This window comes from Mya arenaria, chromosome 5 (genome assembly GCF_026914265.1).
Source record: "Mya arenaria isolate MELC-2E11 chromosome 5, ASM2691426v1".
Taxonomy (NCBI): domain Eukaryota; kingdom Metazoa; phylum Mollusca; class Bivalvia; order Myida; family Myidae; genus Mya; species Mya arenaria.
This window is the reverse complement of record NC_069126.1, coordinates 12719058-12863236: the sequence shown is the minus strand read 5'-3', so window position 1 is coordinate 12863236 and position 144179 is coordinate 12719058. Positions and strand designations below refer to the sequence as shown.

Here is a 144179-nt window from a genome sequence, read left to right as displayed (position 1 = left end):
TTTGTTATATTGCCTGCACAGATCAAATAAAGAAGGTTTGGTAACACTAACTGTTACTAAATTGTGCGCAATAATGAGTAAAGAAAATTGACGGAACGAAAGTACGAAATTCGTTGTCTCATTAAGTCGTTTCGGCGCGAATATTATTTCGTTAAATATTAAAATAGACTCTGTAAGGACAGAGGATCAAGTACTGAAATACCACCGCCGCGAAATAACTGGCATCCTCTGGGGGAAAACACGCCTTAAATTGAGAAAATGTCACCTATGATTGTTTTTGTTTTTCTCTAATGATGCTAATACAAGCATTCCGCTGTGTACAAAGGGGTTACTGACGACCAGCTAAACTCAATGCATAAGAAGTTTATCACGTATCCGGGAAATACTGTTCTCTCCATTAGCTTTTAACCGTTGTATTATAGAGTAATATGACATTTCGAAATAATATTAACAAAATAGTTCATGAATTGTTACAGTTCAACTTGTTTTAGACCGAGTAAAACGTAATTTGGCGGAATTTAATAGATAAACGTGGACGCAAATCATGTTGTAAGAGATACATAAAACGTTTGTGAACGTACATTTTAGACAGTGCAGCGACAGTGCGTTTCTATTATTTTAAAACCCGTAATTTTTCAAAACTCATTATATTTTCAGACCTAAAATTCACACCGTCTATGTAGAACACTTTGGATAAGTTATTCGTGAATTTTTAAATGATTTGGACGAAAAATAAAGAAAATATGTAAGAAGTCCTCGTTATTCTGGATCACCCCTCGTACATCATAGTATAATTGAATATTGATGAACAATTACTTGAGAAAATAACTCCCTTAAAAATCATACTTAAGCTCATTTGAAATGAAAAAAATGTGTTTCATTTGTTTCGGTTAATTCTAAGGTTTTAACGATAAATTCCTTTGGACATGAATACAAATAGAACAGAATATAATTTAGTTCAAATATTCAACGCAATAATATACATAAAAACAATGATATAGGTGAAAATAACACATGATCATTGACACAAATTTACGCAATACATGGCGATCATCGAGACAATACATGAAATGAAAAGACATTTATCATTTGTGCACACAATATAACAAACTGTAATAAACACACCAATGTGGTTGAATTTGACACTAAAGAAAATGCATGTAAAAAAGACCTTGATATGTCAATAAATATTAAGTTTTCTAATGACATGCAAGACATGCAACACTTCTGTAGAGTTCGGCTATAGTTGTATCAAGAATTGCAATGTGCGTATTTTAAGAACAATGAGAAAATTTAATATAATTCAGAACACTGTCAGAAATAAAATGAAGCGTTTTGTAGTTTTCAATATCATGTTTATTGGCAGCTACCGTCCGTAGGGGTAAAACATTAAAAAGCACATATAAAACTTGGATTAATTAAATCCATATAGTTTGAATTGGGCATACTTATTGGAATGGATCTTGTTAAATGCCACTTGTATACCAGCTGATTACTTATTGATTAACAATGTCTATGTTTACATAATGCCACCTTTATTTAATTTTTATAATACTGTTTTGAAAGATAGGGAATTCTTACTTAGTTCATTGCATAAATATTGAATGTTTAAACCAAAATATAGAATGTAAAAATATATGCCATGTTCGTTCTGTTCAATATACAAGTACAATCTGAAAAGCAATGTTGATAAAGAGAAAACGTGATTACATTTATTATGGACCACATCGAAATGAAACACCGACCACAACTACGGAAGCTTTACAGTAAACTATGCCAGTGTAATTCGAACAGCAACACTGATGCAAGGGTGAAGAGCACATATAAGTATATTATATAAAATTATATTATTTGAATATTGAAGGTTTCTATGTAGACCATACTGCAAAAAATTACTGGGATGAATCTTGACACGTATTGTTAGAACCTAGTTATGTTTGTTAGAAACCAGTTATTCCATTTAATTGTGTGTCCAGCAGCGAGTCCATTCCAGGTTTTTTCATAAAGAAGTACTATATTAGCTGTAATGTTTATGATTCTAAATATAAAAGGACACATACGGAGAGAAACAAAGCAATATACGTACAATCATTTGTATATATGGTGCCATGTTGTGCCATGTATTGGATGTTCGTGTTCTGACTTCGTACACAAAACGCGATAAAATAGCATGGAACTATCGGATACGAATTCAGAAAGACTTTTTTAGTTTGAATATCGGGAAGGGGGATATTTCAGATTGGTATGCGTAAATGAACGACATGAACATATAACATGTAGACTGCCAAAAGTTTTTGTTTGAATTAGGTACAACATGTGTACACTTTATATGGTGTTTATCTTTAGTTCCGTCTATCTAGTGCCAAATTTGAATTGTTATCATTCTATTCGTTTCCTATTAAACGTAAAGCAAAACACACATCATTTATTGTTATACCACATTCCTTTATTCCCTATGCAATTTTAAGAAATCAACAGCGGATAACAATTTCCACTGTTAACCGCGCTGTTTCCTGGTAGTACAACAAATGGTGTTAATACCCAATTACCCCCTGGCTTAAGCGGCATTCAGTAATGCAATGGTTCAGAAAGTAAGTAATGTACTCTGACCGTCGGAAATGTAATAGTAGACCATATTCCCCTGTGATTTTATATTTATGCGCCGAATGAGTAAATATGTCAGTGTCCATTAAAGGATTACCATAGCTCTAATAATTGTACAATTTACAGCATTGAGTATCATTTATGATCTTGTATTGCTGTTTTTTTAAGAGCGGACATAACGAATTTCATAAATATGAGAATTAAAAGGCAAATTTAGTCATTTTGTGTTGTCCAAAGGTAAATTATATTTAACAGGCGGTACGAATACCAGTCGATTTTAAGGAGCTTTGTCTGAAACGTTGAAACGTCGAGGACATTTTATAATTAATAAAGAAGTATTCGCCAAATCTCTGTAAAACTCATCCTTACTTTGCTTTTTGCCTTTTCACAGGAGCTTTTTTAGTGATACATGTGTATATTGCACCAAAACCGACACGAAGAATATCCATTTCGTAAAAGTGTGTAAATCATGATATTAGATTTCAGCTATAAATCCTTCAGGTGAGTTAACATGGTCGGACGGTCACCTGTATTCAGTGGTAACCTGTATTATCCAGCCACTCCCTTGCGTTGTTAATATATAACGTACTTGCAATAAGCGGCTAACTGTCTGACGCAGCCGCGGCTAATAATATTAACACGAGTACAGTTAAACAGTGGATTAAACTATTTTTATAAGTTTACAAGTTTCCTCACAAATATCAATCAAAACGCATTCATAAAATAAGCCTCAGAGTAACTATCAACTGACACCACTAACATCACCTTGTTTATATCTTAAACTCTTCGTACGTGAAGTCTTATTTGGCTTCACATAAGATTGATTTGTACTGCACGTGATACTATATCTAGTGTTTTTTTTTTATTTTATTCACGTATATCAGTATATATTCCAGTATCTTACTGAAATGTATTTGCAATGTCCATGTACGAGTGGCAACAAGAACTCTATAGGGTTTAGGTTAGGGTCAGGGCTCATGCGCATTTCACTTGCTTTGCTACATACAAGCTTGTGTTGTTGTTGTTTTTCTGCGTTAGGTCTATATTTAAGCTTTCACTGTTGCTATCATAAATAGAAAACTTATTTGGAAAATGATTTGACCATTCTTCACATAATTCTTTTGAACATGCTCTATTCGAGCAAAATCTACACACACGGTTTTTATTATTTCCATTGATTTGACACCCATTATCCCCACGTGTCCATTTATATTAAAACACATAAAAAAACACCGCTCATATAGACCATTTTCCTGGAACAGATCTGGAACAGAAATGTCGCTGTCGGGGACACAATCAACTAACATAACACGTCTCGAGGTCTTAATAAAACGTAACTTGGTAATAATTCAAACGAGATGTTTATTGCGTGACGTCACGCAATCTGACATTTTTTCCACAGATGTACTCTTTGCCTTTTCATCAATGTTGCTGGTTAATATATTGTAAAGTTTCCGAAAATTTGGTGAGTGTTTTCGATGTTGTTTAAAATGTTTGTAATCTCTGTATTGCATTATCCGCATTGCTATTCAGATGGTTCTGGTAAATTGAACAGAACATTAAATATTTGTCTTTAGTGATGTTCAAACATTCAACATATGCAATGAAATAAGTCAAGATGGTCCTTTATTGTTAAAAAGACACAACACATGTTCATAATTACCATTCTCGTTCACCAGAGCCACGTACCTTTCATATGTATTGTACCGCTAATCGCTATGTATATATGAAAACGCGTGAGCTCGTGTTAATGATTAAGAGTTACTTTGAATGCATTCATTGTTTAAGTGACAGATTCTTTTTATCCCATGCATTTCCGGTAAAAAAGCAAACACTACCTACCTGTTTTACCTGCTCTAGTGATGAGCTGGATACAAAAAAGCAATGGCATCTCCCTCGCTACATGAAGTGCAGAAATGTTGTTACCGAAATGATTTAAAACCAAAGAAACATCCAATCGTTTTTTTATATTTATTAGTAGAATGCATTTTATGATGATATCCAATAATAATTACAACAAAACACTATACCATCAACGAAATTAGCTTTCCTTTAAATTAGTAATATGTTCTGACCAATAAAAAAGAGCAAAAGTGTGTAATAGTTATTTATAAAAAAAATCGTGATGGCTTAATTAAACCGGAAGCAAGTTGTATCATTTGATAACTAATTAACATGTTGAATGTTTGATCTGAAATGTTTTCTGTTCTTTTCTGTTTGTATGTTCACAGTCCTTTTAATTGACCAAGGAATGTATTATTAAACAATATAATTAACCGAAACATACAAAACACAAGTTTTATTTCAAAGGTGTTTAATTGATATTTTATTCGAGAGTAATACTTTTAATAGCATGTTGGCATGCATAATACAATCAATTAAAACATAATATTTATACTTGATTGAAAAAAATTTGAATCGTGATAATTCATGAATTGTTTTGTAAATGTACTACTGAAAGAAAGCTCGTATTATTCTGTAATTAAAAGTTAACAGTTCATGACAATACGAAGAACCATCCAGTCCGAATACGTTATGAAATTCGTATATATATATATTTAAATGGTCGTCAGTAACCCATGGTGTACAACACAAATGCTGATTTAAGCATCATTAAAAAAGCATAGACGATGGTATTTTTTTTAAAACTTAAAGCCTGCTTTCTCAAGAGCGACCTTCCTTGTGTATAGTGCATTGTACTCAAAGAGGCCGCCAATTATTTACGACATTTCGCGGCGGTGGTATTTTAAGTACTTGATAAAGCCTCCTTATACATAGTCAGGGGGGAAAGTCTGGAATTAACAGCATTTGCAGTTTCGGTATACTTTAAAAAAATAAACATTTTAAGATTGCTTTATCTTTGCCAAACCGATAGTGTCTTTTATAAAAACCACCGTAGTTTACTACTGTTATTGATGAGGATGTTGAGCCATGAACCATGTGCCTCTAAACTGCGTACATTTGCAAACCATCGCTTCAGCGCTTGTCCTTGTGGATTCCAACTTAAAATGAAACGAAATAATATCAGCGCCGAAATGACTAACGAGAGAACTGATTTCGTACTTTCGGTCTCTTTTTTATACCGAATAGTTATGCAGAATTAAGTAATAGTTCGTATTAACCTCTTACAAACTGTCTCATTTTATATGTGCTGGCAACAAAACGAGCTGACAGCCTTATTTAACACCTTTAATAATGTTTCTCAGCTGTCGTATGTCGTCAGTGTACCTTTAATTTTTAATTCTGTATTAATTTAAAGGTCGTCTACGATATAAGGAGAAGACGACAGGCCATATAATGGCATATATAACAGGACTGTTAAAAAGATCCCTAATTCATATGCATATTTTCTCCTTCTTTTCAGATGACCATACCAGCATTATACAGGGAACGTCTTAAATGGAAATAAATAAAATGGTTACAACATTTCAGGCGGCTTCAAAATAGACACAGATTCCGACGCGACGCTTTGGATGTGGGATACATCTAGCTAGCATTGCCTGTTTCAATATATAAAACGGTGAATCAATAATTATTGATCCAAGTTTCTTCTTAACATTGACAAACAATCTGACGCAAACGATATAATACCGATAACTGACATTACAGTGGCCATTATTGTAGCGAAAACCAAGGGATTAGCCACTTAGGATCGCGAATGTAAATGAAAAAGAACGTGGTATTTCCATGGAGTCAAAAGGATGTGTTGTGATCGTATGCGTGATTAAAGCATACATAATGTGACTTATGCTGAAGTTGATTCTCACAAACACAATTCATGCTCCCTTTGATCCAGTTTTTATGACTAATTAACACTAAGAAGCGCTCATATAGCTTTGGCCATTGCCGTGCGTCTCAAAATATGCAACATGACAAAGGAAAAATAAAGAGCTGCCAAGAAACCAAAGTGTTGCAAAGTAAAGACAAAAACAATAGCAAATATAAGCAAAGCAAGTGTTATCATAGCAAATTAAGCCGCGTAAGAGGAATGTGGTTTTAAGTTTTGCAGCTGAGAGAGTCTCTGTTGTAGCTCCTCATATCCGGATAAGCACACTAACTTGCCGTGCAGGAATCATCCCGCTTGCACAACACCAATGACAAGCAAATATAGTTTCTGGCTAAGGCTTTTCTTAAGTAGGTAGACTGATCTTGAGAGCCGACAATTCAACGCCGCTAAACAGTTGTATTAGAATGTAGACTACTTATAATATATGATTATATTTTGGTAATTCAAACATTTTCATCATGATGCTAATACTAAAAGAAAACACATTGATAGTATTGATGGCATTTACGCAATCTATGATTATTAATTATTAATTATATACAGACAGAGATATGGTGAATACGTTTGAATAATAATTATAACAAAAAGCAATCGACACTATAGGGTGAATCCCATGGTTGATTTCCATCAAGAACCCTAGGATCGATAGCCTAGGTACGAAATCACTCATGGGACTATTAAGGAAACGGCCGAAGTTTTCACAATGTCGCATCTATAATATGTTTCCAACGTTGCCAAAAGACTGTGGAAAATAATAACAATGAACAACATCGCTGTTATGATTCTTTATGAAACCACCCCTTAATTCCTGAACCAAGATCCTGTTTAATGGAACTAGACTAAAGGATACGCACGACTTTCTGAAACATGATAAGAACTACAAAGACTAAAAACACTCATTTGAAATAACTAGAAAGGCATACATATGCTATAATGTGCAAATGTTTGTTACGTATTGCTATTTGAAATAGTAAAAGGCATTCTGAGACTTCATCATTATTGACAAAAATCAAATCAAAATACGATACCAGTTTACTACTTCATGAGGGTTCTTCAACATGAACCCTGTTTAAGGTATTTCTCCTTCTAAATATTTACACATGATGACTACAATTATGCTTATAAAAGTAATGTTTAAATTTGAGTCTGTATTCTAAGAAGAATAGTGGAAACAATTACGGGCAACTGAAACTTCTTGTTACTGATAAAACGTTGCAAAACTTACATCGAATTATTAGTTTGAACATGTTCTGGATATCATTCCACGCTCGAACAGTAGGAAGGCAAGAAAGACGAATAATAATAGCTTGTGCATGAAAGAGAAAGGAATAAAAGGCACCGCGGAGTTCTTGTTTCCTAGGAGATGACGGTGACAGGGATGACAGTTATTACGGGCCATACCGTTATACATTTTGTATAGGAGACATGGTTGTTAATTATGGCGTCTTTCAAAAAATATGACCATTTTAACTCTATATGAATGACAGAAAAATAGATACTAACTTGTTGGCTTCGCACTCAATTCTTGACCTTTCTTGTGTTATTTTACTTGAAATCGATATATGTCTGAAAAGGCACAGGCCAAACGGAGTTCACATAAAAAATGTTTTACTAGTAGCTGCTTCAACTGTTAACGACTATCTTGCTGCACAAGAAACTCACATATCTACAATATCAAACATTTATTTATAATGATATTCTTATATTTGTGTAATTGTGTAGTTGTTATCATTCAACGTTGTGTGTGCTTGCCTTTAAACAACATATTGGTTACATTTAAGGATGCAGGGCTTGTTCCCTCTTGTTTACATTGCTTCATCACAATGTTATGTATGGAACTCGATAACCTCCAACTGAATACCGTGCCAACGTTGTATTTGCAACTAAGCGTTTTCCCCCGTTTCACACTTTAGGTGCTTTTCTGCATGAATTAATTTTAAAGAGGAAAATGAAAAATTAAAATGCACTTATCAGCATAAAAACCCTACTGTCTTCTCATGCGTCGGTACGTGGTGCATTATTCTGTCATTTTTTCTGTATTTTTTCACGAAAGTGGAGAAGCATTTCTCTGTCATACGTCTAATTTTCAAAGATCCATTTGAAGAATTTATTAACGACTAAAATGATAATGTGTTCTGGTGCACGGGAAAAGTCTTTTCATTTTCAAATATATTCAAACTAAAGCACTATAGTTATAACATTAATTTACAATAGCATAGTATTGTAATCAAAGTGACACGACTTTATAACAAAAGCATTTTAGTAGTTCGCCGTACATGGCGGACATTCTAAAGGCATTCGATTATTTAAGCTAAAACACCAGGACGACACCATCTGTTGACAGCAATGCATTTAATCGTCTAGCAATAAAACTTGGTGTTGTGGTCTTACAAACATTTCGTCTGTATTTGTTGAAGAGTAACGTTGTTTGTCTCTTGTTGGGTGTCTCTCAACATCAATTTTCATTGGAAACTGGGCTTGTGGATGTAGTTTTAATTGTACTATATAATTGAACATCTGTACGCATAATTTTCCTTTAAGAAACATGGTTTTCATGTTTGGTCGAGATATATTCAATATGAGTACAAGGGTATTTTGTTAATTAGTAATACGAATATTTCGAAACTGTGTTCCTCATTTTTATGAACAGATCATAAATTGTTCTAGAACATTCAAAAACAGTTCCTCACATATATGTTTTGACTGTTAATGGATACTATTGATGAACAATTCTTGAATCATTTAAGAACTCAGTATGATCTTGAATTGCCCTTGAAATGTTCTCAAAAGTTGAATGAACCATTGCAACAAAATACTGATTCATTCTTAATGTACCTTATAGTTAAGTGCTTAGTACAGAATGTGGTCCAGTCTGCTCTCTATATTTAGGATCGAGAATGCTACTTCAGTTTGATAGTTTGTTTAAGTCTGAGTGATGCACATGATTGATAGTTTTTATACTTTAAATTTAGTCTTAAACAAGCACTCAGAGAACAAAAAATCATAAATATCGCAAGTATCTTTTGCTGGACCAGAACCTGGCTGTCTTTCAGCCTGATGCAACATGGATTCCATGAAGAATTGACGATGCTGAATTTCTAAGGAGAAGCGCAAAATACTTTTCTTTTTTTTTAAATCAATTGGGTTTGAACTTTGTGGTAAGGAAGTGTATGGTTGTTATATGCGTGAAACGCTAGAAATTATAAAAGGTTTTCCGGGTAATTCATCTGAAAACACTAACTTTATCATACAAACTATAATTCTTTAAATGCTGTCAATTTACAGTTCAAGGGCACAGTCTTCATTCTGAACATTAGACAGGTTCATTTTATCTGCACTAATGAACAGTTCTTTGGTCATTTTTATAATACTCAACGGTTTGCACATTAAGCGTCCTACATCTTTCCTCCCACCCTTTCTTGTTTTTCTTCCCCTCTTACTCTTTATAACTTTATTTTTAAAGTCAGCATATTGTCTACTCTTTGTAATGTTTTTACACAATACCCGTTCTGTAAAATTGCATTGTTAATTAGACACCGCTTTGCTCAAAGCTATACCACACACTATACTCATTCCTATTCATGTCCTCATATGCAATGTGAAGTTTGCTTTTTAAGCTCATGTGACAACGTAATCATTTTGTTCATTATGATACCTTTCGATTAATGGCCGTAACTGATGTTGGAAAAACGCTTTTTTAATATTCAATTAAATGATGTTATATTGCACTGTTTCTGTTCCTCTGCAATTGTCTTTAAATGTTGTTGTTTTTTCATACAATAGAATAGAACAAAACATATCAACCTTTTATGAACTTTGCCTTTGTAACGTTTAATTATTTGATCTGGGAGTCTATGCACGGCCAGGACTTTACTGGGCAGTCTTTTTAGAAACATGACTGATTTAAATAACAGTTAAGTGCTGTTATATTCTTGTTCCGATAGTCGTTTTAAACAGATTCGGGCATACATATACTGCAAGACTTTTAATGAATCATAAATGTCAAGTTGAATGTTGTTTAGGGTTTCTGAATACTTGACTTTTATATGCGGAAAATCCACTTCAGAGAACACGCCGCATAATTGTATAAAGTCTGCAGTAAGCCTCGATTTTGGACTGTATGCTGTAGTGGTGAAAACAACAGGACCTACTTTTGTCATTCTATCTATTTGGATTTAAAATTGTGAAAGGTACAAATGTTGATATATTGAAAATTATTACCTGATTAATTATTAAGCAGTACGTTCTATCAATAAGTTATGAAATGGATGCCATTGTGCTTTATACAGCCTGTTATATGACAAGTAGGCCTACAATTTCTTTTGAAACATATTCGAAAATATTTAAGTGAATATGATTTAATACTAGAGTTGATTTAATATTCTTTTATAGTTAATACACACGTTTAGTATGATGCAATAATTAAATATCGTGAGTGTATTTTGCAGCCATGACAAAGGTGACTGCGTTGTTTACCATAGGCCTCGTCCTCATATACCACGCGTCTGAGACATGTGCCCTCAAACGACGCCCAGAATGCTGTCAGCATTGCAAAGCCGAGGAAATTTGTAAAATTGATCACGACAAATGTGTTTGTCACCCTCGTCATGGTGAACATAACGCTCATTGGAAGAAAAAGATTCGTCTTCACAGAGGTGGGCATATTATCGACAAAAGATACGTTTACTGATTGGCTTCGACAGATGTCCACAGCATTGAGAAATGTCCCTAAAACTTATTTAAATGAGAGGACATTGCATGCCTAAAGTGCTGCATTTGATTATGCCATTTAAAAAAATGTTTGTTGATGAAGGTGTGAAAGGATTAAAAATATGGTCCTTAAGGAATTCTTGCAAAACATGTCTGTTATCTGTCTGTCTTGCTGTATAATGTAAATGAGCTATTTTAAAACCGTATGTTTTAAGTATATGATTCTGAATAAATGTTCTGCTTTTGTTGCCTGTTTAAAGATTTCTAGACACTCCTGTTGTCATTTATATTTAGGCATACGGAAATATTCTTTAATTAGTATTTATAACGTCTTTGTTGTGATAATTCTACAAAGGCATCTCCTTATAGGCCTGATCTTAGAAATACGAGTATTAAAGAGACTGGTGGCAACAATACGCTCGTAGAATATCGCTGTTTAAAGAATTCATTAATTGCAAAAGACGAATTTCGATGAAAGACGGTTCAATATACTAAAGGAAAACAGTTCAGCAAGTTTGTATAAACCACCCAGTCCTTTCTATGTTGAAATAAATAACAAACAAACTCAGGTTCTTACCACTTGATGCAAAAAATAGCAATTAATTGACGTTTGACAATAAATCCATTAAGGGGTCCAGATTAAAACTTACAAGGTAATCAGTATCAGGAATAGCTTAGACTATTTTCATGCATGCGATCAGTTTTTTACTTTTTGTAGTGGAACTATGTTCAATTCACGTGGTCGATGTCACGTACGTCGTCAATATCATAACCATCTCTAACCTTCCGCCCGTTTGTAGTCCCTTATTTGTTGAATGGTTGAAAGGTCTTGAGATATGGCAAGCCATTCGAAAATGGCTACGCTGTTCCTGTGAAGCACATCCTGTGTGTAGCAGTTTGTTGACGGGAATTGTCTTACTAGAACAGCATTGAGTGACCTGCACGCAGAAATGGTATCACCACCGGCTCGACCATTGCATTACAATATCGCATTGCATTGAGATTCCCAGTAATGGTATGGAGCTCAGTTTTTCCAGTTGACATATACCCGCCCAGACTAAAACGCTACTACCCCCGTAACGATCAAGTTGAATGTAGTTTTCAGTGTCGAGTATTTCACCAGTTCTTCTATATCCGATTCGATTAAACGAATTTAAAAAAAACCCATATACTTGCAATTTCTACCTTGATTACATTTGCGCATTTTTTTCTAAATCTTGCATTTTTTAGATGACTGCAACTGATTCATACTTTTATTTTCGGCCAGGAGGTTAAATAACGTCATTTTCGGGCTCGCGAAGTGTTTTCCCGGGTTGCCCACGAACTTTAAATACGATAATGGCATAGAGCAAAAGAGTGTTTCTGACAAACCCATAACATTTATTGCCGCTACGAAGTATTCATTTACGATTCATTGTTAACCGTTTGAGTTTATAGATTTATTTCATTTCCCCGAGATACAGAAAATTATGTAGTGACTTAAGTAAAATATACAGGTTAGTGATTTAACTTAAACTCTTACTAGATGTGAGGTCGGAGACCGAAATACTTAGCGGCTTCTCGACAATTGCTTCAAATAGGTTGGTGTAAAGGATAATTAAAAATTGGTCGTTTCTGTGTACTATTTCAATATACTTCACCGAGAGAGCACCAAAAACTATATCAAACGAACGAATGAATTCGCGACGAGTGAAGTATCTACTTCCGGTGTCAATGGGGTAAAACGTATTGCGTTATTGCGATGAACTAAATATTGTTTTTATTTTTGTTATATGCCTAAGAATAATACAAGGGGAAAGTTTGGTACAGTTCTTTTAGAGAAACAAGTACAATTGTGTGAGAACGTAAGGTTGTATAATTGTTGTTGTTTTTTTTCCTAATGGATTTCTTCAAATGTTGAAAACGCTGTTTTTCTTTCAAAGCAAAAAAATATAAACCGCAAGAAGCATTAACAAAAGGCGTTATGTGTATTCGGTCATTATGTTTCATACCACGAACTCTTATGAGTATGATCACATAAACAAATCCATTTAATGGGAGTTTGAATGGCTAATTTGAAAGGTGTATCAGTTAAAAGTTTGTGCTTTATATGCATCGGCAATTAAGGTATATCAAAATTATTTTGAGATACATTTTAATGCGATCGTTCTTCGATTCATACCTGAATGTTGCTCCCATTTTGCATGAAGTTCATTTAGTTTTTACTAAAACGTAAATATATAATCCTGTAACTTGAATGTCAAACTTCTGTCACGTCCATAAAACATTGTTGTTATACTATTTTGCATCAAGTTCAAGTTCAAGTTCGAACTATTTTGGATAAAGGGGTTAAAATTATAAACCTGACATACTTCTACGGTTTCATCCTCAAACATTTAGATGTGAATGTTAAGAAAATGGTAACCGTTATTATGTCTAGGTGTTATTACACAGAAAATGTATTTAGTGAAGTACACAACATTTGGGTATGTCTTCCTTCAAAGCATGTGGTTTCATTGCAGTTAAACTCGTTAAGACTGGTCCAGTAAAATTACGACAGGATTTCGTATGGATAACCAGTTAGAACATAGGACGGTCAATTTGGCGATTCAAATCAACTTGACTGTAGTTTTTAAAGAAAATTGCGCAAAGTTATATTTTACTTAGTATAATATATGTTAATAATATGTAAATCAATCTTAAATGCTTCAATCATGTTCATACAGTTTATTTTTCATATGTGTCACCTAATTTGAAGTATCATTGTGGGGTTTATAATTCGTTTATTATTCGCTTGTCGATCAATGTATGGCTTGTAGGAATATGTCAACTATCGATTATATTTTAAGACCGATTTACTATTAATATATGTGTTTTTGATCAGAACTGGACAAATCGTGATAAATAAGAAAAAAACTATCGAAAAGCGTCACCATTTTCCACGATGTGACACTTTGTAAGAGCTCAACTAATCGTAGTCAAAATTCTTACACTTGTGTTTTCCACCTTTTATGATACCAGAATTGTGCTTATTGATTTAAGGCCACCACAAATGTCTCAAACTTGTACTTAAAATACAACCTACACTTTGAGCCGATGCAGTTGCTGATTGGCATTCATTTATTTATAGGCATAACAATAAAGTATTAAAACTTTTCCAATTTCTTATAAGTCCGCCTACTGCCACACATCCCTGTGTCAGATTTTGTGTTGACGGTGTGTCAGCAAATGAGGTTGCATTCAAAACCAGTTAAAATACCTGAAATAAAATCGTTACGATCGCTTAACTCTCTCCGCTCATTCCAAATCATTACGATTCAACTTCATGTAATCTAACTATAACTTAACAGCACATGTCTCCAACTCATATCTGTAGGTTTATCCCAACCTTGAATTCGCCCTAGATACCGGAGTATGTTCCCTCAATTGGTTGACAGTTACGCCACGTATATCACAACCCTTGCACTCTAACGTTTTCTTATCGCAGGGAGTTTTCTCCTTTTTGGGAGGACACCGCTTGGCATACGCTTATACTCTAAAGTGTATTATATCAAAGAGTTTTATCCTTTTTCTGGTGAAGACACCGGTTTTCATACCTTGTTCTCTAAAGATGATTATCGCCGGGAATTTTATATTTGATGGGAGGGCACCGCATGTAATACCCTTGCACTCTAAAGTCAATTAAATATGAGAGTTTTATCCCTTTTCTGGGGGACACCGGATGTCATACCCTTGTAATCTAAAGTTTATTATCACAGGGAGTATTATTCTTGATTGGGTTGGTGAATTATATCAAAAAGTGTTATCATTTTTCGGGGGAGGGGGGCGGTTACAGGATGTCATACCCTTTCACACTAAAGCGGATTTTAACAGAGAGTTTACCCTGTCTGGGAAAAAACATTATTGGTGTCCATTTTGAGAGGCCGACGCAAAATTTGATTTTATATCTTAGGCATGTGTTTGCTCTGAATATAAGATATTTTCGTTTTTAATTTTAATGTTATACATGTCAATTTCAAATGAAACTCCATATCAATATGCATGCATGCGTGCGAGCGTTTGTATGCATATAATATAAGCAAGTGAATAGCCTATCTGCGTTCAATCAGAACCAGAACGCTTGACTTGTGGTCAATTTATATTTACACCTCAACTTCCATTCCTTAAATGAACTGTCTTTCGGCAATTGCTTTTATCAATCGATGAACGCAACATCTTCGGATATGTTCGGATCGCGATTCGTCGCATAACAATATACCTGCAAACTATTGATCTTGTTATTGTTTGTATTGTGTCAGCAGGTCCCGTAAAATATAAATCAACATTTTAGAAAGTGTTAATTTATTATATTTTAAATGTATTGCTGCCATAAGTGTTTCAATGTTACGTTTAAAAGTGATTTCAAGTGGTTGATCTTTTCCCGCGTTATTGTGACGTCATTTGAAAAGAATGTTTCCAGTTACAGTCCGGTCGTTCTATTTACAGAGTGGGTAAGAAAGGATTACTGAAGTTTTTTAAATGAATTAAAGTATTATTTTAACAATTCTTGAATTAAATAATGAACTATTGGTGTAAATATAAGGAATGAATTGCAGGGTTGATGTCATTATCTGGGATATGAACGCAATTGGGCTTGTCAAAGTACGTGTGGAGTCCTTCGGACTCTACACACTTTGACCAGCCCAATTGCGTTCATACCCCGATAACGACATCAAGCCCGCAATTCATTCCTTAAACAAATTTCAGAGTTCAAAAGAACTTCATATGTTATCATAGTATTTGCCCACAACATATGATTTTAAATAATCGGACTAATGTCTTCATATCACTTTCAAGGAAGCTACGACATTTATATACATGACGCTCTAGAATCGTCGGGAAATTTGCTACTCTTTCTTCTTTTTTCTTTTGGGTTGCATGCGCGCTATATGGACAAAATTGAACAAACTGTACTTGTCCCTATTAGCTGAACTAAAATGTCTCAGGCCTCATGAAGTAGTCCTCATTTACACCATATTCATGTGAACCGTAAAGTCCAAAACTGACAAACTAAAGTACCACGCTTCTGTTTGTATAATGTTTTTATACACATGGTAACATGCCTCCAGAATGGTGTTGAGTTGTAGTTTACTCATTGTTATCTGATCGATCAAATAGATCGTGATTTCATCAATTAACCCTTGCTTTCACATTTGTATTCGTCACAAGTATTACTTCTCAAATTACGTTCATTTTCAAACCTGCTACTGGTGTGGTATAACTTTTACTCAGAGGTAAATGTGAATGAAATGGTAGGACATTGTTGTTGTTGTTTGTGCAAAACTTCCCGTTAAATACTGTTATTTAGAATCATACAAATGATTCTTTATTAAGAGAACAATAAAGCTAGTTTATATATCAATGTTTGTAGTTACACAACTTCTATCATTACTGAAATCATTCTCGTAACAGCTATGAGATTGATAGCTTTGATGATAGTGTTGCTCTTTGCAATTATGGAATGTAATAGCTTGATGTGACCTTTTGAGATTATTTATATCAGAGTTATTATCATAGGCTTTGGCTACTCTACTGAAAAAAATAATAATTGATACAGCCTTGCCCAATAACTTAGTTCTTACGGTAACGGCCATACAAATACCGTTCATTTAGTCAATAATTTTTCAAAATAATTATTATGACTGATGGTAGAAAAGTAATTTAACATAAATGCTAAGTAGGTCATTCACCTGGCAATGTTAACATCATAACGAAAATACCGCGAAACCATCAGTGACGAAACTCGAGTGAAGTCATATATATATATATATAATATTATGACATACAATGTTTGATATATATGTTGACTAAAATAGGTTTAAACTAGACCAACGTTGTGAGGGAGACAGCAATCTGTACGTTAGTGCCTTGAGATGAATTGAAAGGAGCGTTTTATGCAAGACATCACATGCATTAAACCATTAGAAAAAGACGCAGGGAAATAACAAAATACCTACCCCTTCCTCAATAATGCATAAACCAATTGCTTCTTTCCTTTTGTCCGTACAGAATTATTCTCGTATTTAATGCGGGCGAAGGTATTATTGTCTGGATATAGAAGTGTGAGTTTCTGTTGCTACCTTTTTTAATAACACAGAACACAGAATTTGTTGAAGGCCATTCATGTTTTTGTTTTTATTCTTTTCTAAATGTCAAATCAATAATCATCATTCACCGGCTATATTTTTTTTATTCGTAATCACATATATATACAATGTGGTCTAAGACTATGGTCTTATCTTTTTCATTTGTAATTGATCCAACAGATTGTATCCATCATACCGTCTATCTTTGAATTCAATACAAGTGTCTATTAAAATGCATTCCGTTAAAGCAAAAATAAAGTTATACAACAACCTGTACTGTACCCATAATGGTTATACTATCAAACGCTATAGATACACTTTGTCTTTGACCGATTCTATGGAGGCGATTTAGTCGTTTTTAGATAGAGAATCACAGTTCAAGGAAAGATATATGTGCCTTCAGATTCAGAAATAAATCCCCACCGACCACACAATCAATACAGTAGCCCAGGGGAAGATATATATATGCCTTTAGTAGAATCCAATTCCACCATAGTAGTCCTCGCGTTCGTCGCTGCTATCCATGTGATCGTAGTCGCCATCGTACATAGGATAGGATCCGTCCTGGGCGCAGTCGCTTCGCCCCTCGAGAGCACAGTCTGAAATACACATGTATTAACAATATTAAAGATATTGTGCAATATATTCCCAAAGTCACTATCTGTAAACAAAAGTTAAACTGGGTGATGGCACACGAACTGATCATGTTGCCCTCCTCGATTGTTTCGGCAAAACGCCGAAGTTGATATCTTGTCTGCAGACGATACTTTCCGACATTAAAGATGAACGTTCGCTTTTAACGTTTATTTATCATATATGGCTCAACATTGAAGGAATTTTCGGCCTTCCTTACCGTTAAAGTAGACAATCGTCACATTTAAGGAACATTAGAGTGATAAAAAGTGATAACTCTTGAAATATTTCATAAACAAATAATATGTAAGGATTCAAGTTTCAATTATAATAAATTGAGAGGTATGATCTTTCTGTAATAAGGCCCCAGGCAACAGTCTAAATCCTTTTTAAGGAATATTTTATATAATTTAAAAGAAAACAGTTATCATATCAATTTGCGTTTATTATTATCTAGATTTACACTTCTGTGTGAAGGCCTTTTATCAACTATTTAAAGCTCTGACTCCCAAATAAGATTTACCACAATTAATCCAATTGTTTTAACATACCAAAAAGGGTGAAGAAATGTGCAGAAAACAGCATTTCTACCTTATGAGACGATAGTTAATCACAGTAATTCTTAAAGCATTCAACAATCATTTAATATTTTTGCCATTTTTTTATATTTTCCATAAATGCATTGTTTAAGTGGTTAAAGGTTTATCGCTCAACAATTATATTTGTTATACATGTGTTTTTTTATTGAATTTGAATAAGAGTGTCATTTTAAAATATAGGAAAGGTTTTCAGAAGTGCATTGAGTACAGTAGATTACCACATAACATGTTCGGCTTAGCCAACCATCTCGGGACGCCAAAGCCTAACCATTCACCGTTTCTGTCCACGCAAATTGCCCTGGAATGGAAAATCCTTCGAAATGAACAACCATTTAAACCATGTATGAACACAAATATTGTATTGGTCATTAAGTTAGCTTTTTCGATATCAACGAGCCATGCTCTTTCGAATAATACCTGACAATGTGATGTGATAACAATATGTACGCGTAGGTAAAAGGGTTAGATACATAAATTTGCTGTTTCCTTGCTCGGACCGTGGTTTTATTTAAAACTATGGTCGAACCTATGGTTGTCCGGTTAGCGCAATGGTTATTGCACTCACTTCTGACCTTGGCGACCCGGGTTCGATTTCTGGCCTGGGCGCATATGAGTGTGGTTTGTGGTCACCAAGTCGACAAATGGGTTTCCTACGGATATTCCGGTTTCCAGCACAACAAAGATTACACTCTCGCGCAACATCGTGCCAACGAGAGTGATTAATTTAAGTTGCAAAAGCTTGTTTCACAATCGTTGTAAAATAAATAAGTTTAAAACTATGGTCGAGAGGAAAACTGTTAGTGTCATTCGAAAGTGTATCGATGATTCAGCGAAGAACAGTCGTATCTTCATATAAAAGAAAAAGAGCTACGTCCTCCTAGCGCTGGACTCTGTATGTAGTTAAAAATCGAAGTCGACGACACGGAATCGATCATTAAAAAATGTTTAGCATTTACTTACTGTGAGCCCCGGAACTGGACAGGGATAAAGAAGCCTTCCTCGTCACAGCGTGGCTCCTCCAATCCTGGCATTGGTGGTGACATGCTAAACTCCATCCAGGCCATGCTACACGGTCCAGATACTGGTGATGTGAAACGCTAAGTGATTAGGTAAAGTATTGTTATGTGGTTTCATAAAAGTTATATACTTTAAAGAATCGCACTTATTGTATTTATTTTAAGGCGGAAACAAGTGCGGGTTCTCGTTTTGAAACTTTGTTAGGCCATAAGAAAGTTCCATCCATGGAACCAACCCGACGATGTCTTTGATAAAAGACAAGGAGCTAGCTATACCACTAAACTATCTCACCATTTCCATTTAAAGTTTACACTTTGCTTCCACAAATATGTTATTTATCGAGTATTTTGTGAAATCATTGCCTTAGCATCTTGTTACTACCTTCTGCATGTATGCACCTTTTGGTGTATTACAAAGGGAAGATATGGGCTGGTTTTCAATATTGGTCTTACAGCTGCACTCTCACAGATTGAACGTTTTGACAACTTTTTTTTATTTTTTGTCTTGGAACGAGCTATTTTTTTGCGAAAATCCATAGAAACCAGTTATGTCAGACTGCTGACAAAAAATGAGACCACAGATATTTTATATTTCAGTTATAAAATTGATGTTTTATTCATTTTTCTTAAACCGTTAGTAACGGTTTAAGCCATAAAACATTAATTTTCGAACGGAAATATGAAGATCTACGATCTGATATTTTGTCAGCAATCTTATATCATTGGTTTTCAGATATTTACGCAAACATTTGCTCTCTCTAAGACAAAAAATAAAAAAGTTGTAAAAATGGTATACCTGTGAGAGTGCAGCTTTAATTGGATCTAAGAACGATATATTTAATCTTAATATATGCCTATCAAATTCCTTTTCCATATCCAACAGTAAAAAAACAGCACGCCGTATTGAAAAATCCGTTTCATGATACTGTCGTTTTCTGATTCCGTATCATGCGAGTACCGCGTGTAATGTCGGACATACTTTCGCGTTGCTAAAAATAACGAGACCAAGAAACTAGTAAAACCTGTCAACTTGTAAATACATTGTTGTACATAAAATTATCTAACTGCACTCACGCTCCAGAAGCATGTCAATATTCAGGAATCTGGTTCTTCAAAGAACCATGGGGATAAGCACGAAGCAGAGAACACTTCTAATCTATCTAGACAGCTTCTTCAGAGAACTAGTCGTTTGCCATTTCGAAGTTCATAAATTGTTGCATTATCCATGCATATGATCATAAATCTGAGCAGTTCGCCAAAACAAAGAAGAAGGGGAATTCGCGTCATCGATAGAAATAGCGATTGACTCACTAACCTCCCTCAATTCTGCATATTATGATCGTCAAAAAATCCCACGAATATTTACTTTGTTAAAAATGACCGATTTACGTCTACATGAAATGACGATTAGTGTATACTCGTACCGTTTTTTTGTTGTTGTTTTTTGTGCTGTGAAAATTAACAATTGTGTTCGTATAACCATGTTTTTCATTTTGCTAAAACATAAAATATTGTTTTCTTATTTTGCTCAATAAAGTGAATTCTGTACTTTCTGACTTCGTTTCGTTGTAGTAGCCTCTCTTGACTTCATTACACAAAACTACGTAACACATTCGAATTCATACGCGCATATGACAGATGGCGGTAGATTTAAATCAAATTGAAACCGAAAAATAAAAAGGAATATTTAAATAGGCAGGTATATAATAAATGGAATATTACGATAAAACGATTTTCTGGTGACCAGCATCACGTCGAGTGGTACAGGTCACAAGACAAGCGTCCTACCATAATATCCCCTATGGATTTCATGATATAAATAATTCACCAATCGTTTAAATGAAGTCAATGAGGCTAACCATAAGATTAACATCAGTTAAATATTGAATACCACCCTTGGAGCAAACATAGATGACAATCACATTGATATTTTTTTCAACGTAAGTCGACATGAAGTAACATTTAAATGATTAAGAATGGGCGGAGTGCGCGTAGTGAACGAGCCTGTCTTAGTCATAAAAATATAACTTTAAGTCATCTGTCTAAGAACCTTTAAAGCTGCACTCTCACAGATTGAACGTTTTGACAACATTTTTTTGTCTTGAAACGAGCCAATTTTTGCGAAAATCCATAGAAACCAGTTATATACGACTGCTGACAAAAAATCAGATCACAGATTTTTATATTAAAGTACAAAAATGATGTTTTATTCATTTTTCTTAAACTGTTAATAACGGTTTAAGCCATAAAACATTAATTTTCGAACGGAAATATAAAAATCTACGATCTGATATTTTGTCAGCAATCTTTTATCATTGGTTTGCAGATATTTACGCAAAAATTGGCACTTTCCAAGACAACAAATAAAAAAGTTTTTAAAATGGTCAATCTGTGAGAGTGCAGCTTTCTTAGATTGTCACATTACTCTCTCATGACAATATTACATTCGCTATAAATGAGGTCTTTTCGCTACCAAAAGGCATTCATATGTTTTGGAAGTGCCTATTCTTGTTATTAATAAATGAAACAGTTTGGTCATGCCTCAAAAATATACAAACTTTAAGATTAAATCTTATCAATATTGGGATAAGCAAAGCCAGTTCCTAGACCTTCAAGTTGTTATTTAGTAAAAGAATATACCATTCATGGCTAATTTCTGCAGAAATATTATACGAAATTGGATTCTCGTTCTTTTTTCTCAGTCAATCAGAAGGCGTAAATTTAGCAATATTTCAGTCAGAATTATAACATGCATACTTATTGTCGTGAACGTCATGCATCCTTGTATGTATTATGTAAATACCTTTATCGGTTTTGCAGTTGTGATCAAAGTTTATTTTATATGTTTCGGAGATTTAAAGAGATTTATCTGTGAAATAAAATTGATTATTCACTTTTGATACGTCGAAAATACTAAATTGATATTTTTCACTGTTTTAAAATGTAAGCCCGCTCTCAGTTCCGAGTCAAACAGTGGGCACAGGGCTGGGACACGATTTCAACAACGTCATATCAGAAATGACACGTGTGCATACCAATTGGTGCGTTGTTTTTTTCTAAAAAAGTGCGATTTTATGACTGTTTACCCCATTTTTGCATATAATAAGAAGAAAAAAGTTTCAGTGTAAGATAGCAATATATTTCACTTCTTCTTTCGGTGAAATAGATAACGATCAATGAAACAACCAATTATCGTCTTCAACGAACAAGCTAACTAACTGAAGAAATATGATCATACCTTCACAGTGTTCTCCAGTGTGGCCCTCCTCACAGACACAGATATACCCGTCCATGTCTTCCCCAAGGCTGCAATTCCCGTAGCCGCTACACATCACTTGGCTGCACATCGAATCGTGTACTGTAAAATAACACGTGAAAAATATACATTACGTGTAATGTGCGTGTGTTACCAAGAACACCCTTAATAGTTCGACATCGACATCTTCCCTGTCAAATTTCGTCGTACTAAACATCACACAATGTATGACGATTACGTAAAATTGTTACTGCCACACTAATGCTAGTTCAAACAGAGACAGTATCGTACAATCATTCGATATGAACATCATTCATGCATTCAGTAAACCCCAAACATCGAGACTTACCAACATTCTGGTCCATGTCCTCCAGCACTTTCAGAATTGTGTCCAGTTTTTTGTCCAGTCCGTCTATTTTCTGATTGGACAGTTTCAGTTGGGTCCGCATTGATATTATCTCTGTCGAACAAGTTTTCGGTTGTCTAGACTTTGGTCGACCCATCACTCCTAGGACCAAACAGAAAAGGAATACAAAAATCTTTACGTCCATTTTTTCAATATTTTAAAGATTGGTTTGATGGTGGTGTCTGCGACAGTAAAAAGTAATTTCTGGTTTATATGTTTTCAAAAGAGGTCAGGCAATTTTATAATAGTCGGAATTTAGTCAAGCAGGAATTTTCCGGTTCTAAGTATTACGCAAGGGTTTTATCGACAAAATTCTAGCCCCTACACTTGAAACAGTTCTAACGTGTATCTAATTACGTGAAGTGTTAATACGGCACTCGAAATCCGAAAAAAACAAAGCAGGTCTGAGCTGTTTCTATAACAATAATAGGTTTTGTTTTATTTTTAATTAATGATGCTTGTTAAGTGTATGAAGTGTGAGCAATCTAAGACCGGTTAAAAATCCGCATTTCAGCTTTTGTTCATGGTGTGTATACGGGAACACATAAAGGACGGTAAATCAACACTTAAGCAAAACAAGAAATACACGTTTGTTTATTTATGTTATATATGTGCTGTAGATGATGTTTTTCTTGTTCTTAATCTTTGGTTTGTCTCATTGTACCCTTTAATAAAATTAGAGGAGAGAGGTATACAACTTATTATAAGCTCTAAGCTATCTCCTCAATCCCTAGCTATCATGTATGTCATGTATGTATTTAGTAAATGTACTTATACTTATACAATAAATATTTTTAAAGCTATTACAATGAATTACGATCATTGGCTGCTGTACTGTCCGAGCGGTTTCCATATTGCATTATTATACAACGTTTTGCAAATGATCTTAGCATTTTTATTGTTTTTAAGGCATTAAATGATCGTGACCTTTGTTCCGCCCCAAACCTACAAAAAAACACAAAAATAACGTTTAACATCAGACGTGAACAGTTTGGATTGGTTTCACTTCAACCGGCCAATATATATCGTACATTAACAGTTACCCTTTTAGACGTTAATTTTATTTCATTTACGGCCTTCTTATCTTTATGCTTTAATTCTAAAAAAATAATGAATGTTTCAAATCCGAAAGTAAGAATACATCATAAAAAAGTATAAATTTCAAAATTTGAACGCCGTCATGTGATATTGATTATGGTGACAGATCGGAACCCTTTCTATTCTTAGATGGGTGCTAGTGTTTATTTTTTGTTTTTGTTTTTTTGTTGTTGTTTTTTTCATGGGCATTTCATTTATTCAAACAGTAAATACAAAGTGTATACATATCAAGCAAAGTAACATGTATACGTAAACAACACTTAACAGTAAGTACAAAGTGTATACATATCAAGCAAAGTAACATGTATACGTAAACAACACTTAACAGTAAGTACAAAGTATATACAGATCAAGCAAAGTAACATGTATACGTAAACAACACTTAACAGTAAGTACAAAGTATATACATATCAAGCAAAGTAACATGTATACGTAAACAACACTTAACAGTAAGTACAAAGTATATACATATCAAACAAAGTAACATGTATACGTAAACAACACTTAACAGTCAGTACAAAGTATATACATATCAAGCAAAGTAAGATGTATACGTAAACAACACTTAACAGTAAGAACAAAGTATATACATATCAAGCAAAGTAAGATGTATACGTAAACAACACTTAACAGTAAGTACAAAGTATATACAGATCAAGCAAAGTAAGATGTATACGTAAACAGCACTTGCTTCAAACAGTAAGTATAAAGTATATACATATCAAGCAAAGTAACATGTATACGTAAACAACACTTAACAGTCAGTACAAAGTATATACATATCAAGCAAAGTAAGATGTATACGTAAACAACACTTAACAGTAAGTACAAAGTATATACATATCAAGCAAAGTAAGATGTATACGTAAACAACACTTAACAGTAAGTACAAAGTATATACAGATCAAGCAAAGTAAGATGTATACGTAAACAGCACTTGCTTCAAACAGTAAGTATAAAGTATATACATATCAAGCAAAGTAACATGTATACGTAAACAACACTTAACAGTAAGTACAAAGTATATACATATCAAGCAAAGTAAGATGTTTACGTAAACAACACTTGCTTCAAACAGTAAGTACAAAGTATATACATATCAAGCAAAGTAACATGTATACGTAGACAACACTTAACAGTAAGTACAAAGTATATACATATCAAGCAAAGTAACATGTATACGTAAATAACACTTAACAGTAAGTACAAAGTATATACATATCAAGCAAAGTAACATGTATACGTAAACAACACTTGCTTCAAACAGTAAGCACAAAGTATATACAGATCAAGCAAAGTAGCATGTATACGTAAACAACACTTGCTTCAAACAGTAAGCACAAAGTATATACATATCAAGCAAAGTAACATGTATAAGTAAACAACACTTAACTGTAAGTACAAAGTATATACAGATCAGGCAAAGTAACATGTATACGTAAACAACACTTAACAGTAAGTACAAAGTATATACATTTCAAGCAAAGTAACATGTATACGTCAACAACACTTAACAGTAAGAACAAAGTATATACAGATCAAGCAAAGTAACATGTATACGTAAACAACTCTTAACAGTAAGTACAAAGTATATACATATCAAGCAAAGTAACATGTATACGTAAACAACACTTAACAGTAAGTACAAAGTGTATACATATCAAGCAAAGTAGCATGTATACGTAAACAACACTTAACAGTAAGTACAAAGTATATACCGATCAGGCAAAGTAACATGTATACGTAAACAACACTTAACAGTAAGTACAAAGTATATACATATCAAGCAAAGTAACATGTATACGTAAACAACACTTAACAGTAAGTACAAAGTATATACCGATCAAGCAAAGTAACATGTATACGTAAACAACACTTAACAGTAAGTACAAAGTATATACCGATCAAGCAAAGTAACATGTATACGTAAACAACACTTAACAGTAAGTACAAAGTATATACATATCAAGCAAAGTAACATGTATACGTAAACAACACTTGCTTCAAACAGTAAGCACAAAGTATATACATATCAAGCAAAGTAACATGTATACGTAAACAACACTTAACAGTAAGTACAAAGTATATACATATCAAGCAAAGTAACATGTATACATAAACAACACTTAACAGTAAGAACAAAGTATATACATATCAAGCAAAGTAACATGTATACGTAAACAACACTTAACAGTAAGTACAAAGTATATACAGATCAAGCAAAGTAAGATGTATACGTAAACAACACTTGCTTCAAACAGTAAGCACAAAGTATATACATATCAAGCAAAGTAAGATGTATACGTAAACATTACATAACAGTAAGTACAAAGTATATACATATCAAGCAAAGTAAGATGTATACGTAAACAATACTTAACAGTAAGTACATAGTATATACATATCAAGCAAAGTAAGATGTATACGTAAACAACACTTAACAGTAAGTACAAAGTATATACAGATCAAGCAAAGTAACATGTATACGTAAACAACACTTAACAGTAAGTACAAAGTATATACATATCAAGCAAAGTAAGATGTATACGTAAACAACACTTAACAGTAAGAACAACGTATATACATATCAAGCAAAGTAACATGTATACGTAAACAACACTTAACAGTAAGTACAAAGTATATACAGATCAAGCAAAGTAAGATGTATACGTAAACAACACTTGCTTCAAACAGTAAGCACAAAGTATATACATATCAAGCAAAGTAACATGTATACGTAAACAACACTTAACAGTAAGCACAAAGTATATACAGATCAAGCAAAGTAATATGTATACGTAAACAACACTTGCTTCAAACAGTAAGCACAAAGTATATACATATCAAGCAAAGTAACATGTATACGTAAACAACACTTAACAGTAAGTACAAAGTATATACAGATCAAGCAAAGTAACATGTATACGTAAACAACACTTAACAGTAAGTACAAAGTATATACAGATCAAGCAAAGTAACATGTATACGTAAACAACACTTAACAGTAAGTACAAAGTATATACAGATCAAGCAAAGTAGCATGTATACGTAAACAACACTTAACAGTAAGTACAAAGTATATACAGATCAAGCAAAGTAAGATGTATACGTAAACAACACTTAACAGTAAGTACAAAGTATATACATATCAAGCAAAGTAACATGTATACGTAAACAACACTTAACAGTAAGAACAAAGTATATACAGATCAAGCAAAGTAAGATGTATACGTAAACAACACTTAACAGTAAGTACAAAGGATATACAGATCAAGCAAAGTAACATATATACGTAAACAACACTTAACAGTAAGTACAAAGTATATACATATCAAACAAAGTAACATGTATACGTAAACAACACTTAACAGTCAGTACAAAGTATATACATATCAAGCAAAGTAACATGTATACGTAAACAACACTTAACAGTAAGAACAAAGTATATACATATCAAGCAAAGTAAGATGTATACGTAAACAACACTTAACAGTAAGTACAAAGTATATACAGATCAAGCAAAGTAAGATGTATACGTAAACAGCACTTGCTTCAAACAGTAAGTATAAAGTATATACATATCAAGCAAAGTAACATGTATACGTAAACAACACTTAACAGTAAGTACAAAGTATATACATATCAAGCAAAGTAAGATGTTTACGTAAACAACACTTGCTTCAAACAGTAAGTACAAAGTATATACATATCAAGCAAAGTAACATGTATACGTAAATAACACTTAACAGTAAGTACAAAGTATATACATTTCAAGCAAAGTAACATGTATACGTAAACAACACTTGCTTCAAACAGTAAGCACAAAGTATATACAGATCAAGCAAAGCAGCATGTATACGAAAACAACACTTGCTTCAAACAGTAAGTACAAAGTATATACATATCAAGCAAAGTAACATGTATACGTAAACAACACTTAACTGTAAGTACAAAGTATATACATATCAAGCAAAGTAACATGTATACGTAAACAACACTTAACAGTAAGTACAAAGTATATACATTTCAAGCAAAGTAACATGTATACGTCAACAACACTTAACAGTAAGAACAAAGTATATACAGATCAAGCAAAGTAACATGTATACGTAAACAACTCTTAACAGTAAGAACAAAGTATATACATATCAAGCAAAGTAACATGTATACGTAAACAACACTTAACAGTAAGTACAAAGTGTATACATATCAAGCAAAGTAGCATGTATACGTAAACAACACTTAACAGTAAGTACAAAGTATATACCGATCAGGCAAAGTAACATGTATACGTAAACAACACTTAACAGTAAGTACAAAGTATATACCGATCAAGCAAAGTAACATGTATACGTAAACAACACTTAACAGTAAGTACAAAGTATATACAGATCAAGCAAAGTAACATGTATACGTAAACAACACTTAACAGTAAGTACAAAGTATATACAGATCAAGCAAAGTAACATGTATACGTAAACAACACTTAACAGTAAGTACAAAGTATATACAGATCAAGCAAAGTAACATGTATACGTAAACAACACTTAACAGTAAGTACAAAGTATATACATATCAAGCAAAGTAACATGTATACGTAAACAACACTTAACAGTAAGAACAAAGTATATACATATCAAGCAAAGTAACATGTATACGTAAACAACACTTAACAGTAAGTACAAAGTATATACAGATCAAGCAAAGTAAGATGTATACGTAAACAACACTTGCTTCAAACAGTAAGCACAAAGTATATACATATCAAGCAAAGTAACATGTATACGTAAACAACACTTAACAGTAAGCACAAAGTATATACAGATCAAGCAAAGTAACATCTATACGTAAACAACACTTGCTTCAAACAGTAAGCACAAAGTATATACATATCAAGCAAAGTAACATGTATACGTAAACAACACTTAACAGTAAGTACAAAGTATATACAGATCAAGCAAAGTAAGATGTATACGTAAACAACACTTAACAGTAAGTACAAAGTGTATACATATCAAGCAAAGTAGCATGTATACGTAAACAACACTTAACAGTAAGTACAAAGTATATACAGATCAGGCAAAGTAACATGTATACGTAAACAACACTTAACAGTAAGTACAAAGTATATACATATCAAGCAAAGTAACATGTATACGTAAACAACACTTAACAGTAAGTACAAAGTATATACCGATCAAGCAAAGTAACATGTATACGTAAACAACACTTAACAGTAAGTACAAAGTATATACATATCAAGCAAAGTAGCATGTATACGTAAACAACACTTGCTTCAAACAGTAAGCACAAAGTATATACATATCAAGCAAAGTAACATGTATACGTAAACAACACTTGCTTCAAACAGTAAGCACAAAGTATATACATATCAAGCAAAGTAGCATGTATACGTAAACAACACTTGCTTCAAACAGTAAGCACAAAGTATATACAGATCAAGCAAAGTAACATGTATACGTAAACAACACTTAACAGTAAGTACAAAGTATATACCGCTCAAGCAAAGTAACATGTATACGTAAACAACACTTAACAGTAAGTACAAAGTATATACAGATCAAGCAAAGTAACATGTATACGTAAACAACACTTAACAGTAAGTACAAAGTATATACATATCAAGCAAAGTAGCATGTATACGTAAACAACACTTAACAGTAATTACAAAGTATATACATATCAAGCAAAGTAGCATGTATACGTAAACAACACTTATCAGTAAGCACAAAGTATATACATATCAAGAAAAGTAGCATGTATACGTAAACAACACTTAACAGTAATTCCAAAGTATATACATATCAAGCAAAGTAACATGTATACGTAAACAACACTTAACAGTAAGTACAAAGTATATACAGATCAAGCAAAGTAACATGTATACGTAAACAACACTTCACAGTAAGTACAAAGTATATACATATCAAGCAAAGTAGCATGTATACGTAAACAACACTTAACAGTAAGCACAAAGTATATACATATCAAGCAAAGTAGCATGTATACGTAAACAACACTTAACAGTAAGTACAAAGTATATACAGATCAAGCAAAGTAACATGTATACGTAAACAACACTTAACAGTAAGTACAAAGTATATACAGATCAAGCAAAGTATCATTTATACGTAAACAACACTTAACAGTAAGTACAAAGTATATACCGATCAAGCAAAGTAACATGTATACGTAAACAACACTTAACAGTAAGTACAAAGTATATACAGATCAAGCAAAGTAAGATGTATACGTAAACAACACTTAACAGTAAGTACAAAGTATATACAGATCAAGCAAAGTAACATGTATACGTAAACAACACTTAACAGTAAATACAAAGTATATACAGATCAAGCAAAGTAACATGTATACGTAAACAACACTTAACAGTAAGTACAAAGTATATACAGATCAAGCAAAGTAGCATGTATACGTAAACAACACTTAACAGTAAGTACAAAGTATATACATATCAAGCAAAGTAACATGTATACGTAAACAACACTTAACAGTAAGTACAAAGTATATACAGATCAAGCAAAGTAGCATGTATACGTAAACAACACTTAACAGTAAGTACAAAGTATATACATATCAAGCAAAGTAACATTTATACGTAAACACTTGCTCTATATTGTAGTTATACATTCCAAGTAATAAAAAACAATTGGGTCTATTTTATAGTCCTTAAAGATATACATGAACATTTTACAGTTTAGAGAAATGACAAAACAGCTATATATTTGTTAACAATTTCTAAGTTGATGATCTTATGTTGACAGATTTATGATTTTAGTAAATATCACTCAATAATAAGTTGTTCTATATTTGTTAGTGCTAGGGTTAGTTTTTTATGAAAGTGGTTGGAATTGACTCAGCGACAATGGGTACTTCTTGGTTTTTAAAGTCAAGTATTTATGGATGTGCCTTTTCTCATCTTTTGTATACTTTTGTACAATTTTGTATAATCAAGCAATATTCTTTTTCCCATTGAATAAGCTTAAAGAAATATCTAAACGCTCGTTTGAACATATAGATTTTACCATTCAATTTTCACTTGCGTTAGTGTTGTGTAGTTTTCTTTGCAATGTAAAATATTTTCCACCACATAAAAAAGATCGCTCATTTGAACAACCGCGGCTGACTATTGTAATTATAAAAATGAACGTGTTACGTTCTAACAGTTAACAATAAAAGAGACCCTATAATTATTACCCTGATGAATATATATATCATATGATTTGACTTAATTGGAGATGAACAAAGGAATATCTCTATAAATCTAGTATGAGTATGTAGTTTCACAAGCGTGCAAACGAATTTTCTACCAATCCAAAATTTAAAGCTTGGCCGCTTATAAGAAAATAATGAGCATGTACTTAACTTAAGTGCTCGTTTCATAACAATTGGTTTTGTCGCCTGATGTCCTGTATTTGGGTTATTTCGCAAAGCATGTTGGTTTAAACTTTATCAGAGTACGACATACTTTGGGATAAACTAAGCACCCAATATCATAAAAAAGGCATCTTCTTTGACAATGGTAAAAGCAAAATGCAATTATAAATGTGATATTTTTAACGCTGTAATATTTTTATGAAGTTGTTATGTTCAATTATATCAGCATTTTACAGACGGGAAATAAAACCTGCCCATTTCAACAATCAGAGTGTTATTATTATCAGTTGATGCCTGAAACATGTTTTTAACAGAACAGAACAGAACAGAATGTTTATTCAACTTAAGCATATACAGCTCATCGTTATAAACGCAAAAATAAATACACCTAATCAATTCAATATTCAAAATCAAATCAATATTGCATGCATGAAAGAACAAAATGAATAATTTTGCAATCTATTATTTACAATCAAGTTATACAATACCACGAGAGAAAAAAGGCAAACTTAAAAATACTACTTTAGCAGCAGTGAATGTGAGGAGGACTTCAGGGGTGATTTAAACTTTCAAGTCTGTTTTTCACAATTGAATAGAGTTACTTGCCTTATACATGCACTTGAGTTATAGATATAGTTATAGGCGAGGGTTGCACCTTGTCGTTTGTTATGCAACAGTCAGTTGTAACCACGCCCTCCCCCCCCCCACAGGTCCGGAGGTATACCGGGGTTAGCCGGGAAAAAGGGGCGTGTTTTTCCTTTCCAGGTGGCCCCGCAGGGCCGGGTGACCGCGTGGTCTTGTCATAGCGCCAAAGTTAGCGGAGATTGGGCCTTATATAGAGTCTCTGGGGTGCGGGGGCATTTGACCGGGGTTTAACCATCAGTTCGGGGTTGGCTGGACCGAAAGTCAAAGTCCCGGCTATTCCCCGGACCTGGAGTGGGGCGTGGTTACAATTGACTGGTGCATTAGTAGCCCTCATCTCTTCTTATAGAGACACGCATGTGAACTCTTCTGGGGCCGTTTTCATTAAGCTTTATAGTAAAAATTTCAACTCAGTAAAATTCATTTTTAAATCTTTAACAACGAATAGTTAAAATACCCCTTTTCATCAAATTATTCATATATAATTATCATTAAGATCGATTTCTTGCTTATTTCCAAATCTTCGATATAAATACATGGTTACTTTTTTTTTTAATTCAACTTATAAAAAAAGCTTTTTTCACTAATTTGCATTTAACATTCTTCATTAATACAGCCCCTATTCATATATTTGGAATCAAATGCCTTAGATAATCAAGACACGTTGGCGTTGTTTTGTTCAGATTCCTATTTTATGTTTATAAATTCATATACATTTAATATGTCGGGTCATTTAACTCTGAAACTACTTCAATTTAACACATTTTAAAAATGTCTTGTCAAATTTATAAGATTAATATTAAAGATCTTCACAGCCCGATACAAAGGTCCCTTCCACCCTTATCACCCGGTCCCTCTCATGTTACTCCCTGCCTTTTTAAAACCTGGCTAAAACCCTTCATATCCGAGTGTCGCCATAAATATAGTTGTCAAAAGCTTGCGTTCTTCTGGTCAACATATATTGTGATAAATATTTACCTGTCTATTTTCTTCAACACCCTTCCCTTTTTTAAACCTGACTAAAACCCTACATATCCTAGTGTTGTCATTAATAGAGTTGTCAAAAGCTTGCTTTCTTCTGGTCAACATGTTTTGTGGTAAATATTTACCATCCTCTAAAGTAGGTCGTTAAAGATACAGTATAACCTGCGTCACTCTCTATACGCTCTCGTAAACACGGTGAGTATCAGCTTGAATAAACACTGTAATCACATGGTTCTTGTTCATACGGTGGTTGTATAAGGCTTATAAATGGTGTACTAGTTTATACTGCGTTAAACTTCTGTCTGGTCACTGCGCATTTTTTTATTGTAAATGATTGATAATTTAAATAGTCAAACGAGACGCGTAGTAAAATTATTTGTCTTCTTTTTTTGTAATGTTGATTAACATATTTATTATTAAATTATCTTTTACTATCAATATATAAACGAAAAAAGAAGTAAATTTGTCACTGAAAGAATTAAATGTAACATTATCATTACAGCAATCAAACGAATATGACAATATATATTATTGTAAAACAAACGTTTTTAGACTGCATTTTAGCCGAATGTCAATTTTATGTTGACGAGAGTGTGCTTCGTTTCTATGTAAAGTTCTAACAATCCCTGCCTTCATCAAAGATATTGGGACATTACTAGATAAAACAGTAAATGTTTTTTCTACAGTTTACACTTACTCAACCAACATACACATAAAAACGTTTATTGTAAAATTCATAGTCATTTCGGGCGTCGTAGAATTTCGTATATTTTATTGCCGATAGTCCTTATGTTCCCACGAAAGATGTTGATCTAATGCTCTTGCCCGTTTATAAATTCTACCACATGTATACCCAAAGTCAGCTGGTTGAAAACGTGTGGTCTCTTATTAGATTATTGAGGTTATTTACGTACTAACTGGGGTCTCTCAAGTGTTAACTAACGTACAAGTTGGGATCTCTCAAGTGTTAATATGTACAAGTTGTGGTCTCTCAAGTGTTAACTAACGCACAAGTTGTGGTCTCTCAAGTGTTATCTAACGTACAAGTTGTGGTCTCTCAAGTGTTATCTAACGTACAAGTTGGGGTTTCTCAAGTGTTATCTTACATACAAGTTGGGGTTTCTCAAGTGTTATCTAACGCACAAGTTGGGGTCTCTCGAGTGTTAACTAACGTACAAGTTGGGGTTTCTCAAGTGTTATCTAACATACAAGTTGGGGTTTCTCAAGTGTTATCTAACGCACAAGTTGGGGTCTCTCGAGTGTTAACTAACGTACAAGTTGGGGTTTCTCAAGTGTTATCTAACATACAAGTTGGGATCTCTCAAGTGTTATCTAACGTACAAGTTGTGGTCTCTCAATTGTTATCTAACGTACAAGTTGGGGTCTCTCAAGTGTTATCTAACGTACAAGTTGGGGTCTCTCGAGTGTTAACTAACGTACAAGTTGGGGTTTCTCAAGTGTTATCTAACATACAAGTTGGGGTTTCTCAAGTGTTATCTAACGCACAAGTTGGGGTCTCTCGAGTGTTAACTAACGTACAAGTTGGGGTTTCTCAAGTGTTATCTAACATACAAGTTGGGGTCTCTCAAGTGTTATCTAACGTACAAGTTGGGGTCTCTCAAGTGTTATCTAACGTACAAGTTGGGGTCTCTCAAGTGTTATCTAACGTACAAGTTGTGGTCTCTCAAGTGTTATCTAACGTACAAGTTGGGGTCTCTCAAGTGTTATCTAACGTACAAGTTGGGGTGTCTCAAGTGTTAACTAACGTACAAGTTGGGGTCTCTCAAGTGTTAACTAACGTACAAGTTGGGATCTCTCAAGTGTTAACTAACGTACAAGTTGGGGTCTCTCAAGTGTTATCTAACGTACAAGTTGGGGTCTCTCAAGTGTTAACTAACGTACTAATTGGGGTCTCTCAAGTGTTAATATGTACAAGATGGGGTTTCTCAAGTGTTAACTAACGTACAAGATGGGGTGTCTCAAGTGTTAACTAACGTACAAGTTGGGGTCTCTCAAGTGTTATCTAACGTACAAGTTGGGGTCTCTCAAGTGTTAACTAACGCACAAGTTGGGGTCTCTCGAGTGTTAACTAACGTACAAGTTGGGATCTCTCAAGTGTTAACTAACGTACACGTTGGGATCTCTCAAGTGTTATCTAACATACAAGTTGGGATCTCTCAAGTGTTAACTAACGTACAAATGGGGGTATCTCGAGGGTTATCTAACGTACAAATGGGGGTATCTCGAGGGTTATCTAACGTACAAATGGGGGTCTCTCGAGTGTTATCTAACGTACAAGTTGGGGTCTCTCAAGTGTTATCTAACGTACAAGTTGGGGTCTCTCAAGTGTTAACTAACGTACAAGTTGGGGTCTCTCAAGTGTTATCTAACGTACAAGTGGGGGTATCTCGAGGGTTATCTAACGTACAATTTGGGTATCTCGAGGGTTATCTAACGTACAAATGGGGGTATCTCGAGGGTTATCTAACGTACAATTTGGGTATCTCAAGTGTTAACTAACGTACAAATGGGGGTATCTCGAGTGTTATCTAACGTACAATTTGGGTATCTCGAGGGTTATCTAACGTACAAGTGGGGGTATCTCGAGGGTTATCTAACGTACAAATGGGGGTATCTCGAGGGTTATCTAACGTACAAATGGGGGTATCTCGAGGGTTATCTAACGTACAAATGGGGGTATCTCGAGGGTTATCTAACGTACAAGTTGGGGTCTCTCAAGTGTTAACTAACGTACAAGTTGGGGTCTCTCAAGTGTTAACTAACGTACAAGTTGGGATCTCTCAAGTGTTATCTAACGTACAAGTTGGGGTCTCTCAAGTGTTAACTAACGTACAAGTTGGGGTCTCTCAAGTGTTAACTAACGTACTAGTTGGGATCTCTCAAGTGTTAACTAACGTACAAGTTGGGATCTCTCAAGTGTTAACTAACGTACAAGTTGGGGTTTCTCAAGTGTTATCTAACGTACAAGTTGGGGTCTCTCAAGTGTTAACTAACGTACAAGTTGGGGTCTCTCAAGTGTTAACTAACGTACAAGTTGGGTCTCTCAAGTGTTATCTAACGTACAAGTTGGGGTCTCTCAAGTGTTATCTAACGTACAAGTTGGGGTCTCTCAAGTGTTAACTAACGCACAAGTTGGGGTCTCTCAAGTGTTATCTAACGTACAAGTTGGGGTCTCTCAAGTGTTAACTAACGCACAAGTTGGGATCTCTCAAGTGTTAACTAACGTACAAGTTGGGGTCTCTCAAGTGTTAACTAACGTACAAGTTGGGATCTCTCAAGTGTTAACTAACGTACAAGTTGGGATCTCTCAAGTGTTATCTAACGTACAAGTTGAGGTATCTCGAGGGTTAACTAACGTACAAGTTGGGATCTCTCAAGTGTTAACTAACGTACAAGTTGGGGTCTCTCAAGTGTTAACTAACGTACAAGTTGGGGTCTCTCAAGTGTTAACTAACGTACAAGTTGGGGTCTCTCAAGTGTTAACTAACGTACAAGTTGAGGTATCTCGAGGGTTATCTAACGTACAAGTTGGGGTCTCTCAAGTGTTAACTAACGTACAAATGGGGGTATCTCGAGTGTTATCTAACGTACAAGTGGGGGTATCTCGAGGGTTATCTAACGTACAAGTTGGGGTCTCTCAAGTGTTAACTAACGTACAAGTTGGGGTCTCTCAAGTGTTAACTAACGTACAAGTTGGGATCTCTCAAGTGTTAACTAACGTACAAGTTGGGGTCTCTCAAGTGTTAACTAACGTACAAGTTGGGGTCTCTCAAGTGTTAACTAACGTACTAGTTGGGATCTCTCAAGTGTTATCTAACGTACAAGTTGGGATCTCTCAAGTGTTAACTAACGTACAAGTTGGGGTTTCTCAAGTGTTATCTAACGTACAAGTTGGGGTCTCTCAAGTGTTAACTAACGTACAAGTTGGGGTCTCTCAAGTGTTAACTAACGTACAATTTGGGTCTCTCAAGTGTTATCTAACGTACAAGTTGGGGTCTCTCAAGTGTTATCTAACGTACAAGTTGGGGTCTCTCAAGTGTTAACTAACGTACAAGTTGGGGTCTCTCAAGTGTTATCTAACGTACAAGTTGGGGTCTCTCAAGTGTTAACTAACGTACAAGTTGGGGTCTCTCAAGTGTTAACTAACGTACAAGTTGGGGTCTCTCAAGTGTTATCTAACGCACAAGTTGGGGTCTCTCAAGTGTTAACTAACGTACAAGTTGGGATCTCTCAAGTGTTATCTAACGTACAAGTTGAGGTATCTCGAGGGTTATCTAACATACAAGTTGGGATCTCTCAAGTGTTAACTAACGTACAAGTTGGGGTCTCTCAAGTGTTAACTAACGTACAAGATGGGATCTCTCAAGTGTTAACTAACGTACAAGTTGGGGTCTCTCAAGTGTTAACTAACGTACAAATGGGGGTATCTCGAGTGTTATCTAACGTACAAGTTGGGGTCTCTCAAGTGTTAACTAACGTACAAATGGGGGTATCTCGAGGGTTATCTAACATACAAGTTGGGGTCTCTCATGTGTTAACTAACGTACAAGTTGGGGTCTCTCAAGTGTTATCTAACGTACAAGTTGGGGTCTCTCAAGTGTTAACTAACGTACAAGTTGGGGTCTCTCAAGTGTTAACTAACGTACAAGTTGGGATCTCTCAAGTGTTAACTAACGTACAAGTTGGGATCTCTCAAGTGTTAACTAACGCACAAGTTGGGGTCTCTCAAATGCTAACTTACGTTCTAGTTGGGGTGTCTGAAATGTTAACTTACGTACTACTTGAGGACTCTCAAACATTAACTATTATGCTAGTGTTAGTCTCTTTAGTTTCTTTAATCATTCTTTATGAGTTTAAAACAGTACCGCTAAAACATTCGAAATGGGACATTATTTCAAACCTGATGTGATACCAACCTTGGTGGTGCAGATTCTTGCCAAATTCCTCTGACGCCGCTCAAAACCTAACATTTTCCTCGTGTTACACTTGCATACAAAACGACGGGGTCACAACAAATGATATTATTTACTAAGCAGTACAGTTGTTAAATAAAGTCACTATTTCCCTCATTAAATAATTTTTAACAACTGATTATGAGTTCTTCAAAAATATGAAGCGAGAGAATGACGTGTTCTAATGACCAGAGTTAACCACGCACAGGTTCGACTCACCAGTGTTCAGGTTTTTCGTTTAATCGTTTGCCTTTTGGATGAAAACATGCCAGCTCTTTTGTGATGTTCATGCCTGATGTTATTCCTTTTGATCAAACAGCAGAACGCTTTGCCTGAATTGCCAGTTTTACCGGGCATTCAAGTTGAAATTATTCTTATTACTTGAATAAATAAGATGTGGTTTCCTTGACAGCTAGTACATGTTTTCTCTGCGATCCATTGTTCGCTTTATTTAATCGGAGCCTCGGCAGAATCTGTTCTCTTAGCCTCTCTAAATGTACATCCAAACTATTTTCTGTCCAGGAAATACACTCAATGCAAACGTGATTCGATTAGCTACAAGATATTAGTTCAACTAATTATATAAAAAAAAACTCTAAAAGTGCAGTTGTACTTTGAAATATTTGATTGACAGAATTTCACACACTGATACGCATGACGTTATGGTAAAACTATTGATGTTTATCCTTGTCAGATTTCAATCGGAACGGTAACACCTTCAAAACCAAGCATTTACACCGCTATGTATGTATACCACATACCAGTTATTGAACGTTGTCAATTTCAACATGTTTAAATCTAGTTACGTCAACAGCTTCATTCGTGAATATGTTTATTCATACTATATTTTGGTATGCTAAGGCCTAAAAAAATACATTTGGTTCGGGTTACTCGACCCTACCTTACGGAATAGGCGCCGACCCTACCATTTTTATAGTCAGTTTGAAAAAAAAATGAAAAAAAAAATAAATAATAATAATAATAAATTGATTGCTTTTCAATATGTAGTTTAAAACCTTAAATGCTTATTCCGCCTTGACGAACGTGACATTCTTATAAAAACCTAATAAAAAAAGAAAAAAAGAAAAGCCTACCTACCCTACCTATTTTTGAAAAGGATGTAACCACAGTCAAACCATTTGTTTAGGCCTAATTAAGCTTTACGGGTATGATTACACATAGAGCGCCGTATTTCCTGAATTTAGTGTAACTGTTGATGTAACATATCTGTGGTGCACTATGAGTAGATTATTCTGAAGAAGTCACGTTTATATATTTCGAAAATTTAAATTCATCTGACTATTTTATATACAATTATATTTATTTAAGGAATTAATTGCGGGGTTGATGTCATTATCGGGGTATGAACGCAATTGGGTTGGTCAATGTGTGTGGAGTCCGAAGGACTCCACGCGTACTTTGACCAACCCAATTGCGTTCATATCCCCGATAATGACATCAACCCCGCAATTCATTCCTTATATTTACACCAATAGTTCATTATTTCATTCAAGAATTGTTAAAAAAATACTTCATTTCATTTAAGAAAACCTTTCAGTAATCCGTTTTTACCTATTCTGTAAATAGAACGAGCCGACTATAACCGGAAACATTCTTTTCAAATGACGTCACAATAACGCGGGAAAAGATCAACCACTTGAAATCACTTTAAAACGTAAAATTGAAATACTTCTGGTACCAATATATTTAAAATATAATAAACTCACACTTTTAAAAAATGTTGATCTATATTTTACGGGACCTGCAGACACAATACAAACAATAACAAGATCAATAGCTTTCATGTATATTGTTATGCAATGAATTGCGATCCGAACATATCCGAAGATGTTGCGTTCATCGATTGATGAACGCAATTGCCGAAAGGCAGTTCATTTAAGGAATGGAAGTTGAGGTGTAAATATATGTAAATGGATGCTGTTGGTTTTGTTAATGATTACTCAACATGTTTATTATTCGTAATAACCATGTATATAGTATCATAATGTTCTATTAATGTTAGTTTAAACATATTTTATTGTAACAAAGCTTACGTTCATATAAAAAGGACATGCAAAGGGATTGGGCCACGAGTTTTACCAACATCAGTTACGGCCCTTTCCCATAAATTAATGTTCATGTATATCATATCATCAATGTGTGTGTATATTCCGTGTACTCGTCTGTATCTATGCTAATCTCTTCACTTATAAAATAATAATAATTAGGAATAAAATAATATGTCACATTGCTGCACTATGGTAGCAGTTTACTGCGTTCATTCCCTATATGCACTTGTGTGATGGAAGTTTAGTCTAGTATTCGCAAAACGTGTTCTAGAACGTGGTGTTATATAAGGACAACAAAATTTATAAATCACAACCCGTCATTACAGAGATATCATTGCTGTTTATATGGTTTAATTGAGGTGAACAAACTCTCTATGAATGCTTTTAGTGAAACGGATCCTTTACGTTCGGAGGTAAGCATTTACTTTTTCGATAATCTTTACTTAAGTTACCTCTATTGTGCAGACAACTTAAAGCTGGTGTAACTCTCGATTATGTTTCCTAGGTGAAAACCAGTACTGTGTCATTTTTGAGAAGTTTTGCGATAGTAATCCTGGTGGATATCGAGCCCTCTTGGGTTAGGGCCGGGCCCATATAGCACTGGATCCTTCTCAGCCGGCTCATGTTCAATGGTTCAACTTTTAAACAATTGTTGTAACGCGTATGACTATTTAAAGGTCATATACATACATGTTTCACATCCGTCATGAGTCATTATGGCATTCTGAAATGTCAAGTATGCGATTTGAATATTTCATTGGCAAATACATAATAACTCATTTTGCATTTATAAAACATATTGCATGCGCTGCATAAAAATATTTTGGAGACATGATCATATCGTCGAAGTTTACTTTTCATCTCATTATGGGGGGAAGAAAAGTAATGAAATACGCCCAAAATGCACCATTTCGGACTAGAAATTGTTATTTGTAAATTAAAGGAGTACCCCCCCCCCCCCCCCCGCCAACACATTAAGCCAAAGAAATATCTGTTCTGAGGGAGAGGCGCAAGGAATCGCCCCTGGATTTATCTCATACCTATAAAATCTTGTTATATGATGCATCTTATGTGACCTTATGTATAGATATGGGGCATATTCCTCACTCTGCATGTCTCCCATTAAATCAGTACTTTTATTAACATAAAGAAACTCCTGAATTAGCAAATTTCAATTGAATGGCGTGCAGATTTTAACTCCAGACGCAAATGTTCTGAAATAATGTCTGCAAACGTAAGATCATAAAAATACTCTGCAAAATGGGAAAACAAATACTGTAATAAGTGTGTTATCTTCATCTGAAATAGGTATAGCCTTGTTCATAGTTTGTTTTAACCCTGCATAGGAAACCATTTATAGATGTTTAAATGATGCTGTCTTTATTTCAGAACAACATGGCGCGACACAGCGTACCGAAGATCGTGCTGATTATAGCCACCATTGTTGTGTTCGCACTCACTGCCGCCTTCAATGGCCTAGCTGCGGCAGGAAATGGCGGAGGTAACAACAACAACAACAACAAAAACAAAAAAACAACATCATCATCATCATCATGAAAGTTGTCATCATCATCATCATCATCATCATCATCATCATCATCATCATCGTCATCATCATCATCATCATCATCATCATCATCATCATCACTACTACCAACACCACCATCACCACAACTATCCACAAAACCACCGCCATCCTCATCACCAACAACGTCATAATCATCAAATTTGAACATTTGCAGTGTTATAATAATTTCTTATATTCTTTTTCGCCCTCGACTTGTTATAGCTCTACCAAAGTGTTACAAAAGCAATATATCATATATTACAGGAGTTTTCAACAACAGAACTGGCGACATATCTGACGCGTTTTACCTAGAAGTTACACCAGCTGGATGGACGTTTACTATCTGGGGCTTCATATACGCTTGGCAGGCTGCGTGGTTGGTCTACGCTCTCGTCACAATATGTCGACGTAAAGTCGGCACGTACGTCTATCTTATGCCGGTCTTCCCCAGCGTTCTGTTCTTCGCCTACATTTTCAACAATGTGTCAAACGTCGCTTGGCTGTTTGCATGGGATCAAATGAAGCTTGCTATAGCGTTACCGTTAATTGCTCTTACGCCGTTGACGCTATTCGTGTGTCTGTACTTTTCTTTCAAGACTCTGTATGATAATCCCGATTATCTCATCAGGAATGGAGCTATTGCCGATATCTGGCTGATACGATTGTTGATACAAAACGGAATCGCGTTTTACGCGGCATGGGTGACCGTTGCGACATTTATCAACGTGGCTTTGGTGATGACGTACAAGAACGGGGACCTCGTTAATACCGCAGTGCCGCAAGACGTTTCGAGCACGGTGTTCCTGTCAGTAGTTCTTGTGGTCATTGTGGTGTGGTTTAGTCTTGACATGTCATTCCTGGACAAATATACGAGGTACACATTCGCACCGTACATCACGTGGACTGTGGCGCTAGCTGGAATTATTTCAAAGAACTATGACCTTGACACTGCATACAGAAATTCAATTATAAGCGTAGTGGTGCAGGCGGTAGCAGCGACTTGTCTTGTGGTGAAGATACCTGTTATGATATGGAGGCATTTCAAGCGCCCCATACAACCGCTTTTGTCAGACTTTAAACCTACAGTTTAAAACAAAAACTAACGAAACATTATTTTCGATGTTATCAATTGTACTTGACTGTTACGAGATGTACTTTAATATGTTCCGGTCCAGTGTTTTGCGAACAAAAACAGTTTTCCATGTCAATACTACTGTTTTCAAATAAACTTAGCAAAAGGTGATCGTCAATCTGTTAAAACAAGGCACGATCACAATGCCATTTTACACCGAAGAGACAATCGGTTTGTACCTCCCGAAAACTGAGGTCAAAGAGTTTCATCTGTCACAGCGTCGTCACCGTGTGTGCGTTATTTTAAGTTGCAATCTTACAGATTTTTTACAACTTTTTTATTTTTGTCTTGGAACGAGCCATTTTTTGCGAAAATCCTTGGAAACCAATTATTTAAGACTGCTGACTAAAACTAGATCGCAGATTTTTATATTTAAGTTCAAAAATTGATGTTTTGTGCATTTTTCTTAAACCGTTAGTACCGGTTTAAGCCAACAAACATTAATTTTCGAACGGAAATATGAAACTCCGCGATATGATCTTTTATCAGCAATCGTTTATCATTAGTTTATAGATACTTACGCCAAAAAATGCACTTTCCAAGACAAAAAAAATAAAAAGTTGTAAAAATGGTAAATCTGTGAGAGTGCAGCTTTAAAGCCACGATTTAATAAGCTGGTTGCAGCTAACCTATTTCAAACTGTACATGTAAGGATGTTATGCGGGGAATGAACCCGTCGCAGTAGTTTTATCCTGGTGATACATCAAACTATATACTAGATAGCTGATGGCTGTTGTCGATTTCTTTGATGTGAGAAGTCGACTGACAGTTTAAAGATGTTGTAATTGATATGAAATGTATGTGATGGATAACGGCGAACATAAAACCAGGATATTTAATGCTTCAACACCTTGAAATGCTTAGTTTCTTTGCAAACAGTAGCATAATATAATTGTGTTTTTGCTTATATGGTTTTAATAAATAAATATGTTTTTTCATATGCTGTTGTTTGTTAATCATGTTCGCTAATTGTACCCAGGAAATTGTCAATGGCCATGCGCAGAAACACTACTTACGTTTAACATGTATATAATCTTTTTTTTGTTCTTCTGGATGGAAATGTTTTATTAGGTGCCTGTTTCGAAGCGTTACTACTTCTGCCAAAACCCTTTAGTGGTTTGCAATAAAAAATGAACGTGTGAATTAACGTGAAAAGATTCAGGCGTGTGTATTGTTGTCTAAGTAGCTGCAGAAATATAACGGGCCTACGGTCCCTATTCATTAAGTGACTTCTTAATCAAACAGTGGTAACTACAGGGACAAGCCAAGGAGCCTTAAATTTTAACCGGTTTACGGGCGCTCAACGTCATATATTACATACATTTCTCCAATAAATACAATCGAAACTCACGATATGGAACTCGATTATCTCGATGGTCTGGCTATGTCGAACTCTTTTCGAATGTCGAACTCAGATGGGTTAGGTGTAGTTGGACATGTTTTGTGTTTTGGTGTGCTCGAATGGTTCTTATCTCAAAGTATTTCCCTAGATTATCTTTTTGGAGATATCTCATGGTCATCGCTTCGAGCCATTTCTTTCAGAGACAATGAAAAAAATCCAGAAAGGATCATTAATGTGAAAAAATTAGAAACTTTAACTTCAACCCTCTATGTGGAAATAACTCATATTATTTCCAGACAACGACAGGAAAACGTTTTATGTGCAATCGTTTTCTACCAAATCGGTAAAACCCAATAGGATATGCAGTCATAAGGTGGCATTTATTGCGAATGCAATACTTATTGTTGACTGTACTTGACTAGGTAAGAGAATCGTAAAGATGTCCTGAATATTTCATTTTTAGATGGCCTGAGTTCAAAGTTTTCCATGATAGCTGATGTGAACGCCGATAATGTTGTCAACTATTATCGTCATCGTCAACAATTTCTGTTTACGACTTCTCTTCCCAAACAGCTTAGTGATGATACAACGATTGTAATAACTCGGCCATCTCCGGCAAGGTTCGGCATAGACCTCGTAAATGACCGAGGTATTCCGATTGCTTAAATAGCGCTTGTAACCAGTTGTCTGAATTGTATGCCATCGTTGTGATCAAAATCCATGAGCATAATGCCAATTATTATATTTAAAGAACGCAATCAGTAATTAATTGTATGTGGTACAAGGAGAAAAATTCTGAAGCAGGGGCATTTGTGTTGGTCTGTATAGTCGAGAGCTTATGTTGTCTGTATATCTGTCTTGCCGACTTAAAATAAATCTTATCTTATTTTAAGTCATTAAGTCAGTCAACTGGTATTTCTTTAAGAATGTCACATATCCTTTAATTGAAATGTGAGTATAAAAATGCTACTGAGAAAATAGACCAAATATTGCAGCATTTTGAACTATATTTTATTGATTTTCCAAATATGATCTGAATAATATGACCCGAATATAAATATCATCATTCATACATGTATAATTGAAATACTAACATTACACGTTTATAATCTCTTATTTAATATAATGCATCTATACAAATGTATATCATTTAATGTTTTGTAATATGATCAGTATGGAAGTATATGTTGATAATATAAAAAAGTCATAAACGTATTGCCCATCAGTTATTTAAATACACACTCACATGCAATATAGGGTCAAATATTTAACCATAAAATGGTAATAGCATGTAAGTTACTTACATCATATATATGCGGCAATAAGTGCTTATCGAAAAGCGTAAATAAACAATAAAAAGTTAATTCGATAGTTTTCACTTAAAATTATTAAGTTAGTGACCTAACTCTTTACTGTGTCTGTGTTTTACAATAAAATTATGAAATAAACCAAATTTTAAAAAATGAAGGAAAAACGTAGTTAACATATATATGTGAGAGAGCTCCTTTACAAAATATAAACATACGCCAAACGTTTGGAAAAATAATACACTGACCAATTATACTGGAGTTGTTTTGAAATACAAAGGGACACTACCACATTAGTATCCCTCAAATGTTTTAATGCACAATTATCTCCCATCAATTGTGCTTGATTTATGAAAAACTAGTTTACATTTACATCGACCAGATTGTGAATAACGAGGCTATCTTTTCAACGCATGTATCGAAGGATCGCATTTCCAAATTAATATTTCAATGCAGTTATAATATCTTAAGCGAAATTCAATGTTTTTTAAATGTGTATAAGACTTTGCAAGTAAGACGTTAATTAAGGCTTCACTCTCACAGATTGGCCGTTTTGACAACTTTTATATTTGTTTGTCTTGACATAAGCCATTTTTGGGGTTATTGTCTGGAAACCAGTGAAACAAGATTGCTGACAAAAGATTAGATTGCAGTTTTTCATATTCACGTTCGAAAATAGATAGTTTATGGCTAAAGGCGTTACTGACGCTTTAAGAAAAATGAGTTTTGTGCAGTTTTCCAAACAATAAAGATATATTTTATTGTGAGTTATATTATAATAAAATATATGACTAAATTGACGTGATTGGTATCAACATCAGCTGAATCTGAGACAAAAATTTTAAATAAATGTCAAAACTGTCAATCTGTGAGAGTGCAGCTTTAAATTTACATTGAATTGTGTGACACTCACAGTATATCTATCTAAAATGTTTGATCTTTCAACCATATATGTCGTACGAGCGTTGATAAGGTGGCTCCTATAATACCTTATTTTTATAAAACCTTAATATACAATAACGTTTATCGGTCATGTTAGACATACGTAAACAGAGGATTGATCGTTGAATATAAGTACGAGTGGGATGAGGTAAACTATGTAAACCTTGTACAATTTAATTGTACAATTGAACACGGAATCAACATTACATAACATTATTATGCTCACACTGCTCACACAGCTTTTACATTTGTTCAGTTCAGAGTCTGAATGCATATGTATGTCTAACATTAGCTAACAACTTTCACTAAGGCCTAAAAATACATTGGGTTCGGGTTACCTGACCATACTCACGAAATGGGCGCCGACCCTACCGCTTATTATAGCCATATGATATGGTCATTTATTTTCATTTTTTACGTAGATTTCTATGTGTTTAATATGTGTTTTAAAAGCTTTATACAGAAGATTACCTTAACACTATTCTCCAATGAGGACAAGTACGTTCTTATATAAAGCCTAATAAAAAAAGCCTTCCTACCCTACCTGTTTTTGAAAAGGATGTAACCCTAACCAAACCATTTTTTGGCCTTATGCAGATATACATTTCAACCATAGTTTGTCTGTTCAAAACTAGACATCGGACTCATTATTGTTAACAATAGCTTATGAACAATGGTTGCATTTGCTGAAAAACTAAAAGTTAACAATAGTCCTTTCGTTAACAATAGCTGTACACTTTCACCATCCCGTCGTTCTGAACAATAATGAGTCGGTTGGAGCTGCTCACGAAAATAGCACAAGGCCTCTCTAGTCCCGAGTCTTTCACTAGCACGTATCTCTGAAACTCGCCACGACTCGTCAGCAGCTGAATTCGATCATTCGAATTGTCTGCCAGGAAGACGTTACCGATTTTATCAACGCAGACGCCTTGAGGGTTCCGCATGTCGTTATGGGCGGTGTAATTAAACATAACCTCCCCTCGCTGGTTTATACACTTCACACCGTGTTTACCTATATCAGAGACGATAATAGTTCCATCTATTGCAGCGGAAACGTAACGCGGTTGGTCAAACAACGGATCGCCGTTTGGGTCGTTGACGTACGATCGTAGCACCTGGCCATCGAGTTGGATCAAGTCGACGCATTGTTCTCTAAGGCAACTCACAACTAGATAGCTCTCCGTGTTTGAGTAAGATATACCGTCATACTGACGTTCCGTTTTGGTACGGCGTATCAACGCAAGCGATTTACGCGTTGCAATGAACATTATAAGACGTCCAATTAACGGAACAGCTACGTCATCACCGTGACCGCACGTGCTGATGTCTCGTGGTTCGTCGTCAAGTTGAATATGATCGACAAGCTCTCCGCCCTTGCTGAATTTCTGTATACGTTTATTTTTGCAGTCCGTCACGATGATATCATCCAGTGACGTACAGGTGACGCCCCAACACGATATGCCGTCATCTGCGCCTGTCTCGATTCTTAGTTCCCCAAGCATCTTCATTTCATCCAAATATGTAAGACTGGTGTCGTCTGGGGTGAATTCAATACTCACTTTAAGCTTTTCTGGATTGGTTTCTCCCATCTGCAGATTGAAATCATCGACTTGTTTCTTTATTTGGTTAAACGCCATCAGAACTTCAACGTCACTGCCGAATCGGAGAAGATTGTTCATTCGTTGGCTGGCGGCTTTTGCGGTTTTGGTCTGGACTTTACGCGGCTCTGTTCGTTCTTTCAGGATATTTCTAGCTTCGCTAGATTTTTCGTCCAGTCTTTTCAAGAGGAATTGTTCTTGCTCTCTGATTTTTGCACATAATGAATTGCTCAGGTACGTTATTTCATTTCTAGTATTTTCAACTGAATCTTCCAATTCCTTTTCAACTACGCTCAACCCATCAACATTATCCAACGACATCTGAAAAGACCGCAAAGTTTCCAAAATATTGTCTATGTCCGTCTTTGACGTCACGGCGTCATTTACGGTGATCACATTTTCACAACGCCTATGCGACACAGCCAAACATTGTACGCAAAGAGGATCCTTACAGTCAACGCAAAACAATGTTATACTCTCCCCATGTCTATCACAATTGACCTTACTTTTCTTCCTCATGATCAGATCTAACGGCTGTTTTCTCATTTCTTCCAATGACGTCATAGTATGTGATGACGTCACTTTTACGTGTAAATGCACCTGAGAACACGCTTCGCACAGTGCGTCATTACAGTCCGTGCACCAGTTCTTAGCAACGACAGATGCATCTCTTCTTACGCAGATGTCACACGATTTGTCATCTTGAAGAGCATTCTTTAGTTCCACAAATGATTCCATAAACTGGTCGTTCTTTATGACGTCAGCGTACCGTCCATCGGTGGCAAGAGCAGGTACTTCGATATCCATATCACAAGAAGGGCAAGAAAATACAACTGCCTTAGATGCGTTCTCCACATTCTTACCAATGTAATCATTCAAACACTCGCAGCAAAAAGTGTGTAAGCACGTCAAAATCTTTGGACGTTTAAACGTCTCCTGGCAGAGTGAACAAACACTAAAATCCTCGGCTTGCATGGTCGGCGTTGATTGTAGAACATCGGGGGTGGCCATCTTTTCCATTCAATCCCACTATCCGTAAGCGACTCAATTGAAATCCAGCAGGTATTTATCTTTATCTACCTCAATATCAAGATGTTTTCTGCGCTGAGGAGTACACTGAAAGTGATCAATATTTTAAAATTAAAATCAATAAGAACTAGCTCTCTAAAGAGTTCAAGACTCTATAAAAGTAAACTCGAGAAGAAACCCTAAGCAGATTATAAAATATGTTATATATGTAAGGCTATAAATCTGTCTCCAATTTTATATGGCAGCATGAATGGAAAAGCCCTGAGCAAACAGGATTCGATGAGACATTTAATAATTCAATCACGGCGATCCGGTGCGACTATGAAAATGTTTATTTCAGTATTTATCTCGGGTTGCAAGAAATTTTGACGCATAATAAAGCTCTGTCAAAGAAGTCTTTATCTATATTGTTAAAATATTTGTGAAAATTAAACTATTTATTTACCGATTGATGTTCTTTGCGTTAAATCAATTGTTCAAACATTGAATGTTATATTTACAGAAGGTCGAGGAGTGGGTTTTTTGTTGGCCTTTGAAGAGGATGGTGAATACCTTTCTCATTATGGAAATGTAAACATTTACCATTCCTCCATATGAAATCATTGCCTTGTATTGACTAGATTTTACTAAGAGAATTTCGACGTTAATATACTTTGATCCCATTGATAATTATGCATAGGTTTTCTTTTCAACTATGTATTATTTGCCTTTATTAGCATTTCAGTTCAAAATCTAAATATGATGTGCAAAGTCTTATTATCAAAGTCAAAGTAACTTATCAATGATGACTTTTATTAACTTATTAATAATATCATTGAGTGACTTATCAAGAGTTATATATTACCAATGATGTCTTTGAGTTACTTACCAATGTTGTCTTTGAGTAACTTATCAATGATGTCTTTGAGTAACTTATTAATGATCACTTTAAGTAACTCATTAATGATGTCTTTAAGTTACTTATCGATGAAATATTTTAGCAACTTATAAATAATGTCTTTAGGTAACTTATTGATGATATATCTAAGTATTTTGTTAATGATGTCATTAAGCTACATACCAATAAAGTATTTGCGTAACTTATCAATGATGTTTTTGAGTAACTTACTAATGATGTCTTTAAGTTACTTACCAGTAAAGTCTTTGAGTAACTTACTAATGATGTCTTTGAGTTACTTACCAGTAAAGTCTTTGAGTAACTTACTAATGATGTCTTTAAGTTACTTACCAGTAAAGTCTTTGAGTAACTTACTAATGATGTCTTTAAGTTACTTACCAGTATAGTCTTTGAGTAACCTATTAATGATGTCTTTAAGTTACTTACCAGTAAAGTCTTTGAGTAACTTACTAATGATGTCTTTGAGTTACCTATTAATGATGTCTTTAAGTTACTTACCAGTAAAGTCTTTGAGTAACCTATTAATGATGTCTTTAAGTTACTTACCAGTAAAGTCTTTGAGTAACCTATTAATGATGTCTTTAAGTTACTTACCAGTAAAGTCTTTGAGTAACCTATTAATGATGTCTTTATGTTACTTACCAGTAAAGCATTTGCGTAACTTATTAATGATGTCTTTGAGTAACTTATTGATGATGTCTTTCAGTTACTTACCAATACAGTCTTTGGGTAACTTATTAATGATATCTTTGAGTAACTTATTAATGATGTCTTTGAGTAACTTACTAAAGATGTCTTTGAGTTACTTACCAAAGCTGTCTTTGGGTAACTTAATAATGATATCTTTGAGTAACTTATTAATGATGTCTTTAAGTTACTTAACAATGATATGTTTGAGTAACTTATGAATGGTGTCTTTAAAATACCTATCAATAATATTTGAGTGACTTAAAATTGATGTCTTTAAGCAACTTATTAATATCTTTAAGTTACTTACCAATGATGTATTTGAGAAACCTATTTAAGATGCCTTTGGGTAACTTGTTTATGATCTCTTTAATTAAGTTACTTATCAATGGGGTTTTCGAGTAAATTATCAATATCTAGACTCAAATTCACACAAATAATATCATTTTAACATATGTGAAGCAAATAGATCAAGTCTTTTAAGAAGCAGATCTGATTTTGTCCAATGTATTCATCTATAAAACGGAAGTTCGCTGTTTATTTAATTCTCAGGCATTGTTCCAAATTCTGTAAAGGTGAGACCCAGTTTTAAATCTCAACAAGGCAATTCTTTTGGGAAAACGGTTTTTGCCGAGGCCTTTTGACATAGCATGTAAATCATGAATAAACTATCTTAGCTGTAAAGGTATTCGCCCGGAGAAGGAGTGGGAAAATTTACGATAATGAACTATTTACAAACTTGGCCATAAACAGATAAATGTTTAATTGAAAATGGGTGTAGCACAATCATTATCCCATATATTCAAATACTTTCAAATTGATTTTGACATAAATTTGTTGTAAACATTGTCAAATCTGGACTATTTAAGCACTTCCAACGTTGGTAGCTTTAAAGTTTTGATATCTTATGTGCGCAGCTGTTTCTTATCCGATCTATGGTTAAACTACAAAAGCTTCCGTTTAAAGTGACACTCTCAAAATCATTATATACACATGTATAACAAACATAAGTTTTGAGTGATAAAACTTTAACTACTTACTAAATAATGCATTGATGAAAAATATTTGTTACTGATAACAATATCATAACCCTGTATTTAATAGCTGTAAACGCAAAAATATTAAATGATTGGTGAATACTAAAAGATTTACTGCGATCTACTATCGTTTCATAAGGTATCAATACCGAGTTTTCCGTACTATTCTTTCAAATTAAACACAGTATCCCTCATAAGCACAATTGTTTTCGACATTTGTTAATTCTTTTTGGTATATTAAAACAATTGTATTAAAGGTGTTAAATCTTATTGGGGAGCAATAGTGCACCTTTAAGCTGCAACGGATGTCTATACGTTCGTTTTAGGGAAGTTGATCAACCGGCCATTAATCTTTGGAAAGTGAACACAAATTATATATTCGTTGCGTGGGTATATGGAGACATAATTACAATGCAGCAGTAGTAGAAGTAAATACTTATAGTCTGTATTTGTTTTAGTGGTCTGCATGTTCTTGTGTAAACTACCTACTAAATAGGCCAGACACACAAATAAAAAAAGACTGGCTGCTATTAGTGAAATCTTTTTTTTAGAAAACTTGAGAAATACTGCCTTGCCAATGGACAAAAACAAATGTTGACCACTAAAGTTGAAACTGATTACTTTGTCACGTCAGCATTTTACTTTTAAAACTTTTTTTACATATCTGCTTAGATTAAAAACTATTTCAAACTGTAAAAATGTTGTTGTTTTTTTAACATTATGCCTAAATCATCAACTATAAAAATCAAGGGATTTTCATGCAAATGCCAACGCTGTTAATCAATGAGCCTTAATCAGCATATGATTTAGTTAGATAACTTATCATAAAATGAGGTCTTAATTTTTAGCCTTTAAGATTCGTATTCAATTATAGTGTTAAATCATTTTCAATAAATGTTCTACATATGACTAGTTTCAATGACTATAGCAACGCCAACGTGGCGTTCATGCATGCAATACATGACCTTGGTTTTCTTTGTGAAAACACAACAACCACATAACCTTGGTTTTACAAAATATTTCATCCCAATGTACAAAGAAAAAAACATTATTCAATAAACCTCAAATGGTTAAATGACCATCTTAATAATGTACCATACCTACATTCATATATTGCTTAAAAATGCACTCTTACTCCCAAATAAGATTAACCACAATTAATACAATTGTTTTGATATACCAAAAAGGATGAATAAAGGTCGAAAACAGTGGTTCTTATAAAGGATACCGAGTTCCATTTGAAAGAAAGGTGCAGAAACATGGTATTTCTATTTTTTGAGACTATAGTATATCACAGTATGTCTTTTAGCACTCACCAATCATTTAATACGCTTGCGTTTTCAGCTATTAAAACCCGGCTGCAATCTTGTAATCAGTAATTTATATTTTTCATATATGTATAATTTAGTAAGTAGTTAAAGGTTTATCACCCAAAGGTCATGTTCGTTATACATGTGTTTGTATTAATTTTAAATACGAGTATCACTTTAAGTTTCTTACGCGTACACATTTCAGGGGTATGGACGAACACTTACGCGTACACATTTCAGGGGTATGGACGAACACTTACGCGTACACATTTCAGGGGTATGGACGAACACTTACGCGTACACATTTCAGGGGTATGGACGAACACTTCAGCGTTTGTACAAAGTGTGCCTTTCAGTATGCACAATAATTGCAATCGTTATTTACGCTATCAGCGCATTTAGTTGGAGGTATTTATGAAAATTAAACGTCTGGCTTGAAGTTTAATGTCCATTAAGATTCCAATTAAATATTAACGATACAGAATGCCGACGATAAGCAGACAAAGAGGTGCTTAGGAAACTTTTTTAAGGATTAAGTGAATTTATTTTGAAAATGTTGATGAACACTGCAACCATTATTCAATGAAAATTCCAAAAGCAATTTAATACATGGCGCTATGCTAAATGTATGAAATAAATAATATATATGTATATTGTGATAGAGGTTAGTTTTCCTTATGCACCAGTCATTTGTAACCACGCCCCCCCCCCCAGGGTCCGGGGAATAGCGGGGACTTTGACTTTCGGTCCAGCCAAGCCCGGGCAAAATCTTCGCCCTGACGATCTGCTGTTAAAACCCCCGCCAAATGCCCCCGCACCTAAGGGACCCTAGATAAGGCCAATTTCCCGCTATATTTTGTATTGGAACAGTTTTACTGTTATTTTCTAACAATGTGTTGTAACGGGCGGGAGACACTCTTATGAAATTATTAAAAATTGACGTTATTCAACGTATTATCAAACAATATATTAAGAAAATATCATAATCGTATTTTCAATGAGAAATGGAAAACATAGCCCAGTCCCCTTTGAGGGGGGGGGGGGGGGGGGTGTATGTCATATAAAAAAATAAATACACTAACTAATATGAATAGGTATAATTAAAAAACTTGTACAATACAGTCATTCAAAAAATAATATGATTCAAGAAAAGAAAGAGCATTGAACGAACCATTTGGAGAAAGGAATGCCATTTGAAATCATGGCGAGGTATAAGTGTTTAATAAAAACATCGTTCGCGATCTTTCAGTATAATTATTAGTATCTTTTCTCAATATGATTGATTATCGATAACCTTTGCCGAGCTTCAAAGGCCCGACGTTTGCACTGTATTCAAACAGCTAAACAAATTCACAGTATAAATCTCGTACATCGCACTACAGATAACATTCAACAATAAAACCCAGGGAAAAATGCAAATCAGCACATTTTTGTCGCGGGGATCTGAAGAAAACTACCGCTTGTATCGGACTTATGAGAAAAGTAAACAAAATAAAAAGTTTCATAAATTTTCAATTATGTGTCAGTTTAGCGCATGTTCAGGTGGTAGTGACAACGGGGGAATTTTTAAATCGACATAATAAGGTGGGGTCTAAATCCATCTTATAGGGCATGACTTGTTTTCTATACAGAAGACTGCAGGTGGCTGTGTCAGCCAGTTATGGTGACCTATTATACAGTCCTATTTCATAACCATTATAAAATGTATATTATTTTATTATACGATTTCCAGCGAGAGATTTATCAGTGAATACAATCGATACAATTACTTTGATATTTTTCACTGTTTTGAAATTTTAGCCCGTCCTCAGTTCCAAATTAAACCTGAGCACACACCTTCAACAACGTTTTATCCGAAGTTTCAACCAACTCATTTCTAAAGGTAAAAACTTCACTGAAAGCAATGTCAAAGGGTGAAATACATAACGATATTACACTGGAACGAAAACTATCATCTATTAAACATTTTAGTAGTGGAAAGTGAGTCTTGTATCGACGGTAAATATTACATGTAGTGGAAAGTGAATGCCGTGTATCGACGTTATACATCACGTGTAGAGGAAAGTGAAAGTCTTGTATCGACGTTATACATAACATGTAGTGGAAAGTGAATGCCGTGTATCGACGCTATACATAACATGTAGTGGAAAGTGAGTCATGTATCGACGTTATACATAAAATGCAGTGGAAAGTGAGTCATGTATCGACGTTATACATAACATGTAGTGGAAAGTGAGTCATGTATCGACGTTATACATAACGTGTAGTGGAAAGTGAAAGTCTTGTATCGACGTTATACATAACATGTAGTTGAAAGTGAGTCTTGTATCGACGTTATACATAACATGTAGTGGAAAGTGAGTCTTGTATCGACGTTATACATAACATGTAGTGGAAAGTGAAAGTCTTGTATCGACGTTATACATAAAATGCAGTGGAAAGTGAGTCTTGTATCGACGCTATACATAACATGTAGTGGAAAGTGAAAGTCTTGTATCGACGCTATACATAACATGTAGTGGAAAGTGAGTCTTGTATCGACGCTATACATAACATGTAGTGGAAAGTGAGTCTTGTATCGACGCTATACATAACGTGTAGTGGAAAGTGAGTCTTGTACCGACGCTAAACATAACGTGTAGTGGAAAGTGAGTCATGTATCGACGTTATACATAATATGTAGTGGAAAGTGAGTCATGTATCGACGCTATACATAACATGTAGTGGAAAGTGAGTCATGTATCGATGCTATACATAACATGTAGTGGAAAGTGAGTCATGTATCGATGCTATACATAACATGTAGTGGAAAGTGAGTCTTGTACCGACGCTATACATAACATGTAGTGGAAAGTGAGTCTTGTATCGACGCTATACATAACATGTAGTGGAAAGTGAGTCTTGTATCGACGCTATACATAACATGTAGTGGAAAGTGAGTCTTGTATCGACGCTATACATAACATGTAGTGGAAAGTGAGTCTTGTATCGACGCTATACATAACATGTAGTGGAAAGTGAAAGTCTTGTATCGACGCTATACATAACATGTAGTGGAAAGTGAGTCTTGTATCGACGCTATACATAACATGTAGTGGAAAGTGAGTCATGTATCGACGCTATACATAACATGTAGTGGAAAGTGAGTCTTGTATCGACGCTATACATAACATGTAGTGGAAAGTGAAAGTCTTGTATCGACGCTATACATAACATGTAGTGGAAAGTGAGTCTTGTATCGACGCTATACATAACATGTAGTGGAAAGTGAGTCTTGTATCGACGCTATACATAACATGTAGTGGAAAGTGAAAGTCATGTATCGACGTTATACATAAAATGCAGTGGAAAGTGAGTCTTGTATCGACGCTATACATAACGTGTAGTGGAAAGTGAAAGTCTTGTATCGACGCTATACATAACATGTAGTGGAAAGTGAGTCATGTATCGACGTTATACATAACATGTAGTGGAAAGTGAAAGTCTTGTATCGACGCTATACATAACATGTAGTGGAAAGTGAAAGTCTTGTATCGACGCTATACATAACATGTAGTGGAAAGTGAGTCTTGTATCGACGTTATACATAACATGTAGTGGAAAGTGAGTCTTGTATCGACGTTATACATAACGTGTAGTGGAAAGTGAAAGTCTTGTACCGACGCTATACATAACGTGTAGTGGAAAGTGAGTCTTGTATCGACGCTATACATAACATGTAGTGGAAAGTGAAAGTCATGTATCGACGTTATACATAACATGCAGTGGAAAGTGAGTCTTGTATCGACGTTATACATAACATGCAGTGGAAAGTGAGTCTTGTATCGACGCTATACATAACATGTAGTGGAAAGTGAAAGTCTTGTATCGACGCTATACATAACATGTAGTGGAAAGTGAGTCTTGTATCGACGCTATACATAACATGTAGTGGAAAGTGAGTCATGTATCGACGCTATACATAACATGTAGTGGAAAGTGAGTCTTGTATCGACGCTATACATAACATGTAGTGGAAAGTGAAAGTCTTGTATCGACGCTATACATAACATGTAGTGGAAAGTGAGTCTTGTATCGACGCTATACATAACATGTAGTGGAAAGTGAGTCTTGTACCGACGCTATACATAACATGTAGTGGAAAGTGAGTCATGTATCGACGCTATACATAATATGTAGTGGAAAGTGAGTCATGTATCGACGCTATACATAACATGTAGTGGAAAGTGAGTCATGTATCGACGCTATACATAACATGTAGTGGAAAGTGAGTCATGTATCGACGTTATACATAACGTGTAGTGGAAAGTGAAAGTCTTGTACCGACGCTATACATAACGTGTAGTGGAAAGTGAGTCATGTATCGACGTTATACATAAAATGCAGTGGAAAGTGAGTCTTGTATCGACGCTATACATAACGTGTAGTGGAAAGTGAAAGTCTTGTATCGACGCTATACATAACATGTAGTGGAAAGTGAGTCATGTATCGACGTTATACATAACATGTAGTGGAAAGTGAAAGTCTTGTACCGACGCTATACATAACGTGTAGTGGAAAGTGAGTCATGTATCGACGTTATACATAAAATGCAGTGGAAAGTGAGTCATGTATCGACGTTATACATAAAATGCAGTGGAAAGTGAGTCTTGTATCGACGCTATACATAACATGTAGTGGAAAGTGAAAGTCTTGTATCGACGCTATACATAACATGTAGTGGAAAGTGAGTCATGTATCGACGCTATACATAACATGTAGTGGAAAGTGAAAGTCTTGTATCGACGCTATACATAACATGTAGTGGAAAGTGAGTCATGTATCGACGCTATACATAACATGTAGTGGAAAGTGAAAGTCTTGTATCGACGCTATACATAACATGTAGTGGAAAGTGAGTCATGTATCGACGCTATACATAATATGTAGTGGAAAGTGAGTCATGTATCGACGCTATACATAACATGTAGTGGAAAGTGAGTCATGTATCGACGCTATACATAATATGTAGTGGAAAGTGAAAGTCTTGTATCGACGCTATACATAACATGTAGTGGAAAGTGAGTCATGTATCGATGCTATACATAACATGTAGTGGAAAGTGAGTCATGTATCGACGCTATACATAACATGTAGTGGAAAGTGAAAGTCTTGTATCGACGTTATACATAACATGTAGTGGAAAGTGAGTCTTGTATCGACGCTATACATAACATGTAGTGGAAAGTGAAAGTCTTGTATCGACGCTATACATAACATGTAGTGGAAAGTGAAAGGATTGTACCGACGCTATACATAACGTGTAGTTGAAAGTGAAAGTCTTCTATCGACGCTATACATAACATGAAGTGGAAAGTGAGTCTTGTATCGACGCTATACATAACGTGTAGTGGAAAGTGAAAGTCTTGTATCGACGCTATACATAACGTGTAGTGGAAAGTGAAAGTCTTGTATCGACGCTATACATAACATGTAGTGGAAAGTGAAAGCCGTGTATCGACGCTATACACATTACATGTATTGGAAAGTGAAAGTCTTGAAAACAGCTATATTACAGATTCAATATAAATTTCATAGTATATTTCAGAATCGTGATTTAAAACATACCGATTTGAAAACGCCAATTCCTATAAAAAGCATTTAATAAGAAAAACATTCCCACAATTAACCATGTTTAAATGAAAATCTTTTATAATAATTTGAAGTGATTAGCACTAATTAAAGTATATATGACAAATGACTACTCACCCTTCGACATGATCAAGTGTCACTCCGTTCACATTGAAATTTAAATGAAAAGTGACTCCAAAAGTTAGTACGTTTAAATGTTAATCTCAGATAAGCCTTAATTACGTTGAGTTTCCTGTTAATCCTAACATACTTAAGAAATATTAAATTTCGTTTTAATTGTTCTAAGGCGACCAGACAAAATTGGACCGAGTTTACGAATGAAATAAGATTGCAGTCTTCGTATAAAATTCAATTTGCCCACTTGAAATTGGATCAGACATTATTGTGAATATTGATTAAAATTTCCTTCAGCTCTTGTAAATGCTATTTCTCATGCATCGGTCGATGAAGGGTGGGATTTTAGACAACTTGTCGTTTATATTGCACAACCATTCATAAATATGGCAATTCATTAAAGCTGCACTCTCATAGATATACCATCTTTACAACTTTTTTTTTATTTTTTGTCTTGGAACGAGCAATTTTTTGCGTAAATATCTGCAAAACAATGATATAAGATTGCTGAAAAAAATCAGATCGTAGATATTTATATTTTCGTTCGAAAATTAATGTTTTATGGCTTAAACCGTTACTAACGGTTTAAGAAAAATTCATAAAACATCAATTTTTGAACTTAAATATAAAAATCTGCGATCTTATTTTTTGTCAGCATTCTTATAACTGGTTTCCATAGATTTCCGCAAAAATTGGCTCTTCCCAAGACAAAAAATAAAAAAAAACGTTCAATCTGTGAGAGTGCAGCTTGAAGGTAAGCCATCCTCATAACGATGCCAAAAATGTGTTAATGCATTTAAGATAGTAGCATCAAGATTATTTCTATGTTTAATTTATGTTGATTAACCATTCTATTAGTATTGGATGAATTACATTTTTGAATAACACTATAATGACGCTACTGTTGTGATGATATATTAAGGGGAGGTGATAAAAGCAAAGTCTTATGTAGAGTATTTGGCAATTTTGTTAATTTGTTTTTTACATAATCAAATGACAAGGCCAACAAAAATAATTTGGTTAAGGTAACATCATTTTCAAAAAACAGGTAAGATAGGTAGGCTTTTAATTTATGTTTTTAAGGCTTTAAGTAAGACTGTAATGGTCACCATTGAAGAATGGTGTTAAAGTAAACTTCTGTAGAAGGCTTAAAAGGTTTAAACTTTATATTAAAACACACTCGGAACTCCTCGGCCGTTTTTATCGAAAACAACCTCGGATGTATTTAGACGGTTTACATACTAAGTCCGCTGCAAATAGATCGCGTAGTAATTTTATTTAGCTGTTAAACTTTATGACTCTTGGGAATCTTAATTATGTTTGCAATAATACACTTCACTGGCGATCGATTTAAACTGAGATCAATAAATACAACACTCAATTACTACATTTAATTAATGATATTATTCAAAAATTTACGATCTACTTCAACTGATGTACCGGCATACATCCGAGGTTGTTTTTGAAAAAAGGCCGAGGAGTTCCGATTGATTAAAACACACACTAACGGTTACCCGAACCCAATGTATATCTAGGCCTTATATTAACAATCCTCTCGATAAGAATGAATATAAATATTTTAGAATTTAAAATATGAAATCTACAATTTTGTAACTTAAAAATGAAACTCACCATTAGCAATTTGGTGTATTGATGAGGGATGGCTTATCATAAGCCTATTTGATCCGTTTAAGTTATTAATCTAAGAAATCAAATAAAGAAATTAGTGGAATTAATTACAGCTCAAGTCGATATACGACATATCTACGTGTATAAAAAGTTCACAGCGAAGTATTACTTCTTAAATAGGGAGAAGACACTCAAGTTTAGAACTAAGTCGTCTTTTAACTGGTATTACTTTTAATTCTTGACAGTTTGCCAAATGAATGCAGTTTGCCGTCTAAGCATAATTTTAAATCAAGGTGAGGGTGGTACATTTCTTCACAATGCAATTTAATTTGCAGAAATATTCAGTCTGACCAGACTTTTGTGGCACCAAAACTTTTCAAACAATGGCCTTAATTTCTTTGCAATTCGTGCACAACCACAGTTTCGTGCTTTCCCACACTTAAGTTTTCTCGTATCGATTAGTTTAATGTACTTTGATTAAAAGTGCGGTAAATTGCAGACAATTTACACATAAAGTTTACGGCCAATAACTTCCAATTAATTTCAATGCGGGTATTGGTCTTAAAGCTGCACTCTCACAGATTGAATATTTTTACATCTTTTTTATTTTTTGTCTAGGAAAGAGCATTTTTTGCGTAAATATCTGCAAACCAATAATATAAGATTGCTGACAAAAAATCAGATCGTAGAATTTCATATTTCCGTTCGAAAATTAATGTTTTATGGCTTAATGCATAAAACATCATTTGTTGTACTTAAATATATAAATATGCGATCTGATTTTTGTCAGCAGTCTTATATTACTGGTTTCTATGGATTTTCGCAAAAATTGGCTCGTTCCAAGACAAAAAATAAAAAGGTTGTCAAAACGTTCAATCTGTGAGAGTGCAGCTTTAATAAGAGTGTAAATATGACAAAACACGAGATTCGAGATGTATACATTCAACTAATAAAAATATAACACTCGCATTTTGCACCACAATGAGATGATACAGCGGTAATGAATCCCAATTTGCGTTTGATTATGCACCAGTCAATTGTAACCACGGCCATCCCAGGTCCGGGGAATAGCGGGGACTTTGACTTTCGGTCAAGCCAACCCCGGCTAAAATCCCCGTCCTGCGGGAATGAACTGATGGTAAAATCCCCGCCAAATGCCCCCGCACCCAAGGGACCTTAGGTTAGGCCCAAACCCCGCTATACTTTGCGCGAAGACAAAATCACTGCATTCACCCGGCACTGAGGGGCCACCTGAAAGGTAAAAACACAGCCCATTTCCCGGCTATCCCCGGCCCTGGGGGGGGGGGGGGGGGGGGTGCGTGGTTACAATTGACTGGTGCATTAGGTAACAGGAACGTCAATTTTGTCTTATTCATGCATAGAAAAACAACCCACGGTGAAATAATCACATTTAAAGTTTAAGCAATGTCTGGTTAAGTGTTTGAATAACAAACGAAATCAAACGTAAAGCACGTTTATAAATAATAGTTAGACGACATGAATTAAAATCTTTATGATTAAGAATGACGTAGTTAGTGAGCGTAGCGAACGAGCTCTTATTAATCATTAAGATTTTAGTTCAGGTTATCTAACTGACTAGTGAATACAACCTCATTGGCTGACACAGAAAATCTATCGCAGGGATTGTGTATCGGATGAGTGGCAGTGGGCGGACCTTAAAACACAAGCCTACTACTTAAAGATTGCCTATCTTCAATAACAAAGGAGTCCGCCCGGTTAGCTCATTCGGTAGAGCGTTGGACTGAGAATCGGACAACCCGGGTTCGATTCCCGGGCGGACCAGGTCACTTCTGTTGTGATTGGTTATGAAATCCTTTCTACGACCATTCGCACTGTACCACTGCCCCTGGCATGAACGGAAGTTGTCAGTTCCTTGCAGAGGTGAAAGCACCTAGTACTGGTTAACCGCCTGCTAGTCTGCCCAGGATAGGTGTGCGGTGGTTGAACTGTCACTATGGGTCCCTTCAATATGCTCACGCCGGGACCCGGAGTATAAACTACTAACACCACCAATATTACGAATCCTAGTCCCAGATTTCCCATGTAGTAAAATCAATGCTGTTTTTCATACTTGAGGTTGTTTCATTATTACAATGTAAATACTGATGTCTTATTTCAAATTTCAATCTTAGAAATGGCATTTGTAAAGAAATGTATTATGCTGGGCACATTTCGATGAAATCAAATGTGTAACAATTTGTAAGTTAAATATGTCTTACATTTTTTTAAGTTTAATATGGTTATAACAAAGATTTCAGAGATAGTTTGAAAGAGTACATCGGTATTTACACTGCAAATACACTGCAAACATAAGACAGCCTTGATTTTCCTACAAAGCGTGCTTTTCCGTTGGGAGAATTTGCTAGCTTAATACATAAAGGTCTTATCTTCCGACTTAACGAAGGGTGCTGCACTCTGTCCTTTTTGGCAGCTCAGTTTCGTCCACATGGACACCAGCAGTAGCATCCTTTAGCCTTCTTATATTTTTTTGTCAAAAAGATTATTTATAAGTATAAATACATAAAAAACTTACTTTATCTGGTAGTTAAAACCTAAAACTACTACCATTAAACCCCTACCATTAAACCTTTTCTAACATTTTTGTAAATTTGTGTGTTCTTGAAACCCAATTCAATGTGCCCCTTTAACCCTTTTCTCCCTGTTCATTTCTGCAGAACCCTGTCCTTTTTAAAACTGGCTCATTTTTTTACATTGAACAAAAACAAACGAAAACAACAATTTAGCATTAAATTTTAATACATTCCAAACAAATGTTCAAATAGATGTGAATGTGTTTGTACAAATGGCAATAATCATATGTATATAAACTATGATGTATATCAGATGATTCAAGAAATATATTATGCACAAATGGTAATCTTAATGCTAACATTTTGTACAATCAGTTACATTGTAAATAATGATTATAAAGATAATTCAGGGACCTAAATGGAAGGTTATGCAGAAAAACAAAAGCGCCAACTGTCACAAAATTTGCCTGTCCTCATTTTAGGATACCAAATTTGGTGATAATTGGTTGTACATGAAGCCATATTAAGAGAGAAAACACTAAAGAAAGTTGTTTTCCAATTTAAGGTTCATACCTCTGGAGTGACTGAGGTGACATGACTGGTTATCAAGCCTGGCCAATATATTCTGACCAAAGTTGATGACTAGAAAAAAGGTTTATAAAATAAATGATCGGACAAGACCAACTTTATGTAATTTATATAAATAAAGGGCATTTACTCTCGAGGTTCTCAAGTGATATGGCTGGTAAACATACTTGTCCAAGATATATCATTTCCATACATATTCTGACCAAATATGTTGATGATTGGACAAAGGCTTCAAAAGTTATTGATAGAACAAAACCAGTTTTAGGTAGTTTATATAATGGAAGGGCAATAACTCTCAAATAACTGGAGCGATTTAGCTGGTTATCAAAATTGTCCCAGATATTAAGCCAATAAACATTATGACCAAAGTTGGAGAAGATTGGACAAAGGCTTCTAAATTATTCACTGGGCAACATACTTGACGCAAATCATGTGCTTGTCCGCCCACCTACCCAACTGCATGTACGCTGTAGGTAAAATGATAATTTGTCTGTTGTTGTTTTTTAAAACGAGCATATAAAAATATTGCAATCAAAATAAAGCTGTTCTCTTTTCACCACAAAAAGTTTATGCTAAGATGGGAAATGAGATTTGACTAATATTTGAAAATTGAGTTTATCTTCATGACAATTAAACACTGTAGTGATACATCAGACCATGGATTTTTTCACATTTCACTTTATTGAACACAGAATGTTCCTTTAAATATCAATTAAATATCTTCACTTCAGATATAAAACCATATAAAATGAATCATATAGTAGCTTATTTAAGTATGAAAATCATAGCATAATGAACATTTTATAAAGCTCTTAGTGTCCCTTTCCTTCTGAATCTTGATATAGGTAGAAGACTGTATGTTACAAACAATCCAGGGTATCCAATAACAATGACCACATGGTGTGAACACTTCAATTCATCCCAAAATACTCTAGTGTTTTAAAATTTAAATTATAATAGCGCAACAAAAAGCATAAACTTCAATACTAAAAATATAACAAGAACCTATGTAACCCTTTGTAATAAGGCTTTAAAGCTGCACACTCTCAGGCATGGATCATTTTGAACACTTTTTATTTTATTTTGTCTGTCTTTTAATGAGCAGATTTTCGCATGAATGTCTAGAATCCGGTGATATATGACGGCTGACATAAGATCCGATTACAGTTTATCATATCAATGTTCAAATTAATGTTTTATGGCTAAAAGCTTTATTCATGCTTTAAGACAAAATGAAATTTTCTGCAGTTCAACATACAAATGAGATCTGTTTTATTGTGAATTACCTAGTAATATGACTGAATTGAAGGCATTCAGGCTAAAATCAGGCCATTCTGACACATATTTTAAAAAAGTGTCAACACTGACAATCTGTGAGAGTGCAGCTTTAAGGCATGAAATTGTCATAAAAGCTGCAACAAAAAATGGCAATTTGGCCAAAAATGGTGGAGAATATTCACTTAAAGGCCTAGTTTAAGGAGTGTTTGGCATGATGATCTCCTGTTGTGCATTCCCTGTTCAATGCACTGATGCCACAGTAGGGGCCAATTACCTGTGTATATGATTATTGACTCAGTGTCATAAAAAAAATGACTATTTCTATGATAAAACTTTAACTGCACAGCAGGATACCCAGATCAGAGATCTGACAGACAGCACAAGGCAATAAAGATAAAGATCAATACACAGAAGTAATGTACTACACACAGTTTTAGGGAAGGGGCACTTATAGAAGGCTTAAACTAGGCCTTTAACAATCACATAGTCAACTTCTTACCATTGAAAAAAGATAATAGTCTTGACTATTGTCTCTGGCAGACATGGAGGAAATGAAAAAATGTAGTTACTGTTAGTAGTTATTTTGCTTACATGAACCAATATAATTCATTGCGTTTCATACATGTAAACTGCATGATCATGCTTTATTTCTTTCCTAAAAGTAAGTTATTTAGGCTCAATATTATAGAAAATTGATTTCTTTTGAGATATCCTCTCCTCTGGTAGTGAGGTACTGTAGACATTTGAGATTGTCCCTGACTCAGGAGGTGAGATTTTTCAGCTGTTTGAGACGACCCCTTCTGTAGTCATCCTCATCAACTGTTACAAGCAATCTCATTGGCTCCTCCCCAACAACCTGCTGAAGCGCTTCTGAAATCATTGAAAAAGACAGACATATAATAAAAATGGTCAGTGTTATTCTAATAGTTGAAAAGCATGACAATAATTGAAGGCACAGCAATTGGCCTTGCTACACATGTGCTGATTGGTTCTAACAAAATGTGTACCAAGTTAAATGTGAATATCTTGAATAGTTTTTGAGTTTTAGTTTCATGGCAATGGTAACAACCTAAAACTGAAGTTTGACTTTTGTACTGGGTATATACAGTATAATCGTATGATACGAATGATTCCACCCGTAAACATTAAAAGTGAGCATCAACCGAAAGCTACTTTCCTGTGATAAAAACTTCCTTTAAGGTCTGAGGCAGGAAACCATTGACGTAATCCCTCCAACATACATGATCACTACTGACCAGTGATGAAATCCTCCTTCAAGGCCTGATGCCCAAAACTGTTGACGTAATCCCTCCAACATACATGATCACTACCGACCAGTGATAAAATCCTCCTTCAAGGCCTGATGCCCGAAACTGTTGACGTAATCCCTCCAACATACATGAGCACTACTGACCAGTGATAAAATCCTCCTTCAAGGCCTGATGCCCGAAACTGTTGATGTAATCCCTCCAACATACATGAGCACTACTGACCAGTGATCAAAACTTTCCTTCAAGACCTGATGCAGGAAATCATTGCCGTAATCCCTCCAGCATACATGAGCACTACTGACCAGTGATCAAAACTTTCCTTCAAGACCTGATGCAGGAAATCATTGAAGTAATCACTCCAACAAACATGAGCACTACTGACCAGTGATCAAAATTTTCCTTCAAGACCTTATGCAGGAAATCATTGAAGTAATCCCTCCAACAAACATGAGCACTACTGACCAGTGATCAAAACTTTCCTTTAAGACCTGATGCAGGAAATCATTGCCGTAATCCCTCGAACAAACATGAGCACTACTGACCAGTGATCAAAACTTTCCTTCAAGACCTGATGCAGGAAATCATTGAAGTAATCCCTCCAACAAACATGAGCACTACTGACCAGTGATCAAAACTTTCCTTTAAGACCTGATGCAGGAAACCATTGCCGTAATCCCTCGAACAAACATGAGCACTACTGACCAGTGATCAAAACTTTCCTTTAAGACCTGATGCAGGAAACCATTGAAGTTATCCCTCCAAAATACATGAGCACTACTGATCGGTGATAAAAAACTTTTCTTCAAGACCTGACGCAGGAAACCATTGACGTAAATCCCTCCAACAAACATGAGCACTACTGACAGGTGATATAAACTTCCTTCATGGCCTTATGCCGGAAACCGCTGATGTAATCCCTCCAACAAACATGAGCACTACTGACAGGTGATATAAACTTCCTTCATGGCCTTAAGCCGGAAACCGTTGAAATTATCCTTCCAACATACATTAGCAGTACTGACCTGTGATAAGTACTGACCTGTGATAAGTCTTGAAGTAGGAAACTGTTTAAATAATACCTACAAAATGCATCATAACTACTGACATATGATAAAAATCCTCTTCAAGGCCTGCAGCAGGGACCCGATGAAATAATCCCTCTAAAAAACATAAGGACTACTGACTTATGATAAAAACTCCCTTCTAAGTCTGCAGCAGGGGACCGTTGAAATAATCCCTCAAAAATACATAAGGACTACTGACTTACGATATAAACTCCCTTCTAGGTCTGCAGCAGGGGACCTTTAAAATGATGATAACAAACATTAGGACTACTGACCTGTGAGAAAAATCCTATCAACGCCTTTAGCAGGGAATGGTTGACTTATTCCCTCTAAAATACATAAGGACTACTGACCTGTGATAAAAACTCCATTTAAGGCCTGCAGCAGTAAACAATTGACATAATTACTCCAACAAACATTAGGACTACTGACCTGTGATAAAAATCCTATCAATGCCTTCAGCAGGGAATGGTTGACTTATTCCCTCTCAAATACATAACCTGTGATAAAAGTCCTATCAATGCCTTCAGCAGGGAATGGTTGACTTATTCCCTCTAAAATACATAAGGACTACTGACCTGTGATAAAAACTCCCTTTAAGGCCTGCAGCAGGGAATGGTTGACTTATTCCCTCTCAAATACATAAGGACTACTGACCTGTGATAAAAACTCACTTCAAGGCCTGCAGCAGGGAATGGTTGACTTATTCCCTCTCAAATACATAAGGACTACTGACCTGTGATAAAAACTCACTTCAAGGCCTGCAGCAGGGAATGGTTGACTTATTCCCTCTCAAATACATAAGGACTACTGACCTGTGATAAAAACTCCCTTTAAGGCCTGCAGCAGGGAACCGTTGACATAATCCCTCCAAAATGCATCAAGACTAGTGATCTCAGAAAACTTGATTTCACACACAACAGCCCCAAGATCTCGAGCCTTCAGTATTGTGCTGGCTTGATTGAATTTGTCCATCTTGCGAGCCATTTCGTGTGGCTTGTGGCTATGTACGTTGGCATCCAGTATTTCTTGATGATCTTGATATTCATATTTTACCCGTAACTTTACATCTGTGAAAAGAACAAACAAGATTTTATGTCACAATAACAAAAGCCAGACAAAAAAAAATGTCATATAAACAAAAAAAGCAGTTGAAATCCTTTAAAACATCTATTTTAAATGATTTAGATGATTCTGACAATATTCTTTAATTCGTTTATCAATGTTAGCATTTTTTCGAAGAAAACTGCTGCGTATAAAAAGCAACACTCATCATAAGGTTCCAGCATAATGTTTGTTTTTATATATATATACATGTATATATATTTTTACAAGTGAATAACATGACGGTGTGACATTTAAAGGTATGTCTTATGGGGTTTCTGAACCCTTTCCCTTACTAAAGAATTTGAAAGATCAAAAATAAACACAACCGATGTTATGATAATGATGTTACTCGTATTGTAATAGGGTTAAGCCAAAGAGTTATCATAGACCAGAAAGAGAGCTGCCTCCTGTCCCTTATCACAAGCATGCTTCTGTCCTCATGGAGGCCAGCCAGGGCAGCCTTCTGCACCCATAAAATGAAATGCTTAAGACTGTCAATGATTTCTTTTGTGTTCATCAAAACTAATAATATGGTTATATTTTTACATATCAGGCAGTTGAAGCATAAATTGTTTTAAAAATGGTAAATCTGCGAGGGTGCACCTCGCAGATTTACCATTTTTACAAGTTTTTTTTATATTTTGTCTTGGAAGGAGCAAATTTTTGCGTAAATATCTGCAAACCAATGATATAAGATTGCTGACAAAAAATCAGATCATAGATTTTCATATTTCCGTTAATGACCTAAACGGTTTAAGAAAAATGCATAAAACATCAATTTTTGAACTTAAAAATAAATACCTGCTATCTATTTTTTGTCAGCAGTCTTATTCAACTGGTTTTCATGGATTTTCACAAAAATCGGCTCGTTCCAAGACAAAAAATAAAAAAAGTTGTCAAAACCTTCAATCTGTGAGAGTGCAGCTTTAAACACAATTCCTAACATTTTCTGTCACATTCATAATGTTCAAGTACTTCATGCGCCCTTTTCTTCCCTAGTACCCTGTCCAACTATTGCAGCAGCCTGTCTTTAAATATATATAAACTTGAATTACCACATGTTTCTCGTATTGGATGAACACATATAGATCGGTCGACAGGGACATTTGAAGATGAACAGGCAACATCAAAGACTTCTTTGGAGTGCAAATTGAAAGCACGAGCTTTTGAGCAATTGGTAAAGATGGCCTGTCGTTTAGCTGCTCCTTTATCTCGAGCATCTTGCATATGGCAGCTTTTTCTTTTCTGAAAAATTAAGTAGCAATTATAGTTGGAGTAAAATTATGACAAAAAAGTATTTTACCTGAAGTGTCCAAATAACTGTCGGTAAACCTCTATCATTTACATATGATGATAGAGCTACACTAAAAAATATTAGTCTATAGTATAGAAAAAACTTTTACATATCTTATTGTATGAACCATAAGGCGTTATGACCAGACAATGCGAATGTCCGTCGGACAGTTGGACATGTCCGGTATATTTCAATTTTGACCGACGAAACTTTTGTTTTGGTCGGTCACAATGTCCGGTGAAAAATTAAAGTCAGCACCGTTTAATTTTCGGAAAATTTACTTTCAGTTTCTAAATAAATGTTCAGAGTTATTTTTATATCATGATTATTCAGCGTGTTAATCCGTGTTTCACTATTTGTAAACCCCGTTTCGACATGTTTCCGTAAAAGCCGATAAAAGGCGTAAGGTTCCGATTTCAGCTCGTACTCTTATACTTTTATTTTACGGAAATGTTCGGAAATTACAAAATTCCGTATGTAGTGGTTCCCGGCAATCGTGTTAATTTAAATATGATGATTAATATACCGAGCTGACTTTCTTTCCGCTCTGTTTAACATTGCCAATAACAAGAACTCTACTTTCGTTTTTGCATAAATGGTGTGCCTGAGTTTGACTAGTAGTACAATTCGTTACATTTTTTAACCGTATTGTATCTTTAATTTAAAGATGAATAAAAAGAGTAAGATCTAGCTGTTCCATGGGTAGACGAACCAGATGAGTTTTTTTTGGAAGAAAAAAATTATGACATTTATAAGATCCGAATATTGATTTTTTTACATTATGTTTGGCTTTTTTTTTGTAATTTATTATTGTACTGTAAGACAAATCTAACCAAAATGATCTAAACCTGTTATAATGGGAAATTACAAAACTTATTTAACAAAGAGGCTTAAAATCAAGGTTTAGGCTGATGTAACTGAATACTGTTTGTAACATTGCGACAGGTAAAAATTTGGTGCGACAGGTAAACTTTCAGTGTTTACCTGTCGCAATGTCCTGTGAAGAAGAAAAAGTTTTCGCGTTGTCTGTATGACATCATTGTGTTGCGCTCGGATTTGGTAAGAGCGACATCATTTAACCAAAGCCATACCATGTTTCAATTATCGAATATTCTAATTATAAATACAAATGTATATTGTTGATAAATGTTATTTAATAAATACTCAGCTGCAGACGATTTGACTCATTTGTAATAATGATAAATAACTATTTAGAATGTAAATTTGTATTGGATTGAGCACATGTGTGTGTCCATGCTGTACAAACACAGGCAGGCATATTTCAGAGTTTTCCCCAAAAGTCCTAGCACGCTTCATAGAATTTGCTTGCATACTCCGGTTCATATCTATATAGCATGAATATACAATAATTGACCAATCCTTAATTCAACAAAGGCTTGTCAAGTATGTATTTGTGGACCAGGTTCCTAATAGAAAAAAACATTTCTTGCTCACAACAATTGACCAATCCTTAAATCAACAAAGGTGGACAAGGTTCCAAATAATAAAAACATTTCTTGCTCACAACAAGTGTGCAATGATTTACAAATGAAATTCTGTAGCCAAAGGAGCAACAAGGGGCAACACACTTACAAATGCATTGTAGCCATGCAAACTTTTCAAATCTTTATTAAAATACAATATATAGGAGGGTTGTTGACCAAAAAGCAATGATTCTAAAAAAAGATGTGTACTAGTCATTGCGATTGATTATGTCTTCAAATTTTCAGGACATAATGTCAAGGCATGACATTTACTGAATATTTTTGTGTAAAAAAATAAGGTGCAAATAACACTGTGTATAATAAGTATTAAATGCGCATTGAATGCATTGTTTTTGAGAAAGGACACATCATGAAATATATAATATATTTATCATCCTGTTGATTGCAGAGAACTTTGTTCCAATTTTTAAACATATTAAACAAGTTTTTTTATTTTTGTTAAAAATCTTCCTGAACAACACTCAAATGTGAAAAAGGGTTAAAATCAAAGCGATGGGGTAATAGTTCCAAACTTGATATACTCATTTATAATGTGTGATACCCAATTGTTTTCAAAAGTGTGCAGTAATACTCTAAAGCATTGAAAAACTTATTAATCTGTAACTCTGAAACAGTTTTTTATTTCTTATATTTAAATCTTCCTGAAGAACACTGTAAAGTGATCTAAAATTCAATTCATGGCTTCACAATTAAAAAATAAATTAATTTAACACCAAGTATCTTTTATCAGTTCCTTCAATCAAAATTGATGACAGAAATGAAAATTATATTGTGTTCCTTTTTAAATGGGCAGAAATGAAACTTTTTTATTTCCCTGGTACAGATATATTTTTGAATAGGCTTAAGTAGAAAAAAAAGTAGTTGCCTGTAGTTAACATGAGAAGAAATAATAATGTGGAAGCAATTACTTTACCCTTATTCTCTCACTGCATCGAGACGGAATCAGGCCTTTAGGTAGGAAGTCATCAACCTGACGGGGGCAAGTCCTTTCTAAGTAATCGACTACAGGGTCAACTTCAACTGAAATTTATAAAAAGTATGAAATTAATGGAAAATTATATTGTTCAAGCTGTTACAGATCAGCATAAAATTTGATTTTTTTCCATAAATGTCCTTTTCTGGCAGCTTTTATTTCATTGTTAGTTGGATTCCAACAAAACAATGACAAAATATTGCCTCGGGGGAAACATTCAACATGATCATCCTCTCTTTGTTTTGTATAGAGATGATCATCAACAAGTGACATGACAAGTATAAACGCAACCGCAGATTAGCATGTCGCTCCAACAGAATGTTAGATTGTGCATTCATTCTTCAATTATCCCATCTAGACTATTAAAATCATATTTTTCACATATATCCTTCGATCTCTTTCAACACTGATGAACATTAATTTTCTCCCACCTCAGATAAGAAGATCCAATAATTTTACCATGCTAGAAATTCTTTTCTTGCATACCGGACGTGTGTTTCCAGTCATGTGACCAGTGCTGGAAAGACCCATCTTACATACCCCATGTAAGATGAATCACGCTCAACAACGCGCCACTTCTTATTTTATTTATTGTATGGTTTATGAAAAATATATCATGCCATTTCAATAAAGCGCAATCAAATATATATGTTTGCAAGACTTTGAATTAAAATTGAAAAAAAGTTATCGTAATACATGCTATTTTTAGTTATTTAAAATTACTGTGCTCTATGACATCATTAAACAACGTCGCACACGCTTTTTGGTGTAATTGTACAAAAGATAGTTTTCTACGTCATTTTTTTCCACAAATTGATAAATTTAGATATGCAAGAAAAAATATTAATCATGTTTTTCCGGTCCGGATGGAAAAATTTGACCCTCGGGCATGCTGCGTGGCCAGTAACTGAGGCAAGCCTCGTTACGGGCTTACGCACGTGCCCTCAGGTCTGTCGCACTGTTAGCACTTTCAGTACTGATAAAAATGAAGAAACTAGCAGACCTCCTAAGACTATTAAATTATAATACATTTGCATTGACTTTTGTTACTTTATTATATGGCATAGAATGCTTAATTAACCTAATTTGATACTTTGGAAAAAAAAGCAAGTAACTCTATGAAAATGCGAGTTGAAAATTTAGTAATACCCACTTGCAAAAAATTGCAAGTAGGAACATTTCTTAAATTCGAGCCCTGGCAATTATTTTCACTTAAGCACAAAAGAGTTCCAGCAAAAAAATACATTTTTACTTAATTTTGTGTAACTGAGGTGGGAGAAAAAGCATCTACCATAGCCGCTCGTGTAAGATAGTTTATCCCGACCCTCGCGTATGGTGTTTTGCGGAACTCGGTAAACCTTGTTTCCGCAAAACACCCTACGCTCGGGGTGGAATGAACCTATCTTACACTCTCGGCCATTGAAGATACTTATAATCTTTTGTTGATTGGTCTTATTTTGCTCTTTCGACAGCCTTTCTTCACACTTCACTGTTGGAGCTAGACTGGAGCTATAAAAGTTATACTGCATGTATGACATAATTTAATTATGATGAGGAATACTGTCTTATACACTTTATGATTTATTCATCAAAGGAGTTTCATTAAGTTCTACCACAAAACTAATAGATATAAATTATTTTATTTACTGTCAATTTCTCTGTGAAAAGGTAGCATTTAAATGCTGATCTTTAAAAAGAACAATGATATACTTTCTACAAAGAGGCTTTTGAAGTTTATGAAGTTCTGTCTATGCCAATTGGCTGCATTATGGCTTGACCCTGCTGTGAAGCCATCATTACTCAAAGTGTCATATAAAGTAACACAAGATGAACATGAATGCAATTCCGGGTCAAACAAAGATACTTACTCTTCAAATGTTATTTGGATAATTTGACTGACAAATCTTGTTTATAAATATCATTTTTTATGAATATGCATGAGGCATGGGAGACAACTCTTTTCCAATGAAATCACATCTTACAATAAGATACTTTTCAATAACCCAGAAGTGTCAGCTATCTCTGTAGGCAAGAGGTTTTAATCACTGTTTGAAAATTTCTTTTGAATCAGCAAACCAAGTTCAAATCAAGCTTTCGACAGAATATAAGAATCTATAATGTGTTTCCGGGGCACGGGCGTTAGCGGGTAACCAGGCTTGCCGAGTTACTGGCCACGCAGTGTGCCCGATCCGGACCGAAAAAAACATAGAATTTTAGATGCAAGAAAAATATAATCATGTTTTTCCGGTCTGGAAAGATTTCGTGCTGGGCACGCTGCCTGGCCGGTAACTCGGCAAGCCTCATTACCGGCTTACGCGCATACCCTCGGCTCCGATTCTTCTATTTGTACCGCAAACACATGACAGATACTTATATTCTAAGGGAAAAAGTAAGTAAGAGTGTCTGTCCACACTGGTTCCTTGTGGGACAAATGAAAGTGCCCCAAATTATTCACAATCACAAGTTTTTCCTAGCCCAATTGCTTGCAGTACCAAAGCATAACACAGATATGTATCAAGGGTATCCGATTATGAGTAAAGTCCAGATTTTAGAAGTGTTGAAGAAACAGAGTGATAAACAAGGAGGTCATGGTAAGATACTCTAGCTCTTTGTGAATAAACCTTACTTGGAATAAAACTGGTTTTAATGGTGAGTGCCAGGCAAGAGAATTATAGGTACCATATTTAAATGAGTTTTGGTATTACAAAGCTGGGAATCAAACCTACAATTCAGCACATCCGAACCAAAACAAATCAGGCTTCATACCTTATTTCCAATTACTTACTGATTTAATTAAGTGGTTAAAATGATCAAGCATACAAGGTAGTCATTCTAAAATGCTGTACAGGCTTCTTTTTCGATGATGTTTAGCCTGGACAGCATTTTAGAATGACTAGCTTACATGGATGTCAATCTGACACATCAGGACGTCATCTTACACTACCTTTTTTCCTTCTTTCCAAGGTGGCTAATTCTGCAATCTGTGGATTATATTTTCGAAGATTATCTACTATTGGACCTATATTGCTGTCATCGACAATGCCCTTGCTTTCAAGAAATTTTAAAAACGTTCGTGCGTCACACTGGTACATTTTTCTTGGCAAATCAATGCCATTTGACCGACTTCCTTTGGTGGAAAAATGGGGTGAAAGGAAAAAATGCATTTTACAATCATCAGTGTCCTTCACAGACATGTTTTTACTTAAATGTTCAAACATGTTATGCAATTTTGTAACGATATCATTATAATTTTGTTTTTGCTCCATGGGCGACGCCATTTTGAAATCTTATTCGTCAAAACGGCTTTGAAAGTCGGTCTTTTAAATCGGCAGCCACAGCAATCGGCATGTTGTTGTTCCTGAATAATAAACAGGTCAGCCCGTGCGAATTGGCGGCCTTATGGCTAGATTCATACGCGCCTGAAAGTGTATTCAAATAGAGACATGAGTGCAAAGTGAACACAGTTCTTATGGCATTAAGAATTGCCATTTTAAGGGGCGAGCAGTTTGTTTTTTAACTAGACAGACGATATGGTTCAAAGCCCGAGACGTTTGTAAATTTCATTGCGAAATCCATATCTTATCACAATAGATTCATCCTTTCGGAACTTTGGAATGGAAATATGCCAAATTCAATCCTAAAATAATTTTCGGATAGATTATTAGAAACTAAGCAGAATTGCGCGACCATAAACTACGAATGTACATAAATTATCTTATTTCATGTATTTTTAATGCATCAAATATTCATATTATGTGGACGACTCCACCGCTGATGAATCAGGCTATGACACAATAGGGACAAGTTTGCGTTAAAGCTTAAACATTGAAACACAATGGTGCACATAATATGGCATAAATCAAATCAACACAAAGGGTATGCTTATTAGTACAAACATTCGACTACTGAAACAGTTACCATCTCTTAACCTGTCTGACATCATCGACACTAGTTAACAATGGAATTCACAAATAGATCAGGTCTGCAATACATACTATAAAATGATGAAACCTTTCTTAAAGACAATATATAATATATATATATATATATATAATGAAGAGTATATGAAAGCTCGTATGTCCCACCGCAGGTTGATTACTGTGGTATAGTTTGGTTAAAGTAACTAAATCGTGTCAAAAGTGATATTTATTCAAAAGAGAGCAGCCAGCAACGTATTCCTGAAACATATTGCAACTCCATCTGTTTTATGTAGAACTACCTAAAAACAAAAGGGTGCTAATCTACTCACCCTGGCGTAGGTGCATATAAGCATATTACTCAACTTCATATTCTGGTTAAGGGTTTGCATGTAAGCACACATAAGTAAATATCTCACTAACTACTTGATAAACTAAAATTAAACTTTAAAGAACGGTGCTCAACCATCCAGCCTACTTAATAAATCAAGTAAGATAACTCTACTTTGCATATACAAATTATGGTCTTTTATAATTCGACTCACAAACTCAATATCTCAGCAATTTCTTGATGTATTGCATTGATATCTTATACCTTATATAGTATATCGAACATATTATGTCGCTAACTTAATCATCCAGGCTGTGGTTTTACAGACATGTCAAAAATAAATGCATTACGTTCACGCAAGCCTGTGTTGAAGGCAAAGAAACACGATTGAGGGTGAAAAATGAATTACTTAAAATCAACTTTTCTATACACACCCGATCAATTACATGCGAATGATATCAACAAACGCACTCTTGAAATTTGTCTAGTCGCCATTGACAATTCAAAAAGTGTAGTCCATATAGTTGGTTATCCATCGGTAAATAGGTAAAAATGAAAGTTTTACAACCTACCGGAAACAGGCAACTGGTTTTTAGCCGAGCTGTATATTCGAATCTTGGAATCTTGAGCCGTATCGAAAAGTTTTGAATAAATCAAGCTACAATGTAAAAAAAGGTGCCATTCAACTATAAATTTGCATTTTACCTTTTTTGAGACAGATAGAGCCCAAACTGACCCCAAGTGTCTCCAAGACAGATATTTGACATGGCCATTTGCACTCTTATGGCTGTCTGCTATTTTAATTTGCGCCATTTCGATAAATTTTCTTCAGTAGATACAGCAAAATTTAGGATTTAATCTATTTATATCGTATTGAATAAAGAAAAAGTATGTGCAAAGTAGACTCTACCGCGCAATAGAGCTGTGTCCGCAATAATTCCACTAAAGAACAGGTACCTGCATGCACGGTCATCATGGCTGTCACCTGACATCACCTAACAGTCATCTTGAGGTCAGATTGACCAAAACGGATCTTCACTGTCAAAGACCATATATTTAGGTCAAAGAAGCACTTAATCCGACTATGTTTGAGAGGAAATTTTATGAAACTAGATCAAACTATAAGAATTTACGAAAAGCATATATATCAACTAACAATTATTTTATTATGAAAAAAATATGTATGTTCAATAAATTGGTTGTTACTATTCTCTTGTACTTTTAAGACCTTCATGTTTTGGTTGCGGGCTGCGGAACGGGGATTTATTCGAAACCAATGCTAGAAATGGGTGTGGGAAATATGGCTTTGCTTGATGCATCCAGGGATATGCTTAATGTGGCAAAAGAAAGAATGATTTCGGAAATAAAAGCCAGTAAGTTGTTTTTATATGTGTATGTTGTTAACAAGCTCGCCTTGGTAAACAATTATAACGGTAAGATATTTCTCTGCGAACTCCTCTTTAAACGCATGTTTATCATGTCTAGCAAGTTTGACTGAATCGTTATAGTCCTCAGAGGTAAGACAATGCTCATCATTCGTGTAGCTTTTTATACATTCAGTTATACATTCAGTGTGATACTGTACTGAACCTATCATATATAAGAGGTATTTTCCACAGTTTTTCTGTTAATTAAAAAGGTTAAAGGTTATTTACTTTTAAGATAACTACCTGACTTCAACGTCGACCAAACAGTTCAATCACACGGATAAAAACACTGCACTGCAAATTATGAAAATTGATACAGATTTAATAAAATTGAAAACAATAATGTGCTGGCAAATACATTGTGTTTAATTTTTAGCTTCAAAAATGTTTACAAATACAATGTAGTATGTTTTCGCACGCAAAACGTATGATTTTACAAATTTACTTTCGTTTATTCATGATCTGCCTATAACATATTATCCATGTCAAGGAAACATTCTGCCTCTTCAAGTCACATGGCAAATTGCGACCTGACACCTGCAGTATTTTTAGTATTTAGTTTGTATACATTGCTTCTAATTTATTTTGAACAAACAGTCTGTCATGTTGAACAAACATGGTCAAGAAAGCTAATTATAAATGATTTAAGTAAGTTTTGTATTATCCTTTCGAAAAATAGATTTATTCTTAGATAGTTCTTAAAAGAGACTGCATCATTTTCAACGATTATGTTTTCTTTACGCAGACAAGGTGACAGCCGTTGTGGAGGATACATTGCCAAATATACCGTTTGAAGACGATTTATTCGACGGCGTCCTGCTAAATACGGTATATAAACTATTTATGATGTTATCGACACATTTTCTTAATCTACGAAACAAGAATTTCATTTCATTTTGAACAAACTGAAAGTTTAACTAGCTCCAACTTCAGTTATTTTATAAATTTGCCGTACTGTTAAATGGATTAATATAGAGATCAATATAAGTTTTATTAAAATTCAACGCATATATTTAGTTTTTTCTGCGACTCATTACATTATGGCCACGTTCAGAATATTTAGATGGAAAAACGTTCACACAATTATATAAGAGAACAGGCAGTGTTTTAAGACTCATACAATAGCTTCTCCTCTAAATACATATATGTGAATATATACTTGTCACGTGTCGGACATATAATATGATTAATATTTTTTTACAAAACAAGGCATTTTTAAAGCCATGGGCTAAAGATAAGTAAAAAAATATTATAAAATATAACACATGCTGTGACATAATTTTGTAACATTTAATTATATTACTGAAAATTGAATTAATGACATTTAAAGCTGCACTCTCACAGATTGAACGTTTTGACAACTTTATTTATTTTGTCTTGGAACGAGCCAAAAAAATACTTATCTATAAATGCATTCCCGGCTTCTAGCAGTACATGGTTATCTAGTTAAGTAGATAACCAGTTGTATAAATCTATTAATAGATAGTGATTCTTTTTATCCAGTTGACCAGTTATCATGTTACAGATTTGCGTGAATTCCAGTCGGGTCCATACTGGAAATAATTGCATTATATTGTGAAGATGCATTTTGCGAAACACTACTTGACCGTCCTAAACATGTAGCTTCCAATACCAGTAAAATTTCAAGTCAATTTGAAATCTCTCATTGAACGCCTCAACGTCGCATATAAAGCATTGATAATATATTGCATTAGCAATGGTGAAAAATATAATATCTTTGCATTAACATACATGGACCAGACTGACATGAAACACACATTTACCATGTACATTTGACTTTTTGGCTAGACGCTTTATACGTATACACATATCGCATACCTTATTGATGCCCCCTTACAAAGCAGTCCACACGCACGCCTACATGTTTAAGTAGATGGATTTGAGAAGGTTTGTGTTCACAACGACGAAAATACTATTCATTTTCAGATACTACACCATTTACCAATGGGTGAAAGTGGAAATTTCATAGGAGCAGTTGAGACCCTGAAAGAAGCGCCCCGAGTTTTGCGACCAGAAGGAATTATTGTTCTTACAATAACACTTGATTCGTGTTTCAAAAGTCCTTGGTTTGTACATTTGTTCCCAGAGTTGATCAATCGATCAATTGCCATTTTGCCGTCTGCAAAAGACATCAGCAGGATTCTTACAGAAGCAGAACTGACATGTTTGACAAAGATGATTTTTTTAGAATTTGGTCAATTTAGCGATGAAGACTACTATTATTACAGTAACATTTTTCAGGACGAATGGATAAACAGCGCTGTCATGTTTGAACTCGCAACGAAGGAAGAGATAAAACTTGCCCGACAAAAAGTAAAGACAGAGGAAATAGGTTTCATTTTCATAATGTCATTATTGGGGTATGCACGTAGTTGGGCTGTTCATATCCCTGATTATGACATCAATCCTGCAATTCAATGCTTATATTTACACCAACAGTTCATTATTTCAATCAAATGCAGTTATTTTTTATACCCATTCTGTCAATAGGACGACCCGACCGTAACCGGAAACTGGATATCAAATTACACAAATCACAATAACGCGGGAAAAGATCAACCACTTGAAATCACTTTTGAATTCAAACACTGATGACAACAATACATTTATCATATCATAAATTAACACTTTCTAAAATGTTGGTTTACGTTTTTCGGGGATTGCTGACACAAAACAAACAATAAAAAGATAAACAATTTTCATGTATATTCCTTTGCGAAATTCGCGATCCGAAAATATCCGAAGATTTTGGGTTCATCGGATGATAATCGCAATTTTTCAAAAGTGAAAGAAGCTCAATTTTATTTGCAAAAATATGACTACCACTCACACTGAATCAAGCATACCATGTAAAAGAAAACTTTTGAGTTGGTTTTTGCATGCATTTTTCTTTCCGTCTTTTTACTAACTTTTATACTTTCTGTCGATTGTTATAGGATATGAAAGTGAATTAACAATATTAGTTGCTCTTCTCTAAGTAAAGGTTTTATACATTGTACGTGTACGTGCAAGAAATGCTTTTAGGATTGTTTGCATAAAGTGGAGATACGCACTCATTTTTTTAGATTTCTTGTTAACCGACATTTGGCAATTTTAGACTTTAAAATGTTGTGAATGTGATCCCGTTTGGTCTCGAACAAACTACAATAAAATTAAAGTTCCATGTATTGGAGCTCACAATGACATTTACAATTGACCGGATTATTATTAATAATAGGTGTTAATATCCAAACCGGAATTTCTTCAAAAAGTGAAGAGTAAAAGTACGAAGTTCTTGACCAACACATTACAAGTAAAGGGTGGCCCGATATGAGATATACGGGGCAAAGGAAACCATATCGATTTCTGAGCCCCGTATATCACACATCGGGTCACCTACTAAATGAATTCTGGATACTACTGTTCGCAATTTTGTTTTAGTTCAATAATAATTAAATGACCCTGGGTTTAACTAATACCCATCTATTGAATTACATATAAGGTCCAACTTCACACATCAAAGATGGTGACATCTGCCATTATTGTGTGGGCGATTGGATAACGTGGAACTAGCTCTTGTATAGTTGTTTTTCATCTCCTTGTTGTGCATCCGTGCATTCACAATTTGTATTGGGGTAATTTTAAGCGCTGAATTAAATTGTATCTTTGAAAATTACGCTCGCAAGAACGCTGGGTTGAGAAAAGAATCCCCTAGAAATGGCTTTGCGTTAATATGATTGACGAACACCTTAATTTGCTATTAGAAATACGAGTGCATATGTGTTTATTTCCTTTTTCTAAGAAGAGCTGTATGAGATGGTCAGTATATGTATGCTTGTATCGTGCTTAAAGGAGGTAGCATTGTTGATCAGTGTTGATGTATTTGTCTAAGATGTCTGTAAATGGTCGTTGCGTACTAATGATTATTATTATTGTTTTCAAACTGATACTGTCGTTAATGTTACGTTTTCGTTTGATATTGGTCTTATTTATGATTTTTGAGTAAATCTCTCATACACTGGATTAACTCAATGAACGTCTTTCTCATTGACTGATCAAAGTTTGTAACCTCAACGTTTAACATACAGTATAAAGCAAATCATAATTATGTGATAAACTTATACACTTACATACTAAAATCAACAACCGAACGACCAAATTTATGACACATGTTCTTAATGTTTGTGTACTTTAAACCTTGGTAAACTTTAAGTATGGCCTATTTAAGGTCAAAGCGTAAGTATTATCTTATAAGTTGATACTAGCCTCCATTAGGCTAATATATTCACAAAATTAAGTACTAAAACAGTTTAAGCCCTCAATTCAGTCCTTTCATTGACCGTCCTTAAGCGGCAGACCAATAATTATTAATATACGGCATTTAACATTATTGTTTCTTATTGCCATGGTGCTTTCGTTTAATCATTCATGCAAACACTTTACTGATCGTTTCAAGGCCGCATCCAAACGTTTATAAATGTAGATATTTTGATGCATGTATAATATACCTTTATTGCTTTGGGATGTTGCGTGTCTCCCGTTAAGTTTCAATATAGGCCTTAGCGTTGTGCATTCAAAGAAGATCGTTGTTAAGTGCTTCACTGGGCTTTTTCCGAAGTTCCCCTTTTATTATTAGTGTGAGGTAGAGGTTGAGTAGGCGTAAACAGATATCCCCCATCCCAAACAAGTGAGCCCCCTGTTTTCGTTTACAGTTTCCGTGGCTGAATCCCAAACATGTACTGTATACTTTATTTTAATTACATCTAAGTCATTTGTTGTCATGTTACATTGTGTATCTCTCGTTGTGTGTATTTAACGCCATATACATTGCGGTGACTCTTAATACGGTCTTGGATAATTACTCAATTGACATTACAGGGACAATAATTGGCATCAACTAGCGGATCTAGCGCACCAGCCCACAACACCCCCCCCCCTCACCCCCCAAAAAAAAGAAAAAAAAGAAAAAAGTACTGTAAAATCAATATTGTATAACATTCACCAGAGTGCATTATTTAAGATTAAATTTGTCGAACTGTTCTTCGAGGAGATTAATCTATATTCCGAGCGCTCCGAGGGAAAGGGCACTTATTCTAAACTGCGCAATCAAAGTGCAACCCATCCAACGTCATACCCTTGCATCTTTAATAAAATAAGAAGTTTTTAACGATGGTATATTTTAAAGTTTATTTGTCAAACATTCATGCCTTTGCGTGTGGTATAAAGGCAATGATTTGTTTTGTGTGAATTTTATATTGAACACCTTGTAATGAAAACCTATACATCCATTTGTGTGATATATCTGAAGGTATTTTAATTTCCTCAAGAAGAAAAGAGTTTAAATCGTTACATCTAAATGGAATAAGACGACGTCAATAATCATGAGGGAGTTATTGTTATAATTGCATTTATTTGCATTTTTCGGATCTCGGAAATAGCGCTACACCATAGATGCGATATTCGTATTATGTCATTAGTGCAACCATTATTATGACAACATTCCATATGCTGTATATGTCAATTTGATGAAATGTGTGATTTTACTGATAAAATGGCATTGGGATTGAAAATTAATTAAACAACAAGTCTTAAGAGATCCTTTCAAAAAAGTACATTCTGGCTTTTAATTATAATTTTATGCAAACTAAAATTACTTCGTATATGCCGCCGGCCTTCGCCAGGGGAAAGTTACGTCCTCTTTGTTATTTTCATTATTTGTTAAAGATTAACAAAACCCAAGCTGCAGATCCTGGCTCAGCAGTTCATGGCAAAAACATTCACAAAGGACAGAATGTTATTTTGTAAATGTGGAGGTCTTGAGCCAAAGGAATATTTGACTTCCAATGGCCGAACTACAAACGTTGAATACTTTTAACTACTTAGGAACTGTTTTAAACTACCCATTAAGATTGAAATCACGAATATTAGTTGGTATAAGCGCCGTTTATATCATTAAGTAAATGCAAGGATTTTGATATAAAACAAATATAAAGAAACTTTGTCGGATTTCATGCTTTTGTAGCTATGATTCTAAATACAATTTAGATATATAGGGCTAAACTTAGTAAATATAAATGGAAAACAATGGAATTTCGGAAACGTCCGGCCCCAATTTCTCGAAACTTCTTAAGCTTAACAGGCTTAATTAGCTTATTTCAATTAGCCAAAATACACACTTAATTTGAATTTTGATTAATGAAAAATGGTTGAATGTAATCAACATACAGATAATTCCTATCTAAAGTATAAAAAAAACTCTTAAAGAAGTAAATATTAAGCAAATTGTTGAAAAACTATAATAGTCAGTTAGCTTAATCCTGTTATAAGAGACTTACGAAGTTTCGAGAAATTGGGGACTGATGTTTAGAAAAATAATGATTCATCAGTGTTTATGGAAAACTTGGCCAATCTCCTTTTTATAACCAAAGCGTGGCAGGAATAATACAATATTGGTTAAAAAAATTCAAAAGTGTTACCATTGAAATACGTGCTATATAACTGCATTTATTATCCGATTGTGTCAATGGTAAGAATGACTGGATGAATATGTAAGAAAGCTTTTGGGAAATTGTGGTTTTGCTTATGTGTTTTATAACGACAAAGTTCTGAATGTGAAACCGTTCTTGTGCTGATTTAAAACTAAAACAATCGACTGCCTTTAGCAAGCATGGTATTGATTGAGGATTCAAGATTTATTTACAAAAAATTCAGAAGGTCATAGCCCGTGTGGACGAGTACCATGTACAATGCAGTGTTTTCAAGTGATTCGATGCAAATATATTACAAAGTTAGACAATTAACAAAAATAGGATTGAATATCGAATAAGCATATACAGCAACTACATAATTTGATTAAATAAATTGCTTTCATTCATGTATGTAAATCAAGTTAATAATCTTAAGTAACAATATTAGACATAACAAAAACGTAAGCCCACTGTTGGTTTTCAACAATATTTTTTGTAACATAAAGATTGCGTTCAGGGCGAACAAGTGTATACATTTCTTTCTGTCCAACATCATCTATGTAGATCATATCCAAATAACCTTAATGGTTAAACGCACATAATCCAGCTTGTTGTAGTTTGGCCCCTTGCCTTGTGCCCCTTAACAGGGTTTTGTGTTTAAGTGTTCGACTACATGATTTGTCCCTACAGCTTTCATTGCATTTTTGAAAAACTGGTAAGCTATATATTCTACACTATAAATACATTTTCAAATTAACAAAGACTGTCTCTATTATACAAGTCCTCTCAAACACTGAGTCACAAACGTGTTTTCATATCTTTTATGCATAGTTAAAACCTCTCCTCTGATGCCGGAATTTCCTCTATAACGTGCAATGGCTCAAAAGTTTCTACTTCTTCTTGTATGACTGTTGTTGTTGTATTACTGAAACAAAGGGTATACAGAAACGTGTAACGTCAGAGCACGCAACTATTCTGCCTTTATCTCCTTTCAACTGACAAGGTTATGCAAGGTTGTAACTGTTCCAGAATAACTTAAATAAAAATTAGCGTTCAAAGTAGTATTTTTTCTCCAATGGAATGGCAGAAGTTTTAAAATCTGCCGAACAGTTTTTTTTATAACATTTGGTAAATACATATACAACATTCAGCCGTTTTTGAATTAAATCGGGTGAATTGGTAGATTAGACAGATTAGAGTTTGGGCCAGTAGACAAAAACTAAAATCAAAGACTATGTCGATCAGTACATCTTATTATTTCAGGGTGGTTGCCGAGCTGCGCTGGACATGAACACGTTTAAAATTGATGAAATTTATAACAACAAACACTTCATTATGCTGAAGGAACAAACTGCTTCAATGAAACCGACATAACCAGTATCATAGTATCATAAAATTTTAACATAAATTGAATTGTAATGCAGATAGTCTAATATATTGAATTCATGCCATCCTTAAATTTAGTTGCTTGCCTTGGGTCGAAAGGTCGGCAGAACGAATGACGACTGAATGACAAAATATTAAACAAGACAAACGTTGTGCTATGCGTTGATTTGGGGCAATTACCTCATTGCAAATATACCATTTTAAGCATGGGCTCATGAACGTATGTAACTTACATTTTGTTTAATCTTGGCAATATGGATGGGAACACCACCGCCGGGGTGTAAGAACTGGCTCTGAAATGGGAAAACAAATATTTGTTAAACTGTTCACGATATCAATGTTAAACATAGTATATCAATTTTGACATATTTCTAGACATATAATATCAATTTCAGTAATGTATTACCGTTTCTTTTACATGTACCGATGTATGGATTGTCCAAGAGAATCGCGGAATTCGCAGACATTATAAATAACTTTTGCAAAAAATGTTGGTTATTGCACTGATGTATGAAACATGATATATTGACAACTTAATTGATTAAACCATATTGGTACATGAGTGCGGCTGATTACTCGGTTAACAGTTAAATCCACCTCACGGGAACCATCTCAGTATTTGTGCTGTCCGTTCCAAATAATAACCACAATAATTACTAATAGAGAGACAAATAAGGGATTTTGCCACTCATCCAGCTTTAACTTAAATAATATAGCAAGATCTACATCATTTGAATTGCATTATAGCTTAAATCTGCACTCTCACAGATTGACAATTTCGACATTTTTTGTTTGTTTGTTTTCGTCTCGGAATCTGCTGAAACTGGTATAAATTAATGCCTTCAATTCAGCGAGTTAAGGTGATCCACAATAGAACAGATCTTAATTGTTTTGAAAACTGCCAAAATCTCATTTTTCCTCAAGCGTTAGTAACGCTATTAGTCATAAATATCAAATTTTTAAAGTATGACAAACTGCTATCTGATCTTTTGTCAGACGTTTTTTTACACTGGTTTTCAAGCATTTATTTAAAAATTATCTCATTCCAAGACAAAGATTTTTTTTTCAAAAGTTTTCATCTGTGAGAGTGCAGCTTTATCACTCTATATCAAATGAGACATAATATACTCACGATTCTTCTTCATCAAAATTTTTATATGGACGTTTCCTCCAATCGCAATGTGTGTAACATCCTCCGAAACATAATATGCACATTATGAAGAAGCCTACAAATGGTATAGCAAAAATGCCAAATTCCATCGGTTCCCCACACGGCGTTTCTTCGCACCTGGATAAACGAAAGACAATACAAGAATTATGGACATTGCTTCAGATAAGTATGATTCTTATAGCTATTAGCATTGGACTAAGTTTAATCTTTAGATATATTTTAGAATCACAACACATGCTGGACATAGCGACGATCACTCGGCCGATGCCACAGGCGACTACAATACAACCACATTCAACATTTGCTATGTTGTTTGTTGACAATTATTGCGCAAAAATCCCCACATACATATTATAAAATGGTATTATATTTCATTACAGTCAAATTTCATGAATCATATAAAAGGTATAGTGTTGTTTTGTTGTTTTGAAACCAGTATGCATTGTATAAATATTACTCCAACATACATTTAGAATTTGTGTATGTTTTATATTTCATGATAAACAATGATGATTAGAATGAAATTATTCGCAATAACGCTACAGTTACAGTAAAACAATAACATGCACGTACATGAAGTCAATAGTAGACATACCATACTACATCACTTACAAGCATAACTGCTGATTGTCTTCCTCTATGCACTTATCCTTGTCAACACAGTTTTCTCTGTATTGCAGCCAGAAGCAGGAAGATGTTATCGGAACTAAAACATACGAGCATAAGTTAAACCACACATGTTAAAAAACGTGCATATATTCAAGTGCCATGAAACTCGGAAGTGTACGTTCAAAGTAACGCATGAACATACCAAATCTGATCCATTCACTTTGTCATAATATCACATATTCACACAACCTCATGTGCGATTGCTCAGACATGACATCGTATCTGGATACAACCTCTAGTAGATTTGCTAAGTCATGACACCACATATGGACACAACCTCTAGTGTGTTAGCTCAGTCATGACATCAGATATGGACACAACCTCCAGTGTGTTAGCTCAGTCATGACATCACATATGGACACAACCTCTAGTGTGTTAGCTCAGTCATGACACCATATATTGACACAACCTCCAATTCGTTTGCTTAGTCATGACGTCAAACATTGACACAATCTCTAGTGCGTTTGCTCCTACATGTCATCACATATCGACACAACCTCTAGTGCGTTTTCTCCGTCATGACGTCACATATAAACACAACCACTAGTGCGTTTGCTCCGTCATGACATCACATATGGACACAACCTCTAGTGCGTTAGCTCCGTCATGACATCACATATCAACATAACCTCTAGTGCGTTTGTTCCGTCATGACGTCATATGTAGACACAATCTCTAGTGCGTTAGCTCAGTCATGATTACATATAGACACAATCTCTAGTGCGTTAGCTCATTCATGACATCACATATGGACACAACCTCTAGTGTGTTAGCTCAGTCATGACATCATATATGGACACAACCTCTAGTGCGTTAGCTCAGTCATGACATCACATATGGACACAACCTCTTGTGCGTTTTCTCAGTCATGACATCACATATGGAAACAACCTCTAGTGCGTTTTCTCAGTCTTGCCATCAAATAGAGACACAACCTCTAGTCTATTAGCTCAGCCAAGACATTACATATGAACACAACCTCTAGTCTATTAGCTCAGCCATGACATCACATATGGACACAACCTCTAGTCTATTAGCTCAGCCATGACATCACATATGGACACAACCTCTAGTCCATTAGCTCAGTCATGACATCACATATGGACACAACCTCTAGTGTGTTTCCTCAGTCATGACATCACATATGGACACAACCTCTAGTGTGTTAGCTCAGTCATGACATCACATATGGACACAACCTCTAGTGTGTTTGCTAGGTACAGAGTCGCATATGGACACAACCTCTAGTGTGTTAGCTCAGTCATGACATCACAAATGGACACAACCTCTAGTGTTTTGATCAATTATAACATCAAATAAAAAGCACAACCCCTAGTGTGTTAGCTCAGTCATGACATCACATATGGACACAACCTCTAGTGTGTTAGCTCAGTCATGACATCACATACGGACACAACCTCTAATGTATTTGCCTGGTCATTACATCACATAAGGACACAACCTCTAGTCTATTTGCTCAGTCATGACATCACATATGGACACAACCTCTAGTGTGTTAGCTCAGTCATGACATCACATATGGACACAACCTCTAGTGTGTTAGCTCAGTCATGACATCACATATGGACACAATCTCTAGTGTGTTAGCTCAGTCATGACATCACATATAGACACAATCTCTAGTCCATTAGCTCAGTCATGACATCACATATAGACACAACCTCTAGTGTGTTAGCTCAGTCATGACATCACATATAGACACAACCTCTAGTCCATTTGCTCAGTCATGACATCACATATAGACACAATCTCTAGTCTATTTGCTCAGTCATGAAATCACATATAGACACAACCTCTAGTCTATTTGCTTGCTCAGTCTTGACATCACATATGGACACAACCTCTAGTGTGTTTGCTCAGTCATGACATCACATATTGACACAACCTCTAGTCCATTAGCTCAGTCATGAAATCACATATAGACACAATCTCTAGTCCATTAGCTCAGTCATGAAATCACATATAGACACAATTTCTGGTGTATTTGCACAGTCATGACATCACATATAGACACAATCTCTAGTCCATTTGCTCAGTCATGACATCACATATAGACACAATCTCTAGTCTATTTGCTCAGTCATGAAATCACATATAAACACAACCTCTAGTCTATTTGCTTGCTCAGTCATGAAATCACATATAGACACAACCTCTAGAGCGTTAGCTCAGTCATGACATCACATATAGACACAATCTCTATTGCGTTACCTCAGTCATGACATCACATATAGACACAATCTCTAGTTCATTAGCTCAGTCATGACATCACATATAGACACAATCTCTAGTCCATTAGCTCAGTCATGACATCACATATAGACACAATCTCTAGTGCGTTAGCTCAGTCATGACTTCACATATGGACACAACCTCTAGTGTATTTGCTCAGTCATGACATCACATATTGACACAATCTCTAGTGTGTTAGCTCAGTCATGACATCACATATAGACACAATCTCTAGTCCAATAGCTCAGTCATGACATCACATATAGACACAACCTCTAGTCTTTTTGCTCCGTCATGACGTCACATATGGACAAAGCCTCTAGTGCGTCAGTCATGACTTCTTAAAGTTTATTTTGAGTATTATCACTATATTCAACAGTTGTGAAGACAGTTATGCATAGAATTACACAACTTGCCTTACGACGACATATCTGACGGCTACGAAGACTAACATCACCTTTAATATAAAGAGACACCTTACCCACACAAACCCCATATTCACCGACGGTTTGATTCTGAGTTTAAGATTCAAAATAAAAAAAACAAAAACGTTTTATTATTTCCTGGACAGAATCTATGTTGGAACTGTTATGTATGTTACAAATTCCAAGTTTTCTTTCTTTTATCAAAACATCTTTTGACATTTAAAAACTAAAATAAAATTAATTATAATAACAATAATAATAATAATAATAATAATAATAATAATAATAATAATAATAATAATAGTATTGTTGATGTTATACCCGCTTTATTTGCACCATAGTCAAACTCAGGCATTCCCTCAAATCTCATTGTAGAGGCCAGGAACGCTGGTTTATTGCTGGTAGTGTTCAGTAAATCTTTAAATGACTTTCCAATGTCGGTTACAATATCGTCGTCTAACGTTGCCTTTGACAGAACGAAGCAAAAGTAATGAGAACCGTTGCCCCTGTTTGAAACACTGAAACAGCAATGGAAAGGAAAACAGTTAGACAGCAAAGTCCTGGGCCAGTTTTTTTTATTTCTTCCTTTTTACTGATGTCTAATAGAAGACAAAGCAAATACTGTAAGGCTAATTGAATAGAGGCTTAATGAATGGCAGACTAAGCAAAGACCGCAATACTAGCTAGTTGGATAGTTTTTATTACTGTATATTATGATAACATACTTTTATGCGGTAAAATAAATTATTGTCTTAAAAAATAGTGTTTAGCGAAATCATCACCTGGGAACGTGCATGTGAGATGCCTTGTAAGTTACGAAAAGCAATTTATACATTATGAAAATAGCCTTTTAGTTCACTTATTCTATAATAATAATGCAATGAAAACTACAGGAATACGCCCAGTGGCCAAGAGACAACAAATATCACGCTTGAGCGCCCAATGTTGACCTCTTACATACACTCAACCAGTGTGTGTATACCACGTGATAAATTGCGTCATAAATGCTACGTCGGAAAGCAATATTTTGATTTGAAAAAAACCCACTTTAAACAAAGGGAGCTTCACTATTTCATCACCATTTTAAATGAAACATAGCGCAGTCTATGTCACTTACAGAGCCCTACCTTCGGTCTTTTACCAGAGTTTTATTGAGAGTTTAGTTTCTTTAAACACTTCGACAAACCTTTTTTCACAATACGGCCCTCTGACGGAGCACTGTCAAAACATGATTTTTGGAAACAGGTTTGCCGAAGTGTTTGATGAAACTAATCACCTTATCAAACTCCGGCAATAAAACGAAGGCGGGGCTCTTTAAGCGGAATAGACTGCCCTTTGTTTTATTTAAAATGGTGTTGTTAAAGAAAAGTTCTCTTTGATTTAAGTCTTCATTTTAAGCAAAATGTTGCCTTCCGACATAGCATATATGACGTAATTTATCACGTGGTATAAACACACTGTCAACGAGAGACACCCAACGTATACTAAACAAAGACATACCACACATACATCAATTAATGTTGAGGTTACTGGTTTTGTACGGATAGCAACACAGAAGTTAACTAGGTTTTAAACGTGTTTATTGATACCTAGCCTCACACATGTTCCAACATGTATAACCAGTTGCATAATTGAATCGGAGCAAGCATGAAGACGATATGAACAATTCAACAATCGTAAACCACCTAATTCTTTTACTGACCTTATTTCATCTATGGTGATATTGCCTAATACAGAAACACCTTGTAAAACGTCCTTTTCAATCACCTGTATGATATGTAAAGCCAGATATCAACAATATTTATGAACTACTTTAAGACGTATCAGTATCTCTATTAACGTTTGATCGAAATATCATATTACAATTCGTTTCCATGGTTTTTGTACTCAAGGTCAGCGGTGCATATCCCGTCTTATACCATGGCAATGTGTACTGCTGGTAGTATCACTGTTTACAAGAATACCAGCTTTATGAATGGTAAAGTAACGGAGTGTATTCCGACCACTATAAAAACGTTTATTGAGGAGGCAAAATATTTCAATCTTTTAAAAATTAGTCCAACACGTATGCGCGTTGACCTTCCGCGTTTGAATTTAATTAAATTACATAAATTTTTGCTTAGTTTTTAAATATCAATAAACATTGGCAAAATAATCCATACAGCATGCTTATTAAAGATTGCCGGAGATTGAACCGAAAACATAACTTTTTTTTATTTTATAAAGTGTGCAAAGAATTTCAAAGCCACTTTTACATTGATGCGATTCTTTAAGTGTGTACTTACCGCCTTCATATCAGCAGTAGATGATCCAGGTTTAAAGATTACTGCACACACCTTAGGTACAGCGACAAACATTTCGGGCGGCGATACATCTGCAGAAGCATATATGCGTTACAAATTGTAATACAATGAACAATGTATACTATAACTTTTTGTGATTATTCAAACACAGTTCATTAAACATTTTGAGGTAATAATATAATGATTGTTTGTATGGCGCTTTATGCACCAGTCAATTGTAACCACGCCCCCCCAGGTCCGGGGAATAGCCAAGACTTTGACTTTCGGTCCAGCCAACCCCGGGTAAAATCCCCGCCCTGCGGGGACGAACTGATGGTTAAACCCCGGCCAAATGCCTCCGCACCCCAGTGACTCTATATAAGGCCCAATCTCCGCTATAGATAGCTTCTTGTCTTATATTATACTTAAGAACATGCCACAGCTTTGTGAGATCAGACAGTGACTTATTTTCTTCTTTTAATAAGTAATTCAATTTGAAAGCAGGTGTTTGTGTTTGAAACACCGACCTTCTCATCCTAAAATAAACTAGTTCTGTGGCGTGTTTTGCTCCTGGCCTACTCCGAGCTTGATAGAGTTGAAACAACATATTTTATGGACTGAATTGTATCAAAACAGTTATATGTTAAAATAAACTTGTGTTCTGTTCTACATTATTTGCTCATCCAACCTGGCACACATGTTGGTGGATCGTGGTTGTATTTGCCCGATGCTGTACACAGCAGCCTGTCCGAAACTCCAGCTAGAAGGTACCCGTCATTACAGTAAAACCTAGTTTCCCGTACTGCGTAGAACCCTTCAGAATCGATCATGCCATTTGTAGGAGCTGTCAGTGGCTCACAGCCTATAGACATACATACCAAACGTTATCAAATAAACAAATATTTTATCCAACATTTATTTTTATGGAGTTTTGCGAACGCAACCTAACAAACGTCATATTTTCTAACTCGAACGAAATACAGATTGATACATATGACACGCAATAAAACATCATACTTCTGACACAAGAAATAGAATCATCCTTGTCAAACGTTCCATCTGATGTGCAGACTAGCTGAGACGGCCCCACAAGACTGTATCTGTCAGAACAGTCGACGGTGATAGACTGTCCCACATATGGCGGGTAGGGCCCAGACACCATAGCATGGGGAATGTTTCTCAAGGTACATTCTAAAATGGATTATTTTTTTTAGAAATTAATTATTTATAAATATATGATACTGTCTATTCAGTGTTGGCAGCAAGATTATTTGACACATTTATAATTTAAATAATGTTATAATAAATTTGAAAAACGCTTTTAACGACAATATGTGAAAACAATTTCGTAATTGCAAAAAGAAATACGATAAGTAGTGAATGTTCGGGTATACATTGAAAGGTTTATATGATTATAATGCAATATGAATAATTGATCAAATATATATAAGCTATGCTATAATAAACACAAAATCACGTGACTGGCTACCTTTAAGGCAAAGAGGTTGTTGTCCATCCCAACTGTTATCTGAACAAGTCGAGGACTCAGGACCGACCAATCGGTAGCCGTTTCGACAGGAAAACGTGACAACTGAGCCGTCCTCGGAATAGCTTACACGCATGTTGTCAGGTACGTCAATTTCCTCGCATTCTGTTTACAAGCATCAGTGTACAGCTTTCGCGTATAATAAAACACGTATTTCGATATTGTATTCGAAATTATAATTTTATAAACTTTTGCCGTGATTCATACCATCTAAGTATTACTAAGATTATTAAAATGACTGTGTAGACAGGTTGTGGAACGTCTTGATTCAATATTTAAATCCCTATCCAGAGTGTTCAAATCCATCATTTTTTAGTTGTTTTATTACGCAACTTTATAAGACGATGAATGATAAGTCGTGTGTGACCGTCATGTTCGAACGAAATCATACCTGCAATACATGTGGGGATTGATCCGGACCATGTTGAATCCTGCAAGCATTCTCGATTTTCACTACCATACCACAGTTTGTATCCAGGACTACACGTATAAGTGGCAATACTTCCGAAGGCCAAATTGTCCGTGTACGTAATACCGCCGTGTTCAAGAGCCGTAAGAGTTGGACAATCTTTAAACACCGAACATTATACTGTTATTTAGTTTAAACATATTTATTTTACAACGAGTCCGAACAACATTATATTAATCACTCTCGTTGGCACGATTTTACGCGAGAGAGTGGTCTTGTGTTGTAAGGGAAACCGGAGAACCCGGAGGAAACCCACTTGTCTGGCTTGGTGACCACAAGTGGTTTTCCTCCGTGTTATCCGGTTTCCCTAACAATATTATTATTTACCGTGTAGCAGGACTACTGTCAGCTACTAAAAATTAGTATTAGACCAATTGGAAGCTGACGTTTAATGTAATTTAGCAGAAATGTTATATAGTACAAATATAGTAGTATAATTAACATAATTAACATAATTAAGCTCAAAATAGTTTATCTAAACCGTCCGCTGTACACTATTAACTTTACGCGAACAAGAATACTTTCTTATTCGAAATAGAGAAATAAAAGACTGGCCAGGAAGCAAAATTAAGAACGAATACTCTGTTTAACGACATAAAGTTTAGGCCTGGTATATACAGTTTGACTGACAACGTACAAAACAACACAGACAGTCTACACATGCATCGAAATGTCGCCAATCTATGCTTATATATAACAAAATGAGTTAATTGATTATTAACCTCCGAGGCATGATGGCTCCAGTCCGGACCACATTGATGTCTCTGAGCATTCCCTAGTGGACGAGCCAGCCAACGTGTACAGTGGATTGCACACATATGTTGCTGTAGATCCTGGTGTTAAACCGCTATGTATCACCAGACTGTTAGCTGGTGGGGTTAACATCGGACAGTCTGTAGGAAGAAAATGATTATTCTTCATAGATTTATTTCGTAAGGAAAGACAATACGTAAAAATGGTTATTCTCTATATATTTATTTCATATATGGAAAGAAAATATGCAAAATTGGTTATTCTCTATATTATTATTTCGAATATGGACAGAACATATGCAAAAATGGTTATTCGCTATAGATTGATTCCGTTTATGGACAAACAATATGCAAAAATGGTTATTATCTATATTTATTTCGTATATGGACATACAGTATGCAAAAATGGTAATTCTCTATACATTTATATCGTATATGGAAAGACAATAAACAAAAATGGTTATTCTCTATATATTTATCTCGTATGGAAAATCAATAAGCTATAATTAGATTTTCCGCGATTTTTGAAAGCTAGGGTAAATAAAAATCATGCTGAAACGAATACAAAATCAAAATTTATAACTAAATAGGAATTTAAAATCTATTTTAGTCCATTTGTGTGCTGATGAAATCAATTCCTTGTGTTTTTATTGACATTGTTTCTCATGGTGGATGAAATAAAACGGGACAATCTTTTTGCATGTTGCAAACAATATACTCACTTGGCTGACATGTGGGTGAGTCACTGTTCCATTCACCTGATACCAGGCATACCAGAACATTCTCTCCTGACAACCAGTAGTTCGGTAAACAACTAAATGTCGCCTCTAGAGCATTGTAGGCTGGATCGGGCTGGGTTACAATACCGTTCATAGGCGCTAATAGTATTGGGCAATCTGTTTAGAGAATAGAGAATTTAAAATAATTAGGATTAAAGACATATTTCAAAATAAAACTTTTCATTGAAAGACCCAGGTGTTTTTGCTCAGAAATTTAATGTACATTTGGTGGAAATAAAGATTATTGAATTGAACACGCAAAATAACACAGCATCCATGAACGGGATTGTCGAGTCTTAAAACGAAAGAGACCAAAAATATACGAGTAGGAATCTACTGCTTCAGTTCCATTAACGAGTTCAGAAAGTACCATTAAATAATGAGGCTTCTCACTTTTAGAGCAGGTTGGAAAGTCTCCATTCCAGATCCGGTCGCTTCCGCACCCTAGCTGTGTTTGTCCCTCTAGTGTGTATCCCGGCTCACAAGAGAACGTTGCCACTGCCCCGGGCTCATTGCCTGTTGTTTCGACACTACCGTGCGCAGGATTTTCCAATACTCCACACTCTACAAGAATCAAATTCATATCAAAAAAGGTTTTTCAACCATTTTCTTTCTGGAAATTACTACACGGAAATTCTTGTGCCTTCATATGATCTAACTTCGCCGATTTTAAAATGGTTAAGAAAAACAATAGCTGTCACTGTAAGTGACGAACGTCCCCGAAGTACCAAACAGATCAATAGAATATGCTTACATTTAGGGAGAGTTAACAAAACCTATCAGAAAACGTGCAGGCCCCTATCTCTGTCGACTTTAAGTAGGGGTGAGGCATGAACTTAGGGGTAAGTAACTGGAACTTGCACGCGACATATCCAGCAGCGGTGAGGACCTGCGTGTTGTACCAGCCTTCATTTGCTGAACATCTGTTCCCAAAACTCGCATTACATTAAAAGTTATAGCACTGACACAATCACTTATACGTTACGTGCATAAATGCAGTAATGTATTATTAATAATCTTTTAGTGTTATCATGACAGTCGAAGTGGGAACATGGGTCTTTCACGTGACACGTCGACTTTATATGCCGACAGATTGCGCAATGCTTTACAAATTACACACCATTTATAACCGGAATTCTTGATCTGACCATATTTTGTCGTGCGCAAAATGATAAGATGAACCCTATTTGCATATCCATGGCACCGAATGAAAAAAACAGTATGTGAATTATTGTGCAATAATGTTTTAAATATGTTTTCGAATACGTTTATTTTCGCGCTCCTTTTGAGAAAGCACCATTTCAGATAGCCAATCAGAAAGCGAAACAATCACCGTGATATCAAAGGCGGTAAATGCATTGGATAAAATATTACTTAGTTAAATGTTATAAAAACAATAGCTCTAGCTAGCATAGGACTACTAAAAACAAACAAACAAACAGGGTTTGTTGGACACAGGAGTATTGGTTGATGTAATGGAATTTTGTGCCGGTACGCACACTCCTGAACTCTAAATGTTGATTTATATCAAAAAGACGATTTACACTATGTAATTGTTTTAGCTTGGTGATATGATTATAAAAAGGATTTAAATTAAACATCTGCGGCAGGCAATTTCAAAATCTCACAAAGTATGCGAAAAGTATAGACCGGGCACGAAAAAAAACAGAAAGGAGCATAGACGGACGAAAGGTGCGATATTGATATACCAACCTTCAGGGGTCATAAAAACAAGTTATTTGTTATATAACAGTTTTGAATGGATATCTTTGGAATCATCTTACCAATAACGCATTTGTCGGCCCGACGCACATACTGCGTCGAATCACACTGGCAAACGGCATCAGTACAGACCGTGTGTTGGTGGAAACACTCTTCATCAACCAGGCATGGACCATCAAAATCTGACACATAAGAAGTATTGGCATACACATTGGAAGGTAAAATTACTCCTGTAGTAAAGGAATCGCTTAGATTTACCTATTTTAGGGTAAATCCAGTTTACTTGCTCATTTGATATTGTGATTGAGTGCGCATGCTATTTAAGGTTTTCATCAATCAATATTGTAATGATGAAGTTTATTCACAGGGTATAAATACTTACGCATTGTAAAGTATTATCATACAGATATCTATACAAATCGAATAACGATACAAAGTAAAACAAACTGATTTATTACCACATTAACAAATGAACATAATAATTCCAAAATATGTTGTAACACCAAAGAAGAGTTTCTATAGTACCTGCTCTGCACATGTTGTCAGCAGGGTCCAGAACATAGTTTTCAATACACTGACATGTGGTGGGATTTCCTGTACATGACGCATGTTCATCATAACAATTAGCTCTGCATTCCTTCCCGTTCCCTGCATAAAACGTAATCTTTCAGTCATACTTTCATATCGGCCTTTTGATTTATGTCTCAACAAATTAATAATAATCCGCATCTTTTGAAGCTTAGACGTTATTTTTTCAAGGCCCTAGTAGATAAAAATGTTTGGCCTTGCTGGGAATCATTGTCCTGTCCGTGGGCAAAGATAAAAAATACCCGTAATGTGACTATTTCTTTAATTAAAATACATTTAAGCTTTTAAAACTTAGATCATACCTGGTTCACAAGCAGGTGCCTGTTCCCATTGACCGCTCGCTAGACACGTGGTTGTCGCAGAACCAACAAGGATGTATCCCGGTCGACAGCCGTATGTGGCATCAGATCCCAACAATGTAGAGTCAAAATCAACTGCTTGCATGAACATGATATTAGGAGGCGTCCCACAGTCTATTGGTGAAGAAAATACATATATACATACATAACGTATACATATTTAAGAAAAACAGTGTAGAATAATTGTTCGCATACACACACGCACGCACGCACGCACGCACGCGTGCACGCTTTCTCGAACGCAAACACCTAAGCACGTAAGCACACTTATAATACGTTAATGCAAATATCACCATGTTTACCAGTATGCAATTTTTTTATCAATCTAAATATGTTTTCTATCAATAATCAGAGTGATTTCTTTAAAACCAAAAATTACGTATTATACTACCTCTGGTACATTTGGGTGCAAATCCGCTCCACTGTGAATCAGCCCGACACGTGCGAGTGAGTGTTTGCGAGGAAGCAAACCCCGGGTTACAACTGTACGTGGCCGTACTTTCGAACGCATAGCCGCTCAAAGTCACAGAGCCGTTGGCAATGTCATCCAATGTAGGACAGTCTATGTGAAGAGAAGCAATACATTTATTATATAACGCATAGGTAGTTATAGTACCTTTATTATCAACTTTAATCTCTTTTCATTTTACAGTGATAGTGGTGAATGTTATATTCAACTTAATATACAAAGTCACTTTCGTTTGCACTATGTAGATTGCTAGTGTTATGGATGAATTTTTCTAGCACACCGGATTAATAATATCTGTCATGTGTTACCGTTCCGGATAGAAAAATCCGACCCTAGGGCACCTGCGTTGCCAGGTAACGAGGCTTGCCGAGTTACTGGCAACGCAGCGTGCCCGAGGGTCGGATTTTTCTATCCGGAACGGACACACATGATAGATATTTTTTCTAGCACAAATTAAATTACATTTTTTATGAATAAAATATATATAAAAAAACGCATTTTTGTACATATCACCAAAAAGCGCTTGCGATGATGTTTACTGACGTCATGACGCGCAGTAATTTGTATTCACTGTATACGTCAATAAGTTCCTTTAATATCACTCGCTTTATGGTGAAATGTACAAAAACGCGCTTTCTTATGTATTTTCTTCACAAAAAAACGATATTTAAGGTATGCTAGAAAGAATACCTATCATGTGTGTCCGTTCCGGATAGAAAAATATAAAAATCCGACCCTCGGGCACGCTGCGTAGCCAGTAACTCGGCAAGCCTCGTTACCTAGCAACGCAGGTGCCCTCGAGTCGGATTACACACATTAAATGCAGACCAGCTAATCTTCAAACAGAGCTAACCGTCTAGAGCAAATATTAACCTCACATAATGTCCGCCTCTTTTAAATAACAAGTTCCACGAGCGATAGTAAATATGGCCAATAATTTGGTATTTTATTTTTCAACATCGAGTTCTGATCTTGAAACTAAGCATGAATTGCAGAACAAAGCAATCTTATCTTGAGAAAGGACTAAATATAACAAAGTCATTATAAAACATGCAATTTGTCGGAAAGGTAAACAATCTATCTACCTTCTTGGCATCTGCTAAGAATACTCGAAAAGGTAAAGCCTTCGTTACAAGCGCATTTATCTGCATTGCAGACACTGTTTGTGTAGTAGCAGTCTGCATCTGAATCGCAATCCCCACCATCATCTGAAAGAAAATAAAATCAAATGTAACGAACGGAACACTAATAATAACTTTATTCGATAAAAATACGCTAAATGGTTCAAATTGTATACCGTGTTAGTTTATCGCATCGTTTAAGTAAAAGGTCTTAAAGACGAAACAATTTGTTATTGTGATTAAAGTAACACTCTTATTCAAAATCAATATAAACACATGTATAACAAACATGAATTTAGAGTGATAAACCTTTAACTTCTTACTTAATCATACATTTATGGAAAACATTAATCACTGATAACGAGACTGAAAACGTTTATTCAATAGCCGAAAACGCTAAGATATTAAATGATTGGTGAATGCTAAAATATTTACTGCGATCTACTATGGCCTCATCAGGTAGAAATACCTTGTTTTATGCACCTTTCTATTAATTTAAACTCGGTATTCTTCATAACAACCATTGTTTTCGACATTTATTCATCCTTTTTTGGTAAATTAAACATTTGTATTAATTGTGATAAACCTTATTTGGGAGTAAGAGTGCATTTTTAAATTATTATATAAAAAACTATAGAAACAAGCTCGGTAGCCAAAAGTTAAAGACGTGTAAGTGAGAAGTAACTCAAGTACATTGTATGTAAAACTTAATGTACACGTTGTCACGTTGTAACTATGTCACAATACGATAATAATATTTGACTCTGTCAAGTTACTCAAATGCAACAAATAGTTCGGGTACTACTTTAGCTACATACCCCCCTTGCAGGAGCCGCCAGTTTTTGTCTGAGATGTGTGCAGATATCCGTCCTTGCAGTCGCAGACGAGCATGTTACGGTTACACCAAGAGTTGGGGTCTGCGCACTTGCTATCAGAGTCACAATCCGTGCCAAGGTCTGCCACATTAATGTAATGCATTATTGTAACCATCAATCGACATAATTTCTCTTATGTTGTACTATAAAAGAGTTCGGAAGATTCAAACAAATGACACTTATTACTTAAATTCACTATCAATAATGTTCAGTCAAAGACATATTCTAGCCACAAACGTTATAAACATACGGCAAAATGAAACACTTGCGGGAAAGGTGAAGTTGTGTTACCTCCTAAGCACATGCCATTGACGTTTGTAAAACCGCTTCGACAGATGCAGATTCCATTACACACGGCTAGTGGGTCATAGCATTTGTCCGTCAATGAACACACCTGGCCTAGACCTTTGACCAAAAAAAAACAATCAAAAAGCATAATGCGAATACCCCATTTTCCACAAACGATATTTAGTACGGATACTACTAATATTACATGTACATACAATGTGAAACAGTTCATGTTAATTCAATAGGTAATCTGTTTGTATTAAGCAGTGTTAATTTTCGACTGAATTTAAAAAGAATTGACATTATCGTCGCTATCATTTACAAGGTGACTTCTACCATAATATTACTTATTAATACAATACAATACAAACATCTTTATTTCACTAGCTTTATACAATCAATAAGAACTTAATGATACAAAGTAGTATACTTTTGTCTAAAGTTGCGGACATTAAAATGGTTGTATATTATATGAATATTTATGTGAAAAGCTACAGAAACTGAAGTCTTATACATTCATAGGTCTCTTGCTGTCGGAAAAGAGGGCTTTAGTCATCTTAAATAGTTTTACAGATTAAAAGAAGCATTCGGTTTACAGATTACAAAAAACTGTTCACTGTACACAACCATAAAAGGAAACTCGATATAGTTTTTATTCTTTAAACAAAATGACGCACATCACACTGGTTGACTTGTGTTACGTATCGAATGTTAAACGAAAGCTTTTTTTTGTCATTAATTTAACATTTGTGCAAGTCTTTTGCATTGACTAGTATTTGACCTACTGACAGAATATGTATTTTTTCTTAAAGGGACTGTACACCAGATTGGCCCTAAAAAGTTTTCTTCTGTAACGAATTTCAGGACAATTATTGGATAAAATGTTTTACTCTTTGATATCATAATTGTAAAGAAAATACCAAAATGTAAAAACAAAATCTAGTCGGAGACCGGGTTCGAACCGGTGTCGCCAAAATTGCAGTCCACTGTATGCGCTATGCCACGTAGGCTTACGCTATACGGTTCGAGTATTTAAGCTATATATCTAACTTGGTAATATCACGTGATAACATCGACTAGCCAATCACGCATAAGAAATGAATTCTACTAGGTAGACATACCTAGTAATCTTTTTTAATGGAAAAATACGAAAAACTGCACGAATAAATTAATTGTAAAATATGTGGTATTTCAGTTAGTAAGTTTCAATGCATTGCACACATCGATACCAAGTTTATGTCAGTTTTTGACAATTTGCTTTTTTCGCCATTTGATCACCAATATCTGATCTTCTAGTATAACAGTATCTTTCTGCGTAGACTACACTATTAAACTTAATTGGTAACTAGTGGTTCGCCATCAAATATTCACATAAAAGAGTCTCAAGTAAAGTGAAAAATTAAAAAAGTACTATTTTAATTCGAGGGTTTTCTTGCTTCGATGAGTTGTTCTTGCTTTATTCATTACAGAATGCCAATTTTGTTTGAAGTGGTCGGTTCGGACTTTGTTCTAACCATATATGTGGAAAAAATCGTATAATTTAAAATTGATTTAATGTGATCTTTCCATTTTAGTGATCTAGTACATGTATTATTAAATTGCACAGCCCCAATTTCTCGAAACTTCTTAAGTTCCTTATAACAGGATTAAGCTAAACTCACTATTCCTGTTGTTCTATAATATGCGTTATATGTACTTCTTGAAGAGTTTTTAAAAATTATATAAAAAAAATCTGTGTGCTAATTAGAAGAAACCATATTTCATTTATCAAAATCCATTATTAGTATGTATTTTGGCTAATTGAAATAAGTGACTTAAGCCTGTTAAGCTTAAGAAGTTTCGAGAAATTTGGGCCAGACCTTTAACAAATATGTGGTCATTTAGTTTGTTCACATTGAAGAATTGATCTCTAGAACTTTATAATTATTTCTGATGGATATCGGTCTCACTTTACAACATATAGGCAGGCAAGCTCACTTTAAGGTTGCTTATTTTTCTAAGGAAAGACAAAAAGGTGGACTTGTTGAATATTTTTATATTTTAGATTTTTATAGCACGATTATTCAGATAAGTATGTTAATATAGGCAAGATTTTACGCTAAAAATTGTAATTGTAAGTATGTCAGTAGATCTAGTGTGTATATACGTTAACATAATAAGTGCATGTCATTTGGGGCCTGTTTAACTAGTGGTTTGTTTGCGTTAAGACATTTCGGAGCTCGAAAAGAACTTGCCTACATATTTGTTTTTGTTACCGTTTCTGTTGTTTTTTCTTCTGTTTTGAAATAATAGCGAGTTTGCTTATTAGATCCAAAAACAACTACATGTACCTTTTTTTTTTATCTAAATTGACCTTTAAATCATATGTAATGCAGTGATTATCAAAATCTGTTGCAGTTTTGCTTAATAACGCTGTATTATCAGCGTTGAGTAGGGCGAGTATTTTAAGAAAGGTGACCAACTCCTGTATTGTTCAGATATAGGAGGAGGGAACTCATTAAAAAAGTGCGAAAACTACCGGTGACAAATGTTCCCCTTGCCATACCCTTTTTTCTTACATAGAATGTTGATAGTATGTTATTCTCACCAGGCATTCAGTATTTAATACCGCTGTACAATAGTATTTCATACGTATAAATTTGCCTGATATGCAGAGGGGAAGTAACGTAGGGTAGGCACTTCGAGTTTCATTTTCATTCTGTTAAGATATGGCCAGTAATCTTTGGGTTTTTAGGCTTTTAGATTGCGAGCTGTAATTTCTTTGAGCGTGCTTATAAATATATTCATCTTGCCTTTAAAAGCGCAAGTAGCGTTTCGTAAAGGTAATTGTTTTATTTACAGACAAGTTTCTTTTATATCTGTACTTAACCAAATTATATGTCCATCTTGCTTTATGACAACCAAACGTATCGCATCATTCACAGTTAATTACCAGGAACACATTCCGGAGCGGTGGTCCACTCCTCAGAAGCCTCACACGTGACTGTGTCGGGACCAACCCGAAAGAAGTTCATTTGACAAATGACAGTAAGAACAGTTCCCGAGGTGGTTGCTGCGTCCGTCCAATCCTTAGCATTTCTGATACTAGGCTGTGATCCACATTCTTGAAAAAAATGGACAAGGTTGATTGTAGATATGTTTTATTGCAGCTTTGGTAAGAAGTTATATAGTTTCATATTGAGCAGTACTTGCCATGTCATAATAGTACATCAACACTATTTATTGTTGACTTCAGGAATTTTATCATTTGAATACTTAACATGCTAATATCTTACAAATCAATAAAATAATTGCTAATAAATAAAATAATATAACTAACAGGGACAATCCCATTAGCCAAATACTTATTTACCGATAACCTTGTTGTAAGGCACAATTTTCAAAGCCTTATAGACTCGTTACGAGAAACACGCAACGTCACAATATAACACAGATATATACCATATGCACCAACATGTTTATGGTACTAAATGATTGAGTAAACTTTATGAGCGAAACAGAGGATTAACTGGGTCTTTGAACTAAAGTTTATGGATGCTAAACATTACATATGTCCAAACATTCAATTTTAATAAAATATCTCCTTTCTAACAATAATCTGCATCATATATCATTTTAGGAGTCGTCTACAAAAGAATAATCTGGGAAATTTGTTAATGACATTCAACATTTGATCTAATCAATGCAATAGATCGTTAAAGATAGGATTATGCAAACAGAGGTGTGCTTTTAGAACAAGAACATGCGTACCTTTTCTGCATTCTTGTAGCCCAGTTACGTAAGAGTAGCCCACTGGACAGCCACATTTAGATGAAACACACTCTCCATCAACATAGCCACATTCGTGGTCTGTGTCGCACTGCGATCCGTAGTCTAAAAAGGCGAAACTCAATTCGTTAAAAAATGAAATATACAGGGACGACCCAAGTAGTCCAAAATTAGGCATAAACATATTTGAGATGCACATGTCCTTGCTAGGACCAAAACGAATATAAACGAGGGCCACAAAAGGTAAACACATTCCAAGTCAAGTCAAAATAAACCAATGTTTATTTATTGTCGAATGTTATAACAACAGTTTACTATAAGCTATGAATAGCTTTTGACCGAACATGAATAGCTTTGGGTCGAAAACAAATAAAATAGCTTTTGATTAAAGATGAATAGCTTTTGACAGAAACAAAATATATATAAATGATTGAAATACTGTTATGGATCGGTAAGTGAAACATGGATTATTTACTTTTTTATTGTAGCTATGAGCTCGTCAGGTAAATATAATTATTTTTATTAAGTTATGTATCATAACGTAGTATACATGTACATATCACTAAGCTCATTAAAATTTAATTAAAATCAAAACTGTAGATCAGGAAAATGCAAAATAGCGGAAGAAATATTGTCAATTATAATAATGCTGAAATAATCATTTCGTAAACGAATGCCAAAATAAATGTTTTGTTTTGTCTTCTCAGATAACCTCACTAACTTAAATACATTTGAATCATAAAACATGTGTTTTGTTTAATAACGCGAACAACGGCTTACCAGCAAAACACTCGTCCCCAATACTGTGGTATCCATTTGCACATTTACAAGTCCCCTTGCATTCGCTGTACTTATCCACGCACTTATTCGTACAAGGTTCATTTAAACCTGTCACAAAATACAGTGGTTTGTTACGAGAAGATACCATTTGAAAATATTTGTAAAAACATATATGTATTCATGATATTGAATGTTGTTTCGCCTTGTACTCAGAGTGTACATTTTAATGATCGTCCTTTATTTGAAAAGTTCATTGCGAATTTCATTGAAACAGAAAACAATGAATTCATTTTTACTTAATTCAAGTACTATTTATTACATTACTTTCAAAATAAAATCAATGAACTAAACGAACACCGAATGTGTTGCATTATCACTTACGCGGCACACATTCCGGTTGTGGCGACCACTTTCCGTCACCGCCGCACTTGATGGTCGTCACGCCTTGCATTTCGTAATTGTCGTAACATACGAACGTCACTGAGGCACCGACAACGGGCACTTCATCGATATTTCCGGTAGTACGGCCATACTCAACTGTCGGTATCGGCGTATCGCATTCTGTGATAAAAGTATGTTAAACAGTGTTGAAAGTTTGTAAAACAACAGTAAAGGAAAGTTAAACAGGCTTAACATCCTCCACTGTAAGTATCGGCGTACCATTTTCTTTGAATAAAGTGTGTTGACAATTTCAAACATTGTATTTAACCGTTCATGTAAATAAAATGTACTATGAACAGTTACGTAAAAATATAGCTAAGCGGTGAACAAACCATTTCTTTACTAAGATATAATCAGTACGGATAATTTGTTTGCATTTCAGTTCAAACCGTGTATGAAACTATGAAGGATTTCGTCAAAAGTATACATAAATGAATAAATCAGTGATGACCTTTTTTGAAGAGTAAGCAAAACAACCATTTAAATATACATACTTAGCAGGCAGATGTCTCCTCCATATCCATCCACGCATGCGCACATTAAATCTTTGCATTCGCTGTTTGTAAGTGTAGAACAGTCTTCGTCATCATCACATGCACCTCCCAGTCCTAAATGTAAAGTCATTAATGAAGTTCATCAATATATCACCGGTATTGGATCGATTGTTTAGAACTTTATTTAAGTTTACAACGTCATAAATGTCAGAGAAATAGTAAACCATTGACCTCATTGAGAATTGAACAACTTTGCATCTGTTTGGGCTTGAATAAAGTACATTTTGGGTGAAAGGCAAAAACCTCCGCTCGCACTCATTCAGAGTCGCATGATCTAATAAGATGTATTTTTAATATATAATTAATGTCACTTATTTGCTTTTGATTTAAGTAAAGACAATGCAGAGCATGCATTCTGCCGAAAGTATATTTCAATATTTTCATTTAACTCGCTCTTGTATACAAACCATTTTTGTAGTAAAAACATAGATTCCAAGTAAAGTTTTACCCGACTTGCACACGCCGCCAACGTTTGTGAAGCCAGATTTACATTTGCACACTGATGTCCCCGAGGAACACTCCGCCCACTTGTCGTTACATTTATCAGGTGCCTGTTTACAGTCATGGCCAAGTCCTGAAACAACCATAGCTCTTGTCTTGTCAACAAACGAATCGCCTTATCACAATTTCAAATAGATAGGTCATAAGATACTTAAAATCCTATTAAAATGTTTTATCAAACAAATTGTTCACAAATATCAATGTTATTGGTATGAGTAAATTACTCAAAACTCAAGATTTAAATTTGTCGACTATCGTGTCAAAAAGTGCAAATTATCTGACAATGATGTGATAATAAACCTAGCGAAGTTAGTCTTGTTATTGAGAATACACAAGTTTGTTAAACTGAATAAGAAATGAAATCCAAATATATTTTGTACATAGTTACGAATGATCTTTGTAAGGCGCAATTATCCGCAAAAATATATTTTGTTTTACTACACATGTCCCCCTTTATGGCTGGCCATATTACAATAGCAACAAGAACTACACCCTCCTATGATTTGGCGTTACAATCGCAGCAATTACATAGTTTGGATGTGGTTAAGATAACAAAGAAACAGTTGCTGTTTATACCAGGTTGACATTCAGGTTCGGGAGTCCATCCGTCCATAGTACACGATATAATTGCAGACCCAATAATAGCATATCCCTCGTTACAGGAGTAGGTCACACTTGCATCAATCAGGGTGCTGGTAACTGTGCTTAAATCGCTGTAAGGTACACTGGGAGGGGATCCACAGTCTAAATGCAGGAAAAGGGCAATGGGAATGTTAATAAGTTGAATACTTGACAAACTGATTCTATTGTCTTTGTGTCATGTATGTGTTGGGTTAATAAGTAGTTGAATACATTTTACAAAAGAAGTTTTTTTCAGAGTTTGGATCAAAAAGCATTCACATTCTCTCGGAAAAGTTTGTCGACATAATAAATCTGTTAAATGACATTATTAAACAACATGATTAAAAGTATCTAAACAGTTCTTGGTGATAAATTTTCAAGGAAGAAAGTTATTAAAAATAAATGGTTAATATATGAAATAATCACATAGCCTCAAGACATTGTTGATTGGGTAGTTCCGATAAGTTTGACTCATAAACATATTTATTTTGAATTAAAACATTTCCAGGAAAACCTTAATGCTTTTTTTAGAAATCTGGAACAATCTTCTTTCGTACAAAATGCTCAAATCCGAATTACAGTTTCACATGTTGTGCAACAAAATATGACCATCGTAGAACGAAGCCGAAACCACATATATCTATTACACGAAAATACTTACCGATGATAAAAGGTTTCTCAACATCAAATAACCTTTACTTGAATAAAACAGCAGTCGCTTTTACTTTATAATTTATTACACGAACCTTTTAAACAGGACGGCGCTTCTCCCGTCCATTTTCCGGCAAAACATTGTCGGGTTAAAGCGCCCACCAATGTATAACCCGAGTCACACGTGTGGGTCGCGACGCTTTTGAAATCAAACCATTTTGAATAACTGATGACGCCATTCTCAACGTCCGCTAGAGGTGGACAATCTGTAAACACATAATAGTTAAATGGATTGACAAATATGAATGCTTTCTTAGAATAGTAGCTCCAACACTTATTGATAGTTTAATATATGTGTGATTTCCGTTTTGTATTGTGACGCGTGTCGCTCGTCCATTATCTGTTATTCCTTGAACATTGTGCGTTAATCGTAAAACCTTTGGCTACTGAATGCAAATGCGGTAATGTCCATTAAGTTAGTGTAGTGAAAACATGTCAACCTATCGTGATAGACTTTATAACATAAATATATAAAAATTCCATTAAATTAAAGCGGGTCAAACTTAAACTTCAGGAAAGTCGTTGTCTCGAATTCTTAAATCAACACCACTTGTATAAATGAGTAAACATATCAAACATTTAACAGGTTTATGAATGCTCTAATATCATAAAAGGTGAATACACAGCTTTTTTTAAAATCTTGAGCTGACCGAAACCGTTGACAGTTTTTGCGTCGTAAATGGTTCACGCAATGTGGTCCTATAGTGCTTAATGGGACAGAATATGGGAATCATGTAAACTTATATGATTTATTCTCTCTTGTACGTATGTGGCGCAACGTCAAAATATCATCGTCTATAAACAACATCAAAAAAACATTGAGGTCATTTATGAATATACACAGAATTATCTCACATTAATTTGTTGCGTACCTTTCGATATTTTTTTTAAATTGAAATAGTTGCCGTACAATCAAACCATTTGTCACTGAATTTGTCTATTTAATTTCACAACGTGTGTATTTCCCAACAAGTAAGTACCGGGTAGCTTTTGTATAAAAAGTCAATACGTTGGAAAAAAATTCATAACCTAGAAACGAATAGAAAACACTAACTAAACATATTTATACTTGATACGAAAATATACAGACATCTCATGTTTGCTTGAATTAAATAATTTAGTAAAGTACCAAATGTTTATAGTTTCATGAACACAACTGATAAATTCCTCAAACGAACACGAATGCGTTACCAACCGACAATACATGAAGGTGTGTTTGACCAGCGTCCATCTAATCCGCATGTGATAGCGGCTTCACCATCCATAGAGAAACCTTTGTTACATGCGAACGTAACCTGCGCCCCATCCACCGGCACGGGTTCCCCCTCTTCAGTTACAAATCCACTATTAGAATAAATCATAGCTCCCGAAACTGTTGGTATTTGATCACATTCTATATGAAACAGAAAAAAATGGTATTTGATTAAATTCCACAGGAAACTCAAAACAGTTGGTATTCGATTACACTCTACAAGAAATAAACATCAGTTGGTATTTGGTTACGTTCTGCAAGAAATAGAACATTTGGTATTTGAGTAAAATCTACATAAACAAAAAAAAGTAGTATTTGATCAAATTCTACAAAACGCAAAACATTTGGTTTTTGATTAAATTCTAATAGAATGTCATAACAGTTGGTATTTGATCAAATTCCTTGCGGAAATACAAAACAGTTGGTGTTTGATTACAATCTACAAGAAATAAACATCAGTTGGTATTTACATGCAGCAATTAACAGTTATAAAACCGTTCGATTATTAGTGGAAAAAAGAAATACCTTTAGTTCATAATGGATTCCATAATATGCAGTAACAATAATTAAAATTGTGAAGAATGTTGAACATAAGATTAGATAAAATTAACTTCAATTCATATATGCTTAAACACCCTTTGTTTGATATTTAAAAGCAAATAATACTATAAGACCGTGTTTCATTTTTATTGCAACGGTTTTGGTGTTTTACCAGTCAATGAAATATCACTTGGCCATGAACTCACTTAGTTTGCAATCTGAGTCTCCAGCATAATTTGCTTGACAGGAACATATGAGGTTGGCGCATTCGCTGTTGGAAATGGCATTGCAGTCCTCTGTGTTACTGCACGATCCGCCTAATGCTAAATTATAAACAAACATAGAATACGCTTATAAAACTTTATAAAACTGAGATGTCTTTCGAATTAATAAATGAAAGTCAAGTTCAACATTATCCGACAGGCAAGAATATAAAACATATGTTTAACTACTTATACGAATACAAAAATCATGGTAGTTACATTTAAAATGTCATACTGTTAAAAACTGTGTCCAAAACATTTTTATATATTTTGTTTATTGTAAATAGGTCATATCATATATTTTTTAACCATCGTTAGTTTAAAAAAAAATGTATTCAATGACACAATTATATAATACATTAAATCATTATATATACATATAACATACATTATGAATAGTTTCTCTGCCTTTTCCCATTGTATTTAATTGAAATATAAACATATGTAGTAGTTCAGGAACAATATAAAAAAACAATTAAATGCATTTAAAGCCTGTGAACATTAATCGGGTTAATTTACAACGTCGTTTACCACTGCCCAAGCGAATGACGTAGCGATTGTCCAATTAGCGTTTAGAAATGCATTACATATGTCATAAGAACGCCAAGCGGTTCATACACAATACTAGGGCATTCTTAACATCATAAACAAATACTCACGTGATTTGCAAACACCGCCGACCTCCATAAGCCCGCTCTTACATTTACATTGCGGTGTCGAGACTCCAGCAGACGTACACTCAGCCCAGGGGTCAGAACATTGGTTTGGTGCCTCTGAACATTCTTCGTTCAAGTCTATGTACAGGGGTGAAAGATTCATTTAAAACATTGTTTATGAACGTATTGATATTATTTAATTTTATTTATATTCTCACTGTTTGCATTTGTTTGATGTTGAACTGACTTTAGTGTCACGAGTAATCTAGTTTTGTTTTGTTTTAATACTTGACATAATATAAACACTCCTTTGAGACTGTATCTGCATGACTTAAATATTTAAAATATTTAGTCCGTAAATAATATCAGCAAGGAAGATGTAAACGTAAATGCTAAAAAAGTACTAAACAAGAATAACACTCTTACTCGGTTCGCATCGAAAGTCATATGACCAGCCACTTTCTTCACACGTGCTAGTAGGTGAGCCTACTGCTTCATATCCGTTGTTGCACGCGTAGGTGTATATCGCCCCAAGTTGTGTACTTCCGGGGGTATTGTGGGAACTGTATGGAACTGTAGGGGCTGGGCCACAGTCTAGCGAGAAGTAAAAAGACAATAAAACCATTGTATGTATCTATATGATAAAAAATCACTAATTTTGGGGTATAATTTAATAATATTTATCGTGTGAAATCAAACATTAAGAAATGTTATACTTACTTCGAACACAAGATGCAGCCGAAATTGACCATTGTCCAGTAATGGCGCATGTTCTCAAAGCCGATCCTACTATGTCATAGTCATTGTCGCATGTATAGGTGGCGGTATCATCAAAGCTGTAGCCTGTCACTGTAACAGTGCCGCTTGTTGGGTCGTCCAGCGATGGGCAGTCTGTAGATGATTAAGAACTTTATTGGTCGTTCATGTGTATTTTACCATATAACAGTACAAACAAATATGCGCCAGGTATATCCCTTAATCTCGCTGCCATGGGAGTAGAACGTAAATGTTTGACTTTTTCGTTGATATGCAGTTTTCTTTTGTATTCACATTTTACTGAGATTCTTGCTATTTTGTCGTACACTTGTTGAGTTGATCTATCTAAGAATATAAGCTTAGTAAGAGGTATGTTAGTGCCTTTTGTTAAATATTCACTCTTACTCCCAAAAAAGCAGTACCACAATTAAAACAATTGATTTTATGTACTGAAACGGATGAATAAATATTTAGAACAATGATTATTATGAAGGATATCGTGTTGAATTTAAAGGAGAGGAACAGCGAACACGGTATTTCTACCTTATGAGACGATAGTTGATCACTGTAAATCCTTTAGGACCCACCAGCCATTTAATATTTGTACGTTTCCAGCCACAAAATATACGGTTACAATCTTGTTATCAGTAATTACTATTTTCCATTAATGCATTATTAATTTTGTAAGTCGTTAAAGGTTTATCACTCAAAATTTATTTGTGTTATACATTTCTTTTGATTTTAAATACGAGTAACGCTTTAAGGTAGTTGATGTAAAATCATATGAATTATTTCTGGTGACCCCCTATGATTTGGTTTTACTTGAAATAGGTTTAAGAGAAAAGAAATGATATGTAAAAATTCCACTTCATCAAATCTTGCAAACAAGCGTTTTTGGCTTATTAGTATTGCGAAATAAGTTTTTTACCTTCGATTTCAGTTGTAATAAAGAGCAAAATACAAACTGCAGTAAGTTTATTTGTAAGACATTTCTCAGTCATTTCTTTTGCATATTAGTAACCAGCAAGCACTACCCTTTGAAATGATATCAAACTAATATAGGATCATCGGGCGTCAATATTTAACATAATAGCGAAAGAGACTATCAAATTACAACCTTATTTGTGCATCGGATACCTCAAGTATAAATACTTCCTCATCCGTACGTTTCAAATTAATGTTTATGTAGTAAAGCAAGAACAAGTGATATCAACATAAGTAAGGCATACACGTATACCCCTTCTGTTCGAATGTTACGTTGTAACGTACCCTTTCTGTGTTTAACGACATTGTTATGCAACAATAACAACACAACATTGAATATTTCATCGAATTAAATATATACATACCTTTATAGCAGACGGGTGGTGTTTGCCACTGTCCAGTCGCCTGGCAGGAAACAACAGAAGCCCCGAATATAGTGTACCCAGGATTGCAGACGATTGTTACAGAATCTCCGCCTATATACTGGGTCAACAGCCCTCCCTCGATAGCGCTGTTAGGTACTTCAGGTACATCGGCACAAACTAAAAAACGGAAAAAATGACTATGTAATTAACTTTGATCAAAATATTAATTTTATTTAATAAACATATATACAAATGTTAAGTTCGAGCTGTCATCATAATGTTATAACAATAATTATCTTCCTACTGGGGGTCGTAAGATGAACGCATGTTCGTAAAATAACAATATATTTTTAACATATTCGTATCATTCAGACATAATGTCATATATAAATCGCATTAATGATTTAGTACATTCCGTTCAATATAAACACAGAGTAGCAATTAAATTTAATACAAATCATACATTAGAAAATATAGCACGTCCCTGAAAACAATGTGTAACTGAACAGTTAGTATATATTATGAAAATAAACTTGATTAAAAAGTCTGTAAAAGGTAGCATTCAATACATGCTACTATTTTGTTACGGGTTCGGAAAACGATAGTAGGGTGATAAAGATTTTCTAATAAGGCGTAAGCATTTTCGCTGTTGGGTAAGGAAATGGAAATTGATAGACATATGATAATTTTACTAGTTTAACATACTCATTACATAGGAAAGCTTTTTAAATCATATTCTTAAATAATTTCAAACAGAAAAAAGTTTGGTATATGCAAACCATATATTTTAAACGGACGTTTTGGAGTCCTATGTATTTTACCACCAAACCGTTGATCTAATTTGTATTTGCTAAATATGTTCATCAGTTCTAAATCATCATGGTATGAGGTTACAAATTATGGAATCATACTATGATTATATAAGCATAATCCTCATTACGTTTTGTGTGCAATTATACCTTTTTGGCAGGTCGGTGGTGTTGTAGACCACGTCTTATCATTTTTGCATTCGGATGTTTCCTCCCCTACCAACTGGTACCCATTAGAACAGCTGAAAGTGGCCTGAGTGTTTGTCACACTGACGCTGCCATCCGTTGGGTTCGACAATACTGGACAGCCTATAATATCCAAGATATAAGAGCAAGAAAACAAACACAGTTACAGTCTTAGAATTTTGTTATAACATATTCATTAAAATATGGTGAATATGTTTGCCTTACTAGGTAAATAAATTAAATAGCGATATATGTGTAGTTCACACCTTAATTGGATGATAAATTTCAAAATAAGTCCATATTGTTTATAAACATAAAAGGGCGAATTTACACAATAACAAATAAACAGCTATTGGTCGGTGCCAACGACATTGATAACAATCCAAATCCCTACAAAATCAAACTCTAACAATATTTACACGTACGAATGCTATCATATGCATTCGCCATATATCAAGAATAATATATCCACCTTTTCCCGCTGCGTGACATCAACCGTAAGAGTACTTACTTAGTATTGTTTGTATCGACAATGTGTATTGATTTTTATCGATTTCTGAATGACAAAAATACAATTCAGTACCTAGTGGACAGGTCGGCGCAGCGCTCCATTGACCATCTGAACCACAAGTCATTGCGGCATCTCCAAGTAACGCATATGGGAGATTGCATACGATAGTGACAGTATTTCCTTCAAGGTATTGAGCCTGGGTCCCACCTTCGACCGAACCTTCACTTATTGAGGGTAGGGCAGCGCATACTGTAGAGCACAAAACATTTTACATTATTACTAGAAGTTTTAGTAATCATGCTAATGCATTGAATTAAATGTAATAATTATATTAATTTCCACTCACTAGAAATTGGCAACATAACTTATTACAGTCAGATAAATTGGCAAACGAACATATTTTATTAATATATACATGCCTGGATAGAACATACTTAAGTCAATGTTTAAACATAGTTTTGCTGACGCCTTGGCCAAAATGACGGTCTTATCGACGTCAAAGGAACATCAATATGTCTACTTTTCAGGCGACTCAAACTAGATCGAATTTAAATTTATAAAGATCTTGTATGCAACTGATGCGATATCTTTATATATCGATTACTCAATTTTCCGAGTTTTACTTTACATTGGACTTACGTTTGCTCTATATATCGTGTTTTCATATGACAAGGAAGCAAAATGAAAAAAGAAACAACATACTATTTTCAATTGTTCGCTCGTTATTACCTGTTTGCTTTAATGAACATTTATCAATGCCAGCAGTTTGACGTTGTTTGTTGTGTTTGTGGCGTGCATCTCGTTTGGTGAACATTATCTTACCCTAAACTGTACGATTCAAATACGGTATTAATAACGTTTTTGTATACTGGGCATGTCCCTGTTAATGTCCCTATAGATTCAGTTTTATTCTGTGTTTAACATACAGATCAAAATCGTCCTTATAATTAAATAATTCTTCATTAGAAGTGTGGTTATAATATCAAAAGAATATTCCTACACAGAATGAACTCTTTGTACATTTATTTAATTTACAAATGTAAACAATCTTGACCAATTACATTAATAAACTGTGAAAATGTTTAATCGGACTATGAATAAACAGAACAGATTGATCGTAGAATCCAACTTATATAGGTTTAGCTCTATACAAGTTGGTTGAGAGAGCCAAAAAGATTGTATCAAGATATCCGATTTTGCATCATTGCTTTCTCTTTTTCGGATTTGAGCAAACTTAATGTACAATTTTTCATTTATTTGTAGCTCTTTTTTTAAAAATAGTGAAAATACGGGGGCCTTTCAAAGCTACGTAGACAGTATACATACAATAGAACTTGTCACTCTAACAATATATACACGTATGCATGCTATGCTAGTTTTATTTTTAATTATTTGCTCCTAAATACACCTGTTTGTTTGATTAAACAGTTATCAATACAAATAGTTTGATGCTTGTTTGTTGTGTTTATGCAGCCGCCTGTGTAAACGAATATACGTCGATACTGCGTAATGGTCGAGACGTATGCATGTTAATACACCAAACAGGAAGTGACGCTGGTCGTCATAAACGCGTCCTATAGTGATATTCCTTTACATGTATGTCGTCGTTGACTATTTTCATCTTTAAACGCACTGCATTCAGTTTTAAACAAGCAAAATTGCACTTAGATGTTACACGTAATTTCCCGGAATTTCCATATTGGAAATAATGTCATAAATAAATCGCATAAATGATTTAGTGCATTTCGTTAAAGATCAAATCAAATCAGCAATTGAATTCAATGCAAATAATTCATAATGAAATATTGCACTTTCCTGAAAATAACATGTAACTGAAAAGTAAGTTTATATTGTGGAAATAAATTTGATTAAACATCAGTCTGTAAAAGGTAGCACTCAACACATGTTACTATGTTGATACGGGTTTGGAAATCGATAGTTGAGTGATACAGATGTTCTTATAATGCGTAAAGTATTTTCGCTGTTGGGTAAGGAAATGGAAATTGATAGACATTCCATACACGAATGCGTTACCAACCGACAATACATGAAGGTGTGTTTGACCAGCGTCCATCTAATCCGCATGTGATAGCGGCTTCACCATCCATAGAGAAACCTTTGTTACATGCGAACGTAACCTGCGCCCCATCCACCGGCACGGGTTCCCCCTCTTCAGTTACAAATCCACTATTAGAATAAATCATAGCTCCCGAAACTGTTGGTATTTGATCACATTCTATATGAAACAGAAAAAAATGGTATTTGATTAAATTCCACAGGAAACTAAAAACAGTTGGTATTCGATTACACTCTACAAGAAATAAACATCAGTTGGTATTTGGTTACGTTCTGCAAGAAATAGAACATTTGGTATTTGAGTAAAATCTACATAAACAAAAAAAAAGTAGTATTTGATCAAATTCTACAAAACGCAAAACATTTGGTTTTTGATTAAATTCTAATAGAATGTCATAACAGTTGGTATTTGATCAAATTCCTTGCGGAAATACAAAACAGTTGGTGTTTGATTACAATCTACAAGAAATAAACATCAGTTGGTATTTACATGCAGCAATTAACAGTTATAAAACCGTTCGATTATTAGTGGAAAAAAGAAATACCTTTAGTTCATAATGGATTCCATAATATGCAGTAACAATAATTAAAATTGTGAAGAATGTTGAACATAAGATTAGATAAAATTAACTTCAATTCATATATGCTTAAACACCCTTTGTTTGATATTTGAAAGCAAATAATACTATAAGACCGTGTTTCATTTTTATTGCAACGGTTTTGGTGTTTTACCAGTCAATGAAATATCACTTGGCCATGAACTCACTTAGTTTGCAATCTGAGTCTCCAGCATAATTTGCTTGACAGGAACATATCAGGTTGGCGCATTCGCTGTTGGAAATGGCATTGCAGTCCTCTGTGTTACTGCACGATCCGCCTAATGCTAAATTATAAACAAACATAGAATACGCTTATAAAACTTTATAAAACTGAGATGTCTTTCGAATTAATAAATAAAAGTCAAGTTCAACATTATCCGACAGGCAAGAATATAAAACATATGTTTAACTACTTATACGAATACAAAAATCATGGTAGTTACATTTAAAATGTCATACTGTTAAAAACTGTGTCCAAAACATTTTTATATATTTTGTTTATTGTAAATAGGTCATATCATATATTTTTTAACCATCGTTAGTTTAAAAAAAATGTATTCAATGACACAATTATATAATACATTAAATCATTATATATACATATAACATATATTATGAATAGTTTCTCTGCCTTTTCCCATTGTATTTAATTGAAATATAAACATATGTAGTAGTTCAGGAACAATATAAAAAAAACAATTAAATGCATTTAAAGCCTGTGAACATTAATCGGGTTAATTTACAACGTCGTTTACCACTGCCCAAGCGAATGACGTAGCGATTGTCCAATTAGCGTTTAGAAATGCATTACATATGTCATAAGAACGCCAAGCGGTTCATACACAATACTAGGGCATTCTTAACATCATAAACAAATACTCACGTGATTTGCAAACACCGCCGACCTCCATAAGCCCGCTCTTACATTTACATTGCGGTGTCGAGACTCCAGCAGACGTACACTCAGCCCAGGGGTCAGAACATTGGTTTGGTGCCTCTGAACATTCTTCGTTCAAGTCTATGTACAGGGGTGAAAGATTCATTTAAAACATTGTTTATGAACGTATTGATATTATTTAATTTTATTTATATTCTCACTGTTTGCATTTGTTTGATGTTGAACTGACTTTAGTGTCACGAGTAATCTAGTTTTGTTTTGTTTTAATACTTGACATAATATAAACACTCCTTTGAGACTGTATCTGCATGACTTAAATATTTAAAATATTTAGTCCGTAAATAATATCAGCAAGGAAGATGTAAACGTAAATGCTAAAAAAGTACTAAACAAGAATAACACTCTTACTCGGTTCGCATCGAAAGTCATATGACCAGCCACTTTCTTCACACGTGCTAGTAGGTGAGCCTACTGCTTCATATCCGTTGTTGCACGCGTATGTGTATATCGCCCCAAGTTGTGTACTTCCGGGGGTATTGTGGGAACTGTATGGAACTGTAGGGGCTGGGCCACAGTCTAGCGAGAAGTAAAACGACAATAAAACCATTGTATGTATCTATATGATAAAAAATCACTAATTTTGGGGTATAATTTAATAATATTTATCGTGTGAAATCAAACATTAAGAAATGTTATACTTACTTCGAACACAAGATGCAGCCGAAATTGACCATTGTCCAGTAATGGCGCATGTTCTCAAAGCCGATCCTACTATGTCATAGTCATTGTCGCATGTATAGGTGGCGGTATCATCAAAGCTGTAGCCTGTCACTGTAACAGTGCCGCTTGTTGGGTCGTCCAGCGATGGGCAGTCTGTAGATGATTAAGAACTTTATTGGTCGTTCATGTGTATTTTACCATATAACAGTACAAACAAATATGCGCCGAGTATATCCCTTAATCTCGCTGCCATGGGAGTAGAACGTAAATGTTTGACTTTTTCGTTGATATGCAGTTTTCTTTTGTATTCACATTTTACTGAGATTCTTGCTATTTTGTCGTACACTTGTTGAGTTGATCTATCTAAGAATATAAGCTTAGTAAGAGGTATGTTAGTGCCTTTTGTTAAATATTCACTCTTACTCCCAAAAAAGCAGTACCGCAATTAAAACAATTGATTTTATGTACTGAAACGGATGAATAAATATTTAGAACAATGATTATTATGAAGGATATCGTGTTGAATTTAAAGGAGAGGAACAGCGAACACGGTATTTCTACCTTATGAGACGATAGTTGATCACTGTAAATCCTTTAGGACCCACCAGCCATTTAATATTTGTACGTTTCCAGCCACAAAATATACGGTTACAATCTTGTTATCAGTAATTACTATTTTCCATTAATGCATTATTAATTTTGTAAGTCGTTAAAGGTTTATCACTCAAAATTTATTTGTGTTATACATTTCTTCTGATTTTAAATACGAGTAACGCTTTAAGGTAGCTGATGTAAAATCATATGAATTATTTCTGGTGACTCCCTATGATTTGGTTTTACTTGAAATAGGTTTAAGAGAAAAGAAATGATATGTAAAAATTCCACTTCATCAAATCTTGCAAACAAGCGTTTTTGGCTTATTAGTATTGCGAAATAAGTTTTTTACCTTCGATTTCAGTTGTAATAAAGAGCAAAATACAAACTGCAGTAAGTTTATTTGTAAGACATTTCTCAGTCATTTCTTTTGCATATTAGTAACCAGCAAGCACTACCCTTTGAAATGATATCAAACTAATATAGGATCATCGGGCGTCAATATTTAACATAATAGCGAAAGAGACTATCAAATTACAACCTTATTTGTGCATCGGATACCTCAAGTATAAATACTTCCTCATCCGTACGTTTCAAATTAATGTTTATGTAGTAAAGCAAGAACAAGTGATATCAACATAAGTAAGGCATACACGTATACCCCTTCTGTTCGAATGTTACGTTGTAACGTACCCTTTCTGTGTTTAACGACATTGTTATGCAACAATAACAACACAACATTGAATATTTCATCGAATTAAATATATACATACCTTTATAGCAGACGGGTGGTGTTTGCCACTGTCCAGTCGCCTGGCAGGAAACAACAGAAGCCCCGAATATAGTGTACCCAGGATTGCAGACGATTGTTACAGAATCTCCGCCTATATACTGGGTCAACAGCCCTCCCTCGATAGCGCTGTTAGGTACTTCAGGTACATCGGCACAAACTAAAAAACGGAAAAAATGACTATGTAATTAACTTTGATCAAAATATTAATTTTATTTAATAAACATATCTACAAATGTTAAGTTCGAGCTGTCATCATAATGTTATAACAATAATTATCTTCCTACTGGGGGTCGTAAGATGAACGCATGTTCGTAAAATAACAATATGTTTTTAACATATTCGTATCATTCAGACATAATGTCATATATAAATCGCATTAATGATTTAGTACATTCCGTTCAATATAAACACAGAGTAGCAATTAAATTTAATGCAAATCATACATTAGAAAATATAACACGTCCCTGAAAACAATGTGTAACTGAACAGTTAGTTTATATTATGAAAATAAACTTGATTAAAAAGTCTGTAAAAGGTAGCATTCAATACATGCTACTATTTTGTTACGGGTTCGGAAAACGATAGTAGGGTGATAAAGATTTTCTAATAAGGCGTAAGTATTTTCGCTGTTGGGTAAGGAAATGGAAATTGATAGACAATTTTACTAGTTTAACATACTCATTACATAGGAAAGCTTTTAAAATCATATTCTTAAATAATTTCAAACAGAAAAAAGTTTGGTATATGCAAACCATATATTTTAAACGGACGTTTTGGAGTCCTATGTATTTTACCACCAAACCGTTGATCTAATTTGTATTTGCTAAATATGTTCATCAGTTCTAAATCATCATGGTATGAGGTTACAAATTATGGAATCATACTATGATTATATAAGCATAATCCTCATTACATTTTGTGTGCAATTATACCTTTTTGGCAGGTCGGTGGTGTTGTAGACCACGTCTTATCATTTTTGCATTCGGATGTTTCCTCCCCTACCAACTGGTACCCATTAGAACAGCTGAAAGTGGCTTGAGTGTTTGTCACACTGACGCTGCCATCCGTTGGGTTCGACAATACTGGACAGCCTATAATATCCAAGATATAAGAGTAAGAAAACAAACACAGTTACAGTCTTAGAATTTTGTTATAACATATTCATTAAAATATGGTGAATATGTTTGCCTTGCTAGGTAAATAAATTAAATAGCGATATATGTGTAGTTCACACCTTAATTGGATGATAAATTTCAAAATAAGTCCATATTGTTTATAAACATAAAAGGGCGAATTTACACAATTACAAATAAACAGCTATTGGTCGGTGCCAACGACATTGATAACAATCCAAATCCCTACAAAATCAAACTCTAACAATATTTACACGTACGAATGCTATCATATGCATTCGCCATAAATCAAGAATAATATATCCACCTTTTCCCGCTGCGTGACATCAACCGTAAGAGTACTTACTTAGTATTGTTTGTATCGACAATGTGTATTGATTTTTATCGATTTCTGAATGACAAAAATACAATTCAGTACCTAGTGGACAGGTCGGCGCAGCGCTCCATTGACCATCTGAACCACAAGTCATTGCGGCATTTCCAAGTAACGCATATGGGAGATTGCATACGATAGTGACAGTATTTCCTTCAAGGTATTGAGCCTGGGTCCCACCTTCGACCGAACCTTCACTTATTGAGGGTAGGGCAGCGCATACTGTAGAGCACAAAACATTTTACATTATTACTAGAAGTTTTAGTAATCATGCTAATGCATTGAATTAAATGTAATAATTATATTAATTTCCACTCACTAGAAATTGGCAACATAACTTATTACAGTCAGATAAATTGGCAAACGAACATATTTTATTAATATATACATGCCTGGATAGAACATACTTAAGTCAATGTTTAAACACGGTTTTGCTGACGCCTTGGCCAAAATGACGGTCTTATCGACGTCAAAGGAACATCAATATGTCTACTTTTCAGGCGACTCAAACTAGATCGAATTTAAATTTATAAAGATCTTGTATGCAACTGATGCGATATCTTTATATATCGATTACTCAATTTTCCGAGTTTTACTTTACATTGGACTTACGTTTGCTCTATATATCGTGTTTTCATATGACAAGGAAGCAAAATGAAAAAAGAAACAACATACTATTTTCAATTGTTCGCTCGTTATTACCTGTTTGCTTTAATGAACATTTATCAATGCCAGCAGTTTGACGTTGTTTGTTGTGTTTGTGGCGTGCATCTCGTTTGGTGAACAGTATCTAACCCTAAACTGTACGATTCAAATACGGTATTAATAACGTTTTTGTATACTGGGCATTTCCCTGTTAATGTCCCTATAGATTCAGTTTTATTCTGTGTTTAACATACAGATCAAAATCGTCCTTATAATTAAATAATTCTTCATTAGAAGTGTGGTTATAATATCAAAAGAATATTCCTACACAGAATGAATTCTTTGTACATTTATTTATTTTACAAATGTAAACAATCTTGACCTGATTTATCACATTAATAAACTGTGAAAATGTTTAATCGGACTATGAATAAACAGAACAGATTGATCGTAGAATCCAACTTATATAGGTTTAGCTCTATACAAGTTGGTTGAGAGAGCCAAAAAGATTGTATCAAGATATCCGATTTTGCATCATTGCTTTCTCTTTTTCGGATTTGAGCAAACTTAATGTACAATTTTTCATTTATTTGTAGCTCTTTTTTAAAAAATAGTGAAAATACGGGGGCCATTCAAAGCTACGTAGACAGTATACATACAATAGAACTTGTCACTCTAACAATATATACACGTATGCATGCTATGCTATTTTTATTTTTAATTATTTGCTCCTAATACACCTGTTTGTTTGATTAAACAGTTATCAGTACAAATAGTTTGATGCTTGTTTGTTGTGTTTATGCAGCCGCCTGTGTAAACGAATATACGTCGATACTGCGTAATGGTCGAGACGTATGCATGTTAATACACCAAACAGGAAGTGACGCTGGTCGTCATAAACGCGTCCTATAGTGATATTCCTTTACATGTATGTCTTCGTTGACTATTTTCATCTTTAAACGCACTGCATTCAGTTTTAAACAAGCAAAATTGCACTTAGATGTTACACGTAATTTCCCGGAATTTCCATATTGGAAATAATGTCATAAATAAATCGCATAAATGATTTAGTGCATTTCGTTAAAAATCAAATCAAATCAGCAATTGAATTCAATGCAAATAATTCATTATGAAATATTGCACTTTCCTGAAAATAACATGTAACTGAAAAGTAAGTTTATATTGTGGAAATAAATTTGATTAAACATCAGTCTGTAAAAGGTAGCACTCAACACATGTTACTATGCTGATACGGGTTTGGAAATCGATAGTTGAGTGATACAGATGTTCTTATAATGCGTAAAGTATTTTCGCTGTTGGGTAAGGAAATGGAAATTGATAGACATTCCATACACGAATGCGTTACCAACCGACAATACATGAAGGTGTGTTTGACCAGCGTCCATCTAATCCGCATGTGATAGCGGCTTCACCATCCATAGAGAAACCTTTGTTACATGCGAACGTAACCTGCGCCCCATCCACCGGCACGGGTTCCCCCTCTTCAGTTACAAATCCACTATTAGAATAAATCATAGCTCCCGAAACTGTTGGTATTTGATCACATTCTATAAGAAACAGAAAAAAATGGTATTTGATTAAATTCCACAGGAAACTCAAAACAGTTGGTATTCGATTACACTCTACAAGAAATAAACATCAGTTGGATTTGGTTACGTTCTGCAAGAAATAGAACATTTGGTATTTGAGTAAAATCTACATAAACAAAAAAAGTAGTATTTGATCAAATTCTACAAAACGCAAAACATTTGGTTTTTGATTAAATTCTAATAGAATGTCATAACAGTTGGTATTTGATCAAATTCCTTGCGGAAATACAAAACAGTTGGTGTTTGATTACAATCTACAAGAAATAAACATCAGTTGGTATTTACATGCAGCAATTAACAGTTATAAAACCGTTCGATTATTAGTGGAAAAAAGAAATACCTTTAGTTCATAATGGATTCCATAATATGCAGTAACAGTAATTAAAATTGTGAAGAATGTTGAACATAAGATAAGATAAAATTAACTCTGCTTAAAAACCCTTTGTTTGATATTTAAAAGCAAATAATACTATAAGACCGTGTTTCATTTTTATTGCAACGGTTTTTGTGTTTTACCAGTCAATGAAATATCACTTGGCCATGAACTCACTTAGTTTGCAATCTGAGTCTCCAGCATAATTTGCTTGACAGGAACATATCAGGTTGGCGCATTCGCTGTTGGAAATGGCATTGCAGTCCTCTGTGTTACTGCACGATCCGCCTAATGCTAAATTATAAACAAACATGGAATACGCTTATAAAACTTTATAAAACTGAGATGTCTTTCGAATTAATAAATGAAAGTCAAGTTCAACATTATCCGACAGGCAAGAATATAAAACATATGTTTAACTACTTATACGAATACAAAAATCATGGTAGTTACATTTAAAATGTCATACTGTTAAAAACTGTGTCCAAAACATTTTTATATATTTTGTTTATTGTAAATAGGTCATATCATATATTTTTTAACCATCGTTAGTTTAAAAAAAAATGTATTCAATGACACAATTATATAATACATTAAATCATTATATATACATATAACATACATTATGAATAGTTTCTCTGCCTTTTCCCATTGTATTTAATTGAGATATAAACATATGTAGTAGTTCAGGAACAATATAAAAAAACAATTAAATGCATTTAAAGCCTGTGAACATTAATCGGGTTAATTTACAACGTCGTTTACCACTGCCCAAGCGAATGACGTAGCGATTGTCCAATTAGCGTTTAGAAATGCATTACATATGTCATAAGAACGCCAAGCGGTTCATACACAATACTTGGGCATTTTTAACATCATAAACAAATACTCACGTGATTTGCAAACACCGCCGACCTCCATAAGCCCGCTCTTACATTTACATTGCGGTGTCGAGACTCCAGCAGACGTACACTCAGCCCAGGGGTCAGAACATTGGTTTGGTGCCTCTGAACATTCTTCGTTCAAGTCTATGTACAGGGGTGAAAGATTCATTTAAAACATTGTTTATGAACGTATTATTAATTTATATTTATATTAATATTATTTAATTTTATTTATATTCTCACTGTTTGCATTTGTTTGATGTTGAACTGACTTTAGTGTCACGAGTAATCTAGTTTTGTTTTGTTTTAATACTTGACAAAATATAAACACTCCTTTGAGACTGTATCTGCATGACTTAAATATTTAAAATATTTAGTCCGTAAATAATATCAGCAAGGAAGATGTAAACGTAAATGCTAAAAAAGTACTAAACAAGAATAACACTCTTACTCGGTTCGCATCGAAAGTCATATGACCAGCCACTTTCTTCACACGTGCTAGTAGGTGAGCCTACTGCTTCATATCCGTTGTTGCACGCGTATGTGTATATCGCCCCAAGTTGTGTACTTCCGGGGGTATTGTGGGAACTGTATGGAACTGTAGGGGCTGGGCCACAGTCTAGCGAGAAGTAAAAAGACAATAAAACCATTGTATGTATCTATATGATAAAAAATCACTAATTTTGGGGTATAATTTAATAATATTTATCGTGTGAAATCAAACATTAAGAAATGTTATACTTACTTCGAACACAAGATGCAGCCGAAATTGACCATTGTCCAGTAATGGCGCATGTTCTCAAAGCCGATCCTACTATGTCATAGTCATTGTCGCATGTATAGGTGGCGGTATCATCAAAGCTGTAGCCTGTCACTGTAACAGTGCCGCTTGATGGGTCGTCCAGCGATGGGCAGTCTGTAGATGATTAAGAACTTTATTGGTCGTTCATGTGTATTTTACCATATAACAGTACAAACAAATATGCGCCGAGTATATCCCTTAATCTCGCTGCCATGGGAGTAGAACGTAAATGTTTGACTTTTTCGTTGATATGCAGTTTTCTTTTGTATTCACATTTTACTGAGATTCTTGTTATTTTGTCGTACACTTGTTGAGTTGATCTATCTAAGAATAAAAGCTTAGTAAGAGGTATGTTAGTGCCTTTTGTTAAATATTCACGCTTACTCCCCAAAAAGCTGTACCACAATTAAAACAATTGATTTTATGTACTGAAACGGATGAATAAATATTTAGAACAATGATTATTATGAAGGATATCGTGTTGAATTTGAAGGAGAGGAACAGCGAACACGGTATTTCTACCTTATGAGACGATAGTTGATCACTGTAAATCCTTTAGGACCCACCAGCCATTTAATATTTGTACGTTTCCAGCCACAAAATATACGGTTACAATCTTGTTATCAGTAATTACTATTTTCCATTAATGCATTATTAATTTTGTAAGTCGTTAAAGGTTTATCACTCAAAATTTATTTGTGTTATACATTTCTTTTGATTTTAAATACGAGTAACGCTTTAAGGTAGCTGATGTAAAATCATATGAATTATTTCTGGTGACCCCCTATGATTTGGTTTTACTTGAAATAGGTTTAAGAGAAAAGAAATGATATGTAAAAATTCCACTTCATCAAATCTTGCAAACAAGCGTTTTTGGCTTATTAGTATTGCGAAATAAGTATTTTACCTTCAATTTCAGTTGTAATAAAGAGCAAAATACAAACTGCAGTAAGTTTATTTGTAAGACATTTCTCAGTCATTTCTTTTGCATATTAGTAACCAGCAAGCACTACCCTTTGAAATGATATCAAACTAATATAGGATCATCGGGCGTCAATATTTAACATAATAGCGAAAGAGACTATCAAATTACAACCTTATTTGTGCATCGGATACCTCAAGTATAAATACTTCCTCATCCGTACGTTTCAAATTAATGTTTATGTAGTAAAGCAAGGACAAGTGATATCAACATAAGTAAGGCATACACGTATACCCCTTCTGTTCGAATGTTACGTTGTAACGTACCCTTTCTGTGTTTAACGACATTGTTATGCAACAATATCAACACAACATTGAATATTTCATCGAATTAAATATGTACATACCTTTATAGCAGACGGGTGGTGTTTGCCACTGTCCAGTCGCCTGGCAGGAAACAACAGAAGCCCCGAATATAGTGTACCCAGGATTGCAGACGATTGTTACAGAATCTCCGCCTATATACTGGGTCAACAGCCCTCCATCGATAGCGCTGTTAGGTACTTCAGGTACATCGGCACAAACTAAAAAACGGAAAAAATGACTATGTAATTAACTTTGATCAAAATATTAATTTTATTTAATAAACATATATACAAATGTTAAGTTCGAGCTGTCATCATAATGTTATAACAATAATTATCTTCCTACTGGGGGTCGTAAGATGAACGCATGTTCGTAAAATAACAATATGTTTTTAACATATTCGTATCATTCAGACATAATGTCATATATAAATCGCATTAATGATTTAGTACATTCCGTTCAATATAAACACAGAGTAGCAATTAAATTTAATGCAAATCATACATTAGAAAATATAGCACGTACCTGAAAACAATGTGTAACTGAACAGTTAGTTTATATTATGAAAATAAACTTGATTAAAAAGTCTGTAAAAGGTAGCATTCAATATATGCTACTATTTTGTTACGGGTTCGGAAAACGATAGTAGGGTGATAAAGATTTTCTAATAAGGCGTAAGTATTTTCGCTGTTTGGTAAGGAAATGGAATTTGATAGACATATGATAATTTTACTAGTTTAACATACTCATTACATAGGAAAGCTTTTTAAATCATATTCTTAAATAATTTCAAACAGAAAAAAGTTTGGTATATGCAAACCATATATATTAAACGGATGTTTTGGAGTCCTATGTATTCTACCACCAAACCGTTGATCAAATTTGTATTTGCTAAATATGTTCATCAGTTCTAAATCATCATGGTATGAGGTTACAAATTATGGAATCATACTATGACTATATAAGCATAATCCTCATTACGTTTTGTGTGCAATTATACCTTTTTGGCAGGTCGGTGGTGTTGTAGACCACGTCTTATCATTTTTGCATTCGGATGTTTCCTCCCCTACCAACTGGTACCCATTAGAACAGCTGAAAGTGGCCTGAGTGTTTGTCACACTGACGCTGCCATCCGTTGGATTCGACAATACTGGACAGCCTATAATATCCAAGATATAAGAGCAAGAAAACAAACACAGTTACAGTCTTAGAATTTTGTTATAACATATTCATTAAAATATGGTGAATATGTTTGCCTTACTAGGTAAATAAATTAAATAGCGATATATGTGTAGTTCACACCTTAATTGGATTATCTATTTTAAAATAAGTCCATATTGTTTATAAACATAAAAGGGCGAATTTATAAGATAACAAATACACAGCTATTGGTCGGATACCAACGACATTGATAGCAATCCAAATCCCTACAATATTAATCTCTAACAATATTTACACGTACGAATGCTATCATATGCATTCGCCATAAATCAAGAATAATATATCCACCTTTTCCCGTTGAGTAATAGTAACCGTAAGAGTACTTACTTAGTATTGTTCGTATCGGCAATTTGTATTACATTAATATAGATTTCTGAATGACAAAAACACAATTCAGTACCTAGTGGACAGGTCGGTGCCGCGCTCCATTGACCATCCGTACCACATGTCATTGCGGCATCTCCAAGTAAAGCATATGGGAGATTGCATACGATAGTGACAGTATTTCCTTCAATGTATTGAGCCTGGGCCCCACCTACGACTGAACCTTCACTTATTGAGGGTAGGGCAGCGCATACTGAAGAACACAAAACAGTATACGATATTACAAGAAGTTTTAGTAATCATGCTAATGCATAGAATTAATTGTAATAATTATATAAATTTCCACTCACTAGAAATTGGCAACATAACTAATTACAGTCAGGAAAATTGGCAAACGAACATATTTTATTAATATATACATGACTGGAAGTACATATTTTAGTCAATGTTTAAACACGGTTTTGCTGGCGTCGTGGCCAAATTGATGTTCTTATCGACTTCAAAAGAACACCAATATGTCTCCTTTTCAGGCGACTCAAACTAGACCGAATTTAAATGTATAAAGATCTTGTATGTAGCTGATACGATCTCTTTATAAATCGAGTATTCATTTTTCCGAGTTTTGCTTTACATTGGACCTACTTTTGCTCTATATATCGTTTTTTCATATGACAAGGAAGCAAAATGGAAAGAGAAACAACATACTATTCTCAATTGTTCGCGCATTATTACCTGTTTGCTTTAATGAACAATTATCAGTACAAATAGTTTGACGTTGTTTGTTGTGTACGAGGTGTGCATCTCGTTTGGTAAACAGTATCTGCTACTAAACTGTACGAATCAAATACGGTCTTAGTAACATATTTTGTATACTGGGCATATCCCTGTTAATGTCCCTGCATTTTGTGTTTAACATACAGATCAAAATCGTCATTATAGTTGAATAATTCTTCATTAGAAGTGTGGTTATGATTTCAAAAGAATATTCCTACATAGTATGAACTATTTGTAGATATATTTGTTTCACAAATGTAAACAAACATGTTAATACACCAAACAGGAAGTGACACTGGTCGTCATAAACGCGTCCTATAGTGATATTTTTCTTATTGTATGTCTTCGTTGACTATTTCCATCCTTAAACGCACTTCATTCAGTTCAAAACAAGCGAAATTGCACTTAGATGTTACATGTAATTTCCCGGAATTTCCATGTCATAAATAAATCGCATTAATGATTTAGTGCATTTCGTTAAAAATAAACTCAAATAAGCAATTGAATTCAATGCAAATCATTCATTATGAAATATTGCAATTTTTTAAAAAAAAATTACATGTAACTAAAAAGTAAGTTTATATTGTGGAAATAAATTTGATTAAACATCAGTCTGTAAAAGGTAGCACCAGACACATGTTACTATGCTGATACGGGTTTGGAAAACGATAGTTGAGTGATACAGATGTTCTTATAATGCGTAAAGTATTTTCGCTGTTGGGTAAGGAAATGGAAATTGATAGACATATGATAATTGAACTAGTTTAACATACTCCTTACATAGGAAAGCTTTTTATATCATATTCTTAAATAATTTCAAACAGAAAAAAGTTTGGTATATGCAAACCATATATTTTAAACGGACGTTTTGGAGTCATATGTATTTTACCACCAAACCGTTGATCGAATTTGTATTTGCTAAATATGTTCATCAGTTCTAAATCATCATGGTATGAGGTTACAAATTATGGAATCATACTATGATTATATAAGCATAATCCTCATTACGTTTTGTGTGCAATTATACCTTTTTGGCAGGTCGGTGGTGTTGTAGACCACGTCTTATCATTATTGCATTCGGATGTTTCGTCCCCTACCAACTGGTACCCATTAGAACAGCTGAAAGTGGCCTGAGTGTTTGTCACACTGACGCTGCCATCCGTTGGGTTCGACAATACTGGACAGCCTATAATATCCAAGATATAAGAGCAAGAAAACAAACACAGTTACAGTCTTAGAACTTTGTTATAACATATTCATTAAAATATGGTGAATATGTTTGCCTTACTAGGTAAATAAATTAAATAGCGATATATGTGTAGTTCACACCTTAATTGGATTATCTATTTTAAAATAAGTCCATATTGTTTAAAAACATTAAAGGGCGAATTTACACAATAACAAATACACAGCTATTGGTCGGATGCCAACGACATTGATAGCAATCCAAATCCCTACAATATCAATCTCTAACAATATGTACACGTACGAATGCTATCATATGCATTCGCCATAAATCAAGAATAATATATCCACCTTTTCCCGTTGAGTAATAGTAACCGTAAGAGTACTTACTTAGTATTGTTCGTATCGGCAATTTGTATTGCATTAATATAGATTTCTGAATGACAAAAACACAATTCAGTACCTAGTGGACAGGTCGGTGCCGCGCTCCATTGACCATCCGTACCACATGTCATTGCGGCATCTCCAAGTAACGCATATGGGAGATTGCATACAATAGTGACAGTATTTCCTTCAAGGTATTGAGCCTGGGCCCCACCTACGACTGAACCTTCACTTATTGAGGGTAGGGCAGCGCATACTGAAGAACACAAAACATTATACGATATTACAAGAAGTTTTAGTAATCAATGCAATGCATAGAATTAATTGTAATAATTATATAAATTTCCACTCACTAGAAAATGGCAACATAACTAATTACAGACAGGAAAATTGGCAAACGAACATATTTTATTAATATATACATGACTGGAAGTACATATTTTAGTCAATGTTTAAACACGGTTTTGCTGGCGTCGTGGCCAAATTGATGTTCTTATCGACTTCAAAAGAACACCAATATGTCTCCTTTTCAGGCGACTCAAACTAGACCGATTTTAAATGTATAAAGATATTGTATGTAGCTGATACGATCTCTTTATAAATCGAGTATTCTGTTTTCCGAGTTTTACTTTACATTGGACTTACTTTTGCCCTATATATCGTTTTTTCATATGACAAGGAAGCAAAATGGAAAGAGAAACAACATACTATTCTCAATTGTTCGCGCATTATTACCTGTTTGCTTTAATGAACAATTATCAGTACAAATAGTTTGACGTTGTTTGTTGTGTACGAGGTGTGCATCTCGTTTGGTAAACAGTATCTATTACTAAACTGTACGATTCAAATACGGTCTTAGTAACATATTTTGTATACTGGGCATATCCCTGTTAATGTCCCTGCATTTTGTGTTTAACATACAGATCAAAATCGTCATTATAATTGAATAATTCTTTATTAGAAGTGTGGTTATGATTTCAAAAGAATATTCCTACATAGTATGAATAATTTGTATATATATTTGTTTCACAAATGTAAACAAACATGTTAATATACCAAACAGGAAGTGACACTGGTCGTCATAAACGCGTCCTATAGTGATATTTTTTTATTGTATGTCTTCGTTGACTATTTCCATCTTTAAACGCACTTCATTCAGTTCAAAACAAGCGAAATTGCACTTAGATGTTACATGTAATTTCCCGGAATTTCCATATCATAAATAAATCGCATTAATGATTTAGTGCATTTCGTTAACAATAAACTCAAATCAGCAATTGAATTCAATCCAAATCATTCATTATGAAATATTGCACTTTCCTAAAAATAATATGTAACTGAAAAATAAGTTTATATTGTGAAAATAAACTTGATAAAATACCAGTCTGTAAAAGGTAGCACTCAACACATGTTACTATGCTGATACGGGTTTAGAAAACGATAGTTAAGTGATATGGATGTTCGAATAAGGCGTGAAGTATTTTTGCTGTTGGGTAAGAAACTGGAAATTGATAGACATATGATAATTTTACTAGTATAACATACTCCTTACATAGAAAAGCTTTTTAAACCATATTCTTAAATAATTTCAAACAGAAAAAAGTTTGTTATATGCAAACCATAAATTTCAAACGGACGTTTTTGGAGTCCTATGTATTTTACCATCAAACCGTTGATCAAATTTGTATTTGCTAAATATGTTCATCAGTTCTAAATCATCATGGCATAAGTTTACAAATGATGGAATCATACTATGATTATATACGCATAATCCTCATTACGTTTTGTGTGCAATAATACCTTTTTATACCTTGACAATTTGAACAGAGTAAAGTCAGTGGAAGGTTATCGATCATCGATGAACAATGTCCAAATTCATTATGATTAATTTTAATGTCGTTTGTAAGACTTGTTTCGGTAGTTTTTCATATAGATATTGTTGTATTTTTTGACGTTTAATAGGATGTGTAATTGTGACTATGTGTATTTATTTGTTCGAAATAAAGACGGACGCTCGATTACCCATCAAAACTAAGGGTCCCCTCTGCGATCAATGATGCATTTACCACAATGGCAATTTACTCTTGAACACAAAACACTCTTCATTCTACAAATACTCTTGTTCCCGTTGCGTAATATTAACTGTATGCGTACTGACTAAGTATTGTTCGTATTGGCAATTTGAATTGCATTTATATATATTTCTGAAAGGGAAAAAAACACAATTCAGTACCTAGTGGACAAGTCGGCGCCACGCTCCATTGACCATCTGAACCACAAGTCATTGCGGCATCTCCAAGTAACGCATACTCGGAATCGCACGCGATAGTGACAATACTTCCTTCAAGATATTGAGCCTGTGCCCCACCATCGACTGAACCTCCACTTATTGAGGGTAGGGCATCGCATACTGAAGAACACAAAACACTTTAAAGTATGACAATAACTCTCAAATTCATATTTTAATTGGCTTATTATGCTATGACCATAAATGAATGTAATATATGAATTTAAACAAGAGGTCCCTGAAGGCCCTGTATCGCTCACCTGATCCAATTCAAGTGTGAAATAAGTGTTTACAAGGTGAGGGCAATTGTGACAAAACTCTTCTCTATCAGCCTTAGACCACAATTTTAAAGGATCATCTTCATTTCAGCTACTTTAGATCATATAAGTTAAAGTAAGATTTTGCATATGTTATATGGGCTTTACCGCATACCAATTCAGGTATATGGTGCCAAACAGGACTTAATATTTCGGTTTCACATCTCATTCACATCGAAATATAATCATTAGGTATGGAATCAAAACATTTATACCTGCTGGAGTTAAAAAATATATTACTTAGAATATAATATAACGGATGACCCAGTTGCAAAACTTACCTAGCTGTAATAAGTACATTCTGACCAGATTTCATATAGATAAAGTAGAAAATTAGCCTAAACAGTGTGTTAACAATGTTTTCTATGATTTGACTTCGTGACCTAGTTTTTTAACTCAGGTAACTCAGTTTCAAACTTAACATAGACTTCATAAACACAAACATTCTGACATAGTTTCATGGTGATCAACGAGAGAATGTAACTTCTACAGTGTTTACAAAGTTTTTCTATGATTTGACCTAGTGGCCTGGTTTTATGACCTCTGATTACCCAGTTTCAAACTCTACCTAAAGATCATCACGAATAGCATCCTGATCAAGTTCCATGAATATATTATCATAATTGTGGCCTCTAGAGTGTTAACATCTTTTTCCTATTATTTGACCTGGTGACCTAGTTTTTGACCGCACATGACCCAGATTCGAACTTGGCCTAGAGCTAATCAATATAAACATTCTGACTAAGTTTCATGAACATACAGTAATAAATGTGACCTCTAGAGTGCTTTCAAGCTTTTCCTATGATTTGACCTAATGACTTAGTTTTTGACCACACATAACCCAGACTCAAACTTGACTTAGAGATTATTTATATAAACATTCTGATAAACATTAATGAAGATACAGTTATAAATGTGACCTCTAGAGTGTTAACAAGCTTTTCCTTAAATTTGACCTGGTGACCTAGTTTTTGACTGCACATGACCCAGATTCGAAATTGGCCTAAAGCTAATCAATATAAACATTCTGACTAAGTTTCAGGAACATACAGTCATAAATGTGACCTCTAGGGTGCTAACAAGCTTTTATTATGATTTGACCTAATGACCTAGTTTCTGACCGCACATGACCCAGATTTTAAACTTGACTTAAAAAACATTATTATAAACATTCTGATCAACTTTTATGAAGAAACATTTATAAATGTGCCATCTAGATTGTTAAAAAGCTTTTCCTTAAATTTGACCTGGTGACCTAGTTGAACGCACAAAATTAAGATTCAAACTTGGCCTAGATCTTATCAATATATACATTCTGACTAAGTTTCATGAACATAAAGTCATAAATGTGACCTCTAGAGTGCTAACAAGCTTTTCCTATGATTTGACCTGGTGACCTAATTTTGACTGCACATGACCCAGATTTAAACTTGAAATTCTGAGTAATTTTCATGAAGATACAGTTATAAATGTGACCTCTAAAGTGTTAACAAGCTTTTCCTTTAATTTGACCTGGTGACCGAGTTTTTAACCCCAGATGACCCAATATCAAACTCATCCAAGATTTTATTGAGGGTAACATTCTGACCAAGTTTCATTAAGATTGTGTCCAAATTGTGACCTCTAGAGTGTTAACAGTCTAATTGTTGACGACGGACGACGACGCACGACGGACGACTACGACGGACGACGGACACAGGGCGATCACAATAGTTCACCTTGAACACTTTGTGCTCAGGTGAGCTAAAAACCTAAGAAATTCGTAGCAGAACTGTCACAGACAGGTAAATTGGCAAACGAGCATATTTCATAAATGCATATACATGTCTGAATAGAAAATAATTATGTGAATGTCGTGTCGAAACACGGTTTACTGACGCAACCGCCAACTTAGCCGCTGTCATATAAAAGAAAAACAAATACTTTTATTTATAGTTATTTGCTCCTTATACACCTGTTTGTTTGATTAAACAGTTATCAATACAAATAGTTTGATGCTTGTTTGCTGTGTACGTGGTCTGCATCTCGTTTGGTCTATATTATCTTACCCTAACCCGTGTGCTTCAAATAGGGTTTAGTTACGCTTTTGTATACTCGGCATGTCCCTGTTATTGTCCCTGTAGATTATGCTTATCCATACAGTTCGAAATCGTCATTATAATTGGTCAATTCTTATTAGTAGGGTATCTGTATTTTATAAAAAAAAATGCCTACATTGTATCAACTTTTTATATTTAGATTGATTTTACAAATGAAATCAATCTTAGACAATTACATTTATATAAATTGAAATTGTTGAATAGGACAATGAGTTGAGCAGCAAAGGCTGATCGTAGAATTTAGCTATGAAAACTAGGCGTTTATAGGTTTTCATCAAAAACAAGCTGGTGGAATAAAACAAAAACAAATGTTTTATTCTACAAGATTTAGCACTATGGTTTTCTTCGATTTTGAATTTTAGCAAAATTAATTTACAAATATTTTATGCAGCCGCCTGTGTAAACGCGTATACTTCGATACCGCGTAATGGTCGAGACGTATGCATGTTAATACACCAAACAGAAAGTTACAGTGGTCGTCACGCGTCATATAGTGATATTCCTTTTATTGTATGTCTTCGTTGACTATTTCCTTCTTTAAACGCATTGCATTCAGTTTAAAACAAGCGAAATTGCACTTAGATGTTACATGTAATTTCCCGGAATTTCCATATTGGAAATAATGTCATAAATAAATCGCATTAATGATTTAGTGCATTTCGTTAAAAATCAAATAAAATAAGCAATTGAATTCAATCCAAATAATTCATTATGAAATATTGCACTTTCCTGCAAATAACATGTAACTGAAAAGTAAGTTTATATTGTGGAAATAAATTTGATTAAACATCAGTCTGTAAAAGGTAGCACTCAACACATGTTACTATGCTGATACGGGTTTGGAAAACGATAGTTGCGTGATACAGATGTTCTTATAAGGCGTAAAGTATTTTCGCTGTTGGGTAAGGAAATGGAAATTGATAGACATATGATAATTTTACTAGTTTAACAACCTCCTTACATAGGAAAGCTTTTTAAATCATATTCTTAAATAATTTCAAACAGAAAAAAGTTTGGTATATGCAAACCATATATTTCAAACGGACGTTTTGGAGTCCTATGTATTTTACCACCAAACCGTTGATCGAATTTGTATTTGCTAAATATGTTCATCAGTTCTAAATCATCATGGTATGAGGTTACACATTATGGAATCATACTATGATTATATACGCATAATCCTCATTACGTTTTGTGTGCAATTATACCTTTTTGGCAGGTCGGTGGTGTTGTAGACCACGTCTTATCATTATTGCATGCGGATGTTTCGTCCCCTACTAACTGGTACCCATTAGAACAGCTGAAAGTGGCCTGAGTGTTTGTCACACTGACGCTGCCATCCGTTGGATTCGACAATACTGGACAGCCTATAATATCCAAGATATAAGAGCAAGAAAACAAACACAGTTACAGTCTTAGAATTTTGTTATAACATATTCATTAAAATATGGTGAATATGTTTGCCTTACTAGGTAAATAAATTAAATAGCGATATATGTGTAGTTCACACCTTAATTGGATGATAAATTTCAAAATAAGTCCATATTGTTTATAAACATAAAAGGGCGAATTTACACAATAACAAATAAACAGCTATTGGTCGGTGCCAACGACATTGATAACAATCCAAACCCCTATAAAATCAAACTCTAACAATATTAACACGTACGAATGCTATCATATGCATTCGCCATAAATCAAGAATAATATATCCACATTTTCCCGCTGCGTGACATCAACCGTAATAGTATTTACTTAGTATTGTTTGTATCGACAATGTGTATTGATTTTTATCGATTTCTGAATGAAAAAAAATACAATTCAGTACCTAGTGGACAGGTCGGCGCAGCGCTCCATTGACCATCTGAACCACATGTCATTGCGGCATCTCCAAGTAACGCATATGGGAGATTGCATACGATAGTGACAGTATTTCCTTCAAGGTATTGAGCCTGGGTCCCACCTTCGACCGAACCTTCACTTATTGAGGGTAGGGCAGCGCATACTGTAGAGCACAAAACATTTTACATTATTACTAGAAGTTTTAGTAATCATGCTAATGCATTGAATTAAATGTAATAATTATATTAATTTCCACTCACTAGAAATTGGCAACATAACTTATTACAGTCAGATAAATTGGCAAACGAACATATTTTATTAATATATACATGCCTGGATAGAACATACTTAAGTCAATGTTTAAACACGGTTTTGCTGACGCCTTGGCCAAAATGACGGTCTTATCGACGTCAAAGGAACATCAATATGTCTACTTTTCATGCGACTCAAACTAGATCGAATTTAAATTTATAAAGATCTTGTATGCAACTGATGCGATATCTTTATATATCGATTACTCAATTTTCCGAGTTTTACTTTACATTGGACTTTCGTTTGCACTATATATCGTGTTTTTATATGACAAGGAAGCAAAATGGAAACAGAAACAACATACTATTTTCAATTGTTCGCTCGTTATTACCTGTTTGCCTTAATGAACATTTATCAATGCCAGCAGTTTGACGTTGTTTGTTGTGTTTGTGGCGTGCATCTCGTTTGGTGAACATTATCTTACCCTAAACTGTACGATTCAAATACGGTATTAATAACGTTTTTGTATACTGGGCATGTCCCTGTTAATGTCCCTATAGATTCAGTTTTATTCTGTGTTTAACATACAGATCAAAATCGTCCTTATAATTAAATAATTCTTCATTAGAAGTGTGGTTATAATATCAAAAGAATATTCCTACACAGAATGAACTCTTTGTACATTTATTTATTTTACAAATGTAAACAATCTTGACCGATCACATTAATAAACTGTGAAAATGTTTAATCGGACTATGAATAAACAGAACAGATTGATCGTAGAATCCAACTTATATAGGTTTAGCTCTATACAAGTTGGTTGAGAGAGCCAAAAAGATTGTATCAAGATATCCGATTTTGCATCATTGCTTTCTCTTTTTCGGATTTGAGCAAACTTAATGTACAATTTTTCATTTATTTGTAGCTCTTTTTTTTAAAAATAGTGAAAATACGGGGGCCATTCAAAGCTACGTAGACAGTATACATACAATAGAACTTGTCACTCTAACAATATATACACGTATGCATGCTATGCTATTTTTATTTTTAATTATTTGCTCCTAATACACCTGTTTGTTTGATTAAACAGTTATCAATACAAATAGTTTGATGCTTGTTTGTTGTGTTTATGAAGCCGCCTGTGTAAACGAATATACGTCGATACTGCGTAATGATCGAGACGTATGCATGTTAATACACCAAACAGGAAGTGACGCTGGTCGTCATAAACGCGTCCTATAGTGATATTCCTTTACTTGTATGTCTTCGTTGACTATTTTCATCTTTAAACGCACTGCATTCAGTTTTAAACAAGCAAAATTGCACTCAGATGTTACACGTAATTTCCCGGAATTTCCATATTGGAAATAATGTCATAAATAAATCGCATAAATGATTTAGTGCATTTCGTTAAAAATCAAATCAAATCAGCAATTGAATTCAATCTAAATCATTCATTATGAAATATTGCACTTTCCTGAAAATAACATGTAACTGAAAAGTAAGTTTATATTGTGGAAATAAATTTGATTAAACATCAGTCTGTAAAAGGTAGCACTCAACACATGTTACTATGCTGATACAGGTTTGGAAATCGATAGTTGAGTGATACAGATGTTCTTATAATGCGTAAAGTATTTTCGCTGTTGGGTAAGGAAATGGAAATTGATAGACATATGATAATTTTACTAGTTTAACATACTCCTTACATAGGAAAGCTTTTTAAATCATATTCTTGAATAATTTCAAACAGAAAAAAAGTTTGGTATATGCAAACCATATATTTTAAACGGACGTTTTGGAGTCATATGTATTTTACCACCAAACCGTTGATCGAATTTGTATTTGCTAAATATGTTCATCAGTTCTAAATCATCATGGTATGAGGTTACAAATTATGGAATCATACTATGATTATATAAGCATAATCCTCATTACGTTTTGTGTGCAATTATACCTTTTTGGCAGGTCGGTGGTGTTGTAGACCACGTCTTATCATTATTGCATTCGGATGTTTCGTCCCCTACCAACTGGTACCCATTAGAACAGCTGAAAGTGGCCTGAGTGTTTGTCACACTGACGCTGCCATCCGCTGGGTTCGACAATACTGGACAGCCTATAATATCCAAGATATAAGAGCAAGAAAACAAACACAGTTACAGTCTTAGAATTTTGTTATAACATATTCATTAAAATATGGTGAATATGTTTGCCTTACTAGGTAAATAAATTAAATAGCGATATATGTGTAGTTCACACCTTAATTGGATTATCTATTTTAAAATAAGTCCATATTGTTTAAAAACATTAAAGGTCGAATTTACACAATAACAAATACACAGCTATTGGTCGGATGCCAACGACATTGATAGCAATCCAAATCCCTACAATATCAATCTCTAACAATATTTACACGTACGAATGCTATCATATGCATTCGCCATAAATCAAGAATAATATATCCACCTTTTCCCGTTGAGTAATAGTAACCGTAAAAGTATTTACTTAGTATTGTTCGTATCGGCAATTTGTAATGCATTAATATAGATTTCTGAATGACAAAAACACAATTCAGTACCTAGTGGACAGGTCGGTGCCGCGCTCCATTGACCATCCGTACCACATGTCATTGCGGCATCTCCAAGTAACGCATATGGGAGATTGCATACAATAGTGACAGTATTTCCTTCAAGGTATTGAGCCTGGGCCCCACCTACGACTGAACCTTCACTTATTGAGGGTAGGGCAGCGCATACTGAAGAACACAAAACATTATACGATATTACAAGAAGTTTTAGTAATCAATGCAATGCATAGAATTAATTGTAATAATTATATAAATTTCCACTCATTAGAAAATGGCAACATAACTTATTACAGACAGGAAAATTGGCAAACGAACATATTTTATTAATATATACATGACTGGAAGTACATATTTTAGTCAATGTTTAAACACGGTTTTGCTGGCGTCGTGGCCAAATTGATGTTCTTATCGACTTCAAAAGAACACCAATATGTCTCCTTTTCAGGCGACTCAAACTAGACCGAATTTAAATGTATAAAGATCTTGTATGTAGCTGATACGATCTCTTTATAAATCGAGTATTCTGTTTTCCGAGTTTTACTTTACATTGGACTTACTTTTGCCCTATATATCGTTTTTTTCATATGACAAGGAAGCAAAATGGAAAGAGAAACAACATACTATTCTCAATTGTTCGCGCATTATTACCTGTTTGCTTTAATGAACAATTATCAGTACAAATAGTTTGACGTTGTTTGTTGTGTACGAGGTGTGCATCTCGTTTGGTAAACAGTATCTATTACTAAACTGTACGATTCAAATACGGTCTTAGTAACACATTTTGTTTACTGGGCATATCCCTGTTAATGTCCCTGCATTTTGTGTTTAACATACAGATCAAAATCGTCATTATAGTCGAATAATTCTTTATTAGAAGTGTGGTTATGATTTCAAAAGAATATTCCTACATAGAATGAACTATTTGTAGATATATTTGTTTCACAAATGTAAACAAACATGTTAATATACCAAACAGGAAGTGACACTGGTCGTCATAAACGCGTCCTATAGTGATATTTTTTTTATTGTATGTCTTCGTTGACTATTTCCATCTTTAAACGCACTTCATTCAGTTCAAGACAAGCGAAATTGCACTTAGATGTTACATGTAATTTCCCGGAATTTCCATGTCATAAATAAATCGCATTAATGATTTAGTGCATTTCGTTAACAATAAACTCAAATCAGCAATTGAATTCAATCCAAATCATTCATTATGAAATATTGCACTTTCCTAAAAATAATATGTAACTGAAAAATAAGTTTAAATTGTGAAAATAAACTTGATTAAATACCAGTCTGTAAAAGGTAGCACTCAACACATGTTACTATGCTGATATTGGTTTAGAAAACGATAGTTAAGTGATATGGATGTTCGAATAAGGCGTGAAGTATTTTTGCTGTTGGGTAAGGAACTGGAAATTGATAGACATATGATAATTTTACTAGTATAACATACTCCTTACATAGAAAAGCTTTTTAAACCATATTCTTAAATAATTTCAAACAGAAAAAAAGTTTGTTATATGCAAACCATAAATTTCAAACGGAAGTTTTGGAGTCCTATGTATTTTACCATCAAACCGTTGATCAAATTTGTATTTGCTAAATATGTTCATCAGTTCTAAATCATCATGGAATAAGTTTACAAATGATGGAATCATACTATGATTATATACGCATAATTCTCATTACGTTTTGTGTGCAATAATACCTTTTTATACATTGACAATTTGAACAGAGTAAAGTCAGTGGAAGGTTATCGATCATCGATGTACAATGTCCAAATTCATTATGATTAATTTTAATGTCGTTTGTAAGACTTGTTTCGGTAGTTTTTCATATAAATATTGTTGTATTTTTTGACGTTTAATAGGATGTGTAATTGTGACTATGTGTATTTATTTGTTCGAAATAAAGACGGACGCTCGATTACCCATCAAAACTAAGGGTCCCCTCTGCGATCAATGATGCATTTACCACAATGCCAATTTACTCTTGAACACAAAACACTCTTCATTCTACAAATACTCTTGTTCCCGTTGCGTAATATTAACTGTATGCGTACTGACTAAGTATTGTTCGTATTGGCAATTTGAATTGCATTTATATATATTTCTGAAAGGAAAAAAACACAATTCAGTACCTAGTGGACAAGTCGGCGCCACGCTCCATTGACCATCTGAACCACAAGTCATTGCGGCATCTCCAAGTAACGCATACTCGGAATCGCACGCGATAGTGACAATACTTCCTTCAAGATATTGAGCCTGTGCCCCACCATCGACTGAACCTCCACTTATTGAGGGTAGGGCATCGCATACTGAAGAACACAAAACACTTTACAGTATGACAATAACTCTCAAATTCATAGTTTAATTGGCTTATTATGCTATGACCATAAATGAATGTAATATATGAATTTAAACAAGAGGTCCCTGAAGGCCCTGTATCGCTCACTTGATCCAATTCAAGTGTGAAATAAGTGTTTACAAGGTGAAGGCAATTGTGACAAAACTCTTCTCTATCAGCCTTAGACCACAATTTTAAAGGATCATCTTCATTTCAGCTACTTTAGATCATATAAGTTAAAGTAAGATTTTGCATAAGTTATATGGGCTTTACCGCATACCAATTCAGGTATATGGTGCCAAACAGGATTTAATATTTTGGTTTCACATCTCATTCACATCGAAATATAATCATTAGGTATGGAATCAAAACATTTATACCTGCTGGAGTTAAAAAATATATTACTTAGAATATAATATAACGGATGACCCAGTTGCAAAACTTACCTAGCTGTAATAAGTACATTCTGACCAGATTTCATATAGATAAAGTAGAAAATTAGCCTAAACAGTGTTTTAACAATGTTTTCTATGATTTGACTTCGTGACCTAGTTTTTTAACTCAGGTAACTCAGTTTCAAACTTAACATAGACTTCATAAACACAAACATTCTGACATA

General features: G+C 34.5%; 5 protein-coding genes and 1 long non-coding RNA gene across 6 annotated transcripts; 2 read left to right on the top strand and 4 right to left on the bottom strand.

Annotated features, from left to right (window-relative positions):
* Positions 1-10447: 10447 nt before the first annotated feature.
* Positions 10448-11346, top strand: LOC128235288 (uncharacterized). Its single transcript, XR_008261179.1, has 2 exons — positions 10448-10581; positions 10840-11346. It is a non-coding gene; the product is annotated as an uncharacterized LOC128235288 (long non-coding RNA).
* A 5893-nt stretch (positions 11347-17239) lies between these two features.
* LOC128236067 (uncharacterized) lies at positions 17240-23354 on the bottom strand. The gene is made up of 5 exons (XM_052950887.1): positions 23059-23354; positions 22692-22811; positions 19398-19518; positions 18656-18735; positions 17240-17804 (listed from the first exon to the last, which is right to left on the bottom strand). Exons 1-5 carry the CDS (start codon positions 23258-23260, stop codon positions 17677-17679), a joined length of 651 nt encoding a protein of 216 aa, XP_052806847.1. The 5' UTR covers positions 23261-23354; the 3' UTR covers positions 17240-17676.
* A 17216-nt stretch (positions 23355-40570) lies between these two features.
* Positions 40571-43939, top strand: LOC128234722 (uncharacterized). Its single transcript, XM_052949153.1, has 3 exons — positions 40571-40713; positions 41690-41801; positions 42132-43939. Exons 1-3 carry the CDS (start codon positions 40675-40677, stop codon positions 42956-42958), a joined length of 978 nt encoding a protein of 325 aa, XP_052805113.1. The 5' UTR covers positions 40571-40674; the 3' UTR covers positions 42959-43939.
* A 1408-nt stretch (positions 43940-45347) lies between these two features.
* Positions 45348-59121, bottom strand: LOC128233462 (tripartite motif-containing protein 45-like). Its single transcript, XM_052947138.1, has 2 exons — positions 58898-59121; positions 45348-49304 (listed from the first exon to the last, which is right to left on the bottom strand). The coding sequence occupies exon 2, from the start codon at positions 49206-49208 to the stop codon at positions 47310-47312; it is 1899 nt and encodes a 632-aa protein (XP_052803098.1). The 5' UTR covers positions 49209-49304; positions 58898-59121; the 3' UTR covers positions 45348-47309.
* A 4168-nt stretch (positions 59122-63289) lies between these two features.
* On the bottom strand, positions 63290-75435 carry LOC128233459 (death effector domain-containing protein-like). The gene is made up of 5 exons (XM_052947136.1): positions 75100-75435; positions 72096-72202; positions 69439-69628; positions 68092-68346; positions 63290-65811 (listed from the first exon to the last, which is right to left on the bottom strand). The coding sequence occupies exons 1-5, from the start codon at positions 75431-75433 to the stop codon at positions 65702-65704; spliced, it is 996 nt and encodes a 331-aa protein (XP_052803096.1). The 5' UTR covers positions 75434-75435; the 3' UTR covers positions 63290-65701.
* A 9109-nt stretch (positions 75436-84544) lies between these two features.
* LOC128235452 (sushi, von Willebrand factor type A, EGF and pentraxin domain-containing protein 1-like) lies at positions 84545-96123 on the bottom strand. Its single transcript, XM_052950274.1, has 13 exons — positions 95973-96123; positions 95221-95391; positions 94421-94597; positions 93973-94134; positions 93501-93674; positions 93172-93345; positions 92487-92575; positions 91904-91968; positions 90523-90719; positions 87467-87560; positions 86816-86971; positions 85917-85976; positions 84545-85222 (listed from the first exon to the last, which is right to left on the bottom strand). Exons 1-13 carry the CDS (start codon positions 96121-96123, stop codon positions 85129-85131), a joined length of 1764 nt encoding a protein of 587 aa, XP_052806234.1. The 3' UTR covers positions 84545-85128.
* Between the last annotated feature and the right edge of the window lie 48056 nt (positions 96124-144179).

Coding starts and splice junctions, on each gene's coding strand:
- LOC128236067 (XM_052950887.1), bottom strand. CDS start 23,260: ATGGACGTAAAGATTTTTGTATTCCTTTTCTGTTTGGTCCTAGGAGTG. Junction 22,812..23,058: donor GGACATGGACCAGAATGTTG/GTAAGTCTCGAT, acceptor GTTATTTTACAG/TACACGATTCGATGTGCAGC. Junction 17,805..18,655: donor TAAGCCGAACATGTTATGTG/GTAATCTACTGT, acceptor TGTGTATTTCAG/ACTGTGCTCTCGAGGGGCGA.
- LOC128234722 (XM_052949153.1), top strand. CDS start 40,675: ATGAATGCTTTTAGTGAAACGGATCCTTTACGTTCGGAG. Junction 40,714..41,689: donor CGGATCCTTTACGTTCGGAG/GTAAGCATTTAC, acceptor TCTTTATTTCAG/AACAACATGGCGCGACACAG. Junction 41,802..42,131: donor TGCGGCAGGAAATGGCGGAG/GTAACAACAACA, acceptor CATATATTACAG/GAGTTTTCAACAACAGAACT.
- LOC128233462 (XM_052947138.1), bottom strand. CDS start 49,208: ATGGAAAAGATGGCCACCCCCGATGTTCTACAATCAACGCCGACCATG.
- LOC128233459 (XM_052947136.1), bottom strand. CDS start 75,433: ATGGCGTCGCCCATGGAGCAAAAACAAAATTATAATGATATCGTTACA. Junction 72,203..75,099: donor CTTGGAAAGAAGGAAAAAAG/GTAGTGTAAGAT, acceptor TATAAATTTCAG/TTGAAGTTGACCCTGTAGTC. Junction 65,812..68,091: donor AAAGGGAGTTTTTATCACAG/GTCAGTAGTCCT, acceptor CAATGATTTCAG/AAGCGCTTCAGCAGGTTGTT.
- LOC128235452 (XM_052950274.1), bottom strand. CDS start 96,123: ATGAACGGTATTGTAACCCAGCCCGATCCAGCCTACAATGCTCTAGAG. Junction 85,977..86,815: donor AATTTTGATGAAGAAGAATC/GTGAGTATATTA, acceptor TTCCCATTTCAG/AGCCAGTTCTTACACCCCGG. Junction 85,223..85,916: donor TTGCCAAGATTAAACAAAAT/GTAAGTTACATA, acceptor CCTTTGTTTCAG/TAATACAACAACAACAGTCA.